General features: G+C 38.9%; 13 protein-coding genes, 2 long non-coding RNA genes and 3 pseudogenes across 53 annotated transcripts in view; 10 read left to right on the top strand and 8 right to left on the bottom strand.

Annotated features, from left to right (window-relative positions):
• LOC131309821 (probable aquaporin NIP7-1) overlaps positions 1-331 on the top strand; it is a 5,066-nt gene extending 4,735 nt beyond the window's left edge. For all 3 annotated transcript variants that reach the window (XM_058336452.1, XM_058336472.1, XM_058336463.1), the window contains one exon: positions 1-331. This exon is cut by the window's left edge and continues 132 nt beyond it. In XM_058336452.1, the coding sequence (XP_058192435.1) occupies positions 1-88 (88 nt within the window). In that variant the 3' untranslated portion in view covers positions 89-331.
• A 6,763-nt stretch (positions 332-7,094) lies between these two features.
• Positions 7,095-12,972, top strand: LOC131309872 (stem-specific protein TSJT1-like). Its single transcript, XM_058336561.1, has 5 exons — positions 7,095-7,472; positions 9,470-9,710; positions 10,947-11,067; positions 11,536-11,645; positions 12,643-12,972. Exons 1-5 carry the CDS (start codon positions 7,270-7,272, stop codon positions 12,679-12,681), a joined length of 714 nt encoding a protein of 237 aa, XP_058192544.1. The 5' UTR covers positions 7,095-7,269; the 3' UTR covers positions 12,682-12,972.
• On the top strand, positions 11,652-12,096 carry LOC131309880 (uncharacterized). Its single transcript, XR_009195035.1, has 2 exons — positions 11,652-11,870; positions 11,948-12,096. It is a non-coding gene; the product is annotated as an uncharacterized LOC131309880 (long non-coding RNA).
• Positions 12,973-14,940: 1,968 nt separating the features above from the next.
• Positions 14,941-18,486, top strand: LOC131309832 (nuclear transcription factor Y subunit C-9-like). 9 transcript variants are annotated; one of them, XM_058336482.1, is made up of 4 exons: positions 14,941-15,154; positions 15,255-15,306; positions 16,780-17,585; positions 18,211-18,486. In XM_058336482.1, exon 3 carries the CDS (start codon positions 16,803-16,805, stop codon positions 17,547-17,549), a length of 747 nt encoding a protein of 248 aa, XP_058192465.1. In that variant the 5' UTR covers positions 14,941-15,154; positions 15,255-15,306; positions 16,780-16,802; the 3' UTR covers positions 17,550-17,585; positions 18,211-18,486. The 9 variants fall into 9 exon arrangements, with proteins under 9 accessions (XP_058192465.1, XP_058192481.1, XP_058192512.1 ...); XM_058336498.1 differs by having other exon boundaries at positions 14,946-15,154; positions 16,476-17,585; XM_058336529.1 differs by having other exon boundaries at positions 14,946-15,154; positions 16,751-17,589.
• Positions 18,487-19,002: 516 nt separating this feature from the next.
• On the bottom strand, positions 19,003-27,896 carry LOC131309885 (ATP-dependent (S)-NAD(P)H-hydrate dehydratase). Of its 6 annotated transcripts, XM_058336589.1 has the most exons (11): positions 25,662-26,207; positions 24,609-25,583; positions 23,635-23,711; positions 23,348-23,457; positions 23,128-23,242; positions 22,263-22,325; positions 22,008-22,171; positions 21,090-21,151; positions 20,717-20,783; positions 19,316-19,501; positions 19,003-19,243 (listed from the first exon to the last, which is right to left on the bottom strand). In XM_058336589.1, the coding sequence occupies exons 1-11, from the start codon at positions 25,870-25,872 to the stop codon at positions 19,189-19,191; spliced, it is 2,085 nt and encodes a 694-aa protein (XP_058192572.1). In that variant the 5' UTR covers positions 25,873-26,207; the 3' UTR covers positions 19,003-19,188. The 6 variants fall into 6 exon arrangements, 5 of the variants coding, with proteins under 5 accessions (XP_058192572.1, XP_058192590.1, XP_058192563.1 ...); XM_058336607.1 differs by lacking the exons at positions 24,609-25,583; positions 25,662-26,207 and adding an exon at positions 27,547-27,894; XM_058336580.1 differs by having other exon boundaries at positions 24,609-26,208.
• Positions 27,897-28,246: 350 nt separating this feature from the next.
• On the top strand, positions 28,247-31,377 carry LOC131309913 (uncharacterized). The gene is made up of 2 exons (XR_009195041.1): positions 28,247-28,561; positions 30,876-31,377. It is a non-coding gene; the product is annotated as an uncharacterized LOC131309913 (long non-coding RNA).
• A 6,580-nt stretch (positions 31,378-37,957) lies between these two features.
• Positions 37,958-42,541, top strand: LOC131309917 (protein trichome birefringence-like 10). The gene is made up of 4 exons (XM_058336632.1): positions 37,958-38,859; positions 39,455-39,844; positions 41,103-41,261; positions 41,777-42,541. The coding sequence occupies exons 1-4, from the start codon at positions 38,390-38,392 to the stop codon at positions 42,150-42,152; spliced, it is 1,395 nt and encodes a 464-aa protein (XP_058192615.1). The 5' UTR covers positions 37,958-38,389; the 3' UTR covers positions 42,153-42,541.
• Positions 42,542-45,763: 3,222 nt separating this feature from the next.
• LOC131316312 (NADPH-dependent aldehyde reductase 1, chloroplastic-like) lies at positions 45,764-47,384 on the top strand (annotated as a pseudogene).
• A 407-nt stretch (positions 47,385-47,791) lies between these two features.
• LOC131309928 (E3 ubiquitin-protein ligase RHF1A-like) lies at positions 47,792-52,522 on the bottom strand. 2 transcript variants are annotated; one of them, XM_058336645.1, is made up of 8 exons: positions 52,229-52,522; positions 50,580-50,626; positions 50,411-50,473; positions 50,158-50,248; positions 49,751-50,079; positions 49,425-49,520; positions 48,990-49,350; positions 47,792-48,162 (listed from the first exon to the last, which is right to left on the bottom strand). In XM_058336645.1, exons 1-8 carry the CDS (start codon positions 52,373-52,375, stop codon positions 48,151-48,153), a joined length of 1,146 nt encoding a protein of 381 aa, XP_058192628.1. In that variant the 5' UTR covers positions 52,376-52,522; the 3' UTR covers positions 47,792-48,150. The 2 variants fall into 2 exon arrangements, with proteins under 2 accessions (XP_058192628.1, XP_058192637.1); XM_058336654.1 differs by lacking the exons at positions 50,580-50,626; positions 52,229-52,522 and having other exon boundaries at positions 50,158-50,317; positions 50,411-50,449.
• Positions 52,523-54,601: 2,079 nt separating this feature from the next.
• On the bottom strand, positions 54,602-61,362 carry LOC131309939 (glucose-1-phosphate adenylyltransferase large subunit 3, chloroplastic/amyloplastic). Of its 2 annotated transcripts, XM_058336670.1 has the most exons (15): positions 60,956-61,359; positions 60,260-60,373; positions 59,829-60,002; positions 58,986-59,078; positions 58,715-58,798; positions 58,544-58,599; positions 57,807-57,900; positions 57,626-57,738; positions 57,138-57,210; positions 56,894-56,974; positions 56,684-56,770; positions 56,209-56,313; positions 55,938-56,044; positions 55,765-55,825; positions 54,602-55,149 (listed from the first exon to the last, which is right to left on the bottom strand). In XM_058336670.1, the coding sequence occupies exons 1-15, from the start codon at positions 61,184-61,186 to the stop codon at positions 55,048-55,050; spliced, it is 1,575 nt and encodes a 524-aa protein (XP_058192653.1). In that variant the 5' UTR covers positions 61,187-61,359; the 3' UTR covers positions 54,602-55,047. The 2 variants fall into 2 exon arrangements, with proteins under 2 accessions (XP_058192653.1, XP_058192648.1); XM_058336665.1 differs by having other exon boundaries at positions 54,602-55,825; positions 60,956-61,362.
• Positions 61,363-62,072: 710 nt separating this feature from the next.
• On the bottom strand, positions 62,073-66,140 carry LOC131309952 (peroxisomal adenine nucleotide carrier 1-like). Its single transcript, XM_058336680.1, has 5 exons — positions 65,760-66,140; positions 64,861-65,092; positions 64,119-64,265; positions 63,229-63,389; positions 62,073-62,747 (listed from the first exon to the last, which is right to left on the bottom strand). The coding sequence occupies exons 1-5, from the start codon at positions 65,900-65,902 to the stop codon at positions 62,468-62,470; spliced, it is 963 nt and encodes a 320-aa protein (XP_058192663.1). The 5' UTR covers positions 65,903-66,140; the 3' UTR covers positions 62,073-62,467.
• A 1,106-nt stretch (positions 66,141-67,246) lies between these two features.
• On the top strand, positions 67,247-74,772 carry LOC131309959 (mitogen-activated protein kinase kinase kinase NPK1-like). Its single transcript, XM_058336690.1, has 17 exons — positions 67,247-67,740; positions 68,388-68,426; positions 69,125-69,190; positions 69,308-69,418; positions 69,736-69,816; positions 69,948-70,025; positions 70,147-70,229; positions 70,520-70,604; positions 70,697-70,797; positions 70,999-71,038; positions 71,188-71,247; positions 71,344-71,393; positions 71,478-71,679; positions 71,802-72,038; positions 72,140-72,429; positions 72,540-72,607; positions 74,104-74,772. Exons 1-17 carry the CDS (start codon positions 67,420-67,422, stop codon positions 74,196-74,198), a joined length of 2,007 nt encoding a protein of 668 aa, XP_058192673.1. The 5' UTR covers positions 67,247-67,419; the 3' UTR covers positions 74,199-74,772.
• A 2,502-nt stretch (positions 74,773-77,274) lies between these two features.
• LOC131309965 (putative FBD-associated F-box protein At5g56440) lies at positions 77,275-86,348 on the top strand. 20 transcript variants are annotated; one of them, XM_058336800.1, is made up of 13 exons: positions 77,300-77,489; positions 77,739-77,811; positions 78,031-78,133; positions 78,296-78,419; positions 79,212-79,355; positions 79,451-79,531; positions 79,657-79,786; positions 80,081-80,152; positions 80,320-80,747; positions 80,944-81,079; positions 81,305-82,222; positions 82,304-82,447; positions 85,825-86,348. In XM_058336800.1, exons 8-13 carry the CDS (start codon positions 80,108-80,110, stop codon positions 86,128-86,130), a joined length of 1,977 nt encoding a protein of 658 aa, XP_058192783.1. In that variant the 5' UTR covers positions 77,300-77,489; positions 77,739-77,811; positions 78,031-78,133; positions 78,296-78,419; positions 79,212-79,355; positions 79,451-79,531; positions 79,657-79,786; positions 80,081-80,107; the 3' UTR covers positions 86,131-86,348. The 20 variants fall into 20 exon arrangements, with proteins under 20 accessions (XP_058192700.1, XP_058192692.1, XP_058192706.1 ...); XM_058336723.1 differs by lacking the exon at positions 79,657-79,786 and having other exon boundaries at positions 77,299-77,489; XM_058336717.1 differs by lacking the exon at positions 79,657-79,786 and having other exon boundaries at positions 77,275-77,489; positions 77,739-77,931; positions 79,212-79,531.
• Positions 86,349-88,101: 1,753 nt separating this feature from the next.
• On the bottom strand, positions 88,102-88,217 carry LOC131318290 (small nucleolar RNA snoR100; annotated as a pseudogene).
• An 8,582-nt stretch (positions 88,218-96,799) lies between these two features.
• On the bottom strand, positions 96,800-102,847 carry LOC131310055 (probable pre-mRNA-splicing factor ATP-dependent RNA helicase DEAH5). The gene is made up of 2 exons (XM_058336855.1): positions 98,494-102,847; positions 96,800-97,354 (listed from the first exon to the last, which is right to left on the bottom strand). The coding sequence occupies exons 1-2, from the start codon at positions 101,406-101,408 to the stop codon at positions 96,961-96,963; spliced, it is 3,309 nt and encodes a 1,102-aa protein (XP_058192838.1). The 5' UTR covers positions 101,409-102,847; the 3' UTR covers positions 96,800-96,960.
• Positions 102,848-102,978: 131 nt separating this feature from the next.
• On the bottom strand, positions 102,979-105,330 carry LOC131316318 (pentatricopeptide repeat-containing protein At4g14850-like; annotated as a pseudogene).
• Positions 105,331-121,789: 16,459 nt separating this feature from the next.
• On the top strand, positions 121,790-125,274 carry LOC131316323 (probable pre-mRNA-splicing factor ATP-dependent RNA helicase DEAH5). Its single transcript, XM_058345645.1, is given in 24 exon segments — positions 121,790-122,007; positions 122,123-122,289; positions 122,292-122,399; positions 122,402-122,482; positions 122,533-122,630; positions 122,632-122,685; positions 122,688-122,739; positions 122,742-122,849; positions 122,852-122,952; positions 122,954-123,019; positions 123,021-123,124; positions 123,126-123,286; positions 123,289-123,366; positions 123,369-123,419; positions 123,422-123,454; positions 123,457-123,536; positions 123,539-123,583; positions 123,586-123,618; positions 123,620-123,661; positions 123,663-123,794; positions 123,797-123,869; positions 123,872-123,955; positions 123,958-123,993; positions 123,996-125,274. Coding segments are annotated over 24 exon segments (3,147 nt in total). The 3' UTR covers positions 125,138-125,274.
• Positions 125,275-128,999: 3,725 nt separating this feature from the next.
• Positions 129,000-136,030, bottom strand: LOC131310063 (uncharacterized). Of its 3 annotated transcripts, XR_009195110.1 has the most exons (8): positions 134,747-136,013; positions 133,236-133,691; positions 132,880-133,145; positions 131,971-132,513; positions 131,204-131,425; positions 130,877-131,033; positions 130,398-130,681; positions 129,000-129,549 (listed from the first exon to the last, which is right to left on the bottom strand). XR_009195110.1 is itself a non-coding variant. In XM_058336874.1 (7 exons), exons 1-6 carry the CDS (start codon positions 135,738-135,740, stop codon positions 130,887-130,889), a joined length of 2,628 nt encoding a protein of 875 aa, XP_058192857.1. In that variant the 5' UTR covers positions 135,741-136,030; the 3' UTR covers positions 129,000-129,549; positions 130,877-130,886. The 3 variants fall into 3 exon arrangements, 2 of the variants coding, with proteins under 2 accessions (XP_058192857.1, XP_058192848.1); XM_058336874.1 differs by lacking the exon at positions 130,398-130,681 and having other exon boundaries at positions 134,747-136,030; XM_058336865.1 differs by lacking the exon at positions 130,398-130,681 and having other exon boundaries at positions 129,000-130,167; positions 134,747-135,940.
• Positions 136,031-139,753: the final 3,723 nt, after the last annotated feature.

Consider the following 139,753-nt stretch of genomic DNA (forward strand, 5'->3'; position numbering starts at 1 on the left):
TGCTATACGCCTTCGTCGCCATGCTTGTTGTTCCGATCCCTCTCCTGATACCGCTCAACAAAGGCAATCGTCTCAATATCCTTTCTGATTACCCGGGTTATGTTGGACGGCTATTACGTGTACACTGGTTAGCAAAATGAAAACAAAATGAACGTGACAAGAGACTTAGAGCAGAAAGGGGAAACGTACCAAGTATTCCAATATTGGTAGTTAGGATGGTTGAATATGGAGGGCTATATATGTGTATTAAATTGCATGCCAAGAACTGCAGAAATTCAGGTTTGATGTCTATTTGAAATAATGCAGGCTAAATCAGAGAAAATTGAACTAACCCAGGCTCCGAATTTGTATTTCAAATTTACCATGATGGAGAGCACTGGATTCATATTTCAGAGAAGAATGTTTGTTCCTGTATTCCATCACATTCTCTGCGGCGTGATCTTAACTTGAAATCCCCATATTTTCAAAATTTTCCCAACTGAAAGCATGTCCGGATATAGTGACGTGGAATTTTCGATGTGTAGTAGCCTACACATATTTGTTGGTAGTTGTAATTATTCCTCGATGAATTTAGCCATATCTTAAAACAATGAAGATCTTGTACAACGGGTCACTTAATTTTTGGTGCCGCGGAAGGAAAGGTAAAAACCAAGCATTTCACTTGTTAATACTATATTTCGAGGAGGGTGAATTTGGCAATTGGTGATACTGATACATGAGGTCTTACATTTCCGTTGGCGGTCGAAAAAATGTGAATTTGGTGAAAATCAGTGTAGAATTTTGTGTAAAGGCATAATGGTCTTGTGACCAAATTGTGAACCAAATTTTGAATGGTTTGTCAACCAAACGAGTTGACGTAGTTGGCCGATACCAGCAGTGCCGTATTTAGGTGAGGTGAAGTCTCATTCTTGACAACGTATATAGAACAAATGGATTTGTGTATTTAGGTGATTAATCAACACGAAATCTTGAATACTCGACCCGCGGAAAAGTGAATTTCACCTCACTTAGTGTGGTTGGTTCATTACTCTCCCTTCTAGGGGAGGGTTCCCGAGTTCCAGTCTTTATGGAGGAACTGCTCGACTCTCGTTGTAACAACTAACATCTAACCTCTAATAACATCAAATCGTCTGGAAAAAAAAAAAAAGGAGTGGGTAATGCGTAGCTTCTGATTGGTTCATGCACATATGGAGCCACCTAGCGACAATTGGACAACTGAGTTTGTGAAGATATGTATAACTTACCTATCACTACAGTTATTTTCAATCTGGAGGCCACCCCAAGGTCAAAGGAAAAAGGAAGAAAGTGTGGCTGCCAATTGCCTAAAATCATGCATGCTAGAATCATGGGTATCTATCTTTTTTATCTTTGAGTAGTGGATGTGCTAAGCCTAAAAGGCTGTTGTCCTTCTTTCTTTCTTTTTTTTATATAACCGAAGGTCTGGATCAGCTTGGATGCATTTCGACTAATTCCGGAATCACGAAGTTTAAGACCGGATAAACCTTCAAGTAGCTCCAATATTTGCAATTCTTGACTTCCGCAATATTCAAACATATGATCACATGGAGACAAGCACTTAGTATTTTCTCTCCCCTACTTGCCCTTTGTTGCTATTGTGGAATCAATCTTACTCTTCATCAACATCCAGTGGCAGAGGGAGTATATTAGCAGTGGGGCCGTGCCCCCTATAATTTTCAATAATATCAGTTTTATCCAAAAGTTATAAAGGTCATGACAATTTGTATAAAAAAGTATTCACATTTTCCTTCTTATAACATTTACATCCGGTATTATCTTTGTCAAGTTCCCACCAAATTTTTTTTTACGCGCTTGTTTTTCATAAAGACAAGTTATCTATCGGTATAATGTAGCAAATTTTACGTTCTAAGTTTATTTCTTTTATATTACGATCGTTTACTATGAAAGATAGAAGATTTTGAGATCATGTTAATTAATGGTGCCCACACCGAACTAAATTCCTGACTCCGCCACTATCACCATCGTACCCAACTTTTGTTTGTTTGGATTCCATCATCATGTCATACATTACTTGGACCCCTCCACTTACCAACCACCAATAATTCTTGGAGCTGGCAAACTTGTTTCTCCGGACGAATTTACCCTTTATCCGGCATTCCTAGCGTCAAAAAGAGGGTGGGGACTGGGGAACATTATCACATCATCTTTTAAGTTGGCCCATGATAACAATAATGCATCACTTTTTCGATCTACAACCATTGGATAATGGATATTAGTAGTGGATAACCATAATAAAAATTGGCCTATGGCAGAGCGAGAAAATTTATTGGAAAGAAATTATTGATTATATTCTCCCCAACTCAGCAATTTCGAGACGACGTCACCTGATCATGCATCAAAACACTCCACAACTACACATTTACATTTTATTTCATCATGTAGTTGTTTGAGGGTTTTGGGACACCGGGTGTCGCGAGAACACCTGATAATTTTTCCTTCATGCTACAGCCTGCAATTTATTCAAAAAATAACTAGGAAAAGCACGAGGGTAAAACTATCTATGATACAATTTTCGTATAATATCCCATTACCCAATTATTATGGTATAATGTCTTATTCGTAAATATTTAAAAAATAAACTGAAAGCACCAGGGGGAGACTACTATAATAGTATATACATTTTTGCAGAATATCACATGACGCAATTAAATAAATGGTAAATGTCTTGTTCGTATATTAGAAGTTCGAAATGGGGAAGGTCAGATCGGCAGATCCCATTTGACCCCAACAAAAAAAGGAATGGGAGATGCTGCCAAGCGGGGTGCTTGGCAGCGGTGCCGAGCGGTCGATCCGGTCGTTCATTTCGACAATCGACGGCACAGATCTTAAACTGAGTGACGGACTGTTGTAGGGAAAAAAGAAAAATTCAAGTATATTCAGAACATAAATTGTATCAGAACAGAGAAACGGTTCGTCCACCCAGGTTTTGGGTGTTGCAAGGCAAGAATAATTTTTTGTTTATTTAGATAAATGGTTGTCTGTGTCAGTTTGCACGCACCTTGATTAATTCTGGGACACTAAAGTTAGCGACCGAACAAACCGTCAATGGCCCCACCGGTTAAATGTTTTGTCTCTGTGGTATTTGAACTTGTGACATTATGGGGGCAAAATTATAGGGGCAAACCCTTTATTTTGTTTCTCATACTCACTTGGTCAAACCCCTTAACCCCTTCGGATTGGAGGATTTGGTAAGTGATGGTTGGAGTTTTTGCCAAATCATTCATTTGGTGAGTGAGAAATGGAGAAAAGTAGAAAATAAAAAATAAAACTTTTCAATTAGCACTCCTCTTTTCTCACTAAATTCTCCAAAAATGGTGAGATTTAGTTAGAAAGGACTCTTCTTTCTCATCTCACTCTTTTTCAATATCCAAGGGACTTCTTGGGGTTGGAATAGTCTTTTAATTTGTTGGCTATGCTATCAGATTTCCAAATTAGTTCAATTTTTTTTTCCTCTCAACTTGATTTGTACGACTAAATTAATTAGTCTTAAAAGATACTTTATTACCAACCAAATTTTTGACCATTTTCTCTATATTACTTGGGGTATAAGCTCATAAAGTCGTAATCAACGCTTTTGTTCGATAAAATAAACTATCTACTGTACAACATAACTTGAAATACATTTTGATATAGATTTATAAAACTATCTTTAACGTTATTTTTTATCTGGATATCTTTTCACACACATCCTATCAAAAAACATTCACAAAAATAGCAAATTTAATGGGAGGTGGGATTCTATGTGCCGAAAACCGATGTACTTTTGAGCCGGGAGATTTTTCGGTCGTTGAATTTAAAATATTAAAAAAATTACATAATCTAACGGCTAAAAAATCTCTCGGCACGGAAGTTTTCGGAACAGAAGAGATCGACCTCATTTAATGGAGGAGAAAATCTTTACTTACGGAGGTTCCATAGAAAAAAGTTTATGGAGCTGATCAATCTCGGACGTCCAAAAGTTTTTTGGATGATTCGAAATAAAAATGTTAATAGAATTTTTATAATCTGGGTCGTCCAATGCCGAAATATACTACTAAGATCGCTCAGCTTCATAAAAAAACGTTTTACAGTGGCTCCGTGAATAAGTATAGATCATTTTTTATAATAAAAAAAGGGGTAAATTATAGTTAACCCCCTCAAACTATGCCTCGGAGACACTTTATGTGACACCCCGCTTTTCGGTGGCCGGCGGTACTGCAGGATGGCAGGCTCCGTTCAGACGGGAGGGGGCAAGTCATGGTTTATAAGAAAAGATCCCTCCTACTTGTACAAGGCCTTTTAAAGCCGTGAGAGCGGGCCAAAGAGCATAGGAACTTCAAAGTTAAGCGTGCTCATTCTGGAGCAATCCAATGATGGGTGACCTTACTGGGAAGTCTATGGGCTTTGGGCGTCTAAAGCGGATAATATTGTACAAAGATGGAGCGGGTCGTTATAAATGGTATCAGAGCACAACCCTGGTCTACATGGTGGGGGCCACCTCTAGAATCTGGTACGAGCACACTGATTGTGTTGTACAGAACTAAGTGCCACACCATGGCCACCAGAGGAAGGTTGATGGGTCTGTGCAACGAGGACGTTGCATCCCTAAGGGGGGTAGATTGTGACACCCCGCCTTCCGGTGGCCGGCGGTACTGCAGGATTGCAAGCTCCGTTCGGACGGGAGGAGGCAAGTCATGATTTATAAGAAAAGATCCCTCCTACTTGTACAAGGCCTTTTAAAGCCGTGAGGGCGGGCCAAAGCGCATGAGAATTTCACAGTTAAGCGTGTTCATCCTGGAGCAATCCAAGGATGGGTGACCTCACTGGGAAGTCTATGGGCGTCTAAAGCGGATAATATTGTACAAAGATGGAGCTAGTCGTTATACTTTACCCCTTTAAACTTTATTTTTTGGCATTTAACTGCCTCTAACTAACAGAAATGCAGAACTGGCTAACTTCTATAACGGAGAGGAGGTAAGTTACCATTTTGCCCCTTTATTGAAAAATGAAACCCCATTTTGTTTGCCAACACCCAATCTTATCACCTTCTCTTTCTCTCTCTCTCTCTCTAAATCTTGCTTCTGCAAAACCAAGCAAAACCCCATCGCCCATCCAAAACCTCGCCGCTGCGCGGCCCCGTCTCTGTCCTCCTTCCTCACATGCTCCCCATCCACCACCGCCTCTCTCTTTACCCCTTCGAGTTTAATCACACAGAAAACTTCCAACCAAAATAGAAGAAGAAAGTATCATCAAGTAGAGGCTGCGATTGCTCGAATGGAAAATGGATCGACGATCGGCGGCAAAGAGAGGTGTTACGAACATCAGGGCAATCTCGATGGGGTTTCGACAATGGTGTTTGGCGATGAATCGAAAGTCGGATAGGAGAGATAGCCATTGCTTGGACATGGACTTGAATTGTATCAGGGATTTTGCTGGCAAAAATAGAAGGATCTAAGTACTAAGATCGACGTTATTGGCGATTACTTCCGCCGCCGGTAAGGGTTTCGACGAAGCATCCATGGTATCAATGAATGGGGTGATTACAGGAGAAAGGTTTTCAGTTTTATGGGTTGATCATTTAGAGTTCATTTGATTTGATGTCAACATAAGCTGGTGGCGACACTGTTAGGCTTCGAGATAATAGTTGACAAGCCATTGTCGGTGAAAAGGGTTGTTGGGCCCGTCGATATGGACCAGTTCGTTGTCGCCTGACTCGTTGGAGAAGGTTTGCCACTCGAAGGTCTAGTCAATCGAGTGGTCGAACACCGCCTCCGTCACGCGCTTGCAATCCGACGGCATCATACAGCAGTAGCAGTTCAACTCTTGTTTCCTCTACCATCACGCAATATTCAATCGCTCCTCTAAACTTGATCTGTCGCAGCCATTGTTGCCGGCATCATGCAATCGCAAATTACTTCTCCAGCAGCTCTCCGTTCAAGTCTTGTAAGGGTTTGGCAATTGTTTGGTGCGAGGTGAGATTGAAGTCCCGTAGTCTGAGTGAGGCGACATTCCTAGGGCTAGGTCTGGTTTGGGACAAGCCGGGTAGCAATTCACAACCATAACTTGCGTGCCTTTTTCGAAGTCTTCGTGTAGGTAATCTGTTTTTAGCCCTAAGCTTTGAAGAACTGCTTCCATTAGTTGCTCTTGTAATGCTTGCACGACCTTTGCATAGTTTCCCATCTTTCCAATTTGGGGATATGGCTGATTGCAAGGGGTTTGGGATGGGTGTGATTTTTGATTTGTTTTTGTTGTAGATTTGGTTCGTGGTATACGTATATATGGTCTATAAAAGATGTAAAGAAGAGAAAGGGCAAAAAAGTCTAAATTTTTTAGATGAGACGGCATGTGACATTTTCCATCCAATTTCTAACAAATCACAAACAAAAGTTGCATTTTTATTAGTTAGAGGCGGTTAAGTGCCAAAAAAAAAATGTTTGAAAGGGTAAAGTGTCTCCGAGGCATAGTTTGAGGGGGTAACTATAATTTTTCCCAAAAAAAATGACCGAAGGTGCAATTGGCAATTAAGGGGACCCACACAATTGACACACAGCCACTAACAACACATGGGAATCATCGCCCTCCTTGTGGGTCCAAAGCCCATGCCCCCATGTTTGGATAATAGTACTACTAAAAAGGACAAATGATTTCTAAATTATTTGCCTGAAAAAAAAAAATCCCAATCATCAATGAAAAGAAAATCTAATCAAGCAAATTCTACGTTCGTCGTAAAAACAATTATTCGGTCCGCAAAATAAAGGCTTAAAAAAATTATTTTATTAGAAAATTTAATTTTTTGGCCGCTAGTTATTGCGTAGATACAAATAAATTCTCTTACTTTATAGATAGATAAATGTTCAAATCTTTTTAATTACAAATACAATTTTTTAAGTTGTTATTTTGCGGATAGCTTTTTGAGAATGTCAACATACACATCTTCTGACTGCAATTTCGAACGCAATTGCATCCGACTCAAGAGCCATTTAATACATGTGAACACATATGCATTAAACGGTTTCAAAAACAATTATGTCCGAAATTGTGCTCGAAAAGTATATATGTAACATTTCTTTAGTTGGACGGAACAAGTGAACAAGCAAAGGGACTGCTTTACCCCTACCACTCCTCTTCTCCCCTATAAATGACAATGCTCGTCTCTGGTTCTTCTTCCATGCCCGAGCACTTATAATAACTTCTAGAGAGAGAGAGAGAGAGAGAGAGAGAGAGTGGTGTGGTGTGTGTTGGGGGGGAGTTATGTTGGGAGTATTTAGCAGCTCGATAGTGTCGCCGCCGGAAGAGCTGGTAGCGGCGGGAAGCCGGACTCCGTCGCCGAAGATAAAGGCGGCGGCGCTGGTGAAACGGTTTCTCGACAATAACAGCTCGGCGGTGTCGATACAGATCGGAGACGATGCCCAATTGGCATATACTCACCACAACCAGTCGCCTCTGAAACCCAGGTATATATATAACATAGTATATATCAGCAATACAAACAAAATCTGTGACAGAAGAGAAACAAAAAACGCTTAAAAATTGATTCTTTGATTGGATGAATATTTCTTCAAGGGAAATTCCAAGTGCAAAGAAAACGTACCCGGAAATTACTCCGAAAGGATAAATCAATGGTACAGATTCACTTTGAAGTGCATCTGTACCGTTGATTTGCCTTTTCGGGGTGATTTCTAGGTACATTTTCTTTGTACCTAGCACTCCCTACACATGCGAATGATTTAAGCCTTGTTCTCTTTATACTTCAAAAATAATTTTTTAAAAACTTTTTTCTAGATTCTCATACTTTCAACATTTCTCTCTCTATATTTCTCTACTTATTACCCTACTATTTTTCAAAAAAAAATTTCAAACACCAATCCAAGCAAAGCAGAAATGGTGTAAATATATTTCAAAGTAGTACTGTATAAATTAAGTCTTCTTTACAATAATTGATGTGTGTTGAAAATTGAAATTTATTTTTGACATGAATAATAACTAACTATGTCGATGATGGAGTACCTATGAAGTCAACGTCATCGTAATGGGTCTCAAGTACTGGGCCAGCAACGTGATGCTCCGGATTCCTAGACGGCTAGACCCATAACAACACAAAATAGGATTGGACAAACCAAAACTGGATGGGGATCAAGTCCGACCCAATGGATTGGATCTCTTAGTTCCGAAGCACAACCACGTGATGCTCCGGATCATTTCAGCACCGCACATTCATATGAATTTCATGCGCTTAATCACTAAACTCCACAAGAATGTATAGTTTTGGAATGTCCCGGACCACAACCACGTCGTATTTTAGAGATCTGAATAAACTAGACGATCCAATGACTTTGTTTTTAGGTGCTTCGAAAATGGCGCCAATGACCACCCATGCGCGGCTGCGGGGAGGATAAATGTTAGTTGTAAAAAAACTGTTTTGGAAATGCGTTGCCGTTGAGTTAGGGGTGTTTGGGAGCTTTTTCTTTTTTGCTTTTGCATTTTTATATTGTGAGAGAATGACTTGTCTCGTAAAACGAAAAATAATTACTTAAAAAATAAGAATCTTTGCAAAACAGGATCTTATCTTAGTTGTTTGGGAGTCGGGTAGGAGAATGTGTTTTATCACATCTAACTTTCAAAACTGTATGATAGAGCCACAATTGGAGAATCACCGAGAAGCGTTTCGTACTTTTTGTCACTTGTTTTTTATTTATCTATCTTTTTCCCTCTTCAATTTTTATCATTTTTGGTCTTTTTGACTAATCTTGGTTTCTCAAAAACATCTAAGAAGACAACTTAGACAAGTTATTAATTATTTTTGTCACTAGACAAACTTTTATTAGTGTTTTTGACCTGAGGAAAAAAAAATCCAGAAAATTCCGAAATTAGGTCTTTAATTATTTTAGATAGTCCATAGTCAAACTGATCAGCCTAACTGGAGCAAAATAATTCTTTTAGATCTGGTTCAATCAATCCACATAGAAAACACACAAAAATCTATGGGCTCTAGCCGCCCCACCTTTCTTGTTGATCAATGTGATGTGGGCTCGATCCGGAGTCATACACACAATCGTAAGATGAATAAAAATAAAAATAAAACACAATCGTAAGAAGAATAAAGGGAAAATGACGACTCATGACGTGTTTTGATAATTAATACCCATCTAAAATATTTTCAGTATTAACAAATGTTCTCAGCATGTCATTGGTAGGTATTAATTATCAAAACACGTCGTTGGCCGTCATTTTCCCAAGAATAAACCAAGCAAGAAAACACAACACAAAGGTAGATATATATGGAGTAATTAGGATTCAAGGGCGCTGTTACTCTAGCCAAGTGACAAACTAAACCGAATCAGGTTTCACAGACCCAACACATGGCAGATCATACATTCTTGTCTTGTTCAGCAACATCTTTTAATACTAGTAATTAAATTAACAATTGTTTGTTTGATACTGTAAATGGCAGATCATTTGCAGTGAAGGACGACATATTCTGCTTATTTGAAGGAGCACTGGACAACTTGGGAAGCCTGAACCAGCAGTACGGGCTGGGCAAGTCCGGGAATGAGGTGGTTTTAGTGATTGAAGCTTACAAGGCACTCCGTGACAGGGCACCTTATCCACCTAACCATGTTGTCGCCCACCTTGATGGGAACTTTGCCTTCATTGTCTTTGATAAGTCCACCTCCACCTTGTTTTTGGCCGCTGTGAGTACTCAATTATTTCACCCACCCCCAGTTATGCCTTATTCAAGCTTTGTTTTGTTTTATTGCTTTTAGATAATCGAAACAGAGGATCGATCTTTAATACTAGACTAGAAAAAGTCCGGGCTCGCGTACGGAAAGTGGATAAGGATGATTATAATTGGCCTTTTAGGGAGAGATGTTACGCAGATAAATCCGTAAAGAGGTGAATAATGTTGGTGCAAAAATGGTGGTGTTGAGCGGGAGCCGTTGAGTCAACCAGAACACTAGTCTGGCAGGTGGTTGGTTCATCTATAAGTCAGAGGTTGATCAAGCTCCATCAAGTCGAGTCATTTTCTCCCCACCTGCGGAATAGTTTTTAAAAGAATGACAATAAAAAAAATAGGTAGTTATGTGCTAGTTTTTATATGACATGGGCGCCCAGCTCAAGACGCAAACTACAAGGGTTCTACCTAACTGAAGTTTGTCCCATAAATTAGTGCCCCTTTGGATGGTAAAAAAGGAATGAGAATGAAGGAATAAAAATTTTACTTGAGGGGATAAGTTATAATGCTGGGTTTCCCTATTGTATTATAAACAGGCTAAAGCCCAAAAAATACTGATTTCAAGATATGTCGTTTTCCTCATATACATCAACTAAAAGTTTATTTAGCGGAAATAACTTATCTAAAGCCCTTAAACTATTGACAAACCTTATAAGGGAACAGGGGCGGAGGGATTAAGAGTCAAGGGGGGGCAGCTGACCCCGCTGCCTCCCAAATTTTTTTAGAGATTGGTATAATTCTCACCCAATTTTTACTCATTTGACCCCCTTTAAAATTCATTTTTGCCCCAACCCATATATAAGGGTTTTATTCTTAGGAAAAAGAGGAGTCAAAATAGAATTTCCACCCACAAAAATCCCAAAAACGTGAATAGCGTTTCATTGTTCTTGTTATTAATAAATATCTACTTTTTGATTAACTTGTTAATTTGATTGTTCCTTTCAAATAACAACTAGAAAAAGTGAATTATACATAATTCAAATTTTCGACCCCACTTATCGAAAATCCTGGCTTCGCCCCTGTTGGGGAACCCGACCTCGAGGGAGTCTTGTGCAAATTAGCTGTTGTCTTTATCACATCATTCTATATGTTTCCCTATTTTTGTAGTAGTAGACTATCAGTCCTTATATATAATAATAATAATGTAGTTTTCGTAGAATGACAACTGGACAACTTGTTCTTGGTGTCACTGCAGGATCAATTTGGTAAGGTTCCTCTGTATTGGGGAATAACTGCTGATGGAAATGTGGCTTTTGCTGATGATGCCGACTTGCTTAAAGGTGCTTGTGGCAAATCACTTGCTTCTTTCCCTCAAGGTGGGTTTGCCTTGATTATCTTTAATTGTGCTTTATTCCAATAATCATTCATTAAATTCATTGCTTTAAGCTCTTAGTATTGCTTTTGACACTTGATTTGAACCCACTACCAATAAAATATATCCACCAGATTTGAAAGGAACACTTGACTGCTACATCGAACCCCACTAATTCAGCTCCAAGGAAGGATTAGTCTGGTTATTTGGTGGGTTTGCTCCATATACGATTAATCAGGTTCAAATCTTAGGGTTAGGCCGCAAAAAAAGAGATTTCTTGTGAATTCTTTAGTTCTGGCATAGATGACCTGCTTTTGACGGAATCGAGAAAGAATTAGTCGAGACGTGCGTAAGCTAATCCGGACACCTCAGACCGTCGGCACAAAAAATGGAACCCACTAGATTCGAACGCGTAGTGTGTTTTTCCTTTGATTGTTTCATTTGACGGTGGCTCCACTTTTGTTTTGTATAGGGTGTTTCTATTCGACGGCAGTTGGGGGACTCAGAAGCTATGAGAATCCCAAGAACAAGATCACTGCTGTTCCTGCTACCGAGGAAGAAATCTGGGGTGCAAAATTCATGGTAAAGTTATCAACTTTTCGAGTGCAAGTTCTTGACTAGTACAGTATATCACATGACATGAGAATCTTCTCATCATTTAGGTTTAGGATTCAAAATGTCCACGAACACAACTTAAAAATACATTAATTGTGTTTGGAGCCGTCCGATTTATGCGAGCCCACGTGCATTAAGCGGTTCTGAATTCAGTTTGCGTCCGGAATTATGTTTTAAAGTTGCTTCCTTCACGTCGTGTTTTAGGATTTCCACGTGATCTAATAGACGAAAATGCCCCCAAAAACTGGTGCATTAAAAATTGGGTTCAGACGTACTATTTGAGGGGAATATTTATGGGCATGCTTTGCCTTTTTAGTGGCCACCAATTAATAGGCAAAAGTAGTAGTAGCATCACCTAATAGTGAACTCCCTTTTCGTCAATTTCATCACATGTGCCATGTTTTGTGGAAACTAGCTAGCTAAACAAAAGTGGGATCTGTTCAGGGAAACTACTTACCTTTGTTGTAGGAGTAGTTTTTTCGTCACTATAAGGAGATTAATAGTACTAATTTGTTGATAATGGATGCTCTGGTTCTCTACGGTTAAGTCACTAGTGTGTCTTGACTATATTCAATTTTCAATTAAAACATTCACCTTCTGAAATGGGATCGACGTCTAATTATGAAACCCTTAAGGGAGGATGGATTGCCTAAGTATAGCCAAACAAGCCAAACCTTTTGAACAATTTTTATTTTTTGGTAAAACCTTTTATTTTTTGAACAATTTTGTTCCGAAAGCGATCTTCAAACATCACATTTATCACCATGAACAATTTTGTTCGAAATCTGTCAAACTTTTTTTTTTTTGGTTCAACCAAACCACCCCGGGCACAAAGTAGTGTACTTGCTTAATTTGACTGATTGGCTGAATTAATTCAGCCAATAAGTCAATAATCCGGCTTATTTTTCTAGCGAAGCTGGGCCTAATACTGCATGTATTTAAGTTTGGGGATAACACTTTTCAGGTGGAAGAGCCAGCAGTTTTTGCAGCAGCCACAAAGTAGAAGAAGATCATCCCTCTCTACACATTCCTAACAATCTTCTCCTCTTTAAGGGGTGTTTGGCAAGTGGGGGTTTTTTTTTCTTTTCTTTTCCACTTTGGTTGTGAATGGAAGGCATGTTAGTTGGGCCCCATGTAAATAAGTGAAAGTAGAGTGGGTTAGTGTCTGTTTGTAGGTTGGACAAGTGGAAGAGTAGGCTTTTGCCTTGTGGCTTTGTTTGCTTTTATGACTTTGTTAGCAGCTTGCCTTCTTGTTTAGTCTGCACTTTAGACTAACTATTTTTAGTTGCTTCAATCGCTGTACAGCTAATCTCTCTCTCTCTCTCTCTCTCTCTCTCTCTCTCTCTCTACTATTCTTTTGAGAGACACAGTAGTATAACTCAATGGATTCTAAAATCTCAGCTCGTTTGAAGAGGCGTGATTTGTTAGTAAAGGCTCGTTAAGTAAAAGAAATGTTGGAATTAAATTTGTATGTCTTAAAACTCGTTTTAAGTGTTATTGTTTAATAATAATTCCAAGAGTCACCATTTAAATAGGGGTCTCTTTATTAAATGGAGTTATATCCAAGAGTTGTGTCCCTTAGGGAAAGACACAACACTTTATGCCCTATGAATGCAACCATCGAGAAGGCTTGGTCGTGATTTGGCCGGGTTTCATTTTGGAGTTGTTGATTGTTCATCGGAACCCTTGCACTTTAGGATATTATCTATTATTTTGTTTATATTTATACATATATTATTATAATTAAGCTCTTTGTGTTTTGGTGTTTCGGGTCTTAAATTCTAACACGAACTAAGGTCACACACCTCAACACTAAGCGAATGATTGTACTCGAGCTCGAACTAGAATAGTTTTGAGCAAGCCATGCAAACTCGCATACTTCAAAGCTTGACTTGGTTTCTTTGCAGACCTGATTTATAAATCGTGCAAAACCAAAAAGCACCTCTTCCACATGAGGCCATATCAAAAGAAACCCATAAAAAATGAGACAACATCGGCAGAATCAAAATGAGATTCACCCCATGTCATTGCAATTCCATAGAATCTGCAGATAGCAATTTTACACGAATTGATAAGTATTGACTCTCAAAAAAGAAGAAGAGAAGTATTGGATATGGAGGCCAAAGATTACTATATGACTAAATTTGAATTTTCAGATCTTTCAAACAAAGACCTCAACAACATTGAGTCAATGTCTTTCCTTGTTGGACAATATGTCACTTTTTTTTTTTCTTTATTTACGTAAAATTATCAAACTAACCTTATTTCTCAATTCGCTTTTCACATGACAGAAAATTTCTTAATGTCGCATTATTAAGGACAAGAAAATGAGTACAGAAAGATAAGAGGAAAAACAGTTTCCCTTGTTCACAATACACACTATTAATTTTGCAAGATGTGTCTTGGATTTGAGTACTTTTAATCCTCCAAAGTACACATCGCTCTAAATTCTTTTATCAACTTGTTTTTCATGTGAAATAACAAACTTCTAATTTTCTCACAAAGGAAGCCAAGAAATAGAGCGCAACAAGTTCATAAAGAGGAGTAAACAATCATTATGTATAAGAGAAATCTAAAAGGAACTTAGAGCACATCCAAGCCACTAGCTAGGCAAAACAAGTCAAGTTAGCAAGAATGGTTATATAACACTAACCATTTTTTTCCAGCTCCAATATGCTCTCCATATGGCTAGGCATTTTTGCTATGACCAACTTCACTACCTACATCTACCTAGCCTAGAGAAGCTAGGCAAATGGTATGGAGGGTCCATCCTCCATTCCTCATTTTCACTCAACAAAGTACAAATCTAGTCTTGATGTATTCACGGATAGTAAAAATAGAAAGCAAGATTGGAGTATGTCAATGAAAAATTGTATACCATTTTACTTTTGATCGGGAAAAATAAAGAGTAGGGTCTTTTTGGATAACTCAAAGTGTTCGGGTCATCTTACGCTCACCTCAATTCATTTCGGAGACCAAATTACATCGCCCACTTGCAGGTAGCCCTATCAAATCAGAAGCAAAGCTCCGTAAGAACTGGCCCAAAAAGAATTGATAACACCTAGTGTCAGAGACTTACAAATTATTAGTTTAGGTTTTATGGATAAACCATGCCAAGATGCCCTATAAAGGAGTAGTTTTTTTTTATCCGTTATGAAGGAGTAGTTTACATGTTATTAAAGCTTGAGTTGGGTGGAAAGGTTAACTTGCACCGAGGGACAGTGTCGTCACTTTGATAAAAGTCAAATGTAAAGTTTAGATCTTTTTTCTTTGTTAGTTTCTTTGTAAGAGGAGAGAGAGAGAGAGAGAGAGAGAGAGAGGGACGGAGAGAGTGCGAATTCCCACGAACCAAACTCGCGCTTCCCACTATAGCTTTCCTCACTATATATGTATGTATCCATACATACAGCAAAAAGATACATTCTCTCTCGTTCAACTCTCGTCCCCTGTTCCGTGTACAGCAAAATAGAACACAGGTTCGATTTCTATTATTCTATATAATGATTTATGCGTTAATTTTATCGGAATTGATTCACGGTTTCAGATAATTCAATGGGTCCTTCGTTTTGGGTGTAGAGTTTTGATCGCTAGACGAATCAAGAAACAAAAGTGAAACGGAGCTGTAAAGGTACTCGATTTCTTTACGTTTGTGTATCTGTGTACCTCTGTGTATATATAAGGTTGATTCTTTTGATCTGTGCTGGTGATTTTGGAAAAAGATTGGCCTGGCCTTTAGGTGTTCTTATATTTGTGTATTTGTGGATGCATGCAAGAGAAAAACACATGTATTGTATTTGGTTATCCTTGTATTTGAGCTATCTTGTGGTGGGTTTTCGAAATCGAAAAGTCTAGGAACACAACAAGGTCTAGAAACGCGACTTTGAAACAAAACGCTGAACACAGTTGTGTCTGGAGTCGTTGGATGTATGAGGTCTCATGTGCATCCTACGGCTCCGAACACATCCGGAGTTGTGTTTTAAAGTTGTGTCTGTATCCTATTATCATTGCTCTTTCGAAATTAGGTTTGGGGAAATTTGAAAGCTACTTCTTTTCTGCAGATAAAATTCAATATATTTGAACCAAAAATTTTAGGCTGTTCTTATCATGCATAGGCTTTCTTGTTTTAGGAATTCTGGTTTTAGGTGATTTGAATTTACCAATATGGAAGACAACTCGTTTAGTATATGTACTTGAAGTCCTCTTGCGAAGTATAGTATTATCGTCCCTTCTTCTTTCGGGTAGTGTTCTACTAGTTTTATTTCGTGTGATGAATGAGGAGGATTCCTTGTTAGATGGGATTAGAAACGAATTCTGGGATTATCTGTGGGTTGAGATACTTAAATGGTCTTATGCTCGTTATTATTGGCCCATTTCTTAGGGTCTACGCATGTTTTCTTACTCAGAACCAAGTGGATTTCCAGCTGAAAGGTTATGTTTTTAGCCTCCCATGGGAGTTGTATTGGACCAGCTTTTTTCTGAATCCATTTGATTATTAACTGGTCAAAGGATTCAGATATAGGTGATACCAGCCGTTAGCAAAATCAATCAAGTTCATGGAAATCCCGATATCTCAGATTCTCAGTTGTGGGTTCAGTGTATATGTAGTTATGTACAAGAGGACGTTCCTATGAATTTATATACGACTCTTTTCTTTTGTACTATATAGGTTTGCTAGCTGTATAGTTTCTATGCGAGGACCAGCAAGTTATCTATTCTGTATTTTCAGCACTCCAACACTTTCAGAAGAACTTGGATCTAAGGAACCCTTTTTTTTTCTTTTTTTTTTTTAAATTACAGATCTAAGGAACTTGAAATTCCTTATTTGGCAAACCATAGGTTAGTTTGTAGATATGACTGCTTTCGGCAAGATACCCTGCAGTTGAGTCCATTCAGCTCTTGGTTACATTGTGTGGTCCTTGGCGAAATAGCGAGTTACCAGCTCACTTTATACATGTCTACATCTAATACTTTTTACTAGGAATGATGAGTTTTGAAGGCCGAAGCTTGCTTACAAAGTGCTTAAATCTTAATGCTGTTTGGGTGATTGAAAATCTTATCATATGTATGAAAAGTTGATAGTTGGAGATCTCTTGTGAGTCAGTTGGAGATCTCTTGTGAGTAAAGATGGATCAACAAGGCCACGGGCAGTCCCAAGTAACTGGGGTGCCAGGTAGCTCAGCTCAGATGCCATATAACATGGCCCCATATCAAGCTCACCAAATGATGAGGCCCTCTGCCTCTACATCTGCCGGATCAATTCAATCTCCTCAATCCGCTGGTCTCCCTGCCTCTACTGCTCAGCTCGCGCAGCACCAACTCGCTTATCAGCAAATCCACCAGCAGCAGCAACAGCAACTGCAGCAACAACTCCATGGTTTCTGGGCAAACCAGTTCCAAGACATTGAGCAAACAACTGACTTCAAAAACCATAGCCTGCCATTGGCTAGGATTAAAAAGATAATGAAAGCGGATGAAGATGTAAGGATGATATCCGCTGAGGCTCCAGTCGTGTTTGCTAGGGCATGTGAGATGTTCATTCTGGAGTTGACTTTAAGGTCTTGGAATCACACAGAGGAGAACAAAAGGAGGACACTTCAGAAGAACGATATCGCGGCGGCTATCACAAAAACTGAGATATTTGATTTCTTGGTGGATATCGTGCCTAGGGAGGATTTGAAGGACGAGGTGCTTGCTTCGATCCCAAGAGGGTCCCTTCCTGTTGGGGGCCCCACTGAGGGACTTCCTTACTATTATATGCCACCTCAGCATGCTCCACAGGTTGGAGCTCCCGGGATGTTCATGGGTCAGCCTGTTGATCAAGCCCGGTATCAGCAGATGTGGCCACACCAGCAGCAACCACCAGACTCTTGAGGGACTAGTGGGTTTGGCAGAAATGTGAGCGACAGTGTAAGTAAGTTTTTAGTTGTTTTCCAATGCTCTCATCCCTATCCTTAGTTGCATGTATATTTATATATTTTTTAGATGGTGGAAGATGCGTAGATGGATGTATGATAATTGACAGGATTATGAACGGGAGAATTAGATGTATAACAAGTTGTGAAATGGTAAGAGTAGCACCTATTGAGAAAACTAATTCATGTAGCCGACTCCAATTGATTGGGTTTTAAGGCTCGGTTTGCTTTGGATTGGTTCGGTTAATGTGCAATAGATGCAAGTTAAGAAATCATGCTAGGCTTCTAGTGTCTGAAAAATGATTCGGATTGGTATATTCAACTGAGCATATAACCATTGGCAGAGCATAATGGCTGTAGAAAAGTCCTCTAGCCGACCCCAAATATTGGGATATGAGACTTAGTTTGGTTTACAGTGGTTGTGCTAATTTGTCTTCTTCTGAATCTATTGGGTGCTCACACTGAAGACAAGTAAAAAATTTATTGATCTACAGTGGTTTTATGTGTTTTCCTGTTACCTTGCCTGGTTATATCTCATCTTTCTAAAGGAAAAACTGCTGTCTGCTGTCTTCGATTGCACTTAATACCTGTACTGATTCGTTGATGATATGTTTCTGCAGAAGTTCTGGTGGGGAAGTTACCTTAGCGACAAACAACAAAAAGAAGAGACAGTACCAAACTGATAGAGAAGACCCAAAGACTACACGTCTTAGAAAGAAACTAGTATGGCCTTGATAGATGTAGTATATAGCTGCTTGTTCCCCATAGAATGAGTCTTGTATGTGTTTAATGTTTTACTTCATGCCATTAGGATTTGGTAAAACTCTTGACCTCTTGTAAGTTACAAAATGTAGTGGCGATACGATGCTTGTGTAATAACTTTTCGTTCTTTTTCATCCCTCTCCACTCTGATCCATTTTCTCTCTTTTAGGTTCTGATTGAATCCTCACCTGCATGATAACTTTTCGTTATGATGTATTGTTTTTGGGCTAACAGCAGCAAGGTTGTAACCAGGTAACCCACCGGGAGGGTTGGTGCAGTGAGAGCCATTATCGGGAGTTCGACTCTCAACTGCTTGTTACTATTAATTATTGTGTTGGGCCAGTCCATATTAGGTTTGTCCGGATTTTAATTGAGCCTCCTAGCCAGTGAATGGTGGGATTGCTTTCCTGAATCGGTCATTGAGCCGAATATTGAGTTGTCAAAAATGAGTGGTTTCCTACCCTTGTTTGACCTTTTCTGGAGTCCAGTGTTCCACTGTATTCATGAGTTATTAAGTGGTGTAAGGGTACCGTCATAAGGTGCCCCAACACTCTTAGCGAGGGATAAGGGTGCCGAGGCATCACGTGGCGGTGCCCCAAGACCATCAAATAAAGGGATTGAATATAACCTTTTTTTAAAAACGAAAACAATAGCAAAACCAACAAGTACCCTGCCTTGATACATCAAATCTCCCAATAACAAGCTACTAAAAGCAGTGTTTTCTCAGAAATACTTGTTACATGAAGATCATTTATCGTCTCATTTACACTAGGTGGGCAAGACTCCCATTTATAAGAAAAAACAAGACTTCATTGCCAACGGAGTAAACATTTAGCTCATTGATCCAGAAGTGAACGGTGGATACAACTCACTGGACAAATTTCCTCCAAACTGCAAAATAGAAAAAGGTAAGACTCCAGTTATTTTCACTTCTGACATATGCAAGGGTAATCAGGTGCATACCTTCTTCCCAAGCACTCGATTATATCACCGGTCAGCGTCGATCTTCTTTTATTCTCGAAGGCAAGCGATGCTGCTTTCCTCACTAAAGCAGACCCAGCAATGCACCCCAACACTGTAGGGTTCATGCCCAATTCCTCCTTAGCAGAAGAGATATATTGGCGGGCCCAAGAAACAAACACCGCAACACTGGCATCAACAGAAGAACATGAAGTTCCATATTGCGAAAAAAAAAGTGATCAGCCAACTGAATAAGCATCTTTTGACCTTTGAACTTATGATCTAATTTAGGTCCAAAGAAGTGATTTTCCTTTTTATCTTGCCCGCCGAGCAGTCACCCAAAACTAGGTCTAAACACCCGACAACTTGGAGAGGTCATAAAAGAGCAAGAATTACGTCCTAATTTCCAGATGTAGTGTGGAGAAATGCCAAAAATATAGGGCAAAATCCACTTTGACCCCTTGTGGTTATCACCATGTGCGGATACCCCCCTCATGGTTCAAAACTGAGCACATAACCTACCTGTGGTTTTGAAAATGTACGGATAGACCCCTACCATCATGTTTTCCATCTATATTAACGGACACAACATTAAAAGACCGATATACCCTCAGCATGTCCCTTGATTCTTCTTTTTTAAATCTAACAACACCATCTCCTATACCAAAAATTGAATCCAAACCGTTGATATTGTAAATTTTGACGAGTACTACATCTATGCCAAAATTCAAGTCAATCAAAAAATGAAAAGCCCATGGTCGAATCGATTTTGTTATAAAATTAAAATTTCAAATTTGAATTTTACTAAAATTAGATCACTGGGTTATTGATGCCTGATCGAGATAATTTTTTATAGAGATACTTTATTCTTTATTTAATACATTATGAACGACTCGGATTACATTTTAGAGGGGCGTGAGATACACCTCCGTTGAAAACATGACAGCAGAGGGTCTGTCCGCACATTTTCAAAATCACAGGTAGGTTATGTGTTCAGTTTTGAACCATGAGGGGAATATCCACACATGACGATAACCACATGGGGTGAAAGTGGACTTTGCCCAAAAATATATATCAAATGGAAAATTGGAAGTCAGGACCATGATGTTGCCATATGCAATAGAGGAAAAACGTTTTTCTTTTCTTTTCCTGGCCAGTGGCCAGCATTAAAGAAGAAGGTTGCCATATGAGTGGATCAAGAGAGAAAAATAATTGCTAGGATCTCCAAGGTAGAGAGAGAAGAGTGGACCTAAAATTCTAAAAAGACTTATGAAAGGGAATGGATGACATATCGCGAATAAAACTTTCTAGATTGATGGAGAATAAATAACATTGTGATTCGTTGAACAGTACACCTTTTCTCTCGGTACTTGGTTTACACGGAAAGTTTAAAAAATCACTTGCCTTCCAGAAAGTATATCGCCCTGGCCACCACATCGCCGAGGAGAACCATACATGCTCACTGACATAACTGCATGAAAGCACGGATTCAGATGCCATCTGAACATATTTCTAATATCAGAAACCTAAGAAGGGAAAGTTGCTATCATTCAGATGAAAAAGTGTTTCATCTGGCCGACGCTGAGAATTAGGGATACTTGTCAGACATCATGCCTGAACTCACTATATTATTGTGTAATACCCGCATAATGTTCACACAAAAATGCCAAAATTAAAAGAGAAACGAGGCTGCAATCATACTGTTTAGTTACAGTTGCAAAGGTAGAGAATGTTAAACTGCAGACAAGAAACGGTAATGTAATCAGCAGGTAGGTACCTTTATTACCATCACTGACGAGATCTGATTTTCCTTTCCGTAAAATCGTTACACCACCAATCCTGATCAAGAAATTATTCTTTCCATGGGTTGCACCAAAGCAAAATTAAATCATGAACTATAAGCAAACAACAACACAACATGGTGTGTCAAAGCTGTTCAAAGGCTGTGATAATAGAAGATGGTCAAATGGGCCTCAGTCAGAACAGCACAAGATTCACCAACGAAAAGCTCTTGATAATACAGAGAAGACAGTGAAGTGGGCCTTAGTCAGACCAGCAGCAGATCAACCACATAGCTCTGAGTGTGTGTGTGTGTCCAGTGTCCTGTTTACTACAAAGACGTATTAAAGTTGCATATTCACTACCCACGCTAATGCCATGACGCAAATTTTGTCAACTTGGTTTAACTTCTAGATATGAAATAACAAGCGGCACCCCATGCGACGCACATGTTCTGACGCATAGGAAGGGAGAGATGGAAGATTAAGGTGAACCACTAACAATAAATAAGGTAGATTTTTCTCTTTTTTTCAGAAAAGAGAAGATAGTAAAGCATTAGCAAAAAATGAGGTGGATTTTTCTTGTTTTTATAAAATTTACTTCAAAAAAAGGAGAGCTTTGCACATGTACTACACCTCTATAGTATCAATAATCGTATAACCACAAACACTTACATAAAAACTCATTCACATCAAGTGTGGGGTCCGCACTTCATGTGAGTGAGTTTGTGTGATTGCGTGTGTAAGTGTTTGTGGTAGTAACATTATTGCTATAGTATGGATAGATTGCCAATCCATATGCCACACAAATTAAGAATAGATGGCCTTCATAACATATGTACAAAAGATGAAAGAAATCTACTAAAGGATGCTTAACGAGTGATTAGACGAAAAACCTAGAAGAGAAAAGAATTTACCGTTTGGCAAGAGAGAGTAGTTGTCCAGGAGCATCTTGATCATTTACTTCACAATTTAGTACACTTTGAACAAGGCGCTTGTATTCATTTATATTAGGGGTTAGGATAGCCAACGGGTAGCCACTGACCAGATCAAGATTGTTTGTGACAAGAAAAAGCCCATCCTGGTAATTCAAAAGAGTGCCATAGGGAGGAGTGAGAATGATCAATTATGCTAAAAGAAAATGAATTGTGTCTCTAATTTCTACCGCATACCGCGTCTATGACAATTGGGATGCTTGAGTGCCGTGCTTGCTTTATGATGTTACTAACACAGTCCTGACAATATGAACGTTGTAGAACTTCTTCAGAAAGGATTTGCTTAACATGATAAACAGGAATATAGCAAGAAACCTTACGGAGGCATATAGCAAGAAGGAAAATGTTCAGAAAATGAGATGTAAAAATTTATCCGGGCAAAACCACAAGGATTACACGTTCTCAACCAAAAGAAGAAAGGGTTAAGTAAATTCTAACGATTCCCAAAGAACATTAATAGTAGTCTCAAAATGCAGGTTAGAACCACAAATCATAAGGATTCAGGAGATGTTCTTTCCACTGGAGACCAATAAGATCGAGCAAATAATTTGTTTCTTGGACAAAAACTATTATATGTTTTCACGTACATATAAAGGTTCATACGGATTTCGCCTACTGGAATATTATAGATCACTTACAAGTTACACCTGACATCAACAATATTGTCAGGAGAATTCATCACTTCTAAGATTGATACTAGAAACTAAAGTTTGATTATTTGCATGTTCACACACTTGAATTCGTGCACGTATGTGCACATCAGAGACCGAATACTGTTGTTTAACAACTTATGACGAATGATACACCATGAGGCATAGAAACACATTGTAAAAACCTATGCGTAGTTGCCTTAAAGATCATATCATCACACAACTTTTCAGTGAAAAAATCAGTAAACTAGACTGTAACTTCATTGTCAACTTTACACAGGAAGATACAAACGAATAGCCTTTAATTTCAAGCAAACAACCATATCACTTAAAAGCTATGACCTATGTTCACCACAAATTTCAAGATAGAAAAGTGGCCAGAAAAAGCACACCAGAAGAAACGGGTCCCTTCCAAGTCCCGGACCAACAACAAGGCAATCAAATCTTTCCATCCACTTCTCAACCTCAGCAAGAACTCTTTCTGAGATTGATTTTTTGTCCTCGTCCCTGAAACAATCTTCCTAAAAAATCAGCCCCTCCACAACAATTAGGCATAAACTGTAAACATTAAATATAGATATTCTAATGTACTTTATCAGATTGAAATTCCACCTGACACTGTAGGATTCTTCCAGCACAGGGTGCACGATTAACTCAGGGCTGTAGCCTTTTATAATTGGAGCTGCATCTTTAGTGCAAAAAACATGAGATAAATCTGCACCCTGTGGGGAAAAAGAAGTGCATTCAAACTGGTCAGTCAAAAATCTGCTATAACAAAAGGGTTTTGTTTTTATTTTGAAAAAGGAAAATCAAGTAACATTGAGGTTTATGAAAAATAACCGCAACACATTAATAAGAAATAAACTTTGCACAAAAGAGGTGAGAATGAGAGGACTAACAATTTTTAAAGCTGATATGGCAGAAAAGTATGGGGCACCTGTGTATTCGCGACACCCTCCTATGACAGCTATCTTACCTGACTTGACAAACAATGGGAACATTGAATTAATAAGATTAAAAATCGTAAAGTTAACATAGCTAGAGAAGAAACAAAAACATGTTGAGGCAAAATATACAAAAACAGTAGTTAAGATTTCAAAGACAGAAAAAGTTTAACCACACATGTATGACACAAAATCCTAAATTCATGATAGGGACTGTAGACGTAATCAATGAGCAGTTGGTTTTACGACTTCAAAGAACAGAGAGAGAGAGAGAGAGAGAGAGAGAGAGAGAGAGAGAGAGAGAGCATGTCAAGAGTCTGTCCATTCACCAAGTACAAAGAAAATTGCTCGCACTTTGAACAAGTTATTTGACAAGCTCTTTTTGTTGCCAATAAAAAAAAATGGTTGCACGAAGCTAACACAATGCTCAGTTATCCAGAAAAACAAGTCAACTGATGAATCAGATAGACACTGATGTTCTAATTAGCATACAATATATAAGCATCTGAGAAATTTTTGTGACTGAATGTCATCAAGGCGAGGCATATGACGTGCACCAAAGTTGTTTACCCTCCATTTGTTTCAACAGAAAAAAAAAAAAAAAGTTTCCAGAAAGATTTACAACAATAATAATATATTCAACCCATCTGTCTTGACAGATTTTAATTCACAACACATACATATAAAGACATAAATGACGTATCTCCATACAGTCCTACTTCAAACTCAATATACATAAATGCAAGAACAACCATATTCATATATCCTAGAAAACACATACGGTAACTGCGCATATAAATTCTTAATTTTTTTCCTGTCACCGACTAAATTTACAAGAAGGATCATCACAAATGATGCCATAGAAGGAGAAATGCAAGAGTCATATGTGATGACATTTAGAAAGTTGACAATTACTTGACAAAGATTACCAGTGTGGCCCTTGTACCGAGTTGGGTCAAGAGGTCGAGTGATTGACCTTAAATTCCCCAAATCGTCATCCTCTAAACCTGACCCACTAATCATAGATTGCATTCTCAACTGATGATGGGTTTGATTGTGGTAGTAACCACCTAAAGCCCTAATCAAGAACTGTTGCCTTCTCGCAATTGCAGAGGAATTCAACATACAACTGTTGTCTTGCATGGCTTTGTCACCCGCATCACCCAAACGCATGTGCCAAAGACTGGTAGTATCAAGTGTATCCTTCCCCACATTGCTACTAGCCGTGGCTGCTCCACCCACAATTGTACTCCCCTGTAGAAAATACAAGTTGTTCTGCCAAGTGCCCTTCATCACAAGCCTCGCACCATTACCAACCTTTAGAATTCCACCTTCGAGAGTGATACGATAACCTTTGGAGTCTAAAGTACCAAGTGAGATGAGATTCTTCTTCAAGTCCGGAACATACCAAACTTCTGTCAAAACACGAATGGATCCATCATGCAACTTTAGTCTAATTTTACCCACCCCATGTGTCTTACAAGCATGATCATTACCCATAAAAACAGCTCCACCATCGATTATATCCATTCTAGAGAACCAATCCTTATTCGAACACATATGATAGGTACAACCAGAATCCATAATCCACTGAACAGCTTGACAAACCAATGACAAACCCAACAAAGCTTGATTAGAATCTTCATCATCCAAGTGTGCCAAATTAGCCTGGGAATTATTGGTGTCCCTATTATGCTTCTGCAACGTCAGACAGTACTTTTTCCGATGCCCCTTTTTGTGACAATATGCACATTCATCCCTAGCAATTTTATCGGACGATAAGGCCCTTCTCGACCTAGAGTGAGAACAACCCATGTTACTGCCTTTGTTACTTGATTTCTTACTCTCCGGTGTGCCTCTAACTGTCAAGGCTTCACTGGATGAGCCCCTATGGGTCTGCTTATCTTTATTACAGTATTCATTGTTAACCATGCCTCTAACTGTCAATGCTTCACTGGATGAGCCCCTATGGGTCTGCTTACCTTTCTTACGGTATTCATTGTTAACCAGAGCATTAGAGACATCATCAAACCTAATTTCATCCTTCTCATACAACAATGTCGTAATTAAATGATCATAAGCATTGGGCAAGGAATTCAACAAAAGTAGGACTTTATCCTCATCAAGAATTTCTACTTCCAATTTTTGAAGGTCGGCAAGTATCTTGTTATAGTCATTCAGATGCTCAATCATAGAAACACCTAAGCGATACTGGAAACAGAAGATCTTCTTCTAGTAAAGACGATTCCCTACATTCTTGGTCATAAAATTATCCTCGAGCTTCTTCCAAAGATCCTTCGCTTTCGTCTCCTGCATAACAAAGTATTTCTGATCCCTAGCAAGACACAACCTGATTGTTCCGCAAGCCTGCCGATTAATCAGATCCCATTTCTTCTCAGTCCAATCATCAGGTCGGTCTTCCAAAGCAATGTCCAACTCCTATTGAATCAAGACATCCATCACTTCGCACTGACACACACCTAAGTTATTTGTGCCATCAAACTTTTCCACATTAAAAACCACAGATTTTGAAGCCATGTGTCTAGGAGTCAACTCAGATTTGGAGGATGACTCTGTTATAGACAATTTGGTGAATTCCTTTCTTGAAGAAATAGATTTCTCTCAAGAACAACAAAAAATAATGCCAAGAACAGCATCCTAAATCTGAACTTGAGGCTCTGATACTAATTTGTTGTGCGGAAGCGACAACCAAATACCAAAAGAAACGCGATGTATGTGTTGGAAACAAAAAACTCTATCAAATCATGCAGTAAAGTATAGAGAGAAAAGCAAGCACTTAAGAGAGAGAAGAGATTTATGTGCTTCGGCTTATTGGGATGTAAACCTACTCCACGGATAGTAAACGATCAAAGGGCTTCACTTAGCAAATAATCAAATGCTCCAAAGAGCTACTCCCTCCATCCCACTTTGTTGTGCCTATTTCCTTTTTTAGACATCTCAAAAAATTGTCTATATCTCTTAATTTATAACATTTTATATATTCAATATGGATCTCGTTTGATAGATCTCAATTAATTCTTTTAAACAAAGTTTTTGAAATCATAAAAAATATTATAGATGGTGAGATATAGACAATTTTTTGTGAGGTGTAAAAAAGAAAACATGCAAAACAAAGTGGGACGGAGGGACTACAAATTTGCATCTCACCAAGCTCTCTCCAATACTCTATGCAAAACCAGATGTATTTGCTTCCCAATACATAAAGAAACCCTAAAAAACGTATTTATCTAATACTTTGTCGAGAGTCCGGATAGACGTGGCCACAATCGGACGAAAAAGCAGGGAGTTTGGATTCTGAATGCGGAGTGGATAGTACAGCCGGTCAAATCAAGCCAAAAAAACTCCAAATGGTATCAAGGTGGACACGAAAGTGCATCAAAGTTGCTTTGTATCAACTGAAAGAATAGTTTTCCGAGATTACCGAGAACAATACACCAAACCTTTCTGTCTTGACAGATTAAATGGCTGCATATCACATACATACATCCACAGATACGCATACCCATAATGACATAAATGATAGTATTTCTCCATACATACAACCACTCCTACTTCCAAACTCAGTACATAGATATGCAAATGCGAGCATACACAATAACACACCTAAATTCACAATCTTTCACTGTAGTTGACTAAATTGACGAAAAGGGTTATCACAAATGGTACTACACATTCAAAAATGCAGATTAAAGTAGACAGTTACACACTTAAATTCCTAATCTTACACTGTAGTTGACTAAATTGACAATGAGGGTCATCTCAAATAGCTCTATACATACAGAAATCCAGCTTAAAAAGTGTAATGAAATTCACAAGAGTTGAAAATTGTTTGGAAAAAGAGATTACCAGCTTGGCCTTTATACCGAGTTGGGTCGACAGGAGGAGTGATTAGCCTCAAAATCCCACAAGCATCAGCGTCTAAACCTTTTCTTTGTTGAACTGCATCAACCCCTAAACCTGACCCTCCATACATAGATTGCATTCTGAAATGGTGATGGGTTTGATGGCTGCAGCAACCGCCTAGAGCCCTGATCAAGAACTGTTGCCTTCTGATAATTGCAGAAGAATTCAACATACAACTACTCGGAATTGATTGCTGCAAACAATGGATACGCATATATTTGTGCCAGTTTTGACTGTCATGCGGCAAGATTCTAACTAGGCTCTGTTTGGCGCTTCTAAATTAGGGGGACAAGAAAAGGCAAGGAAATAACTAAACAAAGAAAATAAACTCTGCGAATGAAAAAAAGAAATAAAATTTGGCCATTTTCCTACGAAAATCCATTGTCTTTAGTAAATTTTTTCGATATTTTTACATTTTATAATTTTTTGTGTAGTTTTTATCGTAATTTTTTAGGGATTAATTATTTATCTTAACCAGAGAACTCGGAAAAATACAAATGACTATTCTTGTTGTTGAGATAGATGATTAATCAAAATATATTATGTGATTTGACAAAAAACTTTAAAAAAAAAGAAGACAAAAATTGGTTGTTTTGGACATATTTCAGTTGACTTCGGACTTAAAATAATAGAGGTAGGCCGGGCCCAATCAAGCCAAAGAAGTCCAAAAGTCCCAATTTAAGAACTCAACGAGGCCGCAAACTTTAATACAGTGGCCGCAAGGTTTAATACCTTTGACACAAACTTTAGTACGTTGGCCGCAAACTTTTACACATTGGTCGTGAACTTTTGTACTTTGGCCGCGGTTTACGCGCCCTAATATAAAGCCATAGATACAAGACGTCTTGTCTCTCTCCTTCAACCTTCCCTATTTCGACCCGTCTCTCTCTCTCTCTCTCTCTCTCTCTCTCTCTCTCTCATCCGTGTGGAAGAGTGTATGTTTCACTAGACTAACCAGGTATGACACTTTAGTTGAGCTCGGCAAATCTTGATTTTCTTGGGTTCTTGGTTGGAATATTGAGAAAATGTCAAAACTGAAAGAATTCCTCACCTCTGTTGATCAGATTTTTTTTCACCAAAAACAAAGCATACGCTAGTTTCTTTCTCTGTTCTTCATATTTGATAAGAACCTGATTGTGGGAAAGTCCCTATTTTCTGTGATATCTTTTTCCCATTGCATGTCCACCATAATATTGTTCTAACTCTTGATTATGTGCTCTCTCTATTTCCCATTACAGACTTGTCAATGTGAATGTCCACTGACATCTCATACATGTCAATTTCTGGAATATGTGTGTCAGCTTAAATACTGTATCAGTGTAGAAGTAAAAGTGAATGTCATGTTCATTAGGGCTCTGTTTGGATAGAAAAGAATTTCAGTATAGGGGATTTAGGGCTGAATGACACTGGTGATATAAGAGGTTTAGCTGTCTGGCTTGTGAAACTAGAGGGAATATGGATTATAGGAAGTAGTCTAGTAGAGATGTACTTTATTTGGATCCTGAATAAATGTAAGTTTAACCATTCCAATAATCAATTTGAAGTCACTCCTGTAAAACAGTCATTTCGTATGCAATTGGTCTACAAACACGCGAAAAATGCACACACGCACACTTGCACACATGCTCACAATCGCTTGGGGGCCGACACAAGTGTGTGTGTGTGTGTCATTGTGTGTGCGTTTGTGTATGGCACTAGCATTATTGTGTCATATATAAAGCTCCCAAACTCATTAGTGAATTCCATATGTGAACAATCTAACCTAGGTTTGAGCGATTCTTGTTTGGATAATGAAGCTTTCGTTTGAATACACATCTAAAGGAGCCTTACTGCTTAAAAATCAACTTAAATCACATTATACCTGATGGGGCTGGAAAATGGACAGTCACTGTGAGATTACCTGCGTGATGTGCAAGACAAGTCCTTGAAACAGGGCCACGGAGGTGGTGCCGGCCCTATGTAACTTCTTGAGATCACATGTGGTGTATTCCTAACTGATATCTTGAGCCTGTTAAATAAAAAAAAATGATATATTGAAAGCCCAAGATCATTCCGTTATACTCATCATGGGATAGAATAGGTAGACACAAGTCAAGGGATTTGAATCTCATGAATTGGTTCACTGTTACATGCAAAGCATGCTGAATTCATACACCTTTAGACTGTCTTTCTAACTTTGTCGTTGGGGAGGCCTTGGCTGGCACCACCCCAGTGTCAAGGATGTCGAGGACTTGTCTTGCAGGTTGCGCAGGCTATCCCAAACCTGTTATTCACTTGTTAGGGTCAATTACAAAAGTTTCCTCCAGCAAGTCTAGAGCTTTAGAAGACAAATTGGGCAATCAAGCCCAAGAAGTCCAAAATGCCCAACTTAAAAACCCAAGTGGCCACAAACTTTAATACAATGGCCGCAAGGTTTAATATGGTGGCCACAAAGTTTAATTCAATGGCGCATGGTTTAGAAAGTCCCCTTCAAATAAAAAGGGTTTAGAAAGTCATACTTCACTTGTCTTGCAGAGCGACACTCCATTTTCCGCTGTATCAATGTCCATAATGTTTCTTCTTATTTTTTTCCAAATGTACATTTAATTAATTTCTGAGTGTAAATGAATCTTTCCGCTCTTAAAAGTAAAAGTAAAAGTAAAACCACATCGTGCCTGTTATGCACTTATTGGGGTCAATCACAAAATATTCCTCCAGCAAGCCTAGAGCTTTAGGAGACAAATTGGGCAATCTAGCAGAGAATTGTTACCTTGGGCATTGTGGCAGCTGTCTAAGATGGTTGGCAGCTGGCTTATTAAGCTAGTTGGCACATGGCAAGATTAGTTGATGAACTCGAACAAATAAGCAGGTTCCATCATGGGCAGCCAGAAGTTGTGTTTTGATTCAAATTTGTTCATAACACTACTAGATTGAACTCTTGTCCTTGTCATGTGTACTTATTGAACTCAAAGCTAACTACAGAGCAGCCCATTGAAATGATACTATATTCAACACATGTTTTTGAACCGCAAATTCAATTCCTGTTATCTTTTCAAGTCATGCTTTCTTCAATGTCTATCTGAGTAATTGCACAGGAACTCACGATTTCAAGGATGAAACCGTGTCTTTAACTTACAATTGTTAGATCTCTCAGTTTTTGCATGTAAGTTGAAAGCTGCTTGTGCTTGGTAAAAGAGTTTTAAAATGGTATGGGTTTGGTTTAGAACTTGTAAAATGATATGCTAATGGGAAGACAAAGCCCTCTAATACAACTCCATCTCAAGATCTTACAGGAATCAGGCAATAGACAGTAGTGAAGTAAGAGAGAAGAAAGTCGAACTTGGAAGAAGAAGATGAGAGAGATACCGAAGGTGAATGCGATGAGGTCAGGGGTAGTAGTGGTTGGAGCCTTGGCCTTCGGGTACTTGACCCTGCAACTCGGTTTCAGGCCTTACCTCGAGAGAGCTCAAGAAACTCTGGACAAGTCTGCCCACCCAAGTGATGAGTCCTTCGACAATGCCCAAAGAATCTCTGAGTATTCTCATATCCAAGTAAAAGATAACTAATACATCCTCCCTTCAGCCATCTCTGTGCTACATGGGTTTTAGCTGTTTGCATCTCTTACATTGCTTGTATTTCTGCTTGTTCCTGACTCTCTTCAAATTCTATGATAATTGGTGCAGATTTCACTTGGACTAGGTTTTTTTCTTTTATTTTGTGTAGTCAGTTTTTGATTCCCTAGTGTAATCTGCACTATATCAATTGGAACTTGTTAATATTGGACCATTGGTTGCAGACATGAGCCTTACACTCATTAGTTTCTCCACCCATACTAAAGATTATTTAATGTGCTGATTCGAAAGAAGATCTGAATCACCTGAGTTAGAAAGGAGCCTAGATGAGAATACCATTTTATACTTACTTTTTGAAGTAACATACATAGCCCAGAAACTTCTGAAGGCAGCATCCAGCCTTATAAGGTTTGTACATTAAGCTCACTAAAACACGTGCTTATTCCTATTTTTGCTATGCTATAATGAACTAACATGCCTATTTTCTTTCTGGAGTTGTCAGTGCTTGCCAAATAGACCCATCTGTGTTAGCAATCATATTGTGCAGTGTCCACCACTAAGGTTAGGCTCTTAGTCATACTTTTTGCCCATTGTGTTCATTCTGCTTATTGGAATCAATATATGCTCATTGGTTATCTTTATGGAGTTTCAGTGTATCTCTTCAAATAGAACCATTTGTGCTAGCAATCATATTGTACAGTGTCCACCACTAAGAATGGGCTCATAGTCATCCTTGTTGCTCATCATGGTAATTCTGCTTGTTGGAATCAATATATTCCCATTTGGTCATCTTTTGCGTCCTACAGATGTGGTTTGCATCATAGAATTTTAGTGGGCTTCGTCAAATCAACACAAAATATTAGGACAAATCGAAGAAATATATTTAGCTTCTTCACTTCATTCTCTCCTATCTTTGTTATTTCCCTCCTGACATCTCTATATAAAAACATGATGGCATACACAACCTATAGGAGATGTACGAGTTCAGCAGCTGTTTTGAGAGTGGTCCGTTTGGTTCCTCCATTTGTTAGGTATTAGTCATTTTCGAAGTGATTAAGAACTGCTATTGCTATATCCACTCACATTTGAAAAGGCTAGGGAGCATAGTGATTCAGATTTCTGCTCATAAACATTAGGACCTGGCTTGCCATGACAAGCTAGCTAGAGAGTCTTTAGGTACGAGTGATTATTCAGTGCTTCTAGAGCACCGTCACACAGTGGTTGAGAACCCTTCCCCATCATATTTTGATATGGGAGCTACACACGTGCTTTGTGGTGGAGGCCACACTAATGTATGGTAGAAATGGGTCCGAGAGCACCACTTGGCGGTGCTCCAGGAGCACTTAGGCCCTGTTCCCGAAAGGGAAATAAGTAGACAATTTCAAGCTCAAAAATCATATGCTTACGCAAATAATTTTTCTATCAATATGGATCTTGTTTGATAGCTCATTGAGATATTTTATACGGTGCAAAAAAAATTGAAAATTTATTTTTTATTTACATTATTTTTGAGTTTGAAAATGTAAAATAAGTACTTATTTTTTAAAAATGTATTTTAAAACAGGGCCTCAGTAATTTCTCCTCTAGATACACACCACCTCACACTTTTGTGTTGGTTCCTTTGGCAATAACATAGTTAGTGATCACACTCCAGTAACTCCACTTGCAGCGTTTCACACGTTGTAAGACAGCGTGATGGCCAATTTCAGCAACAGCAGCCTAAAGCTGGTGGCTGAAGTTGAAGCCGAAGCCGTACCTCTAATCGACCAAGACTTATAAAAAATTCTCGGCGTCAAGAGAAGAGAATGCGAGTGGCTGAAAACTGAGCGTGAATATCATTTGGCTTATCTTTTTTTATTGGGTTTTTTTTTTTGTTGAAAACTTGTATAAGGGTGCGAATTGCATCCACTGATTGGCATTACTTGCATAAGTAAGGTGTTTTCTGGTTTTTATTTTAAAACTGTCATTGTTGTTAAATTCTGATGGCACAAGTATCCGCGTGGTTTGAAATTGACTAAATAAAAGTAATTGACTATTGAGGAAAGTGTTTTAATTTTTCCCGTTGGGAAAATGAATGTGTTTGTTCGACACCATGTGCATCGGCCTTACACACCTTCTTTTAGGGCCTTCATTGGCAATTGATATTTTGCCCCACATAGTAAGTGATACACGTTCAAATTTCCTTTTTATAACTCAAGCGTCCGGACCAATTTTTTGCGCACTTCGACTAATCTTCAAAGGCCCAACTCCACTTCTCACTTGTAAGAAGCCCAATGAAAGCCAGAGCAAAGCTCTATATGCTCTGACCGCAAAGGAGTTGATAACACTTGGGTGGTGTTAAACTCGAGACCTTAGGTGAAAGCTAAGTTCAGGTAGATTAGCAATGAATTTGGTTCACCAAGGTCAATTTTGACTCCTCGCATCATCTGACCATCTCCACGAGGGTATTAGCAATACCCCTATGGGCCGGCTTATTCATCCCATCGGACTACTAGTCCAGATGCTTTTTTGGTTGGCAAACAAGGGCTTGAGAGTCCCTTAGGATTGCTTATCCAATCCCAAGAGCTAAGAGGTATATCAAACCGGGCCTAAGTCCCTCCTGAGGGCTAGACCACCAGGCCAACTCCTTGGGTTACGTTCGAAATTTTTGAACTACATAAGGGTCTTCTTGTTACATTACAAGGACTATGATTTGATTTTTTGGGTACAAAAATCTACATAATCGTTCGGGAAAATGATGGCCAATAACGTGTTTTGATAATTAATATCCGCCAAGGACATTTTCAGCATTAACAAATGTTCTTAGCATGTTTTTGGTGGGTATTAATTATCAAAACACGTCATGAGCCGTCATTTTCCCTAATCTTTAATGGCAGACAATCCTTTGATTTGAGCTTTTTGTACATTACCCGTGAATCACGTATGAGATAGCCTTCAAGTCTCCCTCGACTAGTCATTTTCTTGTGGATCAATAATCTGAGATCGCGGATCAAAAAAAACAAAAATAATCTGAGATTTGAATTGACTAAGGCGTCACATTAAGCTTTGTTGGTATTAGGGACTCTTGGCCTGCTTGCTTATTACTTCATCGATCGTACAACGACTGAATTTGGCCCCATTGCATTCGTCTTGACGAGAGGCTCGGCATTTGGACTCTCTTGAGAATTGAGCTGATATTCTACCAAAAGAAAGAAAGAATTGAGCTGATAAACGAGTGTCGAACACGTTGAGCAATGAATTATTCAAGTTTGATTTGATGTCATAACGAGTTTTAAATAGATGTTCGGGTTTGAGTTATTTACAAGTCGGATGGTAACTCCAGACACAGAGTTATATTGCCATTTGCAATAGCACCTCCCGCTGACGGTAGTGAAGCAACTTCAGGGTTTGATAATGCTTAAGGCTATTCAATCTCAAAAGAATTTTAATCAAGCCGATCATGAGTCGATCTCGGATACCATGAATTTTCAAACATCATGAAGGTGAACAAGTCAAGTAGTACCATGTTCAAGTTTGATTTGGAAAAGTAAAATTTCAGTTTTGTTTCGTCTTCACGCAAGTACTCAGAACAAAAAGCCCCTATTTTTTTTGTTAACGAACATATAAGAAAGGTATAATCTTTTTCTCTTAATATAATAAAGGCAATTAATTTTTGTACTCCTTTTTTATCCTCTTTGTGATATGAATTTACAATGTTTGTCCATCCGAGTTTGAAAGAGTGTATATAAATGAAATATTAATTTTGTAAATTTACATCACAAGAAGACAAAAAAATGAGAGTGTGGTGGTAAAAAAAGGGGAGTGCGAAATTTTAAAGAATCAAACAAGCATTCCAACTTGAAAGAACATGATTTGTTCATCTTTTTTCTTCATCAATCGATAAAAGAGATCACTTATACCATATATGAAGTACAATTTATAAATCCGGGACACTACATTAATTATAAGAGTCCACAAGACAACTAAGTCCAACAACTCAACCAATATAAGAAATAAGCCGCCTATAGGATAGAAACAAAGAAAGAAATGAAAAGCCCATCTAAGAGAAGAACACTCACATGCAGATGGGGAGATTCGATTCATTCTAACTCCTGGCCTCAAAGTGAGATGCAAGAATTCTGACCGACTAAGCTAGCCCCAGTTGCCTACGTGATTTGTTTATCTGCCCTACTAAAAAAACGTCAATTAATCGTGTTGTCATAGTTGTGATCAAATTGGACCACCATGAAAGACGAATGTGTGAATTGACATCAAAGGATAAATTGATGCTTGACTTATGTGAGGGGCCACTCCATTTCTCAATTCTCTATCATATCCTTCTTGATCATGCAGTTGCCCAAAGTGAGATGCAAAAGTTCTGACCGACTGAGCTAGCCCCAGTTGCCTACGTGATTTGTTTATCTGCCCTACTAAAAAAACATCAATTAATCGTGTTGTCATAGTTGTGATCAAATTGGACCACCATGAAAGACGAATGTGTGAATTGACATCAAAGGATAAATTGATGCTTGACTTATGTGAGGGGCCACTCCATTTCTCAATTCTCTATCATATCCTTCTTGATCCTGCAGTTGCCCAACCCATTACCCAAGTATAATAGCAAGACAACCACCACGGCACCACCATATAATGTATTATGTTATCATGATGGTAGAATGAGATTCAAGTTTTCAAACCATCAATTATTTGATGTTTATCATCTTGGAATCATTCTTCAAGAAGTTTAGTTGCAACCACTCTCATAATGGCTTTGAATCCTTTGATCATTAGTTGGACTCAACTATCGTACACATATCGATTGATTTTGATTCGCTGATTAAAAATCCGTTCGAGATTGAGTTGTTATATGAACATGCTAAACATTTTTTTTTTAAAGTTCAAATCAAAATCTATCAAACTGCGGAGCACTAAACTCATGGTTTCAAAAATCAATTGACATCAATAGTCTAATAAGCACATCAGTTTTAACATATTTTATAAACTTGTTGAGTTTTTCAAACTAAGGGGGCATTTCCGATAGTGAAAAAATTTGTAGATTTTCATTTGTGGTTGAGAAGTTGTTAAGTATTTTTAGTAGTGAATGAGTTGTTGATGGGTTTGTAAGTAGAGTTACTGCAACAAAAAGAGTTTTTGTTAACAATTTTTTGTCAGTGGAAACAGAATGGTAAAATTCTGAAACTTTTTTGTTAGTGAAAACGAGATGATAAAATGCGTTAAGTTTTTAGTGTTTTTTGGTTAGTGAAAACACCCCCTAAGCAATACTTCAGTATTTGTTACTTGGCTCGTTCGGCTTATTTATCGGTCCTATTTTTGTCGTACTTTAGTCTTTAGGTATCAATAGTGGGCATTTGGTTAAATTTCATATTACCCCTTCATTCTTCTTCTGATTTAGGGGAAGATTTCTGATTGGCTATTTAATTTAGTTTTTCCATATAAATCAAAATGAAAACTGTAGCCAACCAAAAACTGGTGGTGGTATAAACAAGTGATTTTAGACATTATAATATTTTAGAGTGGGTAACGGGGCGGGATAAAATCGTCCGACACTAGAAAATTTGACAAAACCCTCCCCGATCAGGAGAGGTTCGGGGCGTGGCAGTGCCAGTTCCCATCTTTACGTAGGTCCCGTTCGGCTAAATAAATTAATTGGCTTATTTTTTTGTCTTTATTCAAATTTTTTTAGTATTTGTTAGTTTTCTGTCAATTTTTTGAGAATTATTGCATTGTCATGACGGGAGAAATCTAAAAAGTAAAAAATTATGATCGAAATCTAATTTTTTTGAATAAAGACGAAAAAATTGGCTTATTTTTGTATTTATTAAAAAAAAATTATGTTTCGATCGTAATTTTTTACTTTTTAGATTTCTATTGTCATGACGATGCAATAATCCCCAAAAAATTGACAAAAAACTAACAATACGAAAAAAAAAATTAAATAAGAACAAAAAAATAACTTAGTTGACTTATTTAGCCGAACGGGATATAAACACATAAATCTTCTATCCCAAACCCGATACAACCACCCATTAATAACTTTAAACAAATGGATCATTTACCTCCGACCCAACACAACCTATGAACCATTTAAACAATTACACTACTTTCAATTGAAAGGCAACATTTAGGCCCTTTTGCCTAAATCTTTTAGACTTTATTTTCATTACCATTTTAAATGATTTTTTTCCAACTTTGATCAATCTTTTAATATTTTTTCGATTCTTTCCATCGAAGTAAACGATATGAGGTAAATATTTGACCCAACTATGACAATCTAGGCCCTTTTCGCCTAGTTTTTTTTGATTTTATTTTCATAATTTTACATGATTTTTTTCCAACTTTGATCGATCTTTTAATATTTTTTCGATTCTTTCCATCGAAGTAAACGACATGAGGTAAATATTTGACCCAAATATGTCAAAGATTGAGAGAAAAGAACAAAAAAATACCATGCCAAAAAAAAAATCAAAAAAAAGATTTAGGAATGTGATTTTGGCACTTTCATTTTAACCAATGACACTTCACTTTATGTTTTGCAATTTCACCTGATCAAGATACAAACTAAAGTGCCATAGCAAAAACCAGAGCGTGAAAATCAATTTCTATCGAGGAATGTTTTTTTTGAAAGGACCATTTAGGAATGTGAATACAAACAAAATCAGATTAACGTCAAAATAGTCACGCCGACAATAGTGTACTTTTGTCGGATTAGCTGAAAAAACCACTCTCCTCTAATCGCGCGTACCGTCCACGACCATGATTCATAAGAGTGAACCAACATCGAACGTGTACCGTTATTAGTCCGTTACCTTTCCTGTCAATTTGGGCCACGTCCCACCACTCTCGTAGCCCTCGATTTCTGGAGAGAGAGAGAGTGTGCGTTTTTTTTTTGGCCGTTTTCCAAACAGTGCATTTCCAGATTCTTTCTTGTTTTGAAACTTAACATAGTATCACCCACATAATCGTTTACAATTCATCTCTCTCTCTCTCTCTCTCTCTCTGAGAATTTAACAATGGAAGGTGCACTTTTCTCTCTCTTTATCTCTCCATGAATCCCACCTTGCTTTGCTTGCCACCCATCTTGCTCCCAAACCAAGTAAAGAAGCCAAGAAAAGAGAGCAAAAAAAAAGTGGAAATCATTCAAACCCAGTTCGCCATGAGTGTTGTTTTGCTTCTACACCACACCTCTCCACTGTTTCTCTCTCATCTTCTTCTCTGAATCTCTCTCTCCAACCCACATGCCCAAATCTACTTCTAACCCCCAAATGTCCAAAAACCCATCTCAAGAATTGGCAACAATGCCTACTTACTTCGATTACTTCAAGAAATTCAAGAAATTTAAACTCTTTGAGCCCTCTGTGGGCATATTGGGCTTCTTTCTTGTTACAGTCTGCATCATATGTTGTTTCTTTTACTTGGATTATAGAGCTGTGGCGAAAGGGTTTAGGATTTCAGGAAATTCTGATAGGTTTTTTAGGTTGAAATTTGGTGAGAATGGTCACGAGGACAAAAAGGTTGAGTTTTTGGCTGAGAAGGGTGGCGGGTGTGACGTGTTTGATGGTGATTGGGTGTGGGATGAGACTTATCCGCTGTACCAATCAAGGGATTGTAGGTTCATGGATGATGGGTTTAGGTGTTCTGAGAATGGACGGCCTGATTTGTTCTACACCAAGTGGCGTTGGCAGCCCAAAGATTGCAACTTGCCCAGGTTATTCATAATCTTGGTTTTGGTTACTTTGTGTTTTGAATTTTCAGTTGCCTTGCAATTGTGTTTGGTTGCTGAGAAAAAGTGGGAATCTGAAGAAGAATTTGAATTAGAATTTGATTCTTGAACTTTACTTAAAGAAGCATAAAAAACTTCCAATCAACTAACCAAATTACAATTTCTCTCATAAGGTCAATGTTCAAGTCTCTGGAGAAAAATTTCTCTGCCTTCAAATTTCTCTTTTTCTTTTTTCTATTTTAGGAAGCATTTGAAAATTTGAGAAGCTGTTTTGTATTTTTTTTTCTTTCTCTATCTACTGCTACTTACTCTTCAACTAGGTATTCTGACATGGGCAGAAAGTGGTTGAATCACGAGTGCCACTGTTGAGCAAACGATTACTGAACGTTGTCTTTTCTTTTGGTGCTCTTCAGCCCTACATTCCTTTCAGCTTTTTGTTGTTTGTCTAGTTCTTTGTATTGGAATCTTTGCTAATGAAATTAAAATATGATAGTCTAGTTGCCAAAGGGAAGAAAGATTTAGTTTTGTGATATGTAACTGACTACTAACGTTCTATGTTTCTTGATTACTTCCAAATCAGATTTGACCCAAAAGTGATGTTGGAGAAATTGCGAAACAAGCGGGTAGTATTTGTTGGAGACTCAATTGGAAGAAACCAATGGGAGTCCCTCCTATGCATGCTTTCTTCTGCAGTTCCAAATAAAGACTCCATATATGAAGTGAATGGCAGCCCGATCACGAATCACAAAGGGTTCTTATTGTTCAAGTTTGCGGATTATAACTGCACCGTGGAGTACTATAGGGCTCCATTTCTTGTACTTCAGAGCAGACCTCCTACTGGATCTCCACGAAAAATAAAAACTACCTTGAAACTGGATCAAATGGATTGGAGCTCTACAAAGTGGAGAGATGCAGATGTGCTGGTTTTCAACACAGGACATTGGTGGAATTTTGAGAAGACCTTAAGAGGGTAATTGGATTTTGTAGAAATACTTTAACTTTAGGCTGTATTTGGATCAAAGACGTGGGTGAGGAAAAGGAGAAAGAGATGGAAAAGTTGAAGGATCTAACCGTTGTTAGCCGTTGGATCCTTCAACTTTGCTAGTATTTCCTTTCCTTACCCGAACCCTTGATCCAAATACAGCCCCCGTCTTTATTTGCGTCTTTCCATCATGAACTTTTGAACTATACGGGTAGCTTTTAGAATTAGAGGTTTTACAGATTATGGATTATCAGACCTTGGAAATGGCTAAGAAATAAGTTTGTGTCATACACATACCATTCAAAAATTTTAGTGGAATCACCTATTAGAAGCTGCATTGGAGCATTACAACTTGGTTACGGGACATGGCCCAATAGTCGGTGGTTCTGTCCATTTGGTGACTGGCCTCTAGGTTGATTAATATCCTGGGGGACTTAAGAATCTAGGAACTTTGAGTTGGACTGGAGTAAGATGCCATGGTTTTGGCCAAGATTGTGGTTTGATGCATGAGTGAATCCCATTGGCTTCGTGTATGGTTGCTGAGTGATTATCAAATTTTGGTATAGAAGATATTAACCCTTACGCAGCAATGCTCATATTGGATGGTAGAAATCTCCAGGGCAAACTGGAGTGTGATTCTGTATTCCCATGGTTCTCCTGTTTGGACCATGGGGTGATCTGGGGTTATGAATGTTAGTCCTGATCCTGATTAGTTATTCAAGTAGTAATCACCTTACATTTTCCAAGATGATGAACTGGTCCCTCATGAGAATCTTGCATTCGTGGAGGAATAGGAACCATTTAAGAGTAAACAAACTAACAAAGTAGTTGTATCGAAAATAATTGAAACGTTCACTTCCCTGTGGAGAATCCCTCACCAAACTGAACACTTGGAAAGCAGTGACAGCAAAACTCCACTGCAGTTACAGGATTCCTTTTTCTGTTGTATCTCTTTGATTCATATATCCAACCATATCCTAGCATCTTTTCATCTACGAATGAAAATGCAATGATACCTGTGAGTGTAGTCTCTTGCAACAAAGAAAAACAAATACTGGATACATATTTTGGCCAATAACCCTGCCATGTCAGGATGAAGGGAGTTTGGAAGATGATGTTAATTATTCAGGAGGATTCCATAGTCGTGTGTTTATTGGAAGCAATATGTTCCTCTTCTTTTGTTCAATTATGACTAACGAGTATTGTCACAGATGCTGACTTGAAGATTCCAACATGATGTGGACAGGGGTTGTTACTTCCAAGAAGGTGCAAAGGTGAAGATGGAGATGGAAGTTGACACTGCATACATCAAGTCCTTGGATACTGTGCTAGATTGGATACATCGTGAAGTGAATACAAGCAAGACCCAGGTTTTCTTCCGCACATACGCCCCTGTGCATTTCAGGTTGGTTTTCGTAATATTTTCATCTAGTGTCTGCATTCTTGCATTTTCATTTCCTTCCTCCAAGTCCACCAGAATTTGTTGATTAAGAAGTGGACTTAGGACTCCCAACCATAGGCCTGTTTGATGGACTGGTTTGACAGTGCATCGCCACATCCCCCGTATACATGGTATCATGTTTTGGTGGGATTGGCGGTCAAATTTTGCACATTAATGGTGGCTGTTGTTTACCTATGGCCTCAGGCATACATCATTGGCACTGAAACATCTTGATTCTTATGGCCGATGGGTACAGAACCAATGGAGGGTCATAGACTCATCATACTCTTTGGCATTTTGTTAATTGCCTCTTTTCCAACATAAAAATGTTCTTACCATTACATGGACAAACATTCAAGTAGCTCTGTCCTATATGTGCATAAGCATGATTGCCTATTGCCTTCTGCATTTCATTGTTTCCCGATATTTAATTAGTAGAGATTCTCTATAACTGAAAATACTTAACATGTAATATGCAGAGGTGGCGATTGGAGGACCGGGGGAAGCTGCCACATGGAAACACTCCCAGAGCTGGGCTCCTCATTGGTGCCACCCCAAACGTGGGCCCAATACAACATACTCGGTAACGTTTTATCATCTCACTCAAATGCATCGAAGTTAGGGACAGTGGACGTATTGAACGTAACCGTCATGACTTCGCAAAGGAAAGATGGGCATTCATCTCTATATTATCTGGGTCCGAAGGGAGGACCCGCGCCTCTGCATAGGCAGGACTGCAGCCATTGGTGTCTTCCTGGAGTCCCTGATACTTGGAATGAGCTTCTTTATGCTTTGTTCTTAAAACGTGAGGATAGTCGGAAGCTGAATTCATCTGCATTGCAAGCACTAGTATGATTAGTGAAGAGAATCGTATTCGAGCTTTTCACCAGTGTAAACAGTACATAAATGGAAAGGAGAGCAGGAAACTCTTTATCTTTTTCGAAGTTTAGCCGATGGGTTTTGGCTTTTTTGATCAAAGAAGAAGTCCAGTTTTATGGGCAAACCGGTGGAGAGGGAGTTTTGGTATAGAATATTCTTTAGAATAAGAACACAAAGGTTTTGTTTTTTTTGGATTGTACCAAATAACAATTACATGGTGCTAAATGTGCTTTGCCATAATTAAGGCTAGGAGCAAATTTTGTTTGTATAATTAAGGTTTACCAGTGGAAAATGTAATGCTTATGGTACTTCAAAGTTGTATGCTATGCAAGTTCCATTTAAGCAAAGCACCCCATATTGAGCTACATGGCTAGTTGGTTTGCAATGATTATTGACTTGATGTTTTGCCTGTAAAGAAAGTTTTTGATGTACTTTCCGCTGCAGTTTTTTTTTTCCCCTAAGCTTTCTTAAAAAATAAGTACTTAATTGTAATTTTTAAGTTTAAAAATAATGGACTTACTAAAATAATTTTTTGTGCAATATAAATCTTGTTTGATAAATTTTGATGAGATTTTTTGAACGATGCAAAAAAATAAAAAAATATATTTTCGTAGATATATTATTTTAAATTTTAAATTTACAAATAAGTGCTTATTTTTTAATAAGGCTTAGTGGAATAGCAATCTAGCTCTTGCTTGGAACAGGAGAATTGGTTGAACAAAACCAAGTACCTCTGGAATTTGACCATTGTAATAAATCAACAGGTGGTACAGTCTCATTGGTGTCAATTGGTCCTTTCAACTTCATCTCAACTATGTCAAACCACAGTCATTCTTTCTCAACCATTCACCATCATTAAAACTAAACATATTTCAATCTAAGATGCACTAGAGTAGGTCCTGTTCCGCTAAGGTTTTATTTACCTCTTAACGAGACATGTTATTTTCTCATAATACATCACATTTTTAATTTAAAAATAAGTACTTAGGTTCCGTTCTGCTAAGATTTTTATTTTTAAAGTATTTATTTCTCGGTTTACATCATTCTCTCATGATACATTACTTTTAATTTTAAAATAATAATTACTTGAAAAATAAGTACTTATTTTAGTTAGTAAACTTAATCAAGGTATAGCAAATTTTTCTTTCTTGGATTTTTTTTCATTTTTTTAAGTTTTGTCACACCCATGTGCTAAGGGAGCGTGTCAAGTTGTCAACCTTCACTTCTTCTCTTGAGAGAGAGAGGAGCATTCACAATTAAGAATTAAACTATCTTGTATCCAAAAGTGCTATATATGTACAAAGAAATGTCACCTGAAAATGACCCGAAATACACTATTTATGATAGACCATCTTGTAGAATTGTGTGGGCCTTACCCAGATTGACAATGACTCACCAGCCCACATCTAGTCCAGCCCATATTCGCGTTCCCAGTCTTTTTCAAGCACTAGAATAACTTGAGCAAAAAAGAAAGAACTGAAGTTGACGGAGCGAGATGGAAGTAGCCGTTGAATCTATGGAAGATGATAATTCTGTTTTTTTGCAAACTTAAACAAGCAGGTTTCTCTCCTAATCATGGACGACGATGGATGACCCCCGTCGCCCATTGTCCTTCAGCTTCTCTCTAGGTTTCTAACTCACCTTGATTCTATTTCACAATTTCAATCACGTTTAAGCATCATTTACGCGAGACGTTACATGTGACACCAATCACATCATCCTTGCAATTTTATCTGTACTCACCTGGAAAAGAAACTCCGGGAGAGTGTGTGTTACTAATAGTTCTTAGTTCCTTCTACCCTTTCACTTGAGAAAAACCGTCTTGCACGGTTTCGGCACTCTGCTAGAGATCCTCTATCTCCAGCTTGTTCGTTTTGGTATTTGGATTTTCGTTTTGGTATTTGGATTTTGAGTAGAGAGAAATGAGATTAATGATTGGAGAAAAAATATATCGGAGATTGTGCGCAAAGATAGAATCTAAAATTCCAAAACAAACAAGGTACAAGATTTTGTGTCATCTTGCCCGAGATATTGAAACATTCATAAAAGGAGATCTATACATTGCAACGACCCGTTTTAGTTGACCTCACGTGGCTCAAAAATTTAATCTCAAATTATACAATAACTCGTCGCGAACCATTATATCCTATTTCTTTTCAACTTTTCCCTCCGATGTGGGACAAATGGGGGCTCACAGACAGATTTTGCGGATAGAGGATCCGTGCTTCTCAGTCTCTCCCTCTCTTTCAACTTTCCAGGGTCGGCCCAAATGCAGAGTTTTTCTTATACACAACAAAACAACTGGAGGCAAATGAAGATCAGGAGAGTCCCATCCGAGGTCGAGGTTTCCAAACAGGCATTTTGTTTGTTGTAGGTTTTTTGTGGGTCATAAGACACAGACTGCCACCTAGGAAAGCGAAAAATCCCAAAAAAAGAAGGCCAAACCTTTGTGGTACTTTTAAGTTTGGACATGCCTCAAAGGCCATAGGCCAAAATTGTCTCATTCATTCATCACCCAGACTGCCACCTAGGAAAGCATGACCTGCACTCTTTCATGGCTGATTCGGCATTTCCCGGTCCACCTGGCTCGGTTTTCTTCGTTACACGTGTTTTATGTTTTTGTCTAGAAATTCCTCATCAAAATTCTGGCTGTGTATACATTTCTGATATATATAATAATATACTATAAATAAATGTATGCTCAACCCACTTCCCTCGTAAGTCATAAGCTAAAGCTATTAATATTTAGCACTCTTTCGGATTGTGACTTCTGTGATGAGAGAGAGAGAGAGAGATTGCATCATCTGAGGAGGAGCAGAAATTCCCACCACAAAGCCAAGACAGGCAACCGGGGGAAGAGCATGTGATGAGCCCAACCCCACAAGCCATAAACCCTGACCACAAGCCTTCCAACAAGCTTCGTGTAAGCTTCATGTATAACTTGTTCAAATCTACCCAATTCGGAGGGGGATTAGAAACTCACGTGACCAGTTTACAGAACTCCAAAACCAATTTGAATACGAATGTATATTTAGTCGTTCGATGCATGTGAGTTTCATATGAAAATCTGAGATTCATACGCATTCAAAGTTTTAAACAGGGATATCGGAATACGTAATAGTATTGGCCGCAGTGTAATGGTATAGGAAGCATGAAACGATAAGTTGTTGTAGTCGACTAGTAGTGAATATTTAGTAACCATTTTGTTTAGGGAAACCAAATAATCTAGAGTGCATAAGTCAACGTAGCGATCGATTATTGGCACCGTGAACTGGTTCATAAATCACGAACGATCTGTTACGAAATAGGAACCGGTCGATATTTTAATCTCACTGATATACTGGAGTGCGACACTACCACAAAAACCAATAGCTACTAGCCAATACGCCAAGCAACGGCCAATATTCAAACTTCGCATGCATTGGACGACTCTGAATATTCAAACTTCGCATGCATTGGACGACTCTGAATATCTGGATTACTCTGTCTGAATTTTAAGCTATGCACCCCACTTTCTAGATACTGTTTTTAAGTACATGTTCAATGTGTTCATTCTATTTAGCAAAGAGAAATCAGTAGAGTATTGATGTGAAAAGACTTCATTCCCCCTACCGATCTTGTTAAAACTTCCATGCATACAGGGTAAGGTGGCGGTCGTGACCGGTGGCGACTCTGGGATAGGGAGGGTGGTGTGCTACGCCTTTGCCCTAGAAGGCGTAACCGTGGCCTTCACGTACGTGGCGGACAGAGAGGAAAAAGATGCTGAAGATACCCTCAGGATGATCAAAGACGTCAAGGCAAGCGATGCCAAGGACCCCATGCCGCGGATTTAGGGTACGATGAGAACTGCAAAATGGTGGTGGATGAAGTGATTGATGAATTCGGCCGGATTGATATTTTGGTCAACAATGCCGCGGAGCAGCACCTTACGAACACTGTTGAGGAGATTACCGAGGAGAGGCTTGACAGGGTTTTTCGAACCAACATCCTTTCTCAGTTTTTCATGGCAAGGTTAGACATTGCATGTCCCGAGGTTTAATTTGCAGCGCTCCGTAGCGTATCAGCTGCTACGTAACAGTTTTCTGACACACTAATGCCATTTTCCCATTACCCATTGGTTGCTTTTAAATTCACGAATTAGTTCACGACCATTGGAAATGCTATCGACTGCGCTATGGCCGATGTTGGCAAGTTGGCCAAGATTTCCTGTTTTGAAAAAGTCCTGTTCATTTGTCATTTTCGGTTGGTTATACAATATGGATGATCTTCGTTTTGGATGCAGGCATTCTCTGAGGCACATGAAACCCAGAAGTTGCATCATCAACACTACATCTGTCAACGCCTACAACAGAAACCCTACGGTGCTAGACTACACCGCAAAGAAGGGAGCCAGAGTGTCATTCACGAGAGGCCTGGCGCTCCAGCTGATAGAGACAGGGATTCGTGTCAATGCCGGAAGATAAGGTTGCAAAACTAGGGTCGGAGACGCCCATGAACAGGGCAGCGCAACCCCACGAGATTGCACCGGCTTATGTTTACCTGGCTTGCAATCACTGTTCTTCATACTTCACTGGCCAAGTTTTGCACCCCAATGGTAACTAACAAAGACTTCATTCTCTTGACTTTCAACTAATTGAGATTTTGCTAGTGATTGTTGTGTTTGTGTGATTGTGTTGTGCAGGTGGGATGATTGTCAATGCTTGATGCTAAGTGCAGGTGCTTGTTGCGTCCAAGGACGAGTATGTAACTTGGGCTCGGTAGTTGTTCTACGTACAGATGTGTATGACGATATAGATAAACGAAATGTACAAAACCCCTGTTGTGCAAAGGAATAAACGAGGGATCTACTAGCTAATGCTGTGGATACAAAGAAACAGGCACCTTCTGGGATACAGATATTCAAACAAGGATTTGAACACATATGAGCGGAGCCGTTCGCTTGAGTGGTCTCACGCGTATTGTGTGGACCCACGTGCATCGGGGATGGTCCTGGAAACATTTGTGTCCCTAGCAGTACTTGACCTCAAAACTCAGTCTCCATGTCTTAATCTACTTACCACTGCACGATTTGGTGACAATATATCCGCAATTTCACGATTTGGTGAGACTCTATAAACACACACATCAAAGTAAATACCAGGCATCTTATGAGCCCAAAGTTGTCTATTTTTTTCTCAACATAATCACAAACTGCACTATACAGTGCAGTTCTCTTAACTCTGAACACACGAACATCGTGACAAGATCGTGAGAGCGTGATGGGAAGGGCGACAAAGTTTTAACGATGAAGAATATATGTCCTACTGTAGTGTTGCGGCCAATGCCACTGAACTTAAACAGAGAACATGATAGCTTTTAGCACTTAAGAAATGAATACATGGTGGTGTTTCTGTATAATAATATGAGGATGTGCTTGTACGTATGCTATTTCATGTTCTGCTCATGGGTTCTACTGCTGATCCACGACTGTGATCTTAACGTAACAACTCTACTGGATTGAGATGTTATACCCTCGCTGTCAGTTAAAGGACAGAAGCAGAATGTGCCATCAAAGCAGGATCCTAAATCGCAAAATTGAGATACGTAATAGGATCGGTGTCATTCGAAATAAAGCGTTATCAAAAATTCAAAATACATTACGTAACAGATGAAAAGATATGTAATGGCCGATATTTAAAACCATGCAGAGTAACAAATTTCAATGCTCTTACATGGAACACTCTCTTACAACAATAATTTACTAAAAGGTTCGAATTGTGAATGTATAAGTATTGCAGGACGCGAACCAATCATCCCTTATACTTACAGTGTATTGGTTCATAGTCATAGACTCATACGTCACTTGCGAAATGGACTGACTGGGAAGGGTAGACACCAGCAATGGACTGACTCGGAAGGGTAGACACCAGCATAAATGCCTTTTTCGGCGGGAGTGGACTATAGAAGCCATGGTTGAGCACTGGTTTCAACATCATCAATTTCCAGTCTGCAAGGCGAAACAATGAAGGATTAGCCAAGTTAAAAGTAACACATCTAAATTCAACTCAAGAAAGAAACCTAATACTTGGATATATCATGGAAACAGAATCCTTTCAAGTCTTTGGTATAGAACTTTTTAAGTCCTTTCAATCTATTTAGAATGTGTCTTGTTCCTCACCTTTCTTTTTCTTCTGTTTTTAAGCTTTTGATTAGTTTCAACTGTATGAATCTGTATGAATTTCATGACATCAACTCTCTTATACTATGAGCGTCATTATCATTTTTCTAACTTCCTTAGCCGAGTGTTAGAGATTACCTTAGAACCTTGGCTCGTAAAGACAAAAGTACTCTCTCACACACACACACATCACAGTGTTTTACCTAGCATACGTACTCAAAAACTCTCAAAGCCCAGCAGAGAATCAAGTACACTAATGCCTTCTCGATCATAACTATTAAAACAAGCAAGCCACTGCATTCAAATCTTTGCACCAAAAGTTCTCACAAAAAAATCAGCTGATCAAAATGACTGATGTGACATGATGAATAAAACTGATTCAACAAACGTGATTCTGTTCCTGACATGTATGGCTCATCCCATAAACATGCAAAAGCAAGAACGGAAGCTATTGTATATGGAGAGTGCTCAAATCTTTTGCACTAAATAGGCATTCCCCGTGATGGAGCATTCAAAAATAGTTGTACACAAGAAAAGTACAGGGTTAGCCTGAAACAATGAGTGAATCAGCACCTATACAAAGCTGATGGCATAGTAACAGAACTCCAGAAAAATGATTTGTTCAGGAGATGGTTTTAAGAGTAACTTTGACAAACCTGAACAAGAGAAGCTTCCGACTGGCCTGGGATGATGCTCTTCACACAAGAGGATTCAACTGAACTCATACCACGCACATTTTTCCCAACAATTTCATTCGGAGACTCAGTAATTTCACACTCTTGCGTGTCTTTTCCTTTGTAAGATAAGTTTGAGGTCCCTCCTGGGGAACTGGATAAAGGAACAGAAACTCCAGTATGTTTTGAGTTAAGATCAAGGCGTTCAATCATACGTGCAACACCAGCAATACTTGCATTCATCTCGCGTTGAACTTCTCTTCCCAGATCTTTGACTGTGATATTGTGTGCAAGTTGCTTTTCTTTAACTACTCGGGTAAATTTTGAGAATGATTCCTTATACCTGTTGCAGAAGAACCAATCATCAAAGAGCTGAAGCAAGTAATCATCAGAAACCCAAACTAGAAAAACGAGTACCTGGCAGAAGCAGCTGAAAATTTAGATTTAATAGACTCTGAGAAAGCAAGTAATTCAGATGAGCTTGGTCTCTGTGGACTTTCTGGTGGCAACGGGCTGCAAACAACCCCAAATAATAACCATGTTGTAAGGCGTTGAATTATGCATGAGAAAGAACAGTATGGAGAAACAGAAGCAAGGTATGTATACTTGTATAGTTGCAACGAAATTCCTAGTAATAGTAGCAGCAAACTCCACCACTCAGGTTTAACATCCAGAAACTACTTTGTTATCAACATAACTCATGAATGTATCAAAATACAACGCTTAACAGTTTCGAAGGGTACCTGAGCTTAAAAAAACCATGTCTGTTACTAGCAGAGCTTGGTCCCGTATGTACAATGTTGGGAACCACAGATGATGGGGTTTGAGCACGGATGATAGTAGGTGTGCTAAAAGTTGGCGAATCGCCCTCTGAAAACTCATAATTGGAACTTCGGGGTTCTTCTGATGATGTAGTGGGTATATGCTGTACATCGGATAGAACCTGTGAAGGAGCAACAGCAAAAGATCTATGCCTTCCCCTTCTGCCAATATGACGAGCTCTGTGAGCAGCAGCAGCAAAATCTCGCATAATACGCTCCTCAAACTCTGACTCATCTGAATAAGAATTATCCTGAGAGGCAGTATTTTATATCAGCATGTGATGGAACAGAAATTCAAAGATAAATACATTCCCAACCACAAAACTCACATGATTGATTTCATAATCCTCGTGGATAATGCGAGCATTCCGCCTTGACCTCAAATTCCTCTCCTTTTCCACTGCAGCCAAAAGCCCTTGGCTAAAAGGCAAAATAACAGAAGAGAGACAGTCCATAGTCAGTAATTACTTTGTGAGATTGATTCCACCTCTGTGACATTATAAAAAGTCCATGAGTCAAGCAACACAAATCATCTGTTAACTCAAGTCAGTGTTGGTTTCTTTCCACACCATTATTATCTACCTGGCAGGGTCCTTCAAGACAAGAAGCTGCCAACATATGGGGCACTCTTTGCTTCTTTGTGACCTGAAGAGAAACAAGTTCCTTTAGGAGAAAGCAAACACAATATATAAGTAAGAAGCAAGTATTGAGCACGTGGGTGTCGAGTGCGAGCACTGGAATATTGGTCTACCATTCAAGAATACACTGGAGATGATACTCGTGTCTGCAAGTGGTGACCTGTGAAAACAAAGGAACCTCAAAAGGTTAATACTTCCTTGGGCCTACACAACTCTACAAAATGCAGTTGTTCTCAGATGTAATGAATACACCAGAAATCACAATTTGACGACCAATCAATCGATATGCATATTTAAAAATAAGTGCGATAAACTCATCATTGACCGATGGAATTCATCCGCTTAATTATATATGTCAAGTGCTTTGGAGCATAGAATTCAAATTCTTCATGCCACTAATATGATCATAAAAGCATTACAAAAGAGTCATCAAAAATAAAAATTGAAAGGGAAAATAAGTGATCTTCAATGCAGTAGATGATCGCAATATCGCACACTATATCACTATGGTTCCATTTGATTAGAGTGAAAATGATAGAAAATGCAAGAAATACAAAAACAAAATGAAACTTTTTGGTGTTTCATTACCATGAAAATAGTGGAAACTGCTAGATAGTAAATTTTCTTGTACAACCCATTTAAGCACGGTTACATAGCTTTCAGCCTTTCACTTTCCTGCTCAAAACACAAGGGAATTTTGTTTTATTGTGAAATTCACCCCCCTCTTATGACACTTCCCATTATGCCCATGATTTTTACTTTCTTATCATGTTCCGTACATATTGTATGATAAGAGTAAGTTAGCACCTATAAATATTTTCTTGCACGATTCTCATAAAACTTTCCATTTTAACCAAAAATGCTCATTTTCACTCTTCAACATAAATTTATTTCTAATCTTACAGACCGTAAATTAACTTCTAGTATTAAACCGACGGGAAAAAGGGGTTATTGCAAGCAGGGGCGGTTCCAAGGGGGGACTCAGGCCCGTGCACAACTCCAAATACTCTCGCATACTATACTAATTTTTAGTTTAATTAAGAAAATTTCTATGGGATTATGTTGGCGCAACGAAAGCTATAGATGGATTAGCCCAAGATTTACAAGTATCTTGCCGCAGTTCCAACTTCCACGACGGAGGAGGACATGCTTCCATGACAGAGGAGGACATGATGTGGCAAGCACACAAGAATAAAATATCAGAAAATTCTTCTCTCTGCTACGGCAAAATACTTGTAAATCTTGGGCTAATCCATCAATAGCCTTAGTTGCGCCAGCAGATTAGCCCCTGAATAAAATTTCTATATGTGGGGGGTAAAAATCTCCAAAATTTCAAGTTATCAATAATCTTTAGGTTACACGAATAAAATTAAATGGTGGTTGCGCACATCTCTTCTTCGGACCTCACGAGTAGTGATACGTACTTATAGAATATTATTATCAATATGAAGATACAACTGATTCGGGCACCTGCTTGACACAAATCCGCCACTGATTGCAAGTTGTAATCCAAACCAACGATGTAAAAGGCACAAATTGAAAATCCGAGATCACTCAAAATCCCCGTCAATACCAACAAACTCCACAATAGTCACCGGCGACAAAGTCTACGAAATTGAGCGGAGAAAAAGTCCAAATTTACCAAAATGTACAGTCCACCTTACCAAACATCAAAATGCAAAAGCTTAACGCGCAGAGGAATATGTATGTATGTATGTATGTATGAATCTAATAAGGTTGTGAGCATAAAAGAGGAACATACAGTGGGAGGATCGTCAGAGATGAAAGGCTCGAGGCATATACTGCACGAATCTTCGAAATCATCACCATCAAATGCAGCAGCAGCAGAAGAAGACGATGTGGGGAGAATGATCGGAGGATTTTGGAGTGATGAGATGAAATCGGACATGTTTATACAGTATTGAGGAGTGAAGAGATGTGGGGAGAGAGAGAGGAATTGTGGGGGAAGAAGAGAGGGAAGGAAGGGGGTGCAGAAAACGCAGGAAAATTCCGCTATCTATACGGTCGGTGCTTGGTAGAATTGAAATACTGTATTGAATCAATCAACTCTCTCGAAGGAAATATTATTATGTCATAATGACAAAAAAAAAAAATTTAAAAAAAGAAAATGATATTGACACTCCCAAAATTGATACAGGCACTCCAAATCGGTGTAACTCCAAAACTACTTTTCTTTATTTTTTGGAGTGTCTGCATCAATTTTTGGAGTGCCAATATCATTTTCCTAAGAAAATTTTGTCATGCATTTTCTTGTTCATTTTAAAAGGGACTTTTTATTGGAAAATTGGCATTTTTTAATTTTGATTAAAGGGAAAGTGACACGTTAAGACAACAGTATAATTACCCAGTTAATTCTATCTTTCAAAATTGTAGTCCCACAAAATTAGGACATTACTAAAGGACGGGTAATTTCAAGCTAGTCCGGACATTCTGTTATATATATAAAAAAAAAAGAGAGAAAGAGAGATGAGTAATTTCTTGAATAAAGTAATACCTTTCATAACTTTTAAAAATTTGTTACACCAATTTAAAGATTAATTGAGACTTTTAATTTGATGCAACTAAAATTCTAAAAAGTTATGGAAAAAAAAATTTGCACATCTTTTCGTGGTGTATGCTATATTTGTAGAGAGTACTTGATAAGTGTGTCAAGACACTAGGAAGGAAATTTTATGTGATGTTCATTGTGTGATTTTTCATACGAGATAAATAGAGTTTACTAAATAGGTGAAATTGCTCTCTTACCTTTTCTCAAAAAAAAAAATAGAGTTTACTAAAGTCTCAAGTAACGATCTAAAAGACACCTGTATTATCGATGTGTTTACATTAAGAGAGAAAAAAAAAAACTAATCGGGCATATGCATACAGCTAAAGAAAATAGTATATTGTTTTAATTTTTCTTCTAAAAAATATGATTCTTTCAAGTTTTTGACGTTGTTTGATCAATTTAATTTTTTCATGGACGATAAAAACGTCAAGGCTTAGAAAATGAAGAATTTAGATCGTCAAATGAGATCATGATGGGTTTCGTTTTACATCACATTTTGGATTCCCACATGTGAAAATCTTAATAGAAAAAGAGGACAAAAAGAAGATAAAGTATGAATTTCAGATTAAAACTTCACAAAGTGAATGCTAAATTAAGAATTTTGTTTATGTCATACCGCGAGGTTTTCTTTTATTGTTTGGTAGAAAAGAATGTAGTTATTTTTTTAAGATAGCCGGATGTCCGAACGACTTTGTGCGCACATAGATTAATTCTGCCGGATGTCCGAACGACTTGGTGCCCACATAGTTGGTCCTTTTTTTAATTTCCGTTGCACCCAAAAAAAAAAATGGTCCTTTTCACATACTTTAATCTCACATCATCGAGAGTAATAAACTACTCAAACGTAATTTTCAGTGATTAATTAAATAATTGTTTCAAATCGCTTCTAAAATAAATAAAGTTTTTTTGTGTGTTTCGGATTACTTGAATTAGCTTGACTTGGACTTTATTTGATCGGAGTAATTTAGCCGGGCCGCCGGCCTTTCATCTTTGACTTGAAACTGCATCAATAAATAAGGAAATACTCAAAGCAAGAGAAACTTTTATGTATACCGGGGATACCAAGGGAAATGGTATTTTCTCCGGTCCATTTTTCATTTTTTCAGCTATTTTTTGATCACATTTTGATGATCAGCTCCTTTCATTTTATAGAATTTGGTGAGAACCTTATTCATACAAAAAATCGTGTTCATCGGACTTTATTTGATTTATAATCGACACACGTGAAAATCACAAAAAAAAAAAAAATTGGGATCCAATTCAGTATTTTTTGGACCCAGTTTTGATTTTCTTCAAATTTCACGTGTGCCGATCATGCACCTACTAAAGTTCGATGAACACAATTTTTAGTATGAATAAGGTTCTCACCAAACTCTACAAAATGAATGGAGCCGATCATCAAAATGTGATCAAAAAATGGCCGAAAAATAAAAAATGGACCGGAGGGGATACCAATTTCCTTGGTATCTCGGGTATACATAAAAGTTTCTCAATAAGCTGAATAATAATACTGTAACAGATAAGTTCAGCAAAAAAAAATTCCACGAAAGGGAAAAGAAAAAAAAATAAAAAGGTGCTAAAAAAAGTGCAAATAAAAGTGGGAAGAAAAATTCAAAATGTGGTTTAGATTCACATTTGGTGTAATAAAGACGTAATAGTAATAATTCTGAGCCATTGATTTTTCAGGCAATTATATCCATTGATGTTTGGCTGACACTGCTGAGTGGTCGGTCTGCTTGAACGAGTCCCACCTCGGGTATCTGTGCTCGAACATGAATGGATCGCTGACATGAAGTTCAGCACCACGAGGTGCCTTCATGGAAAATTGCATTAAAGAGAAACAGTAAGGGATACTAAGCATATTTAGTACACTTCCTTGGATAGTTTTTCAAGCTCTTCACAGCTGCTGGGATTGACAGACAATGCTATACTGTCCATATTTCTTTCCCAATCATGCCAAAAAGAAGAGGAAATGAGGTCTATATATTGATGTATAGATGTATACGCACATATCATATCACCAATCCATCGACGATTGTCGAGTTTTTCAGTATGACCGTGATGCCCGAACGGATGTAGAACCCTTCTGATGATCTATCAGCCTCTTGTATGCCCTGCGAATTCGCCAACGAAACAATGATAGTTCGCTGTTTGGTGATGTTTTCGTTTCCGAAGCATTTGGAAACCGGAGAAAACAACAGGCTTGACAATGGTCCCAACAAAACTGGAGTAACTCATTTCTAACATTTCGAAATCTCAGGAGACAAAATCTTGTTTTACTTGTTTTTGAAACAAGTTTTTCACTCTCTCCTTCAATCGCCACCCCCTTAGGCCGCTCCCCACATTTTTCGAAATACAATTACCAAAACATGTGTTCAACCATCAAGTTAAAGTATTGATTTTGTGTTTTGCATGTTTCCTTCCCCATCTTCTTGGCAACCAAAGGAAGAGTGACTGTTTCAATGGCCTTAAATTAAACCTCAATGAATTTACGGAGGAACAAGAAAATAAAAAAAAAATTTATTGTGGTGAAGAAACTGAAAGATTTCTGTGTTCTCTCTATGATTTTTTCTTTCCCTGAAATGTTTAACAGAGCATCGAAGATCCTAACACAGCCTTAAGGAGTGTCCATACTTGGTAAAGTCTGGTAATTGGACTTCTAAACAACTAATCATCCACGAATCTCCATCATCTTGATCTTTCGAAACAAAATACGTGAAGAAACATACCTCCGAGTTTGCTATAACAACATTCTTGCCAATTCTAGCGTTCTTGTCGATAATGCAGTCTCTGCATAACATCATGAAAAGGCCCATCAGAGGCCGGAAGAGGTAGAGAAGATGATTTGTTACTGTGAAAATAATGGAGATGCTTTATTTTCTATTTATTTGTTTGGCCGTACTTGATTTTGGTATTTTCTCCTATTCCAATAGGAACTCTTCCCTCAGCTAGCAGTGATGCAATTTCAGCATCAGTTTCATAGTTGTCAGCACCAAGCATCACTGTGTCCTGCCATTATTAGAGACAAGGAAATTACAAAATCTCGATAATGAAAGTTGAATTACCTGTTTCAGAATTGTTGTTTCTGTCATTGTTTTAAAATAGGATTGCAGAGTTTTAGTACATAAATATTCTGGATCAGGAATAGAGTAATGCATGGATCGTGAACGAACCTTTAAGTGCACATTGGAGTTTATCCGGGATCGGATGCCAACAACACTATGCTCTATGAAGCAATTGGTTAAGAAACTACCATGTGATACGATTGAGTCAACAATCTGCAACAATATTTTCGAATCTAAGAATGTTAGTTCTCGAAAAATGAATAACACCGCTGGTTCGAACACAGAAAGAACAAGAACAAAATTGAGACACACTCCAACAGACACGATGATACTCGTATATTGTTCTAAATTTTTTCGCTCGCACTCCCTTTGTAAAAATGCCGTATATCACAATGCATAGATATTTTAACAGCAATAGAGATAAAGCAGCATTTGATGTCCTGAAAGAATATCAAGTGCCAATAGACTGCTCAAACAACAACAGAAGGCTATAACCAACATTATGCCTATGCACAAAGATAACTATAAAACCTTTCACAATCGAAAACTTCCACACAAACTTGAGATATTAAGAATCACTGACCTTGCTATTGTCAATCTTTGTCGGGGGTAAATTTCTTCTTGATGTGTACATTGGCTTAGTTGCATTATAGAAGCTAAATTTGGGGGGCTGAAAAGGCAAAAGGAAATGTTAGGAACTTATCAAACAGACGGAATTCGGTGAATCGTGGGACTTACTTTCTATGCCACCAAAATGCTTGTGGATTAGAAATGTGTGTGTTTTGGTGCTTACATGAGCAGTAAGAGCAAGGTTTGCTTCGAAAAAGGATCTAATTGTTCCAATATCTTCCCAGTAATCATTGAACAAATAAGCCTGCAACATTACATTGGACACTGTTAGATTGTTGGCCAATATGGACATGCCCGTGAACGTGTATTTTTGTCTATTGGGATTACAAACTATGTCACAGCATCCAAGACCAAATTTTTTTGAAGGGATACCAGAAGAGACCAGTTGGAAAAGACTTGTTGCCGACCTTTATGACGTACTCTTTGGCAGAGGCAGGAATTATCTCTGACCCGAAATCATTTGCAGTGGGGAAGCGCCATCTGAATCAACAAGAATACAAAATCACTGAAATTTCCTCAACTTTCACATGTCTTGGAATTAATTTCTTTCATAGCGTGACCAACTGTTGTTATTTTCTCTCTTCATTCTGTATTCTTCCTTACCAATGAGTTGATTTTCATAGTCTTGTCTTCATCCTTAATTGACCTTAAAAAATTTCTCAACTTTTGGAGTTAGATTTGGTGAAAGCAACTTTTTCACTCTTCTTATTACAATGCATCAGAAGAAAGTACATGTGCTTTGTGCAGGCTTGATTTCAGAAGTCAGAACCTCTAAACTGTGAAGTTCATTCCCAAAATTTTGACGCTTGAGGTAACCACAACATTTACGTTTTAAATTTGCAATTTCATTTTACAATTTTTGGTGCTTTATGAGGTAACTTCAGCTGAAAAGTACCTTAAAAGATTCAGAAGAATCTCCTTCTTGAAGACATAGACTCCCATGGAAGCAATGTATGGTTTCTTTTCGGCCTCTTCTCTTTTGAGCCCCAAAACTGTTGTGTCTACTGCCTAAAGTACACAATATTGTAAGTCCGAAGTCTACAAAAGAGAAATATTACCATAAGTTTGAATATTACCATTGCTTTCAAATCATTTCCTTTGGGCTTTTCACTGAATGACATGATCCTTCCCTTACTGTCTATCTTCATCAAACCAAAATCTGAAGCGCGGCTAAAAGGGAAATATGGGAAAGACTCAAAATATAAACATCAGAACTGATTAGTAAAATGCAGTCGTGTTAGGAGGTAATTTAGCAATGTTAGTGTAACCTCACAATCTTACTAGTAGAAAATGAGTGGTAAACAATGGGCTTGCACTTGTTTTTTGCTGCTTAAAGCTGAAAGTTCATAATTTGTAACTGCAATCTAAAAATCTCTCTTAACTTGCTCCTGAATAATCAGCTTGTTCAAGCTATCTAAGGGACACGATCTATAACCATAAGTTGTGGCATACTGACTAGCACAAACTCCTTTTCTTCAAAAAGGATACAAGGAGTTTGTATCAACTTCCTTGCAGAACTTCTGTTCTCACTTAAGGGGCAAATACAGCTTAAATAAGATCAAAAGAATTGACAATATGGAAACTCTATTATGATGCTTTCGGCATTCTCATTTAGCAGAACCGAGAGTTAAATACAATTTGTGCTACAAGCCTTTAATGTATCACTTCTTCTTCCATATGAAAACTTCAAATTAATCCCCCACGAGACCAATATCAAACATGGCTCAGCCATCAAATGGAGGCTAAACATCATATATTAGGCTAGTCGATATATGATTACCTTAAACCAAGGAGAGAAAACTGTAAAGTTTACCTGTCATCCATAGGCAAAGAAGAAATAGTGATATCAGCACCACTTTGACGATGATTCTGGAATGAACAACAGAAGTTTTAGTGTCATGGATTGGGGTTTGCATGCGTGAAGAATGTCAAGAGATAAAAACCTTGTAAAAAGAAGGGGGGAAAATAAAATGCAGTGGCTTACTTGAACAAGGTCCATGTAGTCCATTCTATACAAGTGATCCCCAGATAAAATGAGCACGTCGTCAATATCTTTACTTCTTGCATCCTATAGGATTGCAAGTTTGTTTAGGCATACTCATTTTTTTTCTAAACAAAAACTCTAAACACTTGGCCAATGTAGCTACATGTGACGCATAAACATCTCAACTGAAATGCTTAGGACACAGATGTGTAGACACAGATCCGAGCATCAGACAGTTTTGAATCATATGTGCCTGTAGCACTACTCATACCTCAAAGAGCCAATGGAACTGCCTCACAGCATCTGCTGTACCTTGGAACCACTTTTTGCCTGACTCACCCGGAGTCTGAGTGGCTGCTAGAACCTATCATAAGAAAAAGAGGAGCAAGCAATTAAGTCCTTACTTGTTTCTGTTTCCAAAATCATTTTCCTAGAAACTTTTCAGAAACTACTCTAAACATAAACATTAACCATTTTCATAACTTATCCCTTTCTTAGCCAAAATTGTATTCTTGAGATTCTGAAAACACCCTTTCGACGTTTTCTTCAAATGGACTCCTTTTCTGGTCGACGCAGATGTGGCTCAACCATTAGGCCACATAACTCATCACCTCAAACCATTTGTTGCTGTTTGCAGAATCATTTTTTCAGATGGTTTCCAGAAACTATTCTAAAACATAGAACACTTATCGTTTTCATAACTTTTCCTTTCTCTTAGCCAGATCATTTTTTGAGATTTTGAAAATATCCTTTCCTTAAAAATGTACTCTTTTTCAGGTGGAGGCAAGGTGGCTCAACCATTAGGCCACATAGCGAATCGCCAAAAAGTACACCAAAAATTCCGAAAAAACATATTATGCCAACAGTTCAAACTGTCACCGACCAAATGTAGTAAGCCTAAGTATGATATTCAACCTGAGCCTTCAAAAAAAAATTGGGCCACTTACGTTTCACAATAATAACATGGACACCAATGGATAAAGGAAATACATAGGTACCGAATTGGCACACAACAACATGCAATTTGTAGCACAAATTGATCTGTTTTTGTTATAGAGAACTTCCTTTTGCGTGTCCCAATTCTGGGTACTGATCATCTTAACTTGAAATATACCTCGACATAGCCATCTCCAAAGGAAGCACCACCTCCAAGATTGTAAGCACGTGCGATGTGCCGGTTGAGGGATGCAGAGTTGAACTGAGTGAGAATGTAGACTTTGTTGATCCCACTGTTGATGCAGTTGCTCATGGGGACATCAATCAGCCTGTATGATCCTCCGATGGGTACCTTAAAAAACACACAGAATAGGCATCACAAGCACACACACAAAAAAGAGCACAATCTTTGTGGATTAATGAAATTGGCATCAGCAGTTGGAGCAAAAGTTTTTTTTTTTTCTTTTTCTGGTTAAGTAGTTGGAGACCTATACATTTGGTGGTACATCCAACATCAATGCGTGACAAAGAAATCAAAAAGAGCAGGGGCATGCCAAGAGTACTGAGTTATTTTTTCATAGGAAAGAGGTATTGGAAGAGAAGACCTACAGCAGGTTTGGCACGGCGTTTAGTGAGAGGGAAAAGACGAGTACCGGCTCCTCCTCCCAGTATAATCGCCACCACCGTTCTCGGATCCCTTTTCTCCATCTCTAAGTCCCTCAACTGCAGGGGAATTCAAACACATATTGCATGATAATCATATACTTACTGAGAAAACCATGAGAGGCACAATGGCTTCAAATGTGGTACATTTTCTATGACAATTATGTACTTAGCTTTAATCTGTAAGAAGTAGCAGAAAATTGCCATAGAAAAAAGGGCAGCAAGCAATTGGATCATAAGGATTATGGCCGAAACTCTTAGTTTAGACCCTCAACATACATCTTTTAGAAGTTTTTCTTTTACCAATAACTTTTTCCAACAATTTTCACTTTTCGTGTCACTTGTTTTGGTATGTTTCTGTTACGATTTTGATTTCGAAATTCATATACCCTTTTGTTTCCATTCAGGGTTTCTCAGTATCAATGAGGAATTCATGTTCCTTGTTTCTTATTCAAATTTAGGATTTTGCCATTATAGGCCTAAAACCAAAAACAGTTTCTTGATAATAAAAAAAGCTTAATGCACATGATCTTATTATTGTGTGATCAATCATACCACCAACCACTGAGAGAGAGAGAGAGAGAGAGAGAGAGAGAGAGAGAGAGAGAGAGAGAGAGAGAGAGAGAGAGAGAGAGAGATGACCTTAGCCTCACCGGCGGCAGCAACATTAGCAGTGAGAGATGTGCACACAATGGTCCTAACACTTCCTTTCTTAATACCCATATTGAGACTTCCTTGCCATTTCAGCTGCTTTCCCATTAACTCTCCATTGCAGAACTTCAAGAGCCTCCAATCCCTCCCAGACGATCCGGTGGTGCCGCTCAATTTCCCGGCTGCTGATAACACAATCCGGCCGTCGGTGGATACCGCCATTCTCTCCAAAACCCAAGGAGAAATTTGGGAATTTGGTGTATACAAATGGTTCCCCTGTTTTTATGAACGAAAGCAGGGGAGCTGAGAAGCAGAGTTTCCTTATTCCAAATAACGGGATGCACTATTGGATGATTTTATCTCTGTTATCCAAACTCAATTGCATCCACCAATTTTGTTTTGTTTCCATGTGACCCTTCCAAAAGTATGCATTTACAGCAAAGCCCTCACACTGGTTTGTACTTGCTACCAGAACTTGAGGTGTATGTTACTCCATTTGGCATAGTTTTTTTTTTTTTTTTCCCCAAACGGTCAGAGTTGTTCGGGCCAGCTTACACGCACCTTAGACTATTTCTCTCTTCGATCCGGTCAAAGGTAAGACGTCCATGCCAGGGTCAAGGGTGTTTGCCGGGTTTAGGAGTGTCTTAATCAGCTTACGCGCACCTTTTCTATTCCCCTCTCCGATCTGGTCAAAGGCAGGACATCCATGTCATGACTAAGAGATTCACCAGAGATTTTTGTCTTGCGGCTTGGCCCTAAAAGGTTGCCTAGTTTCGAGCGAACTCTCAATCTTTACTTTGGATTGGTCAGATTTGGTATGTAGCATAATTGAATTGCTAGTTGAGGAATATGTTAGTATGGTGACTTGGGTCTGGGGATAGTTATCCCCCGAGAAACACAGGCCATGGAGTCACATGAACTAGACAAAATTAGCAGACAGTATGTATGCCTTTCTATGGTCTACTTCTATCCCTTTATTTTTCCAATTTTGGGAACAGAGTAGTTGGAGGTCAATTCTATTCGAAACTCTTCCAATTTTTTACATTTTTCTCTTCATTTTTCTTCACCTGGAAAATCAAGAATTAAGGAATGATTAGAAAAACTATGATACAAAGAAAAACTCCTTTGCATTATACTGAATTACCAATAAACCCCTTCACTGTCATGAATTCCACTTCCTCTTTTCCTTTCATCTTTCTCATTCCCCCAGAAACCGTTGGACCAAACACGGTCTTAAGGTAAGAGGCAATGAAACTATTGAGAAACTTTTGCAAAGGCCAACAGAGGTCTAAGCTATGGTACTATTTCACAAAATTGGAAACAGAGGGAAACCCAATACATCTCTACTCTACAACTCATCTAAAAAATCCAATTACAACCCCACATTGTCCACCATTTATTGCTAGAAAACCCAGTTTACAATTAGGTGCAATTTTTAATGGGGTTTTTTTCCCTTCAATATTTCAAAGGGATCCTTGCATAGAACTCCTAATTGACGCCCGTTTAAGCACTCTTCAATCGGGGCCTGGCTATTAACAGAAACCTTTGGAGTGCAAGCATTAGAACCCATGTGGTTTTTGTAATCTTCTCCTTCACCATCAAGAGCAATGCCGAGCTTAGCACCGTCTTCAAAATCTGAGACTGTAACCCTTTAAAGAAACCAAGCGGCCCTTCCCTTTCCCAAATCATGAGGATAGCATCCGATATTGACTTTCGGGACTTGGGTTGAGCTATCCTTGTTCCATCTTCATCGGATTCAGCAGCTTGAATCATCACCTTACACCTGTCCGCATTTCGTTTCCAGAGTTTGTCAACGTTTAAGGGACAAAACACCAAGAAAAAGAGCGTATTTTTGCACCCAAAGACACAAGGGTGAAAATCTCATAAACCAGACCCGTAATTGTGCACAATCAAAATTAATGCAGTGGAGAGGAGATTGATAAGCAATAAAGTATTCAAAGCTGAAACAACTAACTCAAAAGTAAAGTGTTTGAGAAGCGTCGAGATAAACAAAAAAATGAACCATGTTTTTGGGAAATGGGGCTTAGGGGAACTTTGGGTAATGAAAATAGCGCGACATAACTTCCAAAAAACAAAAGAATATGCTCCCTCCAAGTTGGTGATAGATATCTGCCAATTTTTCATACGACCACCACAATACACAATGACTTACCGAGGTTTCCGACACCCTCTACATGTAAATCATGAAATGCAGATGGAAGAATAAGAGAGTTGACAGACAGTGACTGAATTGGAAAACCCACCTGATAGCTGGATATGTTAAACAAGTTGCGACACACTTTGAAACTGCACCCAGCAAGAATGCAGAAAAGGCAGAAAGAGATTCCGAGGACAATTCTGTATCATTCTTCTTGCTTCGCTTACCCTTCAGTAGTCTTTGTTTCAGCTGATCAAATACAGTGTACTGCAAAACATACAGTGAGAAATTGCAGAGGCGACGAAGACTTTCTTATGGAAAATGGTCAGGATTGAGCCAATTACCTTCTTATTATTAGATTTCTTGGAGGGTTCCAACCTAAAACCAATTGGCTATAGGTGGAGTAACCTCTAGAATTTATTAACCAAGCTTGGGTGGCTTAGATGAGCGATGTGGGACAAGTCTAACACTCCCCCTCACGTGCAGCTCGGATGCACGTGGAGGTGACAGACCAGGAGCTGACTGACTGACTGACTCGGGCGACAGAGATGACAGAGACTTTCCCACGCGAGGTGAAGCCGCCCAAGACCTAGCTCTGATACCATGTTAGATTTCTTGGAGGGTTCCAACCTAAAACCAATTGGCTATAGGTGGAGTAACCTCTAGAATTTATTAACCAAGCTTGGGTGGCTTAGATGAGCGATGTGGGACAAGTCTAACACTTATAACCCCTATTCAACGTAAAGTCAATGTCATAGTGTGAACATGAAATTATCCCGATGTCCATCCAAAATATTTTGAGCCTGTTTGTTTGAGGCACAATAGTGACTGAATATGTAATCCCATTGGATATCTAGATCCAAAGGGCTACTAGTACAAAATATCCCACAAATATATCCAATGAGTCAATGACCATTCAATTCCAACCGTCAAAATTTTAACTTTTTAACCCAACATTGGATATGTTTTCCCTTTAGAGAAAGCACAATCAAGTACCTGGATAGATGGATTTGCAGTCAGAAGAAGAGAGATGTCTAGAGCACTGAATGCGTCACTCCAAGTGCCCTCTGAAAGGCTTTTCCAGAGTCCTTTGGATTTTCCAAATTCACTTGTTTGCATCCTCGATGATGCTGTATCCAAAGGCTGGATCACAAAATCAGAATTAGCATGTCATAACAGAACAGAAAACCATACGAATGCTAGAGCTTGTCCCACATTGGTTAATTATAACCTCCAAAACTAGTATCTAAGCCTGGGCGGCCTCTTCACTCATTACCAATTGGTTTTGAGTTGGATGCTTTAACAACAGACAAGAATAAAAACAGAAACCCCAAGTCTGATTTGGTGAGGAAAAAAGAAGAAATATGGTAATGACTCCAGAATAAAAGGAAAAAGAATGCTTACTTCATCAAAAAAGTTTGATGATACTAGATCTTTGCAATTATAAATAGATTTTAAATATCTATTTCAAGTTATTAATAGAACTCACAATTAACTCCAAGTCTGCAAACAAATTTCATCATTATTGCTTTTGTTATGATTCACAGTTTTCAGAAAAGCAAATAGAAATTTACTCTCCACAGAAGGATCAGATAAGAGCTATATATTTCAGCCTACATCCATTGGTAAATTGTACTTTGATCAGACAATCAGCACATGGATTTACATCGACTGTAATTTACAAGGGAAAAACGACTACTATCAAGCAACAAAATAACAAACCACAATATGACCTCACCTGGGTCACGACAACAGTAAAAGCCCCAGCGGCGGCGGCAAGAATCAAGTTAGCTTTGGTGTCAATAGATTTTGATCCACTTTTCTTTAAATATAGCTTCTTAAAGAAGCTATATCCATAGAAGTATATAAACTGATTTATAAAGGACTGCAGGTTCTTTGTCCCAAGGCCCTGGTACAGTGAGAGAACTTGATTGTTAGAAATTGCTTCCCAAAACACATCAGAAATGTTCCTGCATTGGAAAAGCAGCTGAATTAGTTAACTATCTCAGGGACGATTCTTTACTCCAAATTCTCCTTCAGAAAGACAAAAAGTTTTATGAAACAAAATAGTTGTCCCATTTCCCAAACATGGTGTGTGGAATTCCTTTATCAGAATGTTCAAGAGACTCAATGCACCAAATTTGAGAATAAATAATGTCCGGAGGAGGCGGAAACCATGGATATTTTCACTTAAAAACTATTGACAGAATCCAAGTCGTCCGTTATATAAACCAAAATTCAATTTTTTATATACCTATCGATGATGTCTGATTTAGCTGATTTTTTGCTGGAATACACTATTCTGTAGACTCTCTATGAGATGAACGGTTCACATCACCGCAATGAACACGTGGTAGGTCCCACAAATGGGTGGCGGAAACCTCATCCGGAAATAACTTATTCTCCCCGAATTTCATTACAGATTAACTCAATTCAAGATTTTCCTCTTTCCATCTCTTGCATAACACAAGTTGCACAAGAATCAAGGCGTGTAGTAGAATCAAGATAACACCTTTTGAACGAACCCTAATTGATAATTGGGCGGATAACCCACAACCCACATCCAAAACAACTCAATCGCATCAAATTCAAAACTCAAAGAGAGAGAAAGAGAGAGAGGGAGAGGTGAAGGAATACCTGTACTTTTGCTGATTGTGAGCTCGAACTTCGGCTTGGTACTTAGTCTTGCACGTATCCAACGGGTAAAGTACGGTTGTGCTCACAAGTGCTCCAATGGCTCCCGAAGTAGCCTCCGACAGCGGAGCCAGATCAAAACCCATTACCCTCTGCTGAAATTCTATTTACACGAAATGAAACTACACATAGCTTTGGATTGGGGCATTAAGTTGAAGATTTTGAAGTGATTGGAATTCGAGGGGTTTCATTGAATTTAAAGAGTAGATCGTATTGGGATTCGCAATCGTAAGCTAATGATGGGCTTCCCTCTCTCCGCTTCTGATTTTCTCTCTCTATTACTCTCCGACGTTTCGGTATTTGAGAGAAATTACGCCCCGTTCTGTTTTCTTGAAGAAGTTAATTTCAAATTTAAATATAACGAAAATAAAAAATAATTTTTTAATTTTTTTTATCATTTAAAATTTTGTATAGAGAACTATTAAATAAGATTTACATTGGTAGAAAAATTATTTATGTAATTACATGATTTTTGAGCTTGAAATTACTTTTATTTTTAAAAGTTCTTTTTTTTTTAAAAACTGGAACACCCCCTTAGTAGTTATGCCCTATTTCGGAACCCATTATAAGTACTTATTTTTTAATAAGGCAATTTCAAGCTAAAAAATAATGTGTCTACGTAAATAATTTTTCTAATAATATGGATCTGATTTGATAGATCTCATTGAGATCTTTTGAACAATGCAAAAAAATCAAAAAATCATTTTTCATTTATATTATTTTTGAGTTTGAAAATGTGAAATAAGTACTTATTTTTTAAGAATGAGTTCTAGAATGGGACTTTATTCCCGGAGTTTGTTTAGAGAGATAATGGTAGAAAATGCAAAGAAGAAAATAAAATATATACTTTCTCCGTTTTACTTTAAATGTTCCCTTGGTGTAAAAAATAAAAAATATATATGTATAAATATATATTTTGGAATTTGAAAATGCATGAATTTTCATAAAAAACATTTAAAGTGAGACAAAGGAATAATCATTTTGATGTTTTATTAGCAAAAATATCTTATAAAGTGGTAGAAAATATTGATAAATTCTTTTTTTTTTTGTGGTCAATATATTGGTGAATTCTTTGCTATGCAATTTTCTCTAAATATGTTACTGATGTTCAGATGTTTTGGTGATTGAAATTAATGAAAAATTTGATGTGACATAGGTCAGTTTTTTAAAATACGAAATTAATAGATGATTAATTGTTAATGAAGTTTATCCGATTAGATCGGATCAACGATGACTAAGCATATATCGATTAATTGCTCGAAAGTTACCGACTGTCCAATTAGCGCCTAACGAATTTTAGAATTTTAAAACATTGCAAATGGTCCGGGCTCCGGGCCATATACATCCGTCTGTGCGTTACATTTGCTCATTTTTTCATTTTTATAGTGACTCATTTAAGCAGAAAAATAAAAAATGGAGTAACTATTTTTGCCGATTTTTTAATTTTTGAAAAGGAGCCCTGTACCCTTTTCCCTCCTTCAAATCTCTCTCTCTCTCCCCACTGTCACACGAACTGCAACTACTCGAACCCTAGATTCTCCCCGTCAGAAACCAAAGCCCCCGATCACACTCGACTCTCCACTCTCCACACCAAACCCCAACAATGCAAGAATTCATCGGCTCAGTCCGTCGATCCCTGGTCTTCAAGCCCTCCGCCGTCGACGACAATTTCGGCGGCGGCTTCGGAGGATTCGTCGAGAAGGTCGGTTCGAGCATTCGAAACTCGAGAATCGGACTCTTCTCGAAGCCTCATCTCCCGGCGCTGCCACCGCCTGCGAAAGCTGACGACGAGAGTAGAAGTAGGAGAGACGAGGATGCGCCGACGATCCGGTGGAGGAGAGGTGAATTGATCGGGTGCGGCGCGTTTGGGAGGGTTTATATGGGAATGAACCTGGATTCCGGAGAGCTACTTGCCGTAAAACAGGTCAATTTGCACGCTTTTGTGTTAACTTTTTTTTCCTTCCTAATTTTGAAATGCCATATGTTTCTTCTGTTTCTTGGGTTGATTTGAAATGCTTTTGTGGTTGTAGTGATTTTCAGTTGTTTTTATATCTCTTGCGTTTGATTGTGCAGGTTTCAATTGCATCCAATGCTTCAATTTGTATGCTTTTGTGTTACTTTTTCTTTCATATATTACCATTTTTTATGTTTTGTTTGGTTTGGGTTTTTGATTTTGAGGGAGGTTTTTGGGGTAATGAGTAGATAGATAGAGAGAGAAATGAGAGTAATAATTCTGAGAGAAAACTTATTAGGGACTGTGTGCAGAGAGAAAGGGTTGGATCTACGGACCCAAAGTGAACAGTCTTTACTAACAAGGGCGAGAGAGAGAGAGAGAGAGAGAGAGAGAGAGAGAGAGAGAGAGAGAGAGAGATGGGTTTGGGTGAACACAGGACGCATGACGGAGATAATATCGGTTCGTGTGTAAAATGGGCAAGCCCAGGTTAAACTTGAAATGTCACATGTTTCTCGAGTTGTTTTGAAATGCTTTTGTGGTTACTGTGTTGATTTGAAATGCTTTGTGGTTCTTGTGTGTTTTTAATATTTTTATTTCTTTTTTGTTTGATTGTGCAGGTTTCAATTGCATCGAATGCTTCAAAAGATAAAGCACAGGTTAGGGACCAGATCTGTTGATGTGAAATTCGGTTGCTTTGTTTAGTTTGCAGCTCAAATCAGTCAGGTCAAATATTGAGTAGTGGAACCACTTCATTTGTATTATGCAATTGGAAGTGAAATTTACCATTTATAAAATGGGTTGATTTGGTAGTACAATTACCAAATTGTCAATCTAGTAGTTAATATACTGCAATTCAACACTAGAATACTAGTTCCTCAATCCATGGTATGCAATAAACTGAATCAACATGCCCAATTAGTCTGACAAACAAGACGCAATGATGTGTCCAACTAAAATCCTGATTTTTCCAAAACCTTCATCCAAGCTCCATAGATTCAGAAGTTGTACCCTTGTAGCTTTCTTCTTTTAACTTTGTATCTTGGGCTTGTTTAAACCTTTGCTTGCTTAGCAAGGGCACTGGAGTCCCAGAGGGATTTCAAAAGTGAAGAGAGAAAGGACGTTTTACAATATCTAGGCTAGAACCTAGATAAATCTAAATTGAGAAAATAAAACTGCAACTCAATTCTGTATTTGTTGGACTGATTGCCAAACTTATACTCCAGGGGCTCTAGGACTTAACAGACATTTTCGTATTTTGAGGATCAAAGCATTTTGCTTCGGTTCATTAGGAAAAATTAGTTTGTCGTAACTTTATTGGATTGCATTGTTTATTGATAACAAATTTGCTTAATAGGCCCACATTAGAGAGCTCGAAGAAGAAGTCAAGCTCCTTAAGAATCTTTCGCATCCAAACATTGTTGTAAGTATTGCATGTGAAATCTTACTCAAATGGTGCTTTCTGAACGTTGTTCTTTGACTGTTCTTTTTGTCTTGTGGTGGTTGTGTAACTGCACTTTTCTTTTCTTTTTTCTCCTAGAGATACTTGGGGACAGCTAGAGAGGAGGAATCACTAAATATTTTGTTGGAATTTGTTCCTGGTGGATCCATCTCATCACTTCTGGGAAAGTTTGGTTCATTCCCTGAATCTGTAAGTGACTGCCACTCATTCAAATTATCAAATTTCTGTTTTCTGTTACAAAGTTTCTCTCGAAATGTTTTTGCTAATAAACTGGTTATAAGAATGTACATGAATTAGCCCTATCTTGGGAGACCAAGATATGCTCTCATTGAACTTCATATTTTCTGTCTGGTATAGTGAAGTTTCTTTTGGAAGCTGTTTGCCAAGTAGGTGCGAGAACACGCATGAAATAGCCTTGGAACTTTGATAACCTTACTTTTTGAAGTGCAATTTCAATCTGGGTGTATGGTTTTTGAAATTTCACTTTGAATCTGCATTCTTAACAGGTTATAAGAATGTATACGAAACAATTGCTGTTGGGATTGGAATACCTTCACGAGAATGGGATAATGCACAGGGACATAAAGGTACCTTCACCTTCTTGCAAAATGGTTCTTAAAGAATAAGACGCTGTATTAATCTCCCTCTCTCCGCATAGAAATATTTACATGTTTGTATCCATTTAGCTGGTTTGATTTTAGGGTCATGCTTCTTTCAGGGGGCCAACATTCTTGTTGACAACAAGGGATGCATAAAACTTGCTGACTTCGGTGCCTCAAAGAAAGTTGTCGAATTGGTAAGAGCACTTTTTCCATCATTTGCAACTTTTATTTTCCTTTCTAGTGGTTTCTGTAACTTTCGTTCCAAGGTGACATCATGTCACAATGATGCATTCCTGAGTATGCATGTTGCTGCAGGCCACTATAACTGGTGCCAAGTCAATGAAGGGCACTCCTTATTGGATGGCTCCTGAAGTTATTCTTCAAACAGGGCACAGCTTGTGAGTACATTCAAGCACAACTCTATGCTTATAGCTGAGCAGTAGAAACTTTAAACTTTTTTTCTTGAAGTGATTGCATATTTTTATATTTACATAGACGATATACGTTATGAAAGTCATCTTAATGGTTTAAGATGGCCTTGTACCTGAAACTTGAATAGGATCTTATGAAGAGACTTGCTATGTAATAAATACTCTCCCTGTTTTCCTTTAAAAGGATACACATACACCACATTAGTTACCTACTTTTGTGATCCTTTGACTTCATAATTTTAAATTAAACATTCCAGTTCTGCTGATATATGGAGTGTTGGATGTACTGTTATTGAGATGGCCACAGGAAAACCTCCATGGAGCCAGCAGTATCAGGAGGAGGTACTTAAAGCCACCATCTTTTACTAGCTTTCTGCTGAAGTATCTCTATGCGCTATTCAGGCCTTAGCCAAATCATTTGGTGTTTCTTTCAGGTTGCTGCTCTCTTCCATATTGGGACGACTAAATCTCACCCTCCGATCCCTGAGCATCTCTCAGTTGAGGCAAAAGATTTCTTGTTGAAGTGTTTGCAGAAGTAGGTTCTCCTTGCCTACTAGTTGTGCTTGTTTCTTCTCATGCACTCACTCTTTTGCCCCTTGAAGAAAGGAAGTAAATTACGGCTGTTTGATCCATAGTTCGAATAGCTGATATATCGATTTACAAGTGGATAGTTTGCACTACTGTTTTCAAGGTTGTTTCCTTCTCTAATGCTTCTATGGCAAAAATGAACTCGCAGGGAACCAAACTTAAGGCTTTCTGCATTAGATCTGCTGCAGGTATGTTAACATGTTAATTTCATATACATAAATTGACGTGAAAATGCTGGCTATCTGTAGAGGAGTATAGTAATGGTGGATAAAATACTTAGTCACCAACTCACTGCTTTTTCTTTTCCACCTAAAATTTCAAAACATTTGATCTGCAGCATCCGTTTGTTACTGGGGATTATAAGGAAACACATCCTTCGTTGCGCGCCTCAGTCATGGTTAGTTTAACTGCAGAAAGCCTCCTTAGTTTGCATTATGCAGATTTATCTTGACTTTTTCCCTATTTCCCAATCTTATTAATCTGCAATTATCAGCCAAATTCTGGAAAACGGATGGCAACACCTGAGATCAAAATTAAGCCCTCGTAAGTAAATTATTTTGCATGCTTTCAAGTTTAGTATAGCATGCTATTGTGATTCTCACTCTTGAGGATACTTTTATACTCTAGGATGGAACCTGGTATCACGCCATTGAAGGATGATCATATTAGTGTGAGGTGCTCAACTCCTGAGAAGTTCTCTGGTAGAGGACCAATTTGGGGTTCAAGTTGTTGTGATGATGACATGTGTCAGATAGATGATAAGGATGATCTTGTGGTTGGAGCATCTATGAAGTTTGATTCTGCTTTACTTTCGGATGATATCAACAAGGTAATGTATATCGTCTTTATGTCCTCCAAAAAGTTTGATATTGTCCTGCTTAGGAAATCTAACAACCAGTGCGTTATTGTTTTTTGTTTTGATAAGTGCGTGATTGGTTTTTGTTTACCTAGAGTTTTAATCCTATGGCTGAGCCTGACGATGATTGGCCATGCAAGTTCGATGTAAGTCCAGAGCTGGAGAAAAGTAGAGTGAACTTATTTTCTGGCCACACAATTAACAAGGCTGTAGAAGTTTCTGGAGCATCTTCTAATGGGGACATAGATTTTACGTTCCCAAGTGGTCCCTCAGTGGCTGAGGATGATGATGAAGTTACTGAGTCAAAAATTAGAGCATTCCTTCATGAAAAGGTATTATGACTTCCACATCGGTTTTCTTTTCCAAATTTTCCTTATGGTATCTGCTAGCTCGAAATCTTATTCTATTTCACTTTCTCTGTAAACTGCTTTAGGTCATAGATCTGAAGAAGCTGCAATCGCCCCTCTACGAGGAGTTCTACAATTCATTGAATGCACCTAGTTCACCAAGAACCATGGGGAATGAAAACAAAGAAAACTCGACAAATAATTTGACCTTACCTCCTAAAAGTAGGTCACCTAAACAGTCGCCTAGCAAAAGACTTTCTGCAGCTGTTGATGCTGCCTACACTTCAAGCTCTGGGACTAATTCCCAATGTGTATCAAATGTTGGGGTTCAAGGTGATCAAGCTCTTCCAGAAGGAGCAGAGCTGGTTAGTCCAAGGTTTGTGAGTCAATGTCTGATGCTTGCTTTAGTTATGTTTCCTTTGATGGACTGTTTTTCTTGTTTATGCAATCCGTAATTGATTTTTTTTTCCCCATTTTTGCTGGCAGTGCAAGCTTCTCTGAGATACAAAGAAAATGGGAAGAAGAGCTTTATGAAGAACTTGAGAGGAAACGAGGCAAGTTTTATTTTCCTGCTAATAGGATATTGTGAATACGTTCTATGGTGTTTATTGGGGCCTTCTAGCTGTTAAGACCTGCAATAGTATGCTCAAGCCATCTTGTTGGATTCGAGGCAACACTCAGAGTCTCAGACATAGTTCTGTGCTGATTAAGTGACCTGCACTCGGCTGCAGGGAATTTGAGTTTTGGCTTGAAGAGTCAGTTTTAAACTTGAAAGCATGGTAAGAATGTGCAACATCTTAATACAAAGTGGTTTCAAACCTCTTTCGATTTGGTGGTGCAATGGTGAATGGTCTAAGATAACAGAGTGCTCCTGTTTTGCCAAATCAGCATCTGGAGTTCTGCAACTGAACTGCTACACACTTCTGAAATGCGGGTTTTATACTTTGCTTGACTTGATGTCTTAAGTTTTTGAACCCACAGGACTCTTCAATTTGCACAATCCTCGAGAGCCACCCTCAAAGCTCATAGGATTTCAAGTAGTTGGTTTTTATATCCGTGGATTGTGCTTTACCCAGTGTTTTCCAAGTTTTGGATTCCTATGCTAGCCCACACTTTTTCAAGTTGCTCTTTCTTATTCTCTAAGGTCACCTAATAGCTTAAGCTTTTCGGACAATTGATAACTTAACAAGAGCATGGAAAGAATGTATATCAAGTTATGCAACACCCTCCCTCACATGTAACCCTGTCTTGCACAAGGAGATGCAAGCATCCATACATACTGTGAAAGAATGCGAAGGGGAGAAACATAATGCAAACAGAGACTTGAACCCAAGATTTCCTGCAACTTGAGCTCTTATACCATGTTAAGTTATCAATTATCGCAAAAGCTCAAGTTGTTAAGAAATGGGCCCAACAATGTATACAACAACTCTTTGTTCCTCTCTCAATGTCAATGGGCACTCCTCTTCTTCTCTTATTGGGGGTTGAATACGAGCCTCATATCTTCTAACTTCTTGCCTCATAAATCTTGGATCACATGAGCCCTGGTTTTGTATTACAGCAATAGCGTCATCCTGATTCTCCTACTGCATTTCATACAAAGGCTTACAATCCCCTTCTTCCCATTTTCATCAGCTGTCTTATTTCTTGAGAACACTAGGAGTAATCTGGAATCTTTGAGTAAGTGGTGAAAAAAAGTCATTTTCTTTTCTTTTCTTTTTCCAGACTTGGAGGAACTAATTGTTGCTAATATTTTGCTAGGTGTAGTGTTCTGATCTCGAGAGCATATCATCTGATTCACACCTTTTTGTTCTTCAGTTGACATTCAAGATATAAGCGTACATATACGACACCTTTTTTTCCTCTGTTTTGTGAGCTGGATGTTTGCACCACTTTCACAAACTGAGAGCCTTGACATGAGTTTGCAATTTGTATTTGTTTATTGTTATACTAGGGGAGGCTTCTTGTATGATTGGCTTAGTTAAGGGCTAAACTATGATAACTACACAAGACTTCTCTGAAATATGACAATTCAAATTGCTTATTACAGAGATCATGCGTCAAGCAGGTGTGCCCAAGTCGTCATCTCCGAAAGACAGGATTGTACATCGACAGAAGTCTCGGTTTGCTTTTCTTGGCAAATGAGTGTATGTTTCTGAAGCCTCGCAAAATTCATGGCTGCCCAACTTGGAACAATTTTTACCCTATTCAAGAGCATGGCAGCAGGAACTCCACTTTTTAGGAGGAAAGGAAAATTCACTTGAAGGACCGGATCATCGATAGAAAAAGGGAGCATGAGATTAGGATTGCATACCTATCATAAATATAGATCACCGAAACTGGTGCTGGTGACCTTGGGCAAATCATTTGGCAAGAATGGCATAAAGTAACTCGTAGTTCAGGGCTACCTAGCCAAAGTTTGCGCGGTTTCTTGGCAGTTAGATCGCCAATTGTATTATACGAGGAAACATCACGCAGATAGTGTATCTTTGTATATGGCCTTGTGTTTTCCCTGTGGCCTGTATGCTATTTTTCTTTTTCTTCTTTCCCTTTGAGGTGTTTGTTACGGCGAGATGTGAAAGCTCCAGAGAGAAGTATATTCTGACTTATTTTCGAAGTGTGGAACATCTTGTTTTTAGGAAAATTCCTTAGTGTATGTGAAAGTGTTTTCGTTGTTGTGGAATAAGAAACCTTTATATATTGACGCCCTTTTAATTTATTCAGTGCTATTAGAGGAGGATTCATTTTTTCGGTGAGTTTTTATCACAATATTTGAAGAGATTGTTTGAGGGAAAAGTAATTTGACTCATTCCGGTTCACATCATGAATTCCAACAGAAAAAAGAAGTGGAAAAGGAAATCTTTGTGACCTTTTTGGTCGGTGAGAGAGAGAGAGAACCGCAGTAAGATCAAAAGAGAGAGGGAGAGACGGAGAGAGACCTGAGTCGTTGCAGTTCCGGCGGCGGTGGGTGGTGAAGGACGGCGGTGTGCAGTGGTTAGGGTTGAAAATCCGAGTGAAGGACCGCAGATGTTCATACCGAATGGAATTATGGAGCCAAAAAAATAAATAAATGGGTAAGGGCTCCGACTCTAGCCACATAATGCATGAGTGAGTGCGAGAGCACGAGTATGAAAACGTCTTTCAAAGTAGAAGTACTTTCTAAACAATTAAAATTCATGAGTGCGAGTTTTGAGAGCGCGAGGGCAGAGCGAGAATTGATAGTAGGAGCAAATGCCACTTCAAAAGATTATATGACTAACTCATAAAATTGTTGATTGAAGTCATTCTCTCCTTGAAACCCTAAATACAACCTAAAAAGCTCTTCTTCTCTCTTTCTAACTTGACCGTCGGAATGTCTATCCCGGACTCCCCATGATCCGGGTTTGAGCATTAATGCGGGTGCTAAGTGTGCATGTCTCGACCACGCTTAAGATACACCAACTTAGCCACCATTCAACTTAACCACAGTGCGGAACATCTTTTAAGGAAAATCCGCTACTATACTAGTATGTGAAAGTGTTGTGGAATAAGAAACCTTCATAGACTAATGCCTTTTAAATTATTCAGTGCTACTAGAGCAGTATGCATTTTACTGCTGGAGAGATGCTACGGGTTGTCATCCCAAATTAAGGAGGAGGTAAGGGTTTGTTTTGTGTCGCTCCGAGATGCTATGGGTTGTCATCCCAAATTAAGGAGGAGGTAAGGGTTTGTTTTGTGTCGTTCCGAGAAACAAATGAATAATTTCGGGGAGTGTTTATCACAATGGTTGGAGAGACATATAGTTTGTCGTTTGAGGGATAAGTAACTTGACTCATTCCAATTCACATTGTGAATTCCAAATGTAGAAGAAGCGGATAAGGAAATCCTTTTTCACCCTTTTTGTCTCCTCCACTTAGAGTTGATAAGCGAACCAAGTTATTCGAGTTTGAACTCGTATTTGTTCGTTTAAATCTCGCTCAAGATTGGTTTGTTACTTGTGGTAAACCAAACTTAGAACACTTTTTGAAACTCGTTAAGTTTTCAAACCAAGCTCAAACAAGTTATTACTTGGCTCGTTCGACTTATGATTGTATAAAAAAATTCAAGTTACTCAAGATTGGATCATGTTCAGCTCAATTAATGCTCGTTTGAGATCTCGACTTGTCTCATAAATAATCTAAGCTCGAACATTTTCTTAAACTCATTAAGTTTTCAAACCAAGTTTGGACAACTAACAACTTGACTTGCTTGGCTCGTTTATCACCCATACCTCGACTTGTATCTTCACAAAACTTTGTGTATACACCATCCCTAGATAAAATTGTTGAAGCCTGAAAGAGTTTGGTAAAGGAATGCTTGATAATTGATACAACAAGTGGAGGAACAAAGGACTCTTTTAAATAGTCAAATAGTCACCAACATCATGGAACTTGTCTAGCCAAAGGTTTTCCACCAAAAGATTATCAAAATCCCCCTGAAAAGAAATCCCATTTGTTTACTTTCCATAGAAATTGTTGGGATTTATCATCATAATAAAATGGGTTTGTTTTTTGGTAATTTATCAAAACCTTCATTGAGTAAAAATTTGTGTAAAAGTCATAATTTTTTACTTTTAATTTTCTCCCGTCGAGTCGAATCAATAATTTAAAAAATTTTGAGCAAAACTAACAAATGCAAGACGAATCAATAATTTATAAAAATTTGATATAAAACTAACAAATGCGAAAAAAATTTAATGAGGACAAAAAAAAAAAAAAACACAAAACAAAAAGGCAAGGGATTTTTGTTTGGGGAGCTAGCTTTATAAGTTTTCTGTTTAAACGGTGTGGCCCGACTTGTTGACGTGCGTTATTACAAATTTGTCACGATAGTAAATACCCAATAGTTGAGGTAAAGTAGAGGGTAAAATTGTCTTCACAGTTAGAAGGCTTTTATTTTAAGGATAATTTTAAAATCAGTTCAATACACTGATAATAGTAAGCGTGTGAATATATTTTAAATGATATATAAAATATATAAAAACACATATTTTTTTTGTTTTCTATTATTTTTATCATCAACCGAATAGACTAACAATAGCTAGACTGTTTTTTTAATCTGCTTGATATACTCGACTTTAAGCTTAACAATGATAAAGTAAGCTGCAAAAGTACACTAACGGAACCTGTACTCAGGGTTCGTTTTGGTCTCTTTGGAAACGCGCTGACAAGAGCAAAAGGACAGATGGAGTTTTTAGTTCTCCATCCCAAATCACATCTCAGCCGTTCATTAGAAACACCTTCTCTCGTCTCGAAACCACCCGACCATTACAGCCGCACGCCTCTGCTACGAACCACAGAACCTCCTCTGGCAACCACAGCCATCGCCAAAGTAAGCCACCGCTGGGAACCATCTACTGCGGCAACCACAGCTATCGGAGTGTTGCGATCCCCTGGTTTGTGTATCTGAATTAGGAAGGTTTTTTTTTTTTTTTTTTCCCCTTTCTAAATTTATGAAGCATATGCATGCATACATACATGCAGTTAGTGGTCTACTTTTTGTTGATCTTTGTGTGTTTCCTATCCGGAAGATTATTTTTACGATTTATAGATATTGATTAAGGTGATTTTTTGCTTGAGTAATCAGAAGAGTGCGAAATATTTTTTCAAGATTTATAGATATTGATTTAGCTCTTTTAAAATTTGGATTTTTTTATTTGCTCCAAAGGTGGGATATTTTTGGTTTCTCTTCGCAAGGAGCAGGGCAAAGGCGACGTCTTTTTGGTTCTTCAAGAGGACAGGTACGCATATCAGAGCAGGAGGCGTGGATTTATTTATTTGTGCTAGCCAAAGTTGGGATCTTTTTGGTTCCTCTTCACAAGGAGTAGGGCAAAGGCAAATGTCTTTTGGTTCTTCAAGGGGTATTCTGATTCTGATTCCAAATCAAACCAGACTTCTCCTTGGTTTTGTAAGTTTTTTGTTTCAACCTAATCGATTTTGACTCTTAGTATGCTTCTCAGGCGCAAATATCAGAGCAAGAGGCGTGGCTTGAGTTATTTGTATCATACTTTTTCTGTATAATTTATGGCTCAGCCAATAAATTCAATGTCTTCTCAATGAAAGGTGTAATTTGTTACCCTCATATTTCAGTTTTGATGTTTCAACCAAAGCTGCATCTGATTTTGGATGGCTCGTTTTTTTAAAATGCATGGATTTGTCAGTAAATACCACAACTGTATCCCAATGAAACCTGCTGATTCTTATTTTCATCACTGTTGCATGCAGCGGGTTCGTTGTATTCCTAAACTCTATTTATCCTTGTTTCGGATTGCATTCACAATAAAAGTTAACTGCTTTCAACGGGGGTACACTGCAACTTGCCTAACTGTATCTTCAAGTACAAAAGAAGGTAAATTCCAACTATTTCACAGTTTCTAATAGAAAATGTTTGACATAATTCCTATGCAGTTGATATTGCTGTAACGACTCGTACCAGTTGACCTGCTAACCTTTAGCCTAACTACGTGACTCAAAAGGTTATCTTCGAGGTACACAGTAGCTACTCACGAATCCTTATATATCAATTCATTTCAATCTTACCCACCAATGTGGGACTACTAAATGTGGTAGTACAATCTCCCCACCTTATGATATGTCCTCGTTGCATTGGCCCAACAACCTTCCCCTGGTGGTCATGGTGTGACACTTCGCTCTGTACAACTAATCATCATGCTCGTACCAAATATTAGAGGTGGCCCCTACCATGTAGACCACGGTTGTGCTCTAATACCAATTGTATGATCCGCGCCAGCTAATCTGCTAACTCTTAGCCTAACCACGTAGCTCAAAAGGTTAACCTCAAGTTATACAATAGTTGCTCACAAATTCTTATATATAAATTCCTTTCAATCTTACCCACTGATGTGGGACTACTAAATGGGGCATTACAATTGCAGATTTAACTATCGAGTTACTTGCTTGAATGATGAGTTTGAAGTTTACTGTGCATCTTACATTTTTAGTTTGAGATTTTAGAGCAAATTAATGTAGAATTTTATTAAGTATTCCATCTCCTTCAACATTTTTTTCGTGACAAGGGTGACCATAATTTGAAGGATTGGATTAGTACGTTGCCTAAGGAAATTCTCATACTATCATCCTTGAGTCTTAACGAAGCAGCTGTTATTTGTGTTCTTTCTAGGTGATGGAGACAATGTCACATAGGAGTCACGAAGCAGCTGTATTGTGTCCTTTCTAGGTGATGGAGACAATGTCACATAGTACTCCTATGTGATTGAAAAATTAGCCAACACAATCCCATTCTTTCCCCAGGCAACTCTCAAAAGTAAGGCGGAAGAAACTGCTATACAATTCATTCTTTCTTTTTTGGGCCACCTGCTGCAAATTTTAAAAGTAATGATTATATATATTATTTAAAAGGGCGAACACATTAATGGCCTATTGTAATGCTGGATGAAGTTCCAAGTCCTTTCGGGGCTTTGCTTGGCTCAACAATGCCTGGTATGTACTCCTAGGGATCCCTTAGATTTGAAATATGACGTAAAATGGATCTTGTCATACATACGTACGTACATACATAGTGTTTTTAAAGTCTAATTGATTTTAACTCATAATACGCTTCTCAGGCACGCAGATCAGGGCAGGAGGTGTGCATTTGTTTTTTGTATCATAATTGTACCATAAAATTTGTAGTGCAGAACCAATTGGGCTAAGTTGGCATCTTTTTAGTTCCCCCATACAAGGAGTAGGGTGCAGGTGACAGTTTTCTTGTTCTTCTTCACAAGGGTATTCTGTTTCCATTTACTAATCAAAAGATCTCTCTCTCTCTCTCTCTCTCTGTTTGTATGTATGAATGCACGTAATGATGTATGTGATGTTTGCATGTTTCTTTGTCTGTCTTTGACAGTGTGTTTAAGGTTTAATCTTGTTATAGTGAAAATTCTTTTTGAATTCCAAACTAAATGGGGTATAATGTACAGATGTTTATTTCCATCGTATTGCAAGCAGATGGATTCATTGTACTCATAGAATATTTTTTTGTTGTTTCAGATTGCATTCGCAATAGAACTGCTTTCAATGGGGAAGAAGGTGCGACTTGCCTCTCTTCAAGTGGGAAAGAAGGTAAGTTTACTGTGCATCTTCCAAACCAACTATAGGGAGACCTTTGTGCATTGGGTTGCCTTTTATTGTTGAAGCAGTGACTTCTCTTTTGAAGTTCTCTTACTTTTTACATTATTAATTATGATTTTACTAAGTAGTCCATCACTGTCAACATTTTTTGTGTAAAGAATGACCGTAATTCGGACTTGGAAGCAGCAGTTACCAGCGTTGTTTCCAGGAGATGGAGACACCTCTTGACATTTGTCACCCACCAAGACTTTAATGCTGCAGAAATGATAGTAAAGTTTGGAAGGAACAGGAATCATGCTTTTTGTGAAATGGAAAGACAAAAATATGTCCATTGCGAGAATCAAGTTTTCATATTCCTTATAGATGCAACTGTTGAAGAATGGAGGGTATGGTTTGATTTAGCCAATCATTACAAAGGCAATATTGACAAGTGGCTTAAGTTTGCATTGCCAAGGAGAGTTCAAGGGCTTTTGTTGGACTTGTCAATGAATGGTCATCACATGCGCCTTTTTGTGAAATCTTGTACTATTCCGTATGAGATGTTGGGTTTGATTGAAGGGACAACTTTGAACAACTTGTCTTCAAGGTTTTGCATTATTCACTTTTGCTTCAAATATGTAATGCATTATTCACTTCTGCTTCAAATATGTAATGCATTATTCACTTCTGCTTCAAATATGTAATGCATTATTCACTTCTGCTTCAAATATGTAAATGTGAACGGAGAAATTCTCTAGTGCTTTTTATCCAGCTGCCCACTTCTTGAAATATTGTGTCCACAGGTCTGGAGAACTGGTACATGTGAAAGTTGTTGAGCCTTCTCTTGCAGTGAAACACTTGGAGATAGGCCATTTTCACAATAAAAGTTCATTGCTTTCAATGGGAAAAGAAGTGCGACTTGCCTCTCTTCAAAAGAAGGTAAAAATTCTAGTATCTAGCTCAGCTATTTTTCTTCTCTAGAAATGTTGACTTCATTCCTATGCAATTGTTATTAACTTATTATTAACATTGTGTTAATGAATTTTTTGATAGGCAAGTAGGAATTTTTCTTTTGAAGTTAATTTTTTCACATTGTTAATTTGAGATTATGGAGCTTATTGAGTTACTTACTATTCCATCTTCATCAACATTTTTCTTGACAAGGATGACCATTATTTGGAGGATCGTATAAGTTTGTTGCCCGATGAGCTGCTCATTTTCATCCTCTCTTTATTAAGTCTTAAGGAAGCAGCGGTTACCAGTACCCTTTGCACTAGATGGAGACACCTCTGGGCATTTATCGGAAGTCTCAACTTTGATGCTGCAGAGACATTAGCAAGTTTTAGAAGGAACTGGATGCATCACTTCCGTCAGATGGAAAGAAAAAAATATGTCAATTGGGTGAATCAGGTTGTCCTAGGTCATAAAGGTCCAACTATTGAAGAATTTAGGGTTCGTTTTGATTTAGACAAAAGATTCAAAGGTCATATTAACAAGTGGCTTAAGTTTGCATTAGGAAGGAAAGTTCAAAGGCTTGTGTTGGACCTGTCTCTGGACCATAATCACATTCGCTCTTATGGGAAATCTTATACAATTCCATTTGAGATGTTGGGTCAGTGTGAAGGGACTTCTTTGAATAGCTCATCTTCTGATTTTCGCATACCTCCCCGCTACTCATCTTTTGGGTTTAAGTCTCTAAAAGAACTATGCTTGAAATGTGTCAATGTGAGTGGAGAAATTCTTGAGTGCTTTTTATCCAGCTGCCCACTTCTTGAAATATTATGTGTCCATGGTTCCGGAGAACTGGTAAATTTTAAAGTTGTTGGGCCCTCTCTTGCGTTGAAATGCTTGGAGATATGTGATTGTGACAATATAGAGTCCATTGAGGTCAACAATGTAAATCTTGTGGCTTTAAGGTACGATGGTCCTACTAAAAGTTTCTCTCTCCAAAATGTTCCATTGCTTGTTGAGTTATCTATCTGGGGTTCTATTTCTTGGTTCATGAATGATTTTCTTCCTCAGCATTCATGTTGCCTTTCTCAGTTGGAGATTATTACATTGGATATCAGCTTTTTAGAGGAGGTTAGCATGCACAATTATTTTTAATTTACTTTATATTGCCACTATCTGGCTATTGCTTACTTGTGTGACTTGCGTTTTCAGGAAAATTCATTGACTAGTTTGACTCCCGAATTAACTAATGTCAAAAAGTTGGTATTAGTTTCGTCAGCCGTGAGTGATGATGGCCTCCTTGGATGCACCTCACTGTTAAAGGCGTTTCCAGCCTTACAGAAGTTGGTGTGGCAGGTGATGCTCTTGCTTTATAATTTACATCTTAATCTTAAACTTTATCTTGATTGTGTTGTTGATCGCAAAAACTTCGTTATGAAATTTTGTGTCATGCATTGGACCATGTATCATTTGTTCCCTGGATTTTGAGGCTCTCGAAGGTCTTACAAGCATTGCCTACTTTTCTATAAGCCGATAAATCTATCCCACATGGAAGTAGGTGGCCAATGCATTATTTATGATAATCCCTAGTACTTTACTTGTTAACCACTCATTTCATAGTTGAAATCACTTTAAGACGTTCAGTATTTCTATACATGTCACACTCCTTCTCACTCTTGTTCCCAATTCTTTACTATTATCACATTTTGATGGGGTAATGTGCTCCAAATAAAAAGTAGTTGCAGAAGTGGATATCTATTTACCAACTCGATCTAAAAATATTTTATGTTTGATCGACTTCTCTCGAGGCCTAAATAAATTGATCTCATCGTTTATTTCCTAAGAGAAGATCTTACTTTGAGGAAAATAATAGAGATATTACTTCATGTCCCTGTCCATCTGATGATCTTCTTTGGGTGAAGACAACATTAATACTTACAATTTGCTTTGACTTTTAGCTTTTAGTGATCGATTTTTATGTTATCCTTTTTTGGGGGTTAATTCTTATGTCAAGTGGTAGAACTTGAAATTGTCTCTTTGTTAAGCGCTGAAACAATTGGAAAAGTGATTTTACTGGGATAATGGTATGTGAAGAATATGATGGGTGTGTTTAGAAGGTCTGCATGATTAGAATGTTGGTATATGCTAGTAGCGGCTCCCGGTATTAATTTTCTCTTTGTTAAACACTGAAACAATTGGAAAAATGGAGGAATTTTAGATGCGCATCAAAAAAGTTTGACAACGTCCATGCCTCTTCCAATGCCTACCCCATTTCATCCTTTGGAGTTACAAATTAAAAAAGTACTATAATTAGGTATAGAGTTTTTTTTTTTTTGCTTTTATCCCCTAAATCGATAACAAAAATTAGGACTTTGGACATAAAATGCCACGTAAAGCCATAGTGGGCCTTAACGATGTAACAAGGTCCAATATCTAAGGGTCCTGGAATAGTAACAGGCTAATAGCTCTCCAAAGTTTCCTTTTTTTTTAGAGCATTCTGAATGGCATAACAAAAAGTAACATGTTCACAAAGTTAGCAATGTTGGCCTGAAAGATTGCTCAAAATAGATCAATTGACAAAATCCAAAAGATGGAAGATAGTAAAGAAGATATAAATATCGAATTTTCAGAAACTTTAAAATATCTAGCTCGAGAATATCCTTGTGAAATATCTAGAGTTTTTTTGTTAGAATTAGTCACATACACATTCTAGAATAACCTCAAAAATTATCTTGTACGAAAATATCTTTGTACTAGAACCTTCCATAGAGTAGTATAAATAAGGATGAGTTCTAGCCTTTTTGTACCAAGCCAAAAAAAAGTTTTAGAGCGCGTGAAACTCATACCTTGTAAGAGCATTGAGACCATAGCATTGTATACATCCCCATTGCAGTGAAACTGAAGTTTGATTGTTCGAATAACGTTGCAGAATACGAGCCATGTGTTACTCCCCCATTTTGGCTCTGCCCTTTAAGAGAAGACCACTGCATTCTTGTTCAATCCCTATTTCTTGGTCAAGTCTAAAACAAATACTCTCATTCCCTACTCTTGTGTTTAGTATTCTCCCTCTTTCAAAAATCTTGTTCAACTAAACTATAGAAACTCCTACTCTATCGAGAAATGTGTCTTACAATATGCGATATGTATCTCGATACGATCTATACAAAACGATACACTTGAAAATACTGCTCCTAGTATGCATGCAAACTTCTAAGAGAAAGTAAATGGACTGAAGAGCATCACAATAACTTCATGAAGGCAGCCACCGAGCTCGGCGGCTTAGAAGGTATTCTGCTTTCTGTGTGAACCTTCACTAATCTCTGGACCTTCGTGAGGTCCAACCTTGCAAACCCTTGTGGCAAGCCCTTTAGTTTTTTTTTTTTCACGGGGCCCATTAGGGGTCCTACAAAGATAATTCAAACCGCAAGTTATTCTTTAAATGTTTTTTCATGGATTCTTGAAATAATTAGCTCAATCCGATTTCAGTAAGGGCTGTTTTAGAATTCGTAGGGCGACCTAAGAATTATGAAACAACCCTTATCGATATCGGATTGAGCTAGTTTTTTTCAGAGCCCATAAATAAACATTTTAAGAATAACTTGCGGTTTGAATCATCTTGTAGGGCCCATTATGGGCCCCGCAAAATCAAAGACATAAGGGGTCTTTGAAACACGAAAAGGCTTACGAATTCTGAAACAATCCTTACCGATATCGGATTGAACTATTTTTTTTCCAGGAATCTATGAAAAGACATTTTAAAAATAACTTGTGGTTTGAATTATCTTTGTAGGACCCCTAATGGGCCCCGCAAAAATAAAATAAAAATCTTCAATTTCTTGCCAGTACCAAATAGGGCTTTACGTGGGTTTATTTTAGCTAGGGTTTATATGGTTGGGGGGGAGGGGGGTTAGTTAGGCCAACTATTGCAACCATTGATGTGCTTATCAGATTCGCAGTGGTTTCTTTTACCTTCCATCTTCTTGCAAAAATAAATGTTGAATGAGGAGTCTGTATGTTGCGTTTGGATGAGCCCTCTGAGCACTAGTTTGGAATTCAACATGTAAGTTGTTATCTAGGTTGGGCAGGAAAATGTTCTGGAACTGAAAGAGGGTGGTATGGTAGGGTGACAGGTCTTTCTAGGCTGTATTGCCTCTTTAGACCTTGTAGTTTTTGTGGTGGAGTAACTACCTTGATATGGGACTAACAAAATTTTTGATGTCTGCAATTCCTTTTTATAAACTTAAAGATGTTTCCCCCTATAAGTTGATGTTATTTCTCATGTTTATCTGCCTATTACCAGGTAGCTTGGTTTTAAAAGGATCCTTATGTAAAGAATAGGTTCTTGGTAAGTAGGTATGCTTAAGAGGTATGGTGATGATTGTTCCCCTCTCCACCTAGAAATAAGGTTTTTTTTTTTGCAATCCGAGGGTCTAAAAGTAGGCAGTGGGGGTGGTACGTTGTTAAATGTCAAGGAAAGAGTTTCATGACCAGCGAGGAATTTACAGATATATAGTTGTTTTTGCTTGTTTATTTATTTATTTATTTTTTTAATATATAGTAATTGGTGGGTTTTCTCACAATTTGTGATTAGATTGTCTGTTCTGTTTTGCGTTTATTAATTTGCCTGAAGTGTTTTTTTTTTTCTTTTATAAGTTGTCATATGTCCAACCTATAAACTTGATTCTCTTCTTGGGGAATTATGGACTGATGACAGAAATTCCACTTTGACCCAGATGAGATGGATCAATCCCGATATTGCCGAGAGAGAAATCATGAAGGCTGTGAAATGTCCTTGTCCACACCTTGAGGAGGTGGAATTGGCTGGTTATTATGGTCGCATAACTGATCTGGAACTCGTCAGGTATTTTGTAGAGAATGCTGTGTCCCTCAAGAAAATCGTTATACATCCTCACGATCGATATTCACCTGAGATCCCAAAGGAGATTGATGACACTGGGAAAGAAAATGCTGCACGAGTCCGTGCCAAGCAGCAGCTGGAAGGTGAAGTACCTGCAGGTATTGAACTAGCGATACTTTGATTTATAACCAGCAGGTATTTAGGAAACAATGCGCGAAGTTGAACGAGTTATTTTTGTTTTAATGTTTACTTACAAACGTTATCCATGTGTGGTGTTAACCTCAGGTTTTCCAAAATTTTCCAAGTATTCATTTCCTTTACTAAGCCTGTTGGTTGGCTACAACTGTTTTGTTGAGTTATGAGGGGCTTATTTAGGAGCATCTTTTTATGTTTTTGTTGTGGATTGTTCTGAACTTCTAATTGTTTTTGTTGAGGAATGTGACCTTTGAAACCTTATTTTGTGACGAGTACTGCTATGAGTACCGACGGTTTCTCTACGGAAACTGTACCGACAGCCGCGCCGAGCTGTCTCCGGCCACCGGACAACCAATCCGAACAGTCCAAAAATTCTAAAAAAAAAACCGAGGGGCCCATCGCAAGAATCAACGGCATCCGATGTGTGTAGGGTGGTTGGATCAAGCACTTTATTTTTCGTGTATATATGTATATACATATAAACACGAAAATATATACATATATACATGAAAAATAGGGTGTTTAAATCAAGCACCTTACACACATCGGATGCCGTTGGGCCCCTCGATTTTTTTTTTTAGAATTTTTTGACAGCTCGGATCGGCCGTCCGGTGGCCGGGGACGGCGCGGTGTACCTATATCATTTTCGTTTTGTGACTTTTAATTGGTTTTATCGGTCCAACTTTTAATTGGTTTGAAAAAAAAACCCTTATCTTGTGACTTTTGAGAATGTGGAGCAAATTAGGCTTTTTAAAAGGAGAAATTTACGACTTTTGGTCAAAAAATTGAGAACTATTTTGATTCAAAAAACCTTATTTTGTCAAACAGGTCCTTCAATTCAATGGGTAAAAAGCCTTGTATGCCCAACAGCAAATCAAAATGACAAAATAATGTTTTAAGGAGAAATTTATTACGTACTAATTTTGACCCAAAAGTACCAAATTTTAGCAGCGAAGTGGACTTTAACAAGCTTACAACGTCACCTTAAAACCAAGTTGGCGCAAAATCAACCCTCCAGCCGTACTGCAAACCTAGATCTGGCACCAAGAAGTGAAGAACGAATGAAGAAATATTCTTGATTGATGATGTGGTTAAACTTTGATGCTTAATTTGGTATGATTTGTAAGGAAAATCGACTATTGGAGTTGGAAATCGAAAGGGAAGACAAGGGTCAAGGATGTATTTTGATAATTAATACCCGCCAATGATATTTTCAGAATTAACAAATGTTCTCAGCATGTCCTTGGCGAGTATTAATTATTCAAACACGTCCTAAGCTGTCATTTTTCCAAATCGAAACTTTGATGACACCAGATTAAGGCAAATAGGATTTTAAAAAAATAAAAATAAAAAAAATAATAATAATAAAAAGAAGAAGAAGAAGAAGTTTAAGGCAACAAAAGATGATGCAAGTATATCAAATACACTACCGGAAAAGAGCTGGACTATTCCAATGCCTAACGATCCCGTGGCCCAGTTTTTCATCTTTCAATTTTCAAGACAATTGACCTACATTCTACGAATTGTTGGCAACCAAATGAAACGAAACGACTGCATTTTGTTGCAATGCTATTGACACAGACAAAAGTGCATAAACCTGAACACAGTGGTGTCTGATAACCATCCGATTCAAGTGAGTCTCACATGGTAGATGTAGGGGCAATACACATCAAACTTTTCTGGACACAATTGTGTTCGGATTTGTGCTCTTTTCTCTATGCCGGTACGTAGCATTTTTGTTTGGTAAATGTAGCAATTGCACTACATCCTCGAATGATACAACAATAACAACATAACATAACATATCCTATCTAGTCCCCAATCATTGGGGGTATGGGCGGGGGATGATTTGGAGACAAACCTAACCTTTGGCAATATATGCACAAAGTGGCTGCTCTCAGAATACCACTAAAACAATGGCCCCCCTAAACCTCCAAGAATCGAGGAGCTACAAGGACGTTTTGTTGTAAAACCATGCCCCCAAATCAAAGCCAAATGGTATCAGAGAGGGCAGGCCTAGAGACCCAAATCAAATTATGTGCAATCACTCAAAATATCAAACTACATCCAGGAGCGGAGCTAGGATTCGCATACAAGGGTGGCATTGTAACTTATTCATACAAGTATGAAAATCAATATGTTTGAGAATTCCATTTATATGTCAATACACACCCACTACAATTCGTAAAGAAACATGCAACAAAAATACTAAACCTGCGAGAAAAAATTTAATATCCAAATGGATGACGTTCCTCTCCAATTAGTGAAAAAGGAAACAAAATTTGTGGGAATTTATGCAAAAGCTTAAAATGAGAGAGCGGGGGGGGGGGGGGGGGGGGGGGGGGGGGGGGGGGGGGGGGGAAGAGGGTAGTCAAAATGGAGCCAACAAGGTTAGAACTCGAGTGCCACGGCTCCAACAGCACACTGGGCACAGGAAGCTATGGACTTCAAGAATTTTATCATGAATCACTCTATGAAATTGGCTATGTTGAATGACTTTGTAGTTTGTTCCCTTGAAGTTGCTTTCAGTGGGCGAAACACGATTTGCCTCCATGACTATCATGCGTAGAGATTCAAGCTTATCAAGTGTGGCCTTCAACAAATGGTAATTATTGACAAGTGGAATTGCTAGAAATAGGATGATGTTGAGAAGACAAATTCAGTAAGAACAAAGTTGTTGGATTATGTGTGGTACTGCGGTGGCCTGGTGGGGTTTGATTGATTACATCCTATCTTTTACGGCTCCTATATATGACATGCTTAGGGCTTGTGACATGGACAAGGCTTGCCTTCACTTGGTTTACAATATGTCGGATACCACGAAGAAAAGGTGAAGTCGGCATTTTTGTAAGGGTGAAGGAAAGAGGCTAGAGAGGGAGTGCTCCTTTTACAATGTGGTGTATTTTAATCCTTGTGGACCATTGGAACAAGAACAATACTCGTCTTCATTGCTTGGCGCATTCATTGAATCCGAAGTAAGTACAACAATTTAAATTAGTAGCATTGAGTGGAAAATTTGTTGGAAATATGGAATAACATTCTTACGTAATCAGCAGGTACTATAATGATGAATGGCTTCATGGAGATCCAAAACGAGTTCGCCCACATATGTGCATGAGGAGGTGACCAAAATGAAAAATAAGTGATTAAAGAGATACTTTGATAATCTTGCAGAGCGCTCGAAGGTGACAATAGAGTTCGGAAAATTTTTGGGAAGTAGTGGTCAATTTGCCGATTATGACTTCATTCTTAATAGGTATCACATGGATCCTTACACTTGGTGGTGTGCATATGCTGCATTTGCACCAACTCTTCACAAAGTTGCTTTGAGGATACTTGGACAATCGGCCTCTTCATCTTGTTGTGAGAGAAAATTGGAGCACTTGCTCCTTTGTTTTCTCAGTTAAAAGAAACAAAATGACCCCTCTACGCAACGAGCAGGTACTTGGTGTTTGTTCATAGCAATCTTTGTCTTGGTGTTTGTTCATAGCAATCTTTGTCTTCTATCAAAAGAAGAGCCCTCACTACTCTCAAGGACAAACTAAAATGTGCTACATAGCTTAAGCCACACACATAGATGTATTTATATGAATATATAATTGACGTGTCCCCCAGCATGTTGTCCCCCATTTTTTTAAAATTTGTGTGTCGGTGTCGGTCCGTGTTGATGCTACATAGCTTAAGCCACTTGTTAATATGACTTTCGAATCTCTTGTCTAAAGTAAAACGTACCCTACATTCTCTCTCCAACCAACCACTAGCCCAAACACAGATGACGCTTAGAACCCTCTTCTTTCTTCCCCCTTCCGACCATTCTCCAACCCCGATTAGCCCCCTTAACGACCCTTGTTCGCCATTCATGCATAGAACAAAAAGCATGAATTAGTAGGGTTATTAGGCCGAGAAATTGAAGAGATTTTAACGAGATGCCCCATCGAGACAAATGTTGGGGGTTCTAATCGGTGTGCTCTCAATGGCTCAAATTCAAAACAGAAAATTGAAGCTATTGACGTCAATGGGTTGCAAGCAACATGCCTCCACAATCCTGTTAGAATAAATGCATATACACGTATATACATATATACATGAAAAAGGGGTGCTCGGATCAAGCACCCTACACACCTCGGATGCCGTTAATTCCCGCAAAGTTTTTCTTTTTAGAATTTTTGGACAGCTCGGATCGGCAGTCCGGTGGCTGGAGACGGCCCGGTGCGTCCGGTCGGTACAAAATCCCTACAAACGTTCGGTACCTCAATCATTTTCGTTATGAAAATACAATGTGGGAATGACCAGTAAAAAGATTGTATAGATTGGGATATAAATATTTTTCTTAAAAAGATCCTTTTCGGATTGGCCCTACACAAGCACTTGTGTGGATTCCATTACACTTGTGTCTATAGAGTATAAAATGCAGAGTTAAAATGTGATGTTGCTTTACGATTTTGATTTTAGGAATATGTTCCGGTTTTGGTTTTAGTTTTGCTAATAACCAAACTGCACCGTTGTCATACCTTTCTGAAAGATCTTATTAATTGAGGCTTGATTGTGGGATAAAGGAAACATAACTATACTATGGTATACGTAATTGGTATTAGCAAAGACTCATGCTATGTGCGGAGTTGTCATGTAAGTTTTACTAGCAACGATCTCAGTGCTATGCACAGAGTAAAAATTAGTAATTTAAAGTAAAGAATAATATGAATTATGAAACAATTTGTAAATTATTTGCATTGCATCTTTAAATTAAATAAATGTTACTGTATTAAATAATGACAACTCTGCGCATAGCATGAGTCTTTGCTACGAAAATAATTACTACAAAATAAGTTTGTAGCCCAACCCATTTATATTGTCAATCAATAGTATTGGTATTTCCTTTTATTTGATGGAAACAAAATTTTGATATGAATTTTCTATTTTTAAACTAAAGAATTTATATTTTTTACATTGTAGAACCCAGTGGCCAGTGCTATACCAAGATTCAAGAAGAAATCATTAAAACAAAACTACGGATCTGGAAATCTTGTAGGGCGCATCACAACCGTCCGTGAGTGTTTGTAACGGTCCGGATTTAAATGAAACTTTTCCACTTTTCCCCAGAAAAGTTTCATTTAAATCCGGACCGTTGCAAACACTCATGGACGGTTGATGCAATTATAGCTCATAACATCACGCAAGAAAAGTAGTAGAACTTGGTTAGATTAAAGGCACATCATCAACGTTTCTTCTATATATTATAATTTATTTCGTCATGTGCTCTTTGTGATATTGTTGAGGTGCGAGTATGATGGTCACACTACGCTCCTTCTCTCAGTTTTGTCTATCGCAAATTCTAGTAATTAATTTAGAATGTATTCGAAAGGTTTTTTCATGCTTTCGCTTTCAATTGCTCACAAACATCGTAATAAAACAATATTAATTCACGTTCAATTTGGTAAAGAACTATTAAAACTTAAAGTTTGATTTGAAATATTGAATCCGATGCTCTAATAACTAAATAAAAGGAACGCCAGGCCATTCGGTAAGGATGATTTGCGTTCTATGTCTTCTATTTATTGATTCACCGAGAAAAGCACTCTGAGGATTTGACACTAAAAAACCATTCTTCCATTGCTTGGTTGGTTTGATTGCCCTGTAGTTCTCTTATTTTGGCTGTTTTTCCTTTTTTTCTACTCAAAAAATAGGGGTGTTCAAGAAAACCGCCCGAACTGCAAAATCGATCCGATCCGGACCAAACCGTCCTATTTGGTTTGGTTCTGCAGTTAATTGGTCAGGTTATGGTTCTCAAAAAATAAGAACCGTTAATTTTGATTTGATTATTGGTTCTCAATTAAAAAATCATGGTTGGAACCGAACCAGACTGTTTTAGAACTAATATATATAAAAATACATATGTGTGTTTAATTAAATATGTATTTGGATTTGATAGGTTAATCTTTTCCTTGTTAAATTAATTAATTTAGAAATGAAATCTTATTTGTTAGGAAAGTTCTTAATAAAAAATTTATTTTTATTTTACCTATGAGTTATTTGTTTTGGTGTTTTAAATTTTACTTTCATGAGTTCATACGAATAAGTGTTTGGATACTAATTGGATAAAACCGGAACCGAACCAAAATCGGACCGGTCTTGCGGTTTGGTTCTGGTTAGGTTCCACGCATATATTGGTTAGGTTTTGGTTCCCGATTTTCTTGAACCGTTTGAAATGGTCCGGTTACTGGTTTTCTGGAGAACCGGACTAATCCGGACCGTGTGCACCCCTATCGAAAATGGTGGAGAAGGGAGCGACCGGGCATAACAACTCTCCCCTGAGCATGACCCTAATGACTCCAAACCCGCGGCGGGCCCTAGAAAGGACCAAAGAACCATAGCAACTACCGCCTCACCATGAATTATGGACCGCAACTGGGCTCACCATGAACTATCGTTAGTTCTCTTAAGAACGTCAGTTATGGAAGTGATTCAGTTAGAGAGAGCATAATGTGTAGTGATAGAAAGAAACCAAAAAAAAGCAATAGTCTCGCCCAATAAAAATCCCCAGCGAGAGCATAATTGTTTTGATTATGTGCAATTGTGCATATGTAGATTTGTGGTAATCTCGGACCAAGTTTTAAACCATTGTGGAGTATGGGACCACTCCAAATTATTCTCATTACGAGGAGGGAGATGTTAGGGGCAAATCAATTTGTTACACCTCAACCATACCCCACTAAAATACATGTGGATTCCTAGCATTTATTGTGAAATTTTCACACATGCATGTGAGACGGGTGTGATTGAGATGTGATACATTGATGTGTCCCTAGCATTTCCCTTAAGAGGAGGCAATGAAAATCCCCTGTGGTATTACTATACTGTTTTGTCTTTCGATTTGTTTGTCTTACATTCACCGGAAAAGTGATGGTGCTGCAAACCGACGAGATCAATTTTGGTCGGAGGCCAAGGGAAGAAGAAAAACCTGTTACTAAAAGAAAAGGGGAGAAGACGAAGGCGAGATTGTGTGTGACTTTGCCTCTTGGACAAATTTATTTTGTTCCTGTATCATAGCGGATCAAAGTTTATTTATTGTATGAATAACGCTCTCAAGGGACGAAATAAATTATTCTGATCACCTATTAGATCCGAGTAGCCGAGTAAGCCTAGTAAGGGAACACAGTGCGGGAATGGCCAACAAAAAGATTGTGTGATGGGATTCAAAAGTTTTCGAACTCCGAAATTCCCAAAAACAATATTCACTAACAAGAGAGTGGGCCCCATGCTAAGTTAAGCTTGTCGCGTACGCGGGTGTGGCTACCTATTGTCTCAAACGGTGGTGGACTTCCGTTTTTGGGTTATCAGAACGTTATTGATGTGGCATGGCTCACAGATAGTTTATCCACAAATCTTTCTATGATGGGCAATAGTCTTAATCAATTAGACTCTCAACCACTTTGGATCCATTGTTGGCCTTTTTTGGGCCCTTAGCAATGATCGAAACCATTTACTTTTTAGAACTCGTCGAGATCATTTTAGAACTTGCCCTTCTATAATTGATCATGTGGGGCACCACTTGCATGTTAAAAATGGCGTGGCCCTCCAAGGGCTTGGAATAATTTACGGTAAAAAAGGGGAGGTTGGGCCTTTGTTGGAGTAGTTCAGATAGTGCTCCGGCCGGCCTTTATAGGTATCCTCATTGGGCTTGGACTGGTTAGCTCCCAAGTCAGTCTCGGATTTAGGTTACTCAGCCTTTTCATTCACCCAAAACATGGTCCATTGGAGCACTTAAAGCCCGCTGCTAACTCTTTGTTTCACTAAGTTTTTTTTTGTTTTGTAGTTAAAAAAAAAATATCGCATTTGTTAGTTTTGCGCCTAATTTTTATGGATTATAGATTCATCTCAAAGAGAGAAATAAAAAATTTTAAAAATTTACTTTTACTCAAATATTTTTGAAAATATCAAAGAAAAAGCCCCAAAAACAACTTAGCAAAAAAAAAAAAAAAACGAAGCCCCAAAAGCCGAGGTTTTATCTTAGATATTCTTAAAAATATTTGGGTAAAATTCATAATGTTTTACTATTCTGATTAGTCTTGACAAGACGAATAAATAATTCACAAAAGTTACACACGAAACTAAGGCTCATGTTCTGCTCCCTGCATCGTCTGACGGGCTAGTGGTCCGATCAGTTCTTCGTGTAGGCTCTGGTGCAGTTTTATGGTTGTCCGGTGATGACTGCAGTTGGAGAAGGTTATGGCGCGGTGGTCGAGCTATGACAGCCATTATGGGGAGGGGGCGGCGATTCTTGTTGCTTGTGATAGGTTTTTTTAGTTAGGGTTTGACCCAATAGGTGTTCTGGGCTTGGCCCAATAAATTGTTTTTTGGTAGGCTTCTTGCCAATCTCGGAATTGTTTTCCATATCATAACAATTCCTCCGTTAATATGCTCTGTCTATATTTTGAAAATCTCATGCCATACTCCATCGTGACACGCATACTCTTTTCTTTTTTTAATAACATGAACTTCGAGCTAATGATTTTAGGACTCTAAAATTCGGGGGAAATAGTGAGTAGAGAAAATCTGATCTTTTCCCCTTTTCAAAATCTGAAATCATGGCAAACAAAAATGGAATATTCTTCCATGAACGTTGGGCAAAATTCAGCAGCAAGGGAAACTCTTCTCAAATCTGTTCTATTGACTCTGCTGTGCTATGCTATGTCCTGCTTTCAGCTTCCAAAAACGCTTACGAACCAAATATTAGTGGCGGTCTCAAATTTTTGGTGCGTTCCAAGGAAGGCGAGTGTAAGATTCATTGGGCAAAATGGGATAGTTTGAGCAAATGCAAAGGCCAAGGAGGTTTGGGCTTTTGTGATTTGGAGATTTTTAATAAGGCGCAATTAGCAAAGGAAGGATGGAAATGGAGCACTCATTATTCCGACAGATTTTCAAAGATATTTTCCTCGCAGCAGGAAAGGAGTCTATCTATCTGCCTAGCGTTGGTAGATTTCTCCAGCGTTAGCATGTAACTAATATACAAGCACTCTTGCCAAGCTAGGGGCAGTAGTAACGAGTTGGTAGCATAAAGGTCATAGAGCTAGATCCTGTCTCATTCTATTAGTTAATCAGTTGAGTAGATCTTGTACCATTTACAATGTACAAGACTTTTATGCACTTGAGTTTTGGCACCAACAAAAACGGTTTTGACATTATCATTTCCCTTTTTACAATGCATTGTGGTATAATCCATTGCGAGAATGAAGCTCCAACACATTTTTCGCCAAAATGCATAATCTTAAGATTAGGTAAAAAGCATTAATCTTAATCCACAATGAAGTGATTGTTCCATTATGTTTCAATCTTTTTACTTTCATGACAGCCCAATGAATGGTTAGTAGTCCTCTGGTCCGGTCCCTTGTCCTCTAATGTGGTCCAATTTGGAACTCTTGCGGGTCCTAGCCATTCATATACAGTTTCCAATGAAAATATCTCCCTTTCGTTTTGATCAAAATTTTGACTCCGCTTCTGATAAAAAGCCAATTTACTGCCCCGAGTTCCAGTCTTAACTCTAAGCACTATCAACTGCAAGCTGGATGGAGATCATCTCTTTTGTGCCCATGAGATTAATGAACCACCATAAACGCTCCTGTTCCTAATAAGCTGAACTAATTAGCGAACAAACCAGTAAAAAATGACCAGCTCAACGAACTCATTAAGTTCTTCGATACTTTCGGAAGTATTCCTTTCTACAACTATACACATCAAATTCCATTTTGTCCACAGGATTTTCAAGTAGTTTTAGGCTTTGTCTTGACCGATCTTGAATCTGGATCATCTAGTACAATTGGGCTCAATAAGAGTCCAACTTTGAGTATTTAAACCGTTAATTGTGTAGAGCTTGTTAAACAATTATTTATCTATGAAAAAAGAATCAAGTTAATTGTATAGCACCACAATATTGTAGAAAGAAGTTAGGTGATCAATAGTTAAAATCATACATTTTTGCTAAGGGAATGTATAAATAAACTTGGAGCCAAATATTTAAGAGATTTGATCTCTTTATCTTTTTTATCTCACCAAGCGGTTGACTCACATCACCGTATACGCACCTCGACTTTGATTATCCGCTTTTATGCTCGATTACAATTTAAGTAGACCCGAGGCCTCCAAGCAATTTTTATTTGCCAAGAGAAAATCAAACTGCGACTTCTGTCTACGTACAATCCTGTCATTTGGAGATGACGAGTTGGCCACACCTGCCTGACGCATGATCTCTGCATTAAACAAAATTTCAGAATAGTCTTGAGTAGTTTTCATAGTTTAGCCCTTAACTAAGCCAATTGTACAAGATTACATTGTTCGGTTACACTGTCTATCTGTTTGTGAAAGTGGTACAAACATCCAACTCACATAATAAAGGAAAAAAATGGTATTGTACATGTACGCATATATTTTGAATTTCAGCTCAATAACAAAAAGGTGAGGAATAGAGCACTACACGTAGAAAAATATTGGCAACAATTAATTCTAGATTTTTTTTTCTGACAAAAGTTAGAAATTGTATTGATGTAAGCCTAACGGCACTTACAATACGGAACTCGTTACAAATATCTTGGACAAAACCAAACTAATCATCTAACTGATTACTCCTACTATTCTCGTGAAATCAGAAAAATGGCAAGATGGGAAGTGAAAGTCTATTGTATGAAACGGGGTAGGAGAACCATGACTTGCTGATATTTACAAGATTTCCTATTGAACAAAACAAAAGTCACAAGTAACCCCCAAGTATCTCTTGCGTAAGTATCTATTGGGTCGAAATTCAACTCAACTCATAAAGAAAAAATCAAGCACGCCTTTTACTCAAACGCCAAGAGTTGGGTTCATGGTATCTGTCATAAAGTGGTTCAATCCGTTCTTGACGCTTGCGCTTGCTCATTTTTGAGGGATCCGCCGCTCTAAAGAACCTTGGGGCAAGCTCCACAAGCCATTTGGGGTCAATAACTATCACTTCTCGCAAGTACTCCTTCGTAGTCATTACTAGCTCATGGTAGACAACCCAGTCCGGCTGTCTCTGAAACACAGAACTGCTGGGGTGTATGTACACTGGTTGGTTTTCAACTAGAGTTCTATAACCTTCTTGAGGATCCTTCCTTCCGGCATGGAAGAAAAACCCGGCAGTTATGGCCTTGCGAACTTTAGTAAAATTCTTCCCAGCAGAAACGACATCCAATTTATACCTGAAATAGGAAATCAGTGAGCAACATACCAACTACCAAGCATCTCAAGTTTAACAATGGGACATCTAGTACATGAATTAAAATTGCTTACGACATAGGAATCTCAAACTTAGTTGCTCAACTCCAGGTTACACAAATAAGATCATTTTACCTTTTCTTCAAGTAACCTAACATATGCACTGCAAATGCATAGAACAAGTAGCAAGTTTACAGTCCCTTGCACGTGAACCACACATGCTTTAGTGCGTTATCACTAATCATGCACCGATCAAAAGCTTACCAGTTTGTTGGTCCCACATAAAACATGAAACCAATTTTTCATAAGAGTTTATGCAAAAACAACAGTAGTGTTGTTCCTAGGTTGACTTTGCAATCTCACTAGGTTTTATTTCCCTCCCTCCAGCCTTCTCTCACTCATGAAATTCTGTCATCTACCCCTGAGAGCTTATGGTCCACTCAATTCATGTGAAACTAAATAGTTACTTCTCTGAATCCCTTTCTATCCACTCATGTTGATTCTCAAATGGCAAGCAAAGTTGCACTTGAGCAAGGAACATAGAAAGTTGCTTTACATTTATGTCCACATACCAGCAACATAATCATCGGTTAGCTTGTATGCTAATGATCTTTGAGAGAGCCAAAGTAGGAAACACGAGACTAACAAGCATTTTCAATCAAGTGTTAGGATCATCACTTAAGAAGCAGGCAAGAGTCTAACCAGGACACAATCAATGATGAAATGAGGAAGAGTATTAAGAAATCTTTTATTCCAGTGGGAACAATTTACAAAGTCATAAGAAAAGGAGCCTTTGTTTGACAATAGATACAGAATAAATCGACCAAACGAAGAAAAACTAGCCACGTAAGCACAGCTTGCTAGGTTTTTTTTATTTCCTCTCTGCTTATTACTACCAGCTACATAGGCTTGGTGTGGTTATTACTACCAGCAACACAATAGCACTAAGCCAAAACATAATCAGAAGCAGATGCAAATATACACATCTGTAACAGGTTCCTGCTAAGGTATTCTGAAGCTAAAATTGAGTAAACAAGGCAAAGACCAAAAGCAGTCAATAAAGAAAGAATTTAGCAAGGGTACTAAAAACAGAACCCCATCCAAAAGGCTAGAAGAAAAGTACCTGTCCATGATGGTGAGAAGCTGCTTACGGACATCCTGTGCCCTCCTCAAGGAACGAGACTGAACAAAATTCTCAAAACACCACGGACCCGAAAAGTTATTCGCCTTCCAAGCCTCGTACACAGCAAGTAATGTCAGATGATCTCCCTCAGGCTGGAAAAACTTGGCTCTCTTTTGATCCGCCTGGGCTTGTTTCTCTCTCGGCCTGTAGAAGATGTTTCCGGTCTGAATCATCGCAATGATTGTCAAAATCTCATCACTACACCCAAGATCTACACTGGCTAGTAGCATCTTAGACAACGGTGGGTCCAGTGGAAATTCCGCCATTTTCCTACCCAATTTAGTCAGAAGCCCCTCCTCGTCCAGAGCTCCAAGACTGTACAGCTGTTCCATGGCAGAAATGAGAGCTTGGGGAGAAGGCGGGTCCATGAAATCAAATGATAGGAGATCATTTATCCCCATTGCTTTCATTGTAAGAGTAGTCATTCCAAGATTAATCCTTTGTATTTCTGGAACAGAGGCAGGAGACATTTCGTTATGAAAAGCGCTTTCGGTGTAAAGGCGATAACATTTTCCGGGGCCGGTTCGCCCAGCTCTGCCAGCTCGCTGTTTGGCTGATGCTTGTGAAATGGGAGTTATAACCAGTGAATCAAGCCCTTGTTTCGGATTGTAAATATTTTGCTTCGCGAAACCGGGGTCAATCACATAAAATATGCCGTCAATTGTCAAAGAGGCTTCTGCAATATTGGTTGCCACGACCACTTTCCTCTTTCCAGCAGGAGCAGGTTCAAAGATCCTAGATTGCATTTCGCTTGGAAGCGCACTGTAAACCGGTAAAATAACTAATTCAGGAACATTTTTTCCTAACCCTTTCATCCTCTCATAAAGACACTGGCATGCATGATCAATCTCCTCTTGACCGGTTAAGAAGAGGAGAATATCACCCTCAGGTTCTGTCAAGTGGATTTGCATTACAGTGATAAGAGATGCATCAAGGTAGTCACTTTCTGGCTGTTTGGTATAGAGTATCTCCACGGGATAAGTTCTTCCAGGAATTGTGAAAATATTGCAGTTAAAGAAATACCCTGAAAATTTCTCAGCATCTAATGTTGCAGAAGTGACAATCAATCGAAGATCAGGCCTCCTCTTCACAAGTTGCTTCAGTAGTCCAAAAAGCACATCAGTGTGGATTGTCCTCTCATGAGCTTCATCAAGCATTACAACTGCATACTTTGATAAATTCTCATCAATCAAAATCTCTCTCAGAAGCATACCGTCAGTCATATACTTAATCACGGTATCGGGTCCGGTACAATCCTCAAAACGAATGGCGTATCCAACCTCCTCACCCAATCGGCAGCCGAATTCTTCAGCAACCCTTTTGGCCACCGACATTGCAGCTACCCTACGAGGCTGAGTGCACCCAATCTTTCCCTTGGTAGTGTACCCTGCCTCAGCTAGGTATTGCGTGACTTGTGTTGTTTTCCCTGAACCTGTCTCACCGATTACAACCAAAACCTGATTGTCACGCACAGCCTGAATCAATTCATGCTTCAATTTGGCAATAGGCAAGCTCTCTCTCTGGTCCTGGATAGAAAGCTTTGATCTCTGACCAAACGTCAGGGATTTCCCGAAAGCATCCTTTTTCCATTCAGGCATGTCGTATGCCGATAAACCAACACCCCTGAGCTCTTGTGCTAGATGCCTCCCGCCTGTCTCCGGCATCGGGTCTTCCCATGGACGGTTGAGATCTTTGGGAATAGAATCAAGCATTGTTCTCTGCTGCTGGTCCCTCACTTCTCTCCGCTCCTTTACGAGAGCAGACTGGAGGGCTGCTGCACGACTCAAGGACCCTTCAGGATTCTTGAAAATCTTAACAGGTGACATGTCCACAGAGTACCGGCTTTGTCCTTGCAAAAAGGCTGGTTCATCTTCATTTAGCTCGATTTCAAGCTCTTCCTCAGCACCCTCTTCTCGATATACAGCACCTTCGCCTTCTTCATCGTACACGGGGTTCTCCCTTACACTCGTAATAACTCCTGCAGCCACCATCTGATTAGCTTCCCATAGCTCAGGTGAACTCATCCTCTTCAAGGGTCGGCGTGACGGAACAGGAACAGGAACATCTTCTTTATTGATTCTAATCCCAGAAAGACCTGTCATAGTCTTCGGCTCCTCACTATTTGATCCCAAAGGATTAGTCCTAAAAGCATAATCATCGCCCGACCTCTTTTTCAGCGGAAGTAGGTCTTCACCAGTATTTTGATCAACATCCTTCATCGAAAGACTCAACTTCTGGCCCGAAACAGATATCACTTTCACATGAACCTCCTGATTGCGTTTCACAACATCCTTCGCATTGCGAATCCTTCTTCCAGTTGCAATCTCGGAAACATGGACCAGACCCTCTTTACCCCTAAACTCACTAAGCTTAACAAAGCAACCCTTTTCCAAAACTGTCGACACTCTACCCTTGTACACCTGATACAGTTCGGGCCCGTCCGACCCATGCCTATCATTCCTTCTCCTCTCCCTCCTATCATCATCCTTCGTTTCCGTCTCGATTTCCCTCTCTAGCTCCTTCACTCTCTTTCTACCATCACCAATCTTCCGACCTGGAAAACTCGATTTCTTGCTTTCTCCCTCGGATTCCTTGGCTGATTTCGACTTGGGATTGGGGGGGAAAATAGCATGAATAATAGTTAACAGCGTACGGACGAAATAGTCGGGCATTACGGCGCCGTGCTGCTTCAATTGGGCGGCGAAATCCTCGAGTTTTTCACAGTTCCGACCAATGTCGGTGATGAATTCGGCCAAAACCTTGTCCCTCAACCTTAGATTTGACTCGAGCTCCGTACATACCTTTGAGACCAATGAAAGGTACTCTAATTTCTTCAAACCCTTGCCTCCCTTCATAACTAAACCCACTGATGATTATTAGTGCAGCTAACTCAATTCAGATTTAGGTATACGTTCTCTATATGCAGGAATTGACGTATGATTGGATGCGAGAGAGAGAGAGAGAGTGTGTGTTTCGGAACTTACCCGTAGAAGAGATCGAAACCCTAGAGTATGAATGAGTCTTTCCCACCCCGAGTTGGAATTATGAACGAAACCCAAGAGTTCGTCCAGCTCTTATACGGAGCCGTGGTGAGGAAGTTTGATCCTGTTCGGTTTAGGAATGAACGATTTTATTTTTACTTGGGCACTACGCTTCTGGAAAAATAAATGGGCTTTTTTTTAATGTCAATTAGTGCCGGGCTTTGGAATATTATACTCCATATATTCATGTTTTAGAACTGAACATCGAACCAAATTGGACCGGTTTAATGGTATGGTTACATATGTGTAATATGGTTCGGTTCATGGATTTCTACAGAACCGGTTCAATCCGGATCATATACAACCATTACTGAAGAAATTATTATTTTTATTTCTGTAGTCTCAAAATCGCACAAATGTATGTGCGAAAAAGTTGCATAAATTGTAACTAAAAAAGGTTGCGAAATCAACGGTTTCATCACCGAATAATATCTCCCTATTCCTATAATCAACCATATGTCGTACAACTAATCCAATTTGTTTTATTTTATTGATCATAAATAATTAAGAACCAAGAATCAGGATAATACCTACACATACATACGCATATATGTTTATATATCCCAACCATTCTTTGGGAGTACATGGTAAATTGTAGAAGGCCATGAAAAAATAATACATATATTGCCAAAAAATATTTGTGACAGAGAATATTTGGATACATGTCAAATCATCCTTGAATCTACAGATTAAACACCTTGCTGAGTACTTTTCTAATTTAAATTTTGAGTATGTCTTAAGCGCGAGGACATATAGACCCTAAAACTTTAGTTGATAAAAAGACTCTACTCTCTATATCCATCAATGGCTTGCAGAACGCACTGTCATCGAAGGGATTGTGCTCTTTACTCAATCAGGAACATTGCTTCATGCATAGCCTTCGGTATTTAATTTATAGTACGTGCTTTCTTGGAAAAGCACAGGCAAATTCGATCCCAAGCCTAGAATTCTTTTCTTCTTTGTGTCTGCTTTCAAGAATGTATTCATTTTGGAAAAACATAAAAAGGTTAAAATAACTAGGTTGTTCATCGTCAATAAATTGACTCGATCATCTAACCCCAAGGTTTCGCCTTAGTCGTTGAGACCTGCGACTTAGGAGTTCACCTATATTAAGCTTTCAAATTTAAAACCTCACGGGTGCTATCAAATCTTTTGAGGCCAATTCAAAGTCTTCACACAAAATTTTGCTCTAACTTTAATTGAGACACCTGCAAGAAAGTGGTGAAATCGGCCCCCAAGATTAGTCAAAGTGCATGTAAACTGACCCAAACACCTCAGTTATAAAAATAAAATAAAAATGTTACACTTACTCTTCTAAAACAAAATTGGTGTCTTTATACAGGGTTAAACAAAAGTCACATGGACTGAGTTCTTTACAGTAATCCAACTGCAGCCCACGCCCTTCTTTATCCCTATGTCCTTCATTTCCTTCCTCACAATGTTAGCTTCTTCTTACATGAATTAATTATAATCTGATTAGTTAAAAATTAAAGCAAAATCACAAGCATCGAACTGCTACAATCCAAACCATTAAATGGCAGAAGACATTCATAAACACAATATCAGGAAGGCGATCCTGTTATTAGGGTCGCCCAGACTTTTTCAAATATGGTGCCCTCAATCAACTCGTCTCATGGAGTTCATTGAGAAAGGGAGCAAGGAAAGGGACTCGCATGTTATTCAAGCAGCAAGAAACAATGAATAGTTGACTTCAGGTAACGTTTTACCATGAGAATTATCAAACGTCTACCAACTGCGAAGTAAAAAATCCACTTGGCTCCTATTCCAAAGGTAAGGACGTGCAAACTGCGTCCTAGATAATTTCTTCTTGGTATTAATGACATGTGAACTACCTCAGTAGAATCATGTTTTTGACTTGTGCTAGAGCAGAGTTTTCCCTGATAACTTTTGGGCTTGGTCGTAGAAAACTATAGGAATAAGATTATCAAGCACAGCAAATGGAGACAACTGATCAAGTCGCCACTCGCCATGCTTCACTTCTTTGAGCAGTCAAGAAGATGTATGTATATCCTCGGGGGGAAAAAGGACACAGAAATACAAAGCATATGCTAAGGGGGAATAACTTTTGAAGTCTAACAAAGCTAATCAAACGAAACAACTTGTGAGAGTGATACATACATGGACTTTCTGAAGTCAAAAAAGAGCAAAACCATTTCGTGGGGAGCTTGCAGGAGGTTTATTTGGAGTATGAATTTTGAAACCTGATAAGTGAAAAAAGTACCTGCCAGAAGCTGCAAACACGTTCGAAAGCAATACATGGTTGCCAGAGTCATGTGGATCAAGTTCAAACAAGTTTTCAGCAGCAACCCTCCCCAGTTCTGGTTTCCCATAAACTCTACAAGCCCCAAGAAGTGCCCCCCAGATGGAATTCTCCTTATAAACTCATAGGCTTCCTCCACCTTCAATGCTTGCGCAAGCATGTCCACAACACATGCATAATGCTCAATCCCCAGTTCGATCCCATACCTCCCTCTCATCAACTCAAATATCTCCATTCCCATTTTCACCCCGGCCCTACTACATGCCGATAATACACAAGCGTCACATAATTGGGCCCCACCCCATGGATTCCACGTGTCATTTCTCGGAACAATTCCAGAGCCGTGTCCGCATGACCTTGGTGTGCCAATAGCCTAGCAATGCATTCCAGGTCACCGAATTTCTCTCACCTATCTCATGAAATGCGATCTCACAATCCTCTATGCTCCACATTTCCCATACATGTCAACAAGTGCACTACCAACAAACACATTCTTTTCTCCACACGCTTTTACAGCAAGTGCATGGACTGACCTGCCCAATTCGAGCCCTGCAAGCCCAGCACAAGCGCTCAAAACACTAGAACCATATAATCCGTGGGCTCAATGCCTTCTGTCCTTGCCTTCACGAACACCAAACAAGCCTTCTCTTGCTCATCATTCTACTCATAAGTAGCCACCATCGAACTCCACGAAACATTATTACGACTACTCATCCCACCAAAAACAACCTCAAAGCAACCCATCTCGTGACATTTCCCATAAAAGTCAATCCAACCGTTTGCAACCGAGACATCCGCCTCGTACCCATACCGAATCACAAACCCATCTGTCTCCCCAGTTTCAAATCCTCAGCATCCGAACACGCATTGAGAAACGCACAAAAGGTAATCGCGTCGCCCCCTCAACCACTTCGCCGAAACTCAATAAACATAGACACAGCACTATCAGGCCGCCCGTCAAGCACACAATTTGAAATACACGCATTCCACGTCGCAAGATTTCTGTGCGGCATTTCATCGAATGCCTTACAAGCATCATCTCTAAGCCCCGTCTTACAGTACATATCAAAGGCACTGCACCCAACAAACGCATCTACCATTTGCCCGTCTTTAATTGCCAACCCATGAAGCTATTGCCCGGTAACCGGCAACCGGAGACAACAAGAGGATTTAAAAGCGACAGGGAGGGTGAAGTCGTTAGGGTTTATGCCGTCGCGGCACATGCTGGAGAAGTGGGATAGGGAGGGAGAAATGGCCATTACGGACAGCACTGTGTTATGATCCCAGTGCAAGGTATGGGACTTGTCCCACATCGGGGGTATGGGCTCTCGATGGGGGGTTAATAAGTCCTTGGGCACCCTTCCCTCATTGGCTAGCTTTTGGGGGCGAGTTCTACCCGGGGGCTTGTTACATTGGTATCGAGAGCCAGGCTTTTCTTCGCCTGTGGAGAGCCATTGCAATGGCCGATGGAACTAGAGGCCAAGAATTCAAGAGATTGGATGAATCTATTCGTCTGCTTAAGGAGGGTTACGAAGTTCACAGTACCGAGATGGGGGAAATCAAGCATTCTTTGAAAGATTTGGGGGATATTAAGGAATTGCTGACTGCTATTACTCTGAAATACGATCAGATAGCTGCTCATATCTATGGAAAGAAACAGCCTCAAGAAGCGCCGAAGGGACGAGACAACCAGTTGGAGATTATTGGGTCTTCTCACCGTGAATTTGATCAACCACAATCTCAATCTTCTCCTGCTTTTGGTACCAGGTATGCCAAGATTGATTTTCCTAAGTTTTTTGGTGAAGATCCCAGTGGGTGGGTTTATAAATGCGAGAGGTTTTTTGAGTATAATTCCATTGATAACAACAATAAAGTGAGGTTAGCAATCTTGCATTTGGAGGAAAAAGCTATACAATGGTATCAGTGGTTCGAGAAAACCCACTGTGTAGTCAACTGGAATTTGTTTAAACAAGGGCTTATTACTCGATTTGGGCCAGATTTGTATGAGGATGCTTAGGGAGAATCTACATTCAGCTCAACATCGAATGAAACACTATGCTGACAAGCTAAGAACTGAAAGGGAATTCGCTGTAGGTGATTGGGTGTTTCTGAGAATACAACCATATAGGCAGACATCTTTAGCTCTGCAGAGGAACATGAAGTTGGCACCACGGTTTTATGGACCTTTTCAGGTCATTTCCAAGATTGGCAAGGTAGCTTATAGGTTGTTATTGCCAGATACAGCCCAAATTCACCCTGTGTTTCATGTATCGTTACTGAAAAAGAAGTTGGGGACAGGTGTGGTGTAACAAGCCCCCGGGTAGAACTCGCCCCCAAAAGCTAGCCAATGAGGGAAGGGTGCCCAAGGACTTATTAACCCCCCATCGAGAGCCCATACCCCCGATGTGGGACAAGTCCCATACCTTGCACTGGGATCATAACAAACCCCACCCCTTTAGAGCCGACGCCCACGGCGGCAGGTCGCCCCTCTCGGCACCTCCGACCATCCCGTGGCAGCCTCGTCAGGGGGAAGCCTGTTAACCCCAGAAATCCCCTTAGTTCTTTGATTGTTTGAGGAACTGGCCAGCTAAGCATAGCTGAGATTTTAGTAGTTTCTGCAGATACACCTTTGTCAGAAACTAAATGCCCCAAGTATTCTACCTCTTGTTTGGCAAATACACACTTTGATCTTTTAGCATAGAGCTGATGTTTCTGCAGTAGCCTTAGTGTCTGGTCCAAATGCCTCAAATGGTCCCCAAATGTATTACTATATACCAGTATATCATCAAAGAAAACCAAAATGAAATCTCTGAGGTATGCTTTAAAGACCTCATTCATGAGACTTTGGAAAGTAGAAGGAGCATTAGTCAATCCAAAAGGCATTACTACAAACTCATAATGTCCTTCATGAGTTCTAAAAGCTGTTTTTGGAATGTCAGGTGTGAACACTCTAATTTGATGGTATCCAGCCCGTAGGTCCAATTTAGAGAAGTACTTAGCTCCACACAACTCATCCAGCAATTCATCTATGGCAGGAATAGGAAATTTGTCCTTAACAGTGATAGTGTTCAAAGCCCTGTAGTCTACACACATACGCCATGTTCCATCTTTCTTCTTAACTAATAAAACAGGTGAGGAATAAGGGCTTACACTAGCTTGTATTACCCCTGATGTCAGCATTTCCCTTACTTGTTTCTCTATTTCAGTTTTCTGAAAATAGGGGTACCTGTATGGTCTTGAATTGGGTGGCTCAACTCCTGGTTTTAATGGAATGTGATGGTCATGTGCTCGTGAAGGAGGTAACTCCTTGGGTTCTTGAAATACTCCATCATACTTGGCTAACAACTGCTGCACTTCAATGCTTGTAGGTTCAGACTGCTCTTCAACTTGCAAAGCAAAGACTTGTGCCACCAGTCCTTGTGGTTGTTTAAGAAGTAGCTTCTGCATTTTTTCTGGGCCAACCACCTGCAATACTTCCTTCTTCCCCCCTCTTAGAACATGCCTCCTTCCATTAAGAGAAAAATCCATACACAAGTTCTTAAAGTCCCATTTAACTGGTCCTAAAGTTGCCAACCACTGTATGCCCAGAACCATATCACAACCCTTGAGCTGTAGGACCCTCATATCAGCTTGGAAAACTGTGCCTTGCATTTCCCACTTGAAGCCTTTACAAAGTGCTGTGCTAATCATTTTAGTTCCATCTGCCACAGATACAGGTAGTGGATCTGTTTCTGTAGTTTGCACACCTGCCCTCTTGATCACTTCTAGGTTAAGGAAATTATGGGTATTTTGAGATAAGCTCTTCATAGTCGATCCACGTGGCATCTTCTGGGAATGATCTGGACCATTGCACCAACCACTGAACTACGGCACGATTATTACGCTTCACCATTTTCCTTTCCAACACAGCTACTGGCTCTATTTGCATGTTACCTTTGTTATGATCCCAGTGCAAGGTATGGGACTTGTCCCACATCGGGGGTATGGGCTCTCGATGGGGGGTTAATAAGTCCTTGGGCACCCTTCCCTCATTGGCTAGCTTTTGGGGGCGAGTTCTACCCGGGGGCTTGTTACACACTGGAGATGAGGGAGGTCCAGATGACAACGGAATGAGTTGGGGTGAGTCGGAGGATGAGGTGGGCTGAGCTGGGTAGGTCGAGTTTGGAGTGCATGTGGATGAGGTGGCTGGAGAGGAAGGGAGGATTGGTGGAGAGGGTTTTGAGGATTTGGGCGTGGGTGGAGTGGCCGAGGAGGGGGGATTGAGTTGACATGGCGGACTCGAGGAGGGAGGTAGTGGCAGCGGAGGTTAGGAAGGGCATTTTGGGGAGAGCAAGTTAAGGTTTTGCTAGAGGTGGTGGTGGTTTGGTTGGTGCATGGCAAATGCAGCAACGAGAATGTCTGGGCCAACTATTACTAGCCCCTACAACCAACAGAAGAGAGGTTATTGGACCCTGTGGATGCGAACAAGCCCTATCGAGTTTTGAAGTGTTTGAGCTTGGCTCGTTTAAAACTAGTCTAGTTTTAGCTCGAACTCGGCTCATGTAGTTCAAGGTGTTCTACTTCGGTTCGTCTACTAAATGAGCCTCTACAAACAAGTCGAGCTGCTTCAAAAGAGTTGAGCTTTTATAAATGAGCCGAGTTACAACAAACTCGAGGTTTGACTTGTTTACTAAACGAGCTTAAAATTTGAGTTTGAACTTGACTCGCTTTTTAATGATCCGAGCTGAGCCCATAACGAGCTGAGCCTCAAGCTGCTCGAGAATGGCTCGGTTCGTGTACGGCTGCTTCCCAAGTTCAGTTTAATCTAAGCCGTTTGTGATGTAGATTCCAAGATATAGTATATCTGTGTAACGACTCGTGTCAATCGGGCATCAAGAACTTAGTGATAGAATACCATTATTTTTGATAAAATGAAAGGCAAATATATATTAAAAAGTGAACTTACTAAATTTTATTCATTCAACCATGAAGTCATGTAAAACCTAAATGCAGGAGAGGGAGAGGGAATTGAGGATTTTGGGCGGATTCGAGGAGGGAGGCGAGGAAGTTGGTATGGCATAGTGTGTTTGGAGAGGGAGTCATGGTTGCTAGTGGTGTTGGGTTGGTGGCTGCATATGGGGTTGTGGAGGTACAAGGAAACCTAAATGCAGCAATGAAAAAGTCTTTTAACAGTCTAAGCTAATGCCAAATACTCATGAAGAGTCGTGTTACCTTGCCCTCCTCGAACACAGGTACGTCCAAAATTGTTTGATGTATATGCACCTCACAAAACAATGGGCAACCCACATGCATTTCGACTATTCCTTTCACTTTGTTAAACTCCTTGTTTAACTAAGAATAACTGAAACAAAAGACAGCAAAAGAATTTTAGAAAAAAAAAATTCCTATACTTACGGAAAAATAATTAAATGCTTTTGCAGCACCCTGGTATCCAAGGCTCTCCAAATTCACAAATTCATGCGAGACTCGTGATTGATGATTCATGCGGCACCGTGCTCGAATCCTATTTTTTGAACTTGAATTGATCTAGGTACAAGATTCTCTGTGTCTATTAATACAATATGGAGTAACCATACCTGCATAATCTCTCGAAAGGGTAGCGTATATTCGGACAATGTTCAACCTCCACTGTCTCTCTGTCTCTCTGTCTCCGCTTTCTCTATCTAAGTGGGGAGGTCAGATATCTGAGAGAGAGAGAGAGAGAGAGAGGCGGCCGGAGGTCAGAACCAAAGGCCAAACACAAAAGGGTGTCTCGCAAGGGGAAGGAGCTTCAAAATTTTCCAAATGGAATCATCAGTTAAGCCAAAGGCCGACTCTCTTCTCCTCGAGGGAATCGCAATGCTCCTGTCCCGATGGAACATGCTTCAAATGGCGATCCAGAACCAGTGGGGTGGCCGTGATCCCCTCTTGAAATCGAAGCAGCTCGCTTCCGACATCTTCTCTTGGTTTTCTCAATCCAAAGGTTACGAGGGTCTCTCTTCCTTGTTTTGCATCCTCATCATTTCTAGTTTTCAAAAATTGGGAAACAAGACACACTTTGACCAGGATGAATGTTGTGTCAGTCTAGAAGTGGTCATGTCGTCTACGAATTTTGTATGGAAATTTTCTCATGATGTAATTTTAGTGGCTTCATAAGTTTCAAAGATTCAATAAACACAATTTTCCTTGGTCAGAATTCGCAACAGTGGAGCTAATAGTTCAGGAATTAATTTGCTATGCTTATTTTCGGCTTTCCTTATGATTTCTAGAGCAACCTTATGTAGGAGATTGGAGAATTTGCTGCATAAAAGCTTGTTACTTTCTTTCGACACAGACAACGAAGATGGCAGCATTAAGGAAGTATGTTTTCTTCACATGTTCTCAGAACCATCTAATCAAAATGATCAGCAAGTCTTCCACTTCTGCCTCCAGTGAAGAACGAACACACACACACACATATATATATAGAGAGAGAGAGAGAGAGAGTCTTCCCTACTGATGCGAAATAAAGTACGTAGCCTTCGAGTTGCTGCAAAAAAGGACAATTTATTAGTTTCACAAATTACTAAACCTCCTCATTGCACCAAGAAACCACCACATACACATCTACAACCCATATAGTTGAAGGGAGAAATAAAAATTAGAAAGCACAAAAGATATCGATGTAACGGTATACTAGAACACTGTGCCGAGATAACAAACATTGCTAGAGACAAATACAAAGAAGTCCAAAGTTTTGAAATATGAATTCAAGTACAAAAGTAAAAAGGTCACTGTTAGTATCATGTATACCGGAAGACAATGCCAGAGAAAACCAACATTTATGGGTAGAGAAATTAAAAGTTTAAAACTACATGACCCAACAACAACATTGTACATCAAACCATGAAACCAAATCCCAATAGACTTTCTAATCGAAGGCTTTTAAAGATAAGTGGCAGTACCAAAATGTACATCTGAAAACATCACTCAAACCAACAATTCTATTACAAAGAGGATTTACTTTGTAATAAATGCGCCTAAATACCTAGCCAAGTGACACCAGCAGCAACAGTACCACCAACTGTAAATTACCTAAGAGCATCAGCTTTGCACGCCATAAGAACATTTGTTTCTTGACTCGTCAATTTTTCCTGACCATTCATATCACACCATAAAGGCATAAACATAAACAAGAAGAAGAAGAAGAAGAAGAAGAAGAAGGAGGGTAGTCTTAATTTGACGTTCTTTTACAATTTGACATTCTTTTACAATTTTGGTAGTCTTAATTTGATTGATGGGGTTGGTTGATTAACTTCTTTGATAGATTTGGGCTAGTTCAATTTCTAGTCATATTGTAAGATACTTTTTTGAACAGTCATTGGACGGATTTGAAGTTTTTAACTAGAGATATTGCACTTCTTAAGGTGTCCCCGTGGAAAGGAGTTAATCGGGTTGAAAAAGAAGAAGAAGAAGAAGAAGAAGAAGAAGAAGGGTTGAGTCCTCGCTATATTGGACCATTTGAGGTTTTGGAAAGGATTGATGAGGAGGCCGGTAGGTTGGCTGAAGTTCATAATAGTTTTCATGTATCAATGTTGAGGAGGTATGTGCATAGTCCGTCCTAGGGGTGGCAAACGGGCGGGTTTGGGTCAAATTGGGTAAGTTGTTAGTGGGTTGGGTCTTTAATGGGTCATTGACCCATTTAGACCCATTAACTATGAGTCTAATTACCCATACCCAACCCGACCCATTTATTTTAAAGCAAACCCGACCCGCCCATTAACCCAATTACATATAAACTAAAAATTATGATCGAAAAATTAGAAAAGTAAAAAAAATTATGATCGAAACTCATAAATTTTTTCAAAAAGACGAGAATAAGTAATTTTTTTTGTCTTATTGATTTTTTTTTGTCTTTATTCAAAAAATTATAAGTTTCGATCAAATTTTTTTACTTTTCTGATTCCTCTTATCAAAACAAATTAATAAGTCACAAAAATATGACACAAAACAAAAAAAATGCAAAAAAAAAATTGAATAAGGAAAAAAAAATAAGTCAATTTTTTAATCCAAACCCTTTGCGGGACTACCATGAGAGAAATTTATTCACGGCGGAGCACAATTTCACGGATCCATTCGCGCAATTAATGGATGAGATGTGTTTTCAATTTTGACTGGTCAAAATAATTGTTACCGGTCACAATTGATTTTTAATTCGGACCATTTAGAATATTTTTGAACCCGTGTAATGTAGCACAAAATAATTGAATGAAAGAGGGAGAAGGCCATGCTCTAGGGGAGAGAGAGAGAGAGAGGGGGCGGGGGGGAAAGAGAGGGGGGGGTGGGGGGGGCAGGGGAGAGAGGGGCGGGGGTGAGAGAGAGAGAGAGGGGGGGGGGGGGGGGGGGGGGGGGGGGGGGGCAGGGGGGGTAAAGCGAGGGGGCAGGGGGGGAGAGAGAGCGAGATGGAATTTGGGACCAATTAAAAGATGAAATTTGGGTGGGCTTATTCTTTCATTGCCCATTGGGTCCATATAAGTTGACCCAATTAATGCCCAATTATGACCCAACTAATAATGGGTTAGTTGAGGGTTTGAAACCATTCTTACCCAACTAATAAATGGGTTGGGTTGGGTCTATTTTCTAGTTGATGGGTCTGGGTTTGTTAATGGGTCTGGGTTCAATTTGCCACCCCTAGTCCGTCCCATGTTATTGATTACGAGTCACTTCATATTCAAGATGATTTAACCTATGATGAGCAACCTATTGAGATTCTAGATACTAGGGAGAAGGTGTTTCGCAACAAACGATTTTATTGGTCAAAGCATTGTGGTTCAATCACACGATTGAAGAAGCTACATGGGAGCGTGATGAGGAGATGCGCGAGAAGTACCCACATTTGTATGATTGAGGTTAGTATGCAATTTCGAGGACGAAATTTATTTTAAGGAGGATGTAAAGTATTTATAACGGTCCTAGATTTTAAAATTATTTTATTAATTATTTTGGCCATTATTTAATGGGGTGTATGGTGGGTCCAGGTAATTATTTTTGCGTACACAACAAATACAATTGTCGTTATTATAACTACAAGGGTATGAGCTTAATTAACCATAGTAATTTAATTTTTACCTCGGATAGAATTTTAGATATTTTGTTTAACCAGGTGGCTATAATTGTGGGTGTTCAATAGTAGTGGGTAGTTTTATAAACGTACTTTTAGGAGATAGGAGATATATACACCGAATAGGGTTGTAGTTGGAAAGAACTTTGGGAGAAGAAGTTTGATAGAACTGTTGTGAGAAGAGAGAAACCACAATCAACTGGTTGGACAGATTATTGATCAATCGAGTAAGTGGTTTGTCCTATTCATTCTTTGCTCCTGTTTTTCCTCGTTTTCTTTTTCCTCGTTACAATAGTTGAGTTAAACATGGAGGAACAAAACTTGGGTTTTTGGTGGCGTATCAATGGGGTCGATGCGGGACAAATGCGGATTATGTTTTAGTTGCTCAAAGGTCCACTAAAAAATATTGGCAGTGGGAGACCCGTTGGGTGTGTTGTGGTGCACGTGGGGGGTGAGTGTGTGCTAGTGGTTGAATGGTACGTGTTTATGGATTTGAATGGGTTAGGGAGAGACAGGTGGGAATGTTAGAGAACAAATCATCTTGGATCGGGTGTACGTGGTTGAACAGAAGGTTATAGCAATGGAATGGAATTGAATAATGGTTATTTTGGTAAGGATCAGTCCTAAATCATTTTTAGGCTCAGATTAGTATAGTTTCAGGTGACTTTACACTACTGTAGATAATATTATACTCATAGAATTGGTGATAATATTACTATATGATGCCTTGTATCAGGTTAGGCCTCGTTTTGCCGATGGTTCGACGTCGCATTTTTTTTGGCTCAGGTGAAGTGGGTTAAACATGTTACATACTTTTCGAACTTCCCCGTGTCCCTTATTCGTGTTTGGCAAATTTATGTTGAAATTGGAAACACATAATGATATACTTGGATAACAATTAATTGGCATGCGGTATTGGCTGAAACTATTGTTATTCGAGTAATCTTTTGGTGAGAACTTTGTGGATATTGATGGGTAACAATATTTTTGGAAGATCCAGGAAAATAATCCTCTGTGTGCGGATGACTCCGGCATTAGGGAAGAACCGGTATTAGGCCTGGTGACCCTAATGCTCAACGGTTGTTATTGACCGGATCATTCTTAGGGAAATGTCCACGGGCTGACTACATCGTGGTGACTCTAAGTTTCGATATTGGATCCAATTATGAGACATTTATTCACATGGCATTGGTACTATTGATTGTTGGTATGTGGTTCTCATTGTTGTTGGAGATTGGATTGTAGGACACCATTATGATTTATCGAATGAATCGTTTATTGGATTAATTGATTATTTTATTGTTCTCCTCTATGCCAAATTTATATTGACATAGTAAATTATTTTGATCCCTATTTCATAACTTTATTCTAATATACATGCTTTACTACTCACTGAGCTCGTCAGCTGACGGATTTATTTCAACTTCTTTTTCAAGCAAGTTGGGCAGTTAGGAGAACTCTGGCGGTATCTCAGGGTGTTCTGTTGTTTGACCTTCTTAGGGTGTCGCATCATAATTTAGTATTTTATTTATCGCTTCCGTAATTGAAACATTTTTTTTCAGATACTTGAATCTTTTTGAGATTGTTTGGTTCATGGGATGTTCGTGCCCCATGCTTATGATTGAGATTTATTTAATAACAAAAAAATATTTATTGATCAATGACTTATTTTATTTTAGGTTGCGTGTTTCATGAGCTGGCATTGTGGTTCACGGCCGGTCACTTCTCATTTTGGAATGTGACAATTCATATCACACCATAAAGGCATAAACATAAACCAACCTTTATCTGGTAAGTGGTAATACTTCAATTCAGATGTGCAAACCAATGATTACTAATCTACAACAAACAATAATCAGAACCCACCTAAAAGTAAACACAAAGCACTCATTTGACTGGCTGGATTAGGCAAAGGTTTGGATGAAAACCCCTTGGAGAGAGAGCATTTCTGGCTTATGAATATAAGAATTAGCAGAGCATAGCGAATTCGTTGGACAAACAACCCCCCGCCAATCAGAGATGTGATAGTAGACTAGTAGTAATCCCCTCTGTTAACCCAATAGGATTACCCATTCAATGGAGTTACATATGCCCAACCTATCTATTCCGACCAAACAAACATGACCCAAAAGAACAAATGCAACTCCACGAGGGTTCATTTTCAGCTAGTTTCCTACTTTACAATTGTAACTCTGTGAACTTCACTCCAAAATTGCAACAAAATGTAAGGAGAAACTTGTTAAAGTCTCAGGCTTGTGATGAAGAAACTGATATAGGCAACACTGGGCTTTTACCCAGATGGTATCCTAACTTCATTGGATTTACAACTGAGCGAAGTTCAATCAAATGAGAGATTATAATTGTCGACTAATCCCACACTTCTCTCGATAATACTCCCTTCGGAAGTGCAGAAAAAGAATAGCTACCTCCAATAATTCCCCAAGAAGTAAAAGCAATTTACACAAAATATACCTTCAGCATCGACTTAAACTAACTTTCTAAACATACTATGGCCAATTTACCAAGGAATATTCAAGAAAATGAGAAGGGAAACTCTGTAAAGACTCGGGCATGGTGAAGAAGCAATCGATGTCTGCATCGGACTCTTACCCGGTTGCTGTCTTAACTTTGTTGGATTAAGTAACCATCAAAATTCAAAGAAACAAAGATATTACATACATTCAATTTGAGTATGTCTAGAAAACCACAGAGAATACCCATACATTCCAAACTACAGACCCACATTTTTCTTGTTTTCACTACTCCAAAAGGGTGGAGGGAGCAACCAGCTATAGCAACTTCCAACCTCTTCAAGTGTGAGACCGGCCCGTGCTGGCATGACCATAAAGATTCCAGACCCGCGGTGGGTCCCGTGACTCGTGAGGGACCAATCGCGCATTGGTTTCTACCACCCCACCAAGGCTAGTGGATCACAACCAGGCTTCCCAGGAGTGCAAGGATCGAGGGGGGCGTTGATAGTACTTCACTTCAGGCATGCAAACCAAGAGTAGTTAAGACACACTAATCAAAACCCATCTAAAAAGTAAACAAAGAGCACCAAATGAAGCTTCAAAGATTAATTTTCAGCTAGAGTTTTAAAGCAAATTGTGAATCTCTCCTATTTTAGCAATGGATTTACAAGAAAACAAAAAGGGCAACTATACAAAGTACCGGACTTTGTGATCAAGAAACTGATATTCGAAGCATTGGGCTCTTACCCAGATGGTAAAATAACTCTGTTCGACTTAGTAACCATCCAAATTCCATCAAATGCAGAGATTATATATAGAAATATCTGCTTGGATCGAAGAACAAGCTCGAGTTCAAAGAGAGCCTCTCCCGTTTTGCTGTTCAATCAGTGAGAAAAGCGGTCGCCCAAGAGAGAGAGAGAGATATGCATGTTTGTAGACCTCAGAAATAGTGGAAAACGTTTGCCCGATGGGTTTATGACATTTTCAAAAAAAAAGAAATAGGAGCCGTGGAAAACGGAGCCGCATTGTTAAAAAAAAGTCATAAATATATTCCAACCGCAAACGTTTTCATTATTGCCGCAAAGTTTGTGTCATGGCAGCTAACTACTACAATTTCAATAACACCGCTAACGTTTGTGCGTCAGACACAAACTGTTTACTTCTGGCCGCAATTTTAAATCTTCAACAAGCCGCAACGTCGACGTTTGGGTCACAAACTGGATTTTGAAAATGGGCTTTTTGGGCTTGTTGAGTATGGCCTATCTACATTTTGGAGCAAATCCAAGGCAACCTTTGAAAATTTTTTGGGCTTCTTCCCGGCCGGTCTTATATAGGTGGACAATGTCTCAATAGATCTTATTCACTAATTTCAAAAGAAGTTCATAGCCGACTAAGTTCTGTCCATTAATTTCTTTCAAAAATACCCTTCGGCCCATACAACCTCTTACACCGCCATCACCACCAAGCCATCGCCAACACCACCACTGTCATCACTCCACCACCACCATCGTTGCCGCCACCACAACGCCACCACCACCACCATAATGACCACCACCATGCCGCCATCACAATCACCACCACCACTGCTCAACCATCACCACCACCATCGCTGCGATTAACAGTGTTAAACTTTGTCTAAATTTATAATTAACAGTGTTAAATTCTGTCTAAATTTACAATTAACAGTGCTAATTGCAAAAAAAGAAGACGAAACCATGTTAACAGTGTTAATTCCCAATAAATTAACAGTGTCAACAGCGTTAATTTCCATATACTCCTAGATCTGAACTAAAAAAAAAAAAAAAAGAACAACTCATAGATCTTGGCGGCGGGCTCCGGTCATTGTCCTGCTCGGCCCCGTCGACGAATCCAGAAACAACGATGATGGTGGTGGCGGGTTCCGGTTGCTTCGATTACTCCGATGATAATGTGGAATAATACCCCAAGCGTAGGGCTTAACACGTCGGTTGAAGCATAATAAACCGGAAATCCGGGATCGTACCCAAGGGAATAATTATAAAGGCTTGCATCGGATTTGTAGATGCAAGTAAGGGCTTTCGGCCTTTAGGACAGCCAACTTTGGTTATACATTAAACGTGAAATAAAAGGCCTAAATTAAAACGAATTAACTACATAGAGAAGAGAGGCTTAGGTCTAGGAATTATTAACACTCAATAGACTCAAGCTAAATCACACTCTTACACCCAATTACACAATTTAAGATACTCGAGTAAGGTTCTCAAATTGGAAGATTAAAATGATTGAGAACCAAGCTAGCTCTAGAATTTCATTTGACAAGACCTCGAGCTGACAGAGCTCTATGCATCATGTTGTTGGTGGGTAGGCGAAGCTCCCACCTACACATGAACAAAGAGGTAAACACCTCGGTGATTTGACAAAACAAACCCGAACCCCACATCAATTTTCAAATCAAAGTTCAAAGCTTTATTGGGTGCAAAATGCAATTTTCGCCCGAGCCATGAGGTACTAATCACCCCATGACCTAACCCTTGAAACTACTCACTCATATCTAAAAAGATAAAAGCAAGCAAAAAATCTACTCAACATAATTGAAATAACAACACTAGAAATAAACTAGAGATTAAGATAGATCGGGGAGAAAATAACAACTTTAATTAAGTGCAACATAACAAAAAGTAAACAAACTAAGGGCAAGAAATTAAGGAGTATTTAAAACTGAAAAATAAGAACACTCAAGATACAATTTGAAAATACTAGATCTAGAATCTAAATTAGGTATGCAAATCTAACACCTACTTTTTGTACAATAACAATGAATATGCCTTTTCATACTTCTAAGATCCACGCCTAGAATATTCCGAGATGCTCCTGAAATCCATCCTAAGCCCCTCGGCATCGATGGCAACGGCCTTAGAGTGCTTCACTAAGGGGCTCGGCATCGATGTAAAGTGTTTTATCCCAGTCGATGCCGAGGTGGCTAAGGGGCTGGACCACTTAGGGGCCTCGGCATCGATGTAAAGGATTTTTAGGTCCATTCGATGCGAGCTCACTAGCTCAGAATTCGCTCGGGCAATGACTTCCTCTTGCTCGGGCAAATCTGCTCTACTGCCTTGGGCATTGGATAGGTTCAGCTTCCGGGGATGACAGGTTCTGCTCCAGGCGAACCAACTCTGCTCGGCTAACCAACTTCTGCATCAGGCAATTGACATTGGCAATTCATTTGGACATCCCGGGTTGTTTCCCCACCTTGACATGCATTAGGACTTCAAAAATTCTTCTATTTGGCGATTTATCTACAAAACATAACCAAAACACTCTACAAGCAAAAATCATTAATAATAACTAATTAATACTTTAAATTAAACTAAAACTAAGCACTAGCGCACCCTACATTACATTCTCAGGTGCTTATCACCGGTCATCGTTCGGCCCGACCTCAACTTCCGTAACCGTAACCCCCACCCTACTGCCACCGCCACCAAACCCCTCGGATCCCATAAACTTCGACACTTGAACAACCAACTTCACCTCATCCATCACCACAACCAGACACCAGAGCATTTCACTGCCGCATCAACCCCATTTCTAGTCGAGAACGAAACAAAGCTCGTAAATTCGGCGGCGGAGCGGAGGGATTTGGGCGTTCCAAGGGGGAAAAGCAATGTGACTGCCACTGCGGCAGCGGAGAGAGGAGGACAACGATGATGGCGGATATTGTCTTTGGCCGCTCCCACGGAGGAGTCGGGCGGCGGGGATGAAGGGTGGCGGTGGTGGAGAGAAGGCTGGCAGTGACTAAGGAAGGTGGCAGAGGGAAGGTCGGCAGTGGTGGAGGCCGGCAGTGGTGGAGGGAAGGCCGGTGATGAGAGAGAGAGAAGGGTAGAGGTGGGCTGCCAAACCCTAAATGATGGGTTGCCCACCCTTTGTTTCTATTTAAAGTGAGGTAAATAAGTAAAATCACACCCACAGGACTTAGTGAGCATTGCACTTGTACCCCATAGGACTTGGTGGGCTAATGAATCCAAAATTAGGACCGGCCCAGCATTAACTCAAATCTTTTGAATAGCCCAAAACATTTTTTATTTTTTATTTTTTGTAAAAGTAATAGAGGACAAATATTTCGAAAATCATTTCTTTCGAAAACGCAGGATTTGTTGGCTTAATAAACCAATTGTTTTTTTTTCTTTATTCAATTTTTCCTGTATTTGTTCGTTTTGCATCAAATTTTTATGGATTATTTGTTTGTCTTGTTTTTTTTCTTATTTTTGCCTTTGTTAAAATATATCAATTTTCAATTATAATTTATAAATTTTTTATTCTTGTCATTGAGACGAACCAATAACCCACAAAAAAAAATTGATTGGAAACTAACAAAAAAGAAAAAAAATTTAAGAAAGACGGAAAAAAACCCAACTTTTTTATATAAGCCAAACTAGCCCTCAAGAAAAATTGCTTGGAGGCCCTCGGGTCTACTAAAATTGTAATCCAGCATGGTAAACCTCCCCCGTGAATCATCAACGGGCTCAAAAAGTGCAGCAAAGGAAATTATCCAAATCCTTGAATCCAAGGTCAATATAAGAACTTATGTTGACGTCACTAACATTATTGTTAGGGATACATCTGAGACAGAGCTTAAGAAAAATGGATAATCAAAATTGAGGTGTCAACAGGGTAATGAGAGGCAACCGCTTGATAAGATAAAAAAAGAAAAAGGTCAAATCCCTTAAATATTTGACTCCAAGATATTTATATATTCCCTTATCTAAAATGTATGATTTTAACGATAGATGTCCTAATTTTTACAGTATTATGGGACACTATGTAATCAACTTGATTATTTTTCGTAGATAATTTGTTTAATGAGCTCTAAACAATTAACAATTTAAATACTCGAGTTGGACTCTTATTGAACCCAATTGAACTAGATGATCAAGACCGGTTAAGACAAGCCTAAAACTAATTGGAAATCCTGTGAACAAAATGGAATTTGACGCATACAAAAAATGACTCTTTTTTGAAAGAAAGGACAAAAAGCAAACGAAGGGAAAAGATTCTTGCGGTGAGATTGGGACTCCGAGGATAATTAAGGTGCGTATAAACTGACCAGAATACCCTAATTATCTTTAAATAAGAAGATATTATCTTGATCTAGGTTCGCAATTCATAGCGGTAAGAGTACTTAAGACTAGACCTCGAGGTAGTAAATGAGCATGTTATACAGCAGAGCTGACTAGGTCGACCAATATTCATATGCTAGAAAAATTATTTTCCTTCCGTAGTCTCACAGTCACATAAAAGTACGTGTGTAATCAACAGTTCATTTTAACAATTGACTACTCGGATCTTAACCAAGCAATAAACGGTTCAGAATTTTTTTTTTTTGCTCGGCTAGACGGTTCAGATTTGTATGTCCCGCGGGTGGTGCTCTACTGAATAACTTCTCCCTATTCCTACAAACAACCATAGGTCATATCGTCATCCTTTTTCTCAAATTTATCTCTCATGGAAAAGAAAGGCATTATAATAAAAATTAAATTTCCTAACCACCTCTAGTGGAAAATTGGAAATCTCTATTTCTTTTTTGTTTTTTTGTGGTCAAGTGAAAATTCCATACGTTAAACTAGGGTTTCGATATCTTCTACGGGTAAGTTGAATCTCTCTCTCACTCTCGTTCAGATTTTTGTACACTGTTTATTGACATCTTATATGCACGTCTTTAACATCTAACCGTCTACTCATGAAATATCGTTAGTGTACCCTTCATTTGATTTGGATGAGTTATTTGTCGCACTCGTGTGCAATATGAATTTTTTCAGTTGTATTAGAAGCATGCGGTGGATTGTAATATTTATTACTAATATTAATGAAATTTTCAATCTTTTGAATAATAAAAAAGTTGGATTTTTTTCAAAAATAAATGATTTTCATTGGCAGTGTATCGGGACAGGCATACACTAGATAATAAATAATAACGAGACATGTGCGTATTTAATTCCCAACCATTAATAATCGTACTTCATCTAATGTTCCAAAGCCCAGCACCCTCAAGTTTCATTAAAAAAAACAAAAAAAAAAGGCCCATTTATTTTTCCAGAAGCGTAGTGCCCAAGTAAAAATAAAATCGTTCATTCCTAAACCGAACAGGATCAAACTTCCTCACCACGGCTCCGTATAAGAGCTGGACGAACTCTTGGGTTTCGTTCATTATTCAACTCGGGGTGGGAAAGACCTCATTCATTACTCTAGTGGATTCGATCTCTTCTACGGGTATGTACCGAACGCTCTCTCTCTCTCGCATCCAATCACACGTCAATTCCTGCATATAAGACGTATACCTAAATCTGAATTGAGTTAGCTGCACTAATGATCATCAGTGGGTATAGTTATGAAGGGAGGCAAGAGGTTTGAAGAAATTAGAGTACCTTTCCCATTGGTCCTCAAGGTATGTACGGAGCTCGAGTCAAATCTAAGGTTGAGGGACAAGGTTTTGGGCCTAATTCATCACCGACATTGGTCGGACTGTGAAAAACTCGAGGATTTCGCCCGCCCAATTGAAGCAGCACGGGGGGGCGTCCGTAATGCCGACTATTTCGTCCGTACGCTGTTAACTATTATTCATGCTATATTCCCCCCCAATCCCAAGTCGAAAATCAGCCAAGGAATCCGAGGGAGAAAGCAAGAAATCGAGTTTTCCAGGTCCTGAAGATTGGTGATGTAGAAAGAGCGTGAAGGAGCTAGAGAGGGAAATCGAGACGGAAACGAGTGATGATGATAGGAGGAGAGGAGAAGGAATGATAGGCATGGGTCCGACGAGCGAACTTGTATCAGGTGTACAAGGTAGAGTGTCGACAGTTTGGAAAAGGGTTGGCTTTGTTCAGCTCAGTGAGTTAGGGGTAAAGAGGGTCTGGCATCATGTTCTTAGATTGCTACTGGAAGAAGGATTCGCAATGCGAAGGATGTTGTGAAACGCAGTCAGGAGGTTCAAGTGAAAGTGATACTGTTTCGGGCCAGAAGTTGAGTCTTTCGATGAGGGATGTTGAATCACAATACTGGTGAAGACCTCTTCCGCTGAAAAGAGGTCGGGGGCGGAATGATTATGCTTTTAGGACTATCCTTGGGATCAAATAGTGAGGAGCCGAAGGGACTATGAAGGTCTTTCTGGATTAGAAATCAATAAAGAAGATGTTCCTGTTCCTGTTCACGTCACTGCCGACCCATGAAAGAGGATTGAGTTCACCTGAGCTATGGGATGCTAATCAGATGGAGGCTGCAGGAGTATTACGAGTGTAAGGGAGAACCCCGTGTACGATGAAGAAGGCGAAGGGTCTGTATATCGAGAGAGGGTGCTGAGGAAGAGCTTGAAATCGAGCTAAATGACGATGAACCAGCCTCTTTTTATTTTTTGCAAGGACAAAGCCGGTACTCTGTGGACATGTCACCTGTTAAGATTTCAAGAATCCTGAAGGGCCTTTGAGTCGTGCAGCAGCCCTCCAGTCTGCTCTCGTAATAGGAGCGGAGAGGAAGTGAGGGGACCAGCAGCACGAGACAATTGCTTGATTCTATTCCCAAAGTTCTCAACCGTCCATGGGAAGACCCGATGCCGGAGACAGGCGTGGGAGCATCTAGCACAAGAGCTCAGGGGTGTTGGTTTATCGGCATACGGACGCATGCCTGAATGGAAAAAGGATGCTTTCGGAAATCCCATGGACGTTGGTCAGAGTCAAAGCTTTCTATCCAGACCAGAGAGAGAGCTTGCCTATTGCCAAATTGAAGCATGAATTGATTCAGGCTGTGCGTGACAATCAGGTTTTGGTTGTAATCGGTTGAGGACAGGTTTCAGGGAATAACAACTACAAGTCAACGCAATACCTAGCTGAGGCCAGGGTACACTACAAGGGAAAGATTGGTGCACTCAGCCTCGTAGGGTAGCTGCAATGTCGGTGGCCCAAAGGGATGCTGAAGAATCGGCTGCCGATTGGGTGAGGAGGTTGGGCTACGCCTTCGTTTTGAGGATTGTACGGACCCGAAACCGTGATTAAGTATATGACTGACGTATGCTTCTGAGAGAGATTTGATTGATGAGAATTTATTCAAAGTATGCAGTTGTAATGCTTGATGAAGCTCATGAGAGGGACAATCCACACTTGATGTGCTTTTTGGACTACTGAAGCAACATGTTGAGAGAGGAGGCCTGATCTTCGATTGATTGTCACTCTCTGCAACATTAGATGCTGAGAAATTTTCAGGGTATTTCTTTAAACTGCAATATTTTCACAATTCACTGAAGAACTTATCCCGTGGAGATACTCTATACCAAACAGCCAGAAAGTGACTACCTTGATGCATCTCTTATCACTGTAATGCAAATCCACTTGACAGAACCCTGAGGGTGATATTGCTCCTCTTCTTAACTGGTCAAGAGAGGATTGATCATGCATGCCAGTGTCTTTATGAGAGGATGAAAGGGTAGGAAAAAAGGTTCCTGAATTAGTTATTTTACCGGTTACAGTGGCGGGGGGGGGCTTTCCAAGCGAAATGCAATCTAGGATCTTTGACCTGCTCCTGCTGGAAAGAGGAAAGTGGTCGTGGCAACAATATTGCAGAAGCCTCTTTGACAATTGACGGCATATTTTATGTGATTGACCCCGGTTTCGCGAAGCAAAATATTTACAATCCGAAACAAGGGCTTGATTCACTGGTTATAACTCCCATTTCACAAGCATCAGCCAAACAGCGAGCTGGCAGAGCTGGGCGAACCGGCCCCGGAAAATGTTATCGCCTTTACACCGAAAGCGCTTTTCATAACGAAATGTCTCCTGCCTCTGTTCCAGAAATACAAAGGATTAATCTTGGAATGACTACTCTTACAATGAAAGCAATGGGGATAAATGATCTCCTATCATTTGATTTCATGGACCCGCCTTCTCCCCAAGCTCTCATTTCTGCCATGGAACAGCTGTACAGTCTTGGAGCTCTGGACGAGGAGGGGCTTCTGACTAAATTGGGTAGGAAAATGGCGGAATTTCCACTGGACCCACCGTTGTCTAAGATGCTACTAGCCAGTGTAGATCTTGGGTGTAGTGATGAGATTTTGACAATCATTGCGATGATTCAGACCGGAAACATCTTCTACAGGCCGAGAGAGAAACAAGCCCAGGCGGATCAAAAGAGAGCCAAGTTTTTCCAGCCTGAGGGAGATCATCTGACATTACTTGCTGTGTACGAGGCTTGGAAGGCGAATAACTTTTCGGGTCCGTGGTGTTTTGAGAATTTTGTTCAGTCTCGTTCCTTGAGGAGGGCACAGGATGTCCGTAAGCAGCTTCTCACCATCATGGACAGGTATAAATTGGATGTCGTTTCTGCCGGGAAGAATTTTACTACAGTTCGCAAGGCCATAACTGCCGGGTTTTTCTTCCATGCCGGAAGGAAGGATCCTCAAGACGGTTATAGAACTCTTGTTGAAAACCAACCAGTGTACATACACCCTAGCAGTTCTGTGTTTCAGAGACAGCCAGACTGGGTCGTCTACAATGAGCTAGTAATGACTACGAAGGAGTACGTGCGAGAGGTGATAGTTATCGACCCCAAGTGGCTTGTGGAGCTAGCCCCAAGGTTCTTCAAAGCGGCGGATCCCACAAAAATGAGCAAGCGCAAGCGTCAAGAGTGGATTGAACCACTTTATGACAGATACCATGAACCCAACTCTTGGCGCTTGAGTAAAAGGCGTGCTTGATTTTTTCATTATGGGTATGAGTTGAATTTCGACCCAATAGACTTTTGTTCAATTTTAGGAAATCTTGTAAATATGAGCAAGTACTGGGGTTCTGCTACCGCGTTTCATACAATAGACTTACTCTTCCTATTTTTTTTGATTTCACGAGAATAGCAGGAGTAATCAGTAAGACGATTAGTTTGGCTTTGTCCAAGATATTTGTAATAAAATCCATATTGTAAGTGCCGTTAGACTTACATCAATACAACTTCATACTTTTGTCTGGAAAAAATCTGGAATTAATTGTTGCCAATATTTTGCTGTGTATAGCTCTGATTCTCACCTTTTTGTTATTGAGCTGAAATTCAAAATATGCACGTACATGTACAATACCTCTTTTTCCTTTGTTTTGTGAGCTGGATGTTTGTACCACTAATCAATATCCGTTTTTATGCTCGATTACAATTTAAGTAGACCCGAGGCCTCCAAGCTATTTTTATTTGCCAAGAGAAAAGCAAATTGCGACTTCTGTCTATGTACAATCCGGTCATTTGGAGATGACGAGATGGGCACACCTGCCTGACGCATGATCTCTGCATCAAACAAAATTTCAGAATAGTCTTGAGTAGTTTTCGTAGTTTAGCCCTTAACTAAGCCAATTAATTGTACAAGATTACATTGTTCGGTTACACTGTCCATCTGTTTGTGGTACAAATATCCAGCTCACATAACAATGGAAAGTGGTACAAACATCCACCATCTCCCATCCTGTTGTTGAACCCCCGATATCGTATTATGTCTCCTCCTCTGCGTAACCATTCCGTGAAAGAAAGCAGTGTTGCGATACCCTTTAATCATCCATTCTTTGCAATATTTTTGCCTTCAATACTTATCCTCCTGCTCTCAAGCTTCCCCTAATTCAATTTCGAGCCTCCTGACTTTTCCCATATCCCCATTACTATGGTTTTCACCAGTCTCTCGCAATTTTTGTTGAATCTCAGTAATCTTTCTTCTAGAATTAAAGTTTTTCTCCTTACTCCACTTCCTCAATTCCCAGCGGCGCAGTTCTTGACTTTGTGGAAAACCTCGTACATCTTGGATCCCCTTACTTCTCCAGCCCACCCCCTCTGAATGACCTTCTTGCTCTCTGGATCATTATTCCATCTGCTATCAAACCGAAACTGTCTCAGGCCTTTATTACTAGGAGGATTTGTGTCGAGCAACAATGCTGAATGGTCTGAACCTACTGCCTCAATTCTACAAAACTGGCTTTTCGTTTCGGAAAGAAAAACCAGCTGGGGGGAGTGTAGAGTCTACAGAACTCCTTCAATTGGTTCGCAGTCAGGGCTCCCCCCACTCCCTGACTATTCCACGCCAAAAGCCTCATCTGGCCCCATGGGGCCACTTTCGGCTGGCTTCCTCCACCGGTTCAGCAATAGTGCACCCATTATCTCCTTGTGTCACCTTCTGTTTCTTAGCTTCCCCTAGATTGTCGTCCTCCATGCAGCGCTGTGTCGTAAACGTCCACTTCTTTCTATAGAAAATCGTGGAAAATCTAGCCTTCTTTTTGACTACTACTACTTCAGCAGCCAACTTTATTTGAATTTCCTGGTAGATGGCATTTTCATTTCCTATGGAAAGGAAACAAATGGGATTTCTTTCCAGGGGATTTTGGTGGAAAACTTTGGCTAGACAAGTTCCATCATGTTGGTCATTTTTGAAACATGAGGGCCGTTTGGTGGGGCTGCTCTGGACAAAATGCAGGTGACCAATCAACAATTTTATCCAGCTATACAGAAAGTTCTGTGAAGATACTAGTCGAGGTATGGATGATAAACGAGCCAAGCAAGCCAAGTCGTTAGTTGTCCAACTTAACGAGTTTAAGAATACGTTCGAGCTTAGATTATTTATGAGGCAAGTTGATCTTGAACAAGCTTTAATTGAGCCGAGCATGAGCCAATCTTGAGTAACTTGAATTTATAATTAGTCAAACGAGCCAAGTAGTAACTTGTTCGACCTTGGTTTGAAAACTTAACGAGCTTCAAAAAGTGTTCAAGCTTGGTTTGCTACAGGTAACAAACCAATCTTTAGCCAGGTTTTAACGAATAAACACGAGTTCAACCTTGAATAACTTGGTTCGTTTATCTCCCCTAAGTGGAGAGACAAAAAGGGTGAAAAAGGATTTCCTTATCCGCTTCCCATGCCATCCCCCATCACCGGCGTCCCTAGTTGGCCAGTTTCCTCCTCCTGTGGCAGCCCCCTCCAAGGCAGCGGGGAGGTGTAGATTTGTGACGGAGGAGCAAAGAGAGAGACAGAGGTCCGGTTCAATGGCACCGTGAGCACTCTAGCGTCATTTTGCACTGGGTTGTTGCCACCGCCGTCAGCACATAAAAACCTCCTTAGATCTTTACGACATGAAATTGACTTTGGATGCTGTGAGATGGAAGAATTTGGGTTTACTAAATCTAATTAAGAGAATAGGTAGCCCTGGTCAGAGCACAAATGTAAAATAGAATTCATGCAGCCGACTCCAATTAAATTCATTAGCGTTATGTTTTGACTACGATCAATGTTCACTCAAGAATACTTGAGTTGTTTCGCTTTTCAAATATGTATATTTTGAGGGTCATATTACATGTGAATAATAGTAGCACGTGCATCGAATAGAAAAAAAATTGAACTATCTTTTTTATCAAATGCTTTTGTGTCCATCTGTTTGATACGCGGGGCTGAAAAAAATACCAATGTATTTTTTTTGTCCCATGCATCAAACGGGCATTGTTAAAAGAAACGGGATGGGAGTGGTTTATTCAGCCTCGTTGTAAGGGTATTTCAGAATGAAAAATGTAGAAAACAAATTGGTCTGTTCAGGCTTTTTAAAGGAGTAGTAGATATAAATAGAAAAAAAAATACTCCCTCTTTCCATATTGTTGGTCCTCTGCGAAAAGAATTGAAAATTTTGAATTTAACAAATAAAATACTTCCTCTAATAATTTTTAATATTTCTTCACACCCAATTAAAATTTTCAATTAGATCTTTAATTTAGTATTAAAAAATTTAAAAAATTATGCACGAAATTACTTTTTTATGTATCCCAAAATTTCATTTCTTTTTGCAGAGGACGAACCACATGTGATGGTGGTACAATTAGTCTGTTTAGAACTTACAAAATTTATTCCGAGCGGGCATCACGTGGTACCCACCCGGCACTGAAAAATTTCTCCACAAGAAGCAAGAGGAAAACAGGTGTGAGGTGTGTCATAGGTGCGACTTTTCTATGAAGCAGAGAAGGAGCATCGCCAGCAGGCCCAGCACCACCAACAATAATAGCAACAAACAAAAAAGATAGATACCTGGGTGTTCCTATTCAAAGCAAAGTAAGAAAGATCAAGCAAGAAATGGAGAAGATCAAACACCCATTGCTGGCACTGCAGCCGTCGGAGCCGAGACCAGTTCTCTGGGAGATCACCAGGCAGCAGTGCTCTCGATTGCTGCTGAGATTGGCAGAAAAACCTATCTATGTTGGAAAATGGAAAGTAAGACAGAAAATTTCTCTGATAAAAGGGGGCATCTATTTATTTTTGATGGTTCTTTCTACTTGTTTTCCTTATGTTCTGGGATATATATATATCCAGTTGCACACAGTTGACGTAGGAATTTGTTGAGAACTTCCTTGAACAGGAACTTCTTTTTGCATTCTTGTCAGTTTTGAGCTTGTGTCTCATAACAACAGATTTTGCCGAGGGCTTGAATAATAGCAGTTTCTTCTACCTGGCTTCTAACAAGAATTTCATGGGCTGAATAGCAAGCTCAAAAAAGTGAATAAGTTCTCGTTCTTCACTTTCTTTTTACAAGAATAATCATGGGTGGACATGAATAACATGGTCAAAAAATGAATAACTTCTCTTTCTTTCCAAAATGCAAACAATACAATATTTTTTTTGGGAAATAGATCATTTTATAGCACCAAAACAACGGGGAAAACACTCTTCAAAACAAACTGTACAAGCAACCTAGCTACACTCTACAAAAACTCTGGGAATACCAGGCCCAAAAATTCTACGTGGAAGTTTCCAAAGCTCACACATGCTTTGGTTCTCCACTGAACCACTGAACTAGGAATCACTTTCCAAGAAGAAACACGAGATCTAATGTACTCATCTATACCATCCAACACTTCAGGTGCACATTTAGATCTCCCACCAAAGATACGGGAATTTCTCTCCATCCAAATGTGATAAACTGCTGCAGCCAAGACTAATTTGAAAAGGAGAGATTGAAAAGAATTACCCCTGCAGAAATGAATTGCCCAACTAACTTCAGAATTCCATAGACCAGCCTTCCTTTGAATCTGAAATCTGGATAAAATGACTTCCCAAATGTTGCTTGAATAACTGCAATGAAAGAACAGGTGCTGCAAAGACTCATCAGCCTGGGAACAAAGCACACAAATAGGGTCAACCTCCATTCCCCACTTCCATAATCTGTCCTTAGTGGAAAGCCTTTGAAGACAGGCAAGCCACAAAATGAATGCCCATTTTGGTACATTCCGAGGGAACCAAACTAAAAACAATACAATATTGATACAACTTACTAAAAAGTATGTGCGTAGGTGGATCAGTCAAGAGTAGATATCACTTGTAATGGTTATACAAGAAAAATTATAACTGAATGGGAGGGAATCACCAGCCATAAAATCAGCCAAAATTTTCACGAAATGTACTAGCAAAACATGAAGACAGAACAACATAATATTATGACAGAAGGGGAAAGGAATATTTGATATAAAAGGTATGGAAGATCCATTTAACTTTCCAAAACTTCCAAATTCCTTGATAGTCCATAAGATTGCACATGTAGCTATTAAGTACATAACATCCCAACAATTCACGTATAATTTTGTCCACATTCACATAACTGCAAATTACAACCAAGATAAAATTTTGTCTTGAATCTTGTGAGGGACCGACTTGAAGAAATTGTGAGAACTAGCAGAAATCATTATAGGACTGACTTGAAGAAATTGAAGTCAATTAAAGAGAAGATGCATCTTGAATTTCACGGAAAAACATCATAACCACTATTAGAACATTGGAGAAGCAACAAAATTGAGAAGTAGAAATTATGACGAAAACAACAATGGAATGATTCTCAACTAGTTTCAAAACTTATGAATCATAAAGATGTCAAACTACATAATATAATAATAGTCTGCTTAATCTAAGGCCTGCTGCTGAAAATAGAATACTAGAAACAGGTTTTCATGAATAATAGACTTACAATGGGACCTACGGCAAACTATCTTCAACACTGACGCAATAAACCTAAACAAGCCAAGAGTCTCTTGTGTCTTGGAGCCAAATAGCAAGCAAAACCCCATCGTGCAAAACCCCATCCACAGGAGAGAGAGAGGTGGTGGCGGTGGTGGTGGTGGTCTGAAGCGCTGTAATAGGAAAAACACAAAGGGGGAAAAAGTTTGGCAACTAGAAGTAATCCAAACTACATCGTTTTGGTATTTGGGGGGAAAGCATAAAATAATCCATCTGAAACTTTGGCTTTTCCACCTGCAGCAAACGACATTTAAAGAGTATAAACAGGGGTTTTCGTGATCGCGGGGAACCAAGTGCCAGGTAAAACCCTTTTTGTTGTAGTGTACAATCTCATAAATATTCAAGAAATAAGATAGCAGATGTGCTCTGTAATTTCCAGAATTTGGAAGAGAAAAGAAGAATGCCTTAAGCTATTGAATGTACACATACCAAGGTTGACTTAATTGTGCTGTTGCAGGAGATCACTTATTTTACTATATCCTTCTTCATGGATTTTCAGAATGGTCTCCAATTCACTGATTGACAACGTGTCCAATTGCCAACCGCAAAGAGCTGCTAGGAAATTTGCATCTTTGTACCAATGGTTCTGCCAAATAAATGAAGGCATCCTCAATCTAAATTTCTATTTTAGTTCTATATCTTAACAAAATGATGAGCTAAATATTACATGGATATATGAAGTAACAATGAATATTTAGTATAGCGTGAAAGCATCCAAAACTACAAAATCATGAAAGGAGAAGAGAAGACACAAACCCTGAACGCTTGAAATTCTGCTTCTAGGTTCGCTTTTTCTTCACGTAATTGTCTAATCACGTCCTTTAGCTTCTTAATTTCTTGATCAGATCTTTTCTTCCCACCTTCTATGCTTTTCAATTTTTCACCTAAGGCGTCCTTCTCTATTGCATATCTATTCGATTCCTCCTCCATTCCATTCTTCAGCTGTTTAATTGCATCTTCCTTCTTTCTGAGTGCTTTCTGTACCATTTTTACAAACAATTACAGAACAAAATCAATATTACAAAGTACAAACCTGCAAAGTTATGGTGCAAATTATGAAGGGACGTGCAGGAATGAGCAACCGAGACATTAATAAGGATTCAAACAAATTAAAAACCTTGAAAACGGACTGCATCAAACGATCAAGTTATATGCTTAGTGTTTGCTAACTTAATCATACTTCCATAACCCAAATCTAATGCCTTTTTTAGGCTTACGAACTGACCCCATCGGCCAACAGTTCTAGTTTTACTTTTCATTGCCCACCAGTTTCATGAAGCAGACATCAAAATTCAATATTTCTTATGATATCATTAGAAGAATGAATCCCCATTTGAGCATAGTTCGGTAAACCTACAACTCTAACTATGGTTTGGTCACTCGTGATTTTGCCCCACTAATACCGGAATTTCAAAGAATGTTCTATTGGCATGTGGTTGGATAAGGGAATTCGGAAAACGTTGCAAAAACAGTGAGAAGTTCAATCGTTAAAGACACTCGAGAAAGCAAGTCTTATCCAATACCTTATATTCTTCATTTTTCTGATGTAGATCCTCCTTGTACAATTGTTTCTCGCTCATGAGCTTACTCTCAACTTTTTCCATCTTTAATTTGAGCTCCTTTGAATTTTCCTCCAATCTTTTTGACAATGCAGCATTCTCTTCAAGCTGACTCCGAAGATTTGCTTGATCAGCTTTAGCTTTTCTGGAATCCTCTATTGCCATTTGAACAATCAATCCAGCAACTTTTGGCACTTCACCAGCAAAACATACAAGAATATCAGACAATTTACTTGCTTGTTCAGAATCATTTGTGTGTCCTGTTGCAATCTCAAGCAATTCTTTAAGCATCCTCTTCTCATTAAAACTCTCATCAGTAGACAATTCAAGTAGTGCAGCGTAAATCCTTTTCCCAAGGTGTTGCATTCTGGAGTCTACAGAGAGGGATAATCTTTTAGCCAAGACAGCATATCTTTCCTTACTAGGTCCAGCCTCCATAACCGCAATTGATTCAGGAATATTATCCGGCACATTTTCCCGCAATTCACTGCTGCTGGCAGATAAAGCCTGCGAGACAAAATAAGATAAAAGAAAAAGATGTCGTTAGAAGATTGGTAGGAGATGCAATTTATATAATTTCAACAAAATCTCAAAGGATCGGGATAATGCCACGCTTGTATTTGTTAAGGACACGATTCTTTATCTAGTCTGACATTGTTACCCACAAATGCTTCTTTGACTCATTGAACAAAGGTTATAGTAGTCAATCAACATAACCTATCGTGTCCCTAACAATACAATCGTGGCATTATCACCACCCAATACCATATAACCAAGGAATTATGAAAAGCAAACAAACAAAGAAGGACCTAATTACATGTTTTTCTTAAAACTATCAGACACAGAAATATTTTTTTTTGTTTGCTAACTGACCTGAAAATCTAAGATCTCACAAACGAAAATAACTGTCTCATTTAGAAGAAATCCATTGTTTGATTTCAACACTTCTAGCTCCATTAACTTGACATCATTTCTACCATTTGATGATATTGTAAACTCTTGCTTCACACATCTGTCAGGATTCTCTTGGTTCACTAAAATTATGCAGGAACTGATCAAACAACTCAAATCACGATCACCCAGAAGTGGTGAATGTAACTCCAAGGATGCCCATACGTCAGTTGATGTTAACCAGACCCCTGTAACAATCATTTAGCAAGAAATAAATTAATCAAGCTTTGAAAAAAGTTACATCAATGACGAAAACTAGAATGACTTCAATAACCCACCAATTTGAAGCTCATATCCTCTTGCTTGAAAAGCTTGGCTAATGATCTTTTCAAAATCCCAAAGAGGTTTGAAAGTAGAGAAATTCCGTATCTTCCAAATGTGAAAGCTTAGTATCTTATCTTGAGATAATGAAATTCCCAATTTCCCCAACGTTTTGGTATCCTGAGATAGAAATTTCTCCTTCAGAATGAAAATTTTAGCACGGAACTGAACCCCATCTTCACCAAGGCAGCCATCATCTCTATAGAAGTCCTTGTGAGACACAAAATCCGGCCAACCTATATCTTTTCTACTATTGGAGAACCTGACCAATGATTTCTTCACAAAAGGTTCAGCAGCTAATTTGGGTCTCACAATCGATAACTCAAAAGCTACAAGCCAACTCGAACCATATGAATCGTGGGAATGCTCAACATCAAGGTAAAAAGATAGGTGGCCTGATGGAGGAGAAAGCCCTGTACCAGTAAGCACACATATTCTCATAAGTTATCCTGACCATTTCAGAAAACTCAATAAGCAAAGAGCACGCCACGTTAATTATTAAAACCAATTTTACATGGGGCAAAGTATCAACATATGGAGGAAGGATTACTTATTTACAATCACTCTCATAGCTTACCCTCTCACACTCAGTCTTTCATTTTCTTCACACTAGCACACTGATTTCATATACAGTGCAGTGTGTGTGTGTGTGTGTGTGTGTGTAGATAGAGAGAGAGAGAGAGAGAGAGAGAGAGAGAGCAGTGGCGACTCTAGAAATTATTGGAGATGAGATCATACAAGTATTCAAATTGCAATTGTTCTATAGAGAAATAACGCTGTATCAACAAAATAAAGTCTACCATTTCCAACAAAAATGAGTTTCAAGGATATACATGTAGCAGTGTCCAAGATTTTAATGAAAGATAAGTACTAAATAAATTACTTACAACTCTAAAGTTTGTATATTTCATAACTTTCCCGATGATTCACATTTTCCCAAATTAAAAAACTTAAGCCCTGCGTCAATCAAGCTGAATTCTAAATCAGTTAAGTGTTTGAAATTAAGATTTTGGTGCTTATTGCCATAGTTTATTTGAGAGAGAGAGAGAGGAGTGCAGCAAAAAGATGAGAAAGACTAGAAAGAAGAGGGGTTCTGGAGGGGAAAATTATACAGTGCTGCTGTCTCGTAGTCCTGGATTGAGAATATACTTTGTTAATGGCGACATATTGGAGAAACAACAACAATCATAGTGCACTATTAGTGGTTAAGTTTTTCCCAATGGTGTCAGCCGACCGTATGCTTTATAGACTAGCGTCACCTCTGAGGATGAGGGGAGAGGAAGGTGGTTAGCCCCTTGAAGAGGTGGCTTCATCTAAATGACCTCATGGCTTAGGTTATGGTCTCTTCAAATCTACATCCTAGATGGCTCGACAAACAAACACAGTCATACACCTTCCAATACTGATTCAAATAACATAATGCACAGCTCGAATAACAATAAAAAAGCAAGAGAAGAAACTTCGTTACCTTCTGGATAAATAGCAAGATGAAACATCTTCTCGCCAAGTTGAAAACTTGAGCTCTTGACAGCAACACCATTCTCCTCCTTCTTAAGAACCTCTTTAAGCCTTCCAAAATTTTGAATTAGCCAACGAATATGGGCTGCATATGTTTCTTTGCCTTTCATCGATAGCATCCACTCCTTTCCATAAGAACTCCCATGTTGACGCACTGAGGAAAATTCCTCCCGAGCCCTCAAACACGACAAAGACACAGACAATGCATCCATTCGAAGCCCAGAATTTGCAGTAAAGTTATTAGAGACAATCTCATCACTACGCTGACTGATTCTTCCCCAAGCGTTCGTAACCCACGCTCTATTCTTATATTTTTGGCGGACTGATAATTTAAGAAAAATCCAAGCACCCTTCTCTTTTTGCATTTCCATGCACTCAACACCAATAGCCAGATGATGCATGGTTGCTCGAACCGTCAAGCCCTCTTCAATAGAAAATGGACCACTAAAGATCTTATGTTTCTGAACAACATCCTTAAACAATTTAAAATTTTTTATGTTCCAAATGAAAGAAGGCGATTCAGAATCTCTTTTCTCTTGCTCCAAATCATCTAACAGGACCCTCATATCAAATCTAACGAGTACTGAGCCCGAAACAAATCCCAAGTCAATTAGTTCAATAGATGAAAGGAAAGAGGGAAAAGATATTTCCTCAACGCGTTCATCGCACCAATGGCGAGAAACAGACTTCGACTCGTCTTGGTGAACGATTGTAACATTCACATACAAACACGAATGCACATCAAATTTCTCGGAAAAGAGTACACTCACATAGACCAATCCGTCCGTTGGTTTAAAAACGAGTCGGAAAGAACCTGCTTGAGCGAAAGAGGCAACAGGGCTAGAAATCTCGGATAGGGCTGTGAGGTTCGAAATGGGAGCTCTCCATTCCCCAACGTATTGATCTCTCTGGCGGAGGACATCGGATATCCCTCCTTGAGACATGTCGAAGAAGGGAGCTTCAGCCGCAGGTCCACTGTAACTACCTTCCTCCTACTGCTCCGTGTCCAGCCAGCCCAACATTTTGTATTGTTCCTAGTCCCCGCGCATTACCAAAAGAAAAGACGTCTCGTAAAAACTCCCACAAGGTTCCCCAGTGACTATAGAAGCTCCAGCTATGGTTGTCTTGTCGAAGTTCGGCAAGGCTCTGGGTAGGGTTCAAACGATGACGATGGGTAGGGTTTCAAAGGATCAGGTGTGTTTTGGGAAATGGAGGAGTGTCTGTACTCACCCCATTTTTTTCTTCTTGGTATCCCCACGAATAAACAATTTTACGACTAACTTTTAAGGTACATAGGCCCACCTCGGTCTCGCGCAACGCCCCGTTTTTTCGTAAATTTATACTCCAAGTTACGACGAGTGGTATGAAATTTATTTCGTGTTTTTTTTTGTGACTTTTTATTTAGTTTATTGTCGTAATTTTTTAGGTTAATCGTTTGTATCAACCAGACGAATTAGAAAAGCATAAAAATAAAATGGATCGATATTGAAAAAAATCAAATGAGACAGCATTTTAGATAAATAAGACAGATGTTTGATACTTTTTTCGTCTTTGGCAAACTTTATTTTGCTTTTGATTATAATTTTGTAGTACTTAATTTTTAAACTCCTCTCGTCGAAATACATGATTACTCCAAAACACATGAATCTAACAATAATTAAGAAAAAAAAAGAATAAAACACACAAAACGAATAATATAATTAAATTTACAAGAATGGAGTAGGTAGTGGTCAAAATTGTCAATTCTGAAAGTGAAAACATTGTTTTCACTGCAATTCGTGTGCGACTTTGGGGCCCGATTGGATGGCGTATGTGTTTTGGGTGTATTATTTATGAAGGGGTGATAAGATAGTAAGGGGTATTAGTTAAGAAGGGAGGGCCCACATTGATGTGATATTTATAGATGGTGTATTAAAAAGTAGATTGTTTGGATGATGTATTAGAAGGAATGGTGTATGATGTAAAAAATTGTTAAATGACTCTTTTGCCCTTGTGCAGTCTCAAACTTTATTATGCCTAACATTAATTATATAATTGCAAAACTTAATATATTTAATTATTTTTTGGCAATTCTAAGTTATAATAATTTACTATACCAATAAATTAAATAATATAACAATTTTTTAAAATATAAATTTTATTTACTCGTAAAAAAAACTTAGAATGTTATTTAGTTTTAAAAAAAATTTCAATTTGTCCCAGTTCCATCCATCCATTCATTTTCTTTCTTCTGTGTTCCAATACACCAAATCATTTTTCTTTTTTACCCTCGTTCTTATCGTTTTATAGAGAGAGAGAAAGCGAGACAGAGAGGGAGAGAAACAGATGGAAACGAAGAAGAAAGAAAAAAGAAGCAGCAGGGGCGGCGGCTGCCAGTGGTCTCTGTCTCTTCGATCGTCTCTCCGATCGTCTCTCGGATCGTCTCTCCAATCATCTCTCTCTCCGATATGTACGGAACCCAAGGTATGTCTTTCTCTAGTCTCTACATATACATACATATTTTGTGTGTGTGTTTTTGTGGTGGCCTGTTCTTCTTCTTCTTCGTTATCTCTATTAGCAGAGAGAGAGAGAGAGAGAGAGAGAGCCGTTGGGGGAGGGGATGAGGAGGGGTGTTTTGGTCAAAAATCAGGCGTATACACCCGGATTAGCTATTGCTACCTGGGAGGGTAGCAATAATTTATGGCTGTTCTTGGTGTATTAGCGAATACGGGGATTAGTTAATACAGGGGAAGAAATGGATGCCAAACGGTGTATTATTTGTGAATCCGGGTGTATTGTATAATACACCCACCGTATACACCATCCAATCGAGCCCGGCTCCTCCCCACACCTCCGGACTGGACTATTGCTCAGGGTTGTCTGCGTTTTCAACATACTTACCAAGATCCGATCAACTTAATTTTTTTCAAGAATAATCAACACTTTATTTCTTGCAATATAAACAGTTTAGATGATTAAGGCCTCGTTCCAGAACACCTTCTTAACAAATAAGTACTTATTTTACATTTTCAAACTCAAAAATAATGTAAATAAAAAATAATTTTTCAATTTTTTTGCACCGTATTAAAGATCTCAATGAGATCTATCAAACAAGATCCATATTAATAAGAAAATAATTTGGATAAACACATGATTTTTAAGCTTAAAATTACCTTCTTAAAAAATAAGTACTTATTTTCCGTTCCGGAACAGACCCTAAGGTATGGCCAGAGTGGCCCCCACGCCCCATAAAAACATATTTTGTTTTGGGTGAGAAATAAAGAGGGTGGGTAAAGAATTCTCAAAAATCAACCCTTCTCTAATCGCGCCAAATGTTTATTCCATCATTTCATCCACACGAAAAAGAGAGAGAAGGTTTTTAGAGGAATTAAAATAAAAAAAAGTAAGGGGAGCCAAATAGTGACATTTTATTTTGTTATTGGCCAAAGAAAATTCTGTTCATTTATTTTAATATATAAAGGGGAAGAGCGCCTTTTGGTATTTTGAAGTCTTGTCACAAAAGTAATTGACACTCTTTTTGAGAAATTTTTTTTTCACTATTTCTTGACACATGCAATAAATAACTACCACGGAAAAGAAGGGTACGAAGGTAACTTTACCCTTCTCACAATTGCCGGTCCACCACCCCATTCCCACATCCACCGCAAGTATGAAACCCACTAATATTAAGAGAAAATTTTAGGGCTTCGTACTTGCAATGGATGTGGGAGTGGGGTGGGTGGCGGAACAACATTCCGTTAAAAATTGGACACTTGAACTTATCATTCCCTTAACAATTACACTTGAATTTTAACTAAGTTCAAGTGTCTTTTTGTCATTAGTTCATGTGTTTTTTTGCGAGTTGTTAAAAAGTTTAGGTGCTTTATGAAATTTTCCCCTAATATTAAAGGAAAATGATTTTGACACTCCCTTTTTTGTTAACGCCACTCCCTTGTAAGTGTATTTTTGCACAAAAATACACATACAGGAGAGTGGCGTCAACAAAAAAAAAGGAGTGGCAAAATCAGCGACAATATTAAACTTCCACCGTCAATTTCCATTTTCCTGATAGCGCCTCATTTTACTCATACCAAGAAACGAAAAAGAGAGAGGCTACACTGCTACACAGGCTGCGATCTCCTGCTTCAAGGTATTTCCTCCTCTCTCTTTGTTGTTGTTTTTGTTTTAGTGACTTTTTCTTTTTTACTTCTCTTATAATATGTGCTACATATATTGAAAAAGAAGCCTAGCTCTATTACAAAAAGTGTTGATCTCCTGTGTTTGGATGATGTACAAAAGACATCAAGACCTGTTTTGCTAGCTGATGGTTCTGATGGACATCATTCCGCTCAACTTTTGAGATCCTGCAAAACGATAGCTTCTCACTTTCTTTGCCAATTTTGCGCAACAAAAAATTGCCAGTATAGTGACAATCTGTATGCCCTGCTATCTGCAAGACAACATTTAAACAGTCAGTATAAATATATGCAACAGTGTAATTAATGATGGGTTGGATCACGATCGAGGAGAATGGCTAGAAGCTCTGTTTGCAAAGGACCCGAGCTGTAACGAGAGGTAGAGAAGGACTGGGCCAGTGTACCATCCGTGGGAAGGGAACAGATCAAAACCGACACCACTCCAAAGCTGATCGGGCTTCCATGCACACAAAGCTGTACCAATCTGTGATGTGCAATGGGCGTTTGAGGATAAGGTTTGATAATGAATGAGGGGTTCCTGGGAGTAACCGAAGTGCGGATGGTCCTTTGATTATCCCGAGCAGTCCAAAGAGCATCCCTTTTAAACCATAGGGCTGTGTCCGATGCTAAAGCTAAAACTGCAGAAGGTATAAAGTCGACGTCAAAGAAGACTTATTGGTTCCAATCGATGCTTCCAAATGGCGCAAAGTATTGAAATAAATAAAAGAATAGAAACGCTCTTTGTTATTGGGCGAGGTTGATAACCCAGTCCAAGAGCCATT

Source organism: Rhododendron vialii, chromosome 2a, assembly GCF_030253575.1.
Source record: "Rhododendron vialii isolate Sample 1 chromosome 2a, ASM3025357v1".
Taxonomy (NCBI): domain Eukaryota; kingdom Viridiplantae; phylum Streptophyta; class Magnoliopsida; order Ericales; family Ericaceae; genus Rhododendron; species Rhododendron vialii.

Excerpts from the sequence above, each read along its gene's own strand:
- LOC131309917 (XM_058336632.1), top strand. The coding sequence starts at position 38,390 with ATGCCCAAATCTACTTCTAACCCCCAAATGTCCAAAAACCCATCTCAA. Across the intron at positions 38,860-39,454 it reads AAAGATTGCAACTTGCCCAG|ATTTGACCCAAAAGTGATGT; the intron begins GTTATTCATAAT and ends CTTCCAAATCAG. Across the intron at positions 39,845-41,102 it reads TTTGAGAAGACCTTAAGAGG|GGGTTGTTACTTCCAAGAAG; the intron begins GTAATTGGATTT and ends TGATGTGGACAG.
- LOC131309885 (XM_058336580.1), bottom strand. The coding sequence starts at position 25,872 with ATGATTGAGCATCTGAATGACTATAACAAGATACTTGCCGACCTTCAA. Across the intron at positions 23,458-23,634 it reads CCATATCAGCTTTAAAAATT|GGTGCAGATTTATCTCATGT; the intron begins GTTAGTCCTCTC and ends TTTTCCCCACAG. Across the intron at positions 19,502-20,716 it reads GGCGATATACTTTCTGGAAG|TGTTGCGGTGTTTGTTTCTT; the intron begins GCAAGTGATTTT and ends TGTTGATGCCAG.
- LOC131309832 (XM_058336482.1), top strand. The coding sequence starts at position 16,803 with ATGGATCAACAAGGCCACGGGCAGTCCCAAGTAACTGGGGTGCCAGGT.
- LOC131309965 (XM_058336717.1), top strand. The coding sequence starts at position 79,484 with ATGAAGTTCCAAGTCCTTTCGGGGCTTTGCTTGGCTCAACAATGCCTG. Across the intron at positions 79,532-80,080 it reads GCTTGGCTCAACAATGCCTG|ATTGCATTCGCAATAGAACT; the intron begins GTATGTACTCCT and ends TTGTTGTTTCAG. Across the intron at positions 80,748-80,943 it reads TTGAACAACTTGTCTTCAAG|GTCTGGAGAACTGGTACATG; the intron begins GTTTTGCATTAT and ends TTGTGTCCACAG.
- LOC131310063 (XM_058336874.1), bottom strand. The coding sequence starts at position 135,740 with ATGTCTCAAGGAGGGATATCCGATGTCCTCCGCCAGAGAGATCAATAC. Across the intron at positions 133,146-133,235 it reads AGGATATGAGCTTCAAATTG|GGGTCTGGTTAACATCAACT; the intron begins GTGGGTTATTGA and ends TGATTGTTACAG. Across the intron at positions 132,514-132,879 it reads GTGAGATCTTAGATTTTCAG|GCTTTATCTGCCAGCAGCAG; the intron begins GTCAGTTAGCAA and ends TTTGTCTCGCAG.
- LOC131309928 (XM_058336645.1), bottom strand. The coding sequence starts at position 52,375 with ATGTCCGATTTCATCTCATCACTCCAAAATCCTCCGATCATTCTCCCC. Across the intron at positions 50,080-50,157 it reads AGGATTATGAAATCAATCAT|GATAATTCTTATTCAGATGA; the intron begins GTGAGTTTTGTG and ends ACTGCCTCTCAG. Across the intron at positions 49,521-49,750 it reads CATGGTTTTTTTAAGCTCAG|CCCGTTGCCACCAGAAAGTC; the intron begins GTACCCTTCGAA and ends GGTTGTTTGCAG.
- LOC131309939 (XM_058336665.1), bottom strand. The coding sequence starts at position 61,186 with ATGGCGGTATCCACCGACGGCCGGATTGTGTTATCAGCAGCCGGGAAA. Across the intron at positions 59,079-59,828 it reads TTGGAGATGGCTATGTCGAG|GTTCTAGCAGCCACTCAGAC; the intron begins GTATATTTCAAG and ends TTCTTATGATAG. Across the intron at positions 57,901-58,543 it reads TCTTTGCCTATGGATGACAG|CCGCGCTTCAGATTTTGGTT; the intron begins GTAAACTTTACA and ends TTTCCCTTTTAG.
- LOC131310055 (XM_058336855.1), bottom strand. The coding sequence starts at position 101,408 with ATGAAGGGAGGCAAGGGTTTGAAGAAATTAGAGTACCTTTCATTGGTC. Across the intron at positions 97,355-98,493 it reads CTTCTCACCATCATGGACAG|GTATAAATTGGATGTCGTTT; the intron begins GTACTTTTCTTC and ends TTCCTATTTCAG.
- LOC131309872 (XM_058336561.1), top strand. The coding sequence starts at position 7,270 with ATGTTGGGAGTATTTAGCAGCTCGATAGTGTCGCCGCCGGAAGAGCTG. Across the intron at positions 9,711-10,946 it reads CCACCTTGTTTTTGGCCGCT|GATCAATTTGGTAAGGTTCC; the intron begins GTGAGTACTCAA and ends GTGTCACTGCAG. Across the intron at positions 11,646-12,642 it reads TCTGGGGTGCAAAATTCATG|GTGGAAGAGCCAGCAGTTTT; the intron begins GTAAAGTTATCA and ends AACACTTTTCAG.
- LOC131309959 (XM_058336690.1), top strand. The coding sequence starts at position 67,420 with ATGCAAGAATTCATCGGCTCAGTCCGTCGATCCCTGGTCTTCAAGCCC. Across the intron at positions 70,026-70,146 it reads CAAAGAAAGTTGTCGAATTG|GCCACTATAACTGGTGCCAA; the intron begins GTAAGAGCACTT and ends ATGTTGCTGCAG. Across the intron at positions 72,608-74,103 it reads AGAACTTGAGAGGAAACGAG|AGATCATGCGTCAAGCAGGT; the intron begins GCAAGTTTTATT and ends TGCTTATTACAG.
- LOC131309952 (XM_058336680.1), bottom strand. The coding sequence starts at position 65,902 with ATGGGTTTTGATCTGGCTCCGCTGTCGGAGGCTACTTCGGGAGCCATT. Across the intron at positions 65,093-65,759 it reads CACAATCAGCAAAAGTACAG|GAACATTTCTGATGTGTTTT; the intron begins GTATTCCTTCAC and ends TTTCCAATGCAG. Across the intron at positions 64,266-64,860 it reads TTACTGTTGTCGTGACCCAG|CCTTTGGATACAGCATCATC; the intron begins GTGAGGTCATAT and ends TTTGTGATCCAG.